Below are 144,179 nucleotides of genomic sequence, written 5' to 3' on the forward strand. Positions count from 1 at the left end.
CACGGGTGGGTGTGTCCTGCCGGTGGGACAGGATATACTCAGGGATGGTGATGGGGCTTCATGAAACATTATGGGTGAGCACGGTGGCACAGTGGTTAGCACTGCTGCCTCACAGCGCCAGAGACCCGGGTTCAATTCCAGCCTCGGGCGACTGACTGTGTGGAGTTTGCACGTTCTCCCAGTGTTTGTGTGGGTTTCCTCCAGCTGCTCCGGTTTCCTCCCACAATCCAAAGATGTGCAGATTGGGTGAATTGGCCATGGGAAATTGTCCGTAGTGTTCGGTGAAGGGGTAAATGTAGGGGAATGGGTCTGAGTGGGTTGTGCTTCGGTGGGTCGGTGTGGACTTGTTGGGCTGAAGGGCCTGTTTCCCCACTGTAGGTGATCTAATCTAATCTAAATTACACATCAGGCCTAATCCTGTGAGTATGATGTAGTTGGACTGTTTCCTGACTGGGAGTGTGGTGCTGGAAAAGCACAGCAGGTCAGGCAGCATCCGGGGAACAGGGGAATGAATGGTTCAGGCAGAATCCCTTCATCAGGAATGAGGCTTGTGGGCCGGGGAGCTGAAAGATAAATGGGAGCGGGCTGGGGATGAGCAGGAGGTGGGGCTGGGGGTGGGGCTGGGGTAAGGGAGCTGGGAATGTGATCGACAGACGGAGGTGGGGGAGAGGTAATAGGTCAGAGAGGATGGGGGAAGGTCATGGACAGGTCAAGGAGTTCCCCGGAACATTCTGTCCCTGACATTCCATAACTGACATTCCCCGGAATGTTCTGTACCTGACATTCTATAACTGCCATTCTCCGGAACGTTCTGTCCCTGACATTCTATAACCGACATTCCCCGGAACGTTCTGTCCCTGACATTCTATAACTGACATTTTCCGGAATGTTCTGTCCCTGACATTCCATAACTGACATTCCCCGGAACGTTCTGTCCCCAACATTCTATAACTGACATTCCCCGGAACGTTCTGTCCCTGACATTGTTTGTGAACGGCCGGACGTCAGTGAATTGAACAAACGGTAAGATCCCGAGGGAAGGGATCCCGTTCCAGGGAGAAGGAGACACTGTTCCAAAAGCCCCTCAGGCAGTTAAAGGGTTGAATACGTTTTCCCTGCGTTTACATTTCTCCACGACACAGGATCGACCACAATTTAGACCAAAATACAGGAATTCCCAAACTCCGTTTGTCTTCAGGAAACTGGGAGAGAATCCTTCAGGACAGCAACGTTCCCACCCTCTGTATTAGGAACTGGGGAGGAGTGACCTGTGTCTGCTCTCGAGTGATCGAGTGTATGGGAATGTTCTAGAAACCATCTGTCCTGATGGATGTGTCTGTGTGTTTGGGGAGGGAGGGTTTCTTGTGGTTTATGTCACATTTTTGTCAGTAATTCCGACCTTCCCATTTGTTATTCCAGCTCCAATTATTTTAATAAATCCCTGAATACAGGGACACATTTGAAAATCTCACTGGGTCCCCGATCAAACGGGTCCCTTTGTCTCCAGGCTGATGGATAATGGGTTTGTTTTCCTTCCTCACAGTTAACGTAGTGACCACCTACGTCCTGCTTTATAAAGATTGTGGATTGTCTCCATGTGTCAGACGTTACCTGGGGGCCATGGCAGCGGCGGATCTCCTGGTCATTATCCTCGACCTGATCCTGAGACACATTCCCATTGTTTATTGGGAACAGTTTTATTTCCTGATGTACTCCGTCCCCGTGTGTAATATCCACGCTGTCCTGCTTTATGCAGCCACTGACTGCTCTGTCTGGTTCACTGTCACTTTCACCTTTGATCGGTTTGTGGCCATTTGTTGCCAGAAGCTGAAAAGTAAATATTGCAGTGAGAAAACGGCGGCTGCGGTTCTGGGAGCAGTGACTGTGCTGAGCTGTTTAAAGAACATTTTCTGGTATTTTATGCTCACGGCTCGGTATTGGCTGGAGAACTCCCCCTGGTTTTGTGTGGTAACACGCGCTGTTCGAGTCTCCAGTGTCTGGGTCACAATCGAGTCCCTCCACCACATTCTAACCCCGTGTGTCCCATTTCTCCTGATTCTGCTGCTCAATGTTCTCACCGTCAGACACATTTTAGTGACCAGCAGAGCCCGCAGGAGACTCCGCGCTCACACTAATGGGGACGCTCAGTCTGACACTGAAATGAGGAACCGAAAAAAATCCATCATTTTACTGTTTGTGATGTCGGCCAATTTCATCCTGTTATGGTCAACGTTAATGCTGTTTTCTATATGGGTCCGGATGTGGTATTTTGGGGATAAGTCTGTGTTTCTCCATCCCTTTGTGGGGGAATTGGGCTTCATGCTGCAGCTCCTCAGTTGCTGCACAAACACCGCGATTTATGCCGTGACCCAGACTAAGTTCAGGCAGCAGCTGAACAATGTGCTGAAATATCCCTTCACCCAAATCCATCCATCCATCAAATTCCCTCATTAATCAATCCATCCGGGATTTTCTCATTTCAGTTCAGTGTTTCAGTGATGGAGCAGCCTGTCGCTATGGTAACAGACTGAGGGTAGCGCTGGTTTCTCCATCCTTATCCCACAGGGGGGTTACAAGGAAACATTTTAATGTTTCTCACAACTCAGGGGCCAGTGGAAAAGGCACCATCCCGCTGACTGTATCCATCACTTCCATTTGAAACCAATAAAAATGTTGATTAAAGCGTGCCGAGCAGCAGAGTGACCGATGTTGTTGTGTGTCTTTGTGTTGGAGAAGCTGAGCTGGAGAGAGACAGACTCAGCCCCAAGTCCTGGTCCTCAGGGAAGGAGAGGGCACCGCGCCCTGAGCTCAGGAGCTGGGTTCAACTCCCTCTGACCCCCCCACTACAACCTGGCCTCCCCATGTCCTATCCCCAACTCTTCCTCCTCAATTCTCTCCCTCTCTCTCTTCCACCACTTCTCTTCATTCTCCTTCTTCCCCCTCTCTCACACACACCCACAAAACTGGTTTCTCCACCTGCCTCCATTCTTCCCTCTCCCCGTCCCCCTCATCTCTCTCTCTTGCCGCCTCTGTCTCCCTTCTGCAACTCCATCTCTACCACATTTCCCCCCCCCTTCTCCCATATCCCATCCCCACCATCGCACACGCAGCCTCACCACCAACACCCCAGTCTCTGGGTCAGAGGGGAAGGGAAGGACCAGGGAGACAGTGTGTGGCAGATAGACAGGGAGGGAGGGAGAGAGATTCAGCTGAAGAGAAACGGAAGGAGGTGGAGAGAGAGAGATTGAGCGTGAGAAAGGGTGAGAGCACATGAGAGAGAGAGGAAGAGTGAGAGAGGGATAGGAAGAGTAAGAGAGAGAGAATGCGAGTGTGGGAGGGGGACAGAGAGAGGGATAGAGAGAGAGGAAGTGGGAGAGAGAGGGACAGCAAAAGAGAGGGGAGGCGAACGAGAGACAGAGGGATGAAAGAGAGGGCACGAGAGAGACAGAGGAGGCAAGAGAGGGACGGAGAGCTGAGAGAGAGACAGACAGTGTGACAGAGAGAGGCAAGGAGAGGGGGAGGGAGATGGGACGATGGGGGGAGAGAGAGGAAACGATGGGCGAGGGAGAGGGGAAAGAGAGGGAGAGAGAGGAGATGTTGGGAGAGAGAGAGACGGGTCGATGGGAGAGAGAGAGAGAGGACGAGAGAGGGAGAGAGAGGGGATGATGGGGAGAGAGAGGGGATGATGGGGGGTGAGAGAGGGGACGAGAGAGGGAGAGAGAGGGGGAGAGAGTGGGGACGAGAGGGGGGGGAGAGAGAGGGGGAAGGAGCGGGGATGAGAGAGGGGAGAGAGAGGTGATGAGATGGGGAGAGAGAAGGGACGAGAGAGGTGAGAGTGAGGGGAGAGAGAGGTGACGTGAGGGGTGGAATGAGGGGACGAGAGGGGGAGAGAGGGGACGAGAGAGGGAGAGAGAGGGGGAACGAGTGAGGAAGAGAGAGGGGGTGAGAAAGGGAGAGAGAGGGAACAAGTGACGGAGAGAGAGGGGAAGACAGAGGGGGAGAGAGATTATGAGAGGGGGTGAGGGAAAGAGAGGAGGGGAGAGAGGGGACAAGAGGAGAGAGAGGGGACGATGGTGGAGGGGGTGAGCGGGGGAGAGAGGGGGAGAGAGAGGGAAAGAGAGGTGTGACAAGAGGGGGAGAGAAAGGACGAGTGTGGAGAGAGAAGGGACGAGAGAGGGAGAGAGAGGGGAGGAGAGAGGGGAGGAGAGAGGGAGAGAGGGGACGAGAGTGGAGAGAGTGGGAACGGGGGTGAGAGAGAAGGGATGACAGGGGAAGAGAGAGGGGATGATAGGGAAGAGAGAGGGGACGAGGGGTGTAGAGAGAGGGGAGAGAGAGGGGACGAGAGAGGGAGAGAGGGCGAGAGAGAGAGGGGACGAGAGAGGTGAGAGGGAGGGGAGAGAGAGGGAGAGAGGGGAGAGAGGTGATGAGAGGGGGGAGTGATGGGACGAGAGGGGGAAAGAGAGGAGACGATGGGGGGAGAGAGGTGGAGTGAGAGGTGGAGAGGGGGGAGAGAGAGTGTAAGAGAGATGGGACAAGAGGGGGAGACAGACAGGATGAGGGGGAGAGAGAGGGGACGAGAGACGTAGAGAGAGGGGACGAGAGAGGGAGGGGAGACAGGGGTGAGAGAGAAGGTACGAGAGGGAGAGAGAGAGGGGACGATGGGGGGAGAGATAGGGCATGAGAGGGGGAGAGAGGTGATGAGAGAGGGAGAGAGAGTGGACGATGGGTGTGGAGAGAGGGGATTGAGAGGAGGAGAGAGGGGGCAGAGAGGGGATGATGGGGGTAGAGAGAGTGGAAAAGTGAGGGAGAAAGGGGGAGAGAGAGGGGACGAGAGAGGTGATAGGGCCAAGAGAGAGACGGAGAGAGGGGAAGAGAGAGGGGAGAGAGGTGATGAAAGGGGGGAGTGAGGGTACGAGAGGGGGAGAGAGAGGGGACAATGGGGAGAAAGGGGCAGTGAGGGGGGAGAGAGAGGCGAGAGAGAGGCCAAGAGAGGTGGGACAAGAGGGGGAGAGCGAGAGGACGTGGGTGGAGAGAGATGGACGAGAGAGGGAAACAGGGGAGCGAGAGAGAGGGGAGGAGAGAGGGAGAGAGAGGGGACGAGAGGGGAGGGGGATGGGGGTGAGAGAGAAGGGTCGATGGGGGAGAGAGAGGGGACAAGAGGGGGAGAAAGAGGGTTCGAGAGAGGGAGACAGATGGGAGGATGGGGGAGAGGGAGGGGGTGATGGGGGAGAGAGGGGACGAGAGGTGGAGAGAGCGGGGATGATGGGGGTGACGGGGAGGGAGAGGGAGACTGAGGGGACGAGAGAGGGAGAGAGAGAGGGGAGGGAGAGGCGACGAGAGGGGGAGAGGGACTGGATGCGAGGGGGAGAGAGGGGACTAGAGAGGGGAGAGAGAGGTGACGTGAGGGGGAGTGAGAGTGGACGAGAGAGAGAGAGGGGAAGAGAGAGGGGGAGAGAGGTGATGATACAGGGGAGCGTGGGGACGAGAGGGGGGTGAGAGGAGGGACAAGAGAAGGAGAGAGGGGGACGATGGGGGGAGAGTGGAGGAGTGAGAGGAGGAGAGAGGGGGAGGGAGAGGGCAACAGAAGTGGGACAAGAGGGGGGGAGAGAGAGGAGGAGGGTGGAGAGAGAGGATTGAGAGAAGGAGGGGGGAGGGAGAGATAGGGGAGGAGAGAGGGAGGGAGAGGGGGCGAGAGAGGGAGAGAGAGGGAACAAGAGAGGTGATAACGCCGAGACAGAGACGGAGAGAGGGGAAGAGAGAGGGGAGAGAGGTGATGAGAGGGGGGTAGTGAGGGGACGAGAGGGTTAGAGATAGGGGACGATGGGGGGAGAGGGGGCAGTGAGGGGGGAGAGAGGGGCTAGAGAGTGGCCAACAGAGGTGGGACAAGAGGGGGAGAGCGAGAGGACGAGGGTGAAGAGAGAAGGGACGAGAGAGGGAAACAGAGGGGAGGGAGAGAGAGGGGAGGGAAGAGGGAGAGAGAGGGGACGAGAGGGGAGGGGGGATGGGGGTGAGAGAGAAGGGTCGATGGGGGGAGAGAGAGGGGACGAGAGGGGGAGAAAGAGAGGTCGAGAGAGGGAGAGAGATGGGAGGGAGAGAGAGGGGAGGGAAGTGGGAGAGAGAGGGGACGAGAGGGGAGGAGGGATGGGGAAGAGAGAGAGGGGATGATTGGGGGGAGAGAGGGGGGACGAGAGGTGGAGAGAGCGGGGACGATGGGGGTGACGGGGAGAGAGAGGGAGACTGAGGGGCTGAGAGAGGGAGTGAGAGAGGGGGAGGGAGAGGGGACGAGAGAGGGGAGAGAGATTGGATGCGAGGGGAAGAGATGGGACGAGAGAGGGGAGAGAGAGGTGACGTGAGGGGGAGAGAGAGTGGACGAGAGAGAGAGGGGAAGAGAGAGGGGGAGAGGGGTGATGAGACAGGGGAGCGTGGGGACGAGAGGGGGGAGAGAGAGGGGGCAAGAGAGGTGAGAGTGAGGGGAGAGAGAGGTGACAAGCGGGGTGGAATGAGGGGACGAGAGGGGGAGAGAGGGGACGATAGAGTGAGAGAGAGGGGGAACGAGAGAGGGAGAGACAGGGGGCTAGAGAGGGAGAGAGAGGGAACAAGAGACGGAGAGAGTGACGACGACAGAGGGGGAGAGAGATTATGAGAGGGGGCGAGGGGAAGAGAGGAGGGGAGAGAGGGGACGAGAGCGGAGAGAGTGGGGACGGGGGTGAGAGAGAAGGGATGATGGGGGGGAGAGAGAGGGGACGATAGGGAAGAGAGGGGACGATGGGGTAAGAGAGAGGGGAGAGAGAGGGGGAGAGAGGGGGCAGAGAGAGGATGATGGGGGTGAGAGAGGGGACGAGAGAGGGAGAGAGCGGGGGGACGAGAGAGGTGAGAGGGAGGGGAGAGAGAGGGAGACAGGGTAGAGAGGTGATGAGAGGGGGGAGTGAGGGGACGAGAGGGGGAGAGTGAGGAGACGATGGGGGAGAGAGGTGGAGTGAGAGGAGGGAGGGGGGAGAGAGAGTGTAAGAGAGATGGGACAAGAGGGGGAGGTGGTGACGGGGGTGAGAGAGAAGGTACAAGAGGGGGAGAGAGAGGGGAGAGAAAGGGGGAGAGGGGGGCAGAAAGGGGATGATGTAGGTGAGAGAGGGGACGAGAGAGGGAGAGAGGGAGAGAGAGGGGGGACGAGCGAGGTGAGAGGGAGGGGAGAGAGAGGGAGACAGGGTAGAGAGGTGATGAGAGGGAGGAGTGAGGGGACGAGAGGGGGAGAGAGAGGAGACGATGCGGGAGAGAGGTGGAGTGAGATGGGGGAGGGGGGAGAGAGAGTGTAAGAGAGATGGGACAAGAGGGGGAGACAGACAGGATGAGGGGGGAGAGAGAGGGGACGAGAGACGTAGAGAGTGGGGACGAGAGAGGGAGGGGGTGACGGGGGTGAGAGAGAAGGTACAAGTGGGGGAGAGAGAGGGGGGAGAAAGGGGGAGAGGGGGGCAGAAAGGGGATGATGGGGTAGAGAGAGGGTACAAGAGAGGGAGAAAGGGGGAGAGAGAGGGAATGAGAGAGGTGAGAGGGAGGGGAGAGATAGGGAGAGAGGGGAGAGAGGTGATTCGAGGGTGTAGTGAGGGGAGGAGAGGGGGAGAGAGGGGGACGATGGGGGGAGAGGGGGCAGTGAGGGGGGAGAGAGGGGCGAGAGAGAGGCCAAGAGAGGTGGGACAAGAGGGGAAGAGCGAGAGGACGTGGGTGGAGAGAGAAGGGACGAGAGAGGGAAACAGAGGGGAGGGAGAGAGAGGGGAGGAGAGAGGGAGAGAGGGAACGAGAGGGGAGAGAGTGGGGACGGGGGTGAGAGAGAAGGGATGATAGGGGGAGAGCGCGCGGACGATGGGGAAGAGAGAGGGGACGATGGGGGTAGAGAGAGGGGAGAGAGAAGGGGAGAGAGGGGGCAGAGAGAGGATGATGGGGGGAGAGAGAGGGGACGAGAGAGGGAGAGAGAGAGAGAGAGAGAGGGAACGAGAGAGGTGAGAGGGAGGGGAGAGAGAGGGAGAGAGGGGAGAGAGGTGATGAGAGGGGAGAGTGAGGGGACAATGGGGGAGAGAGGGGATGAGAGAGGGAGAGAGAGAGGGGATGATGGGGGAGAGAGGGGAGTGAGAGGGGGAGAGAGGGGAGAGAGAGAGGGTAAGAGAGGTGGGACAAGAGGGGGAGACAGAGGGGACGAGTGTGGAGAGAGAGGGGACGATGGGGGAGAGGGGGGAGTGAGAGGGAGAGAGAGGGGGGAGGGAGAGCGTTAGAGAGGTGGGACAAGAGGGGGAGAGAGAGAGGACGAGTGTGGAGAGAGATGGGATGAGAGACGGAGAGAGGGGGAGGGAGAGAGGGGGGAGGAGAGAGGGGGAGAGAGGGGAGGGAGAGAGAGGGGAGGAGAGAGGGAGAGAGAGGGGAGGGAGAGAGGGGGAGAGAGGGAGAGAGGGGACAAGAGGGACAGAGGGGGGATGGTGGTGAGAGAGAAGGGACGATAGGGGGTTTGAGAGGGGAAGATGGGGGGAGACAGAAGGCATGAGGGGGGAGAGACGTGATGAGAGAGGGAGAGAGAGTGGTCGATGGGGGTAGAGAGAGGGGAGAGAGAGGGGATGATAGAGAGAGTGGTAAAGAGAGAGGGGACAAGGGAGGGAGAAAGGGGGAGAGAGAGGGGACGAGATAGGTGATAATGCCGAGAGAGAGACAGAGAGAGGGGAAGAGAGGGGGAGAGAGGTGATGAGAGGGGATAGTGTGGGGACGAGAGGGGGAGAGAGAGGGTACAATGGGCGGAGAGGGGGCAGTGAGGGGGGAGAGAGGGGCGAGAGAGAGGCCAAGAGATGTGGGTCAAGAGGGGGAGAGCGAGAGGACGAGGGTGGAGAGAGAAGGGATGAGAGAGGGAAACAGAGGGGAGGGAGACAGAGGGGAAGGGAGAGGGAGAGAGAGGGGACGAGAGGGGAGGGGGGAAGGGGGTGAGAGAGAACGGTCGATGGGGGGAGAGAGAGGGGACGAGAGGGGGAGAAAGAAAGGTCGAGAGAGGGAGAGAGATGGGAGGATGGGGGAGAGAGAGAGGGGATGATCGGGGGGAGAGATGGGACGAGAGGTGGAGAGAGCGGGGACGATGGGGGTGACGGGGAGAGAGAGGGAGACTGAGTGGATGAGAGAGGGAGAGAGAGAGGGGGAGGGAGAGGGGACGAGAGAGGGGAGAGAGAGGTGACGTGAGGGGGAGAGAGAGTGGACGAGAGAGATGGGAAGAGAGAGGGGGAGAGAGGTGATGATACAGGGGAGCGTGGGGACGAGAGGGGGGAGAGAGAGGGGACGATAGAAGGAGAGAGAGGGGATGATGGGGGAGAGTGGAGGAGCGAGAGGCGGAGAGAGGGGGAGGGAGAGGGTAACAGAAGTGGGACGAGAGGGGAGAGAGAGAGGAGGAGGGTGGAGAGAGAGGATTGAGAGAGGGAGAGGGGGAGGGAGAGAGAGGGGAGGAGAGAGGGATGGAGAGGGGGTGAGAGAGGGAGAGAGTGGACGGCTGTGAGAGAGAAGGGACGATAGGGGGAGAGGGAGGGGACGAGAGGTGGAGAGAGAGAGGAGGAGAAGGGGGGAGAGAGGGGATGATGTGGAAGAGAGAGGGTATGAGAGGGGGAAAGAGAGGGGAGGATGGAGGCTATGTGGAGAGAGAGGGGACGAAAGAGGGAGAGAGGGGTAGGAAGAGGGGACGAGAGAGGGGAGAGAGAGGGGATGAGAGGGGGAGAGAGGGGACGAGAGAAGGGAGAGAGAGGTGAAATGAGGGGGAGAGAGAGGAGACGAGAGATAGAGAGGGGGGAAGTTGTGGGGGAGAGAGGTGATGAGAGGGGGGAGTGAGGGGAAGAGAGGAGGGGAGAGAGGTGACGATGGGGGGATAGTGGGGGAGTGAGAGGGGGAGAGTGGAGGGACAGAGAGGGTACGAGAGGTGGGACAAGAGGGGGAGAGTGCGAGGACGAGGGTGGAGAGAGAGGGTCAAGAGAGGGAGAGAAAGGTGAGGGAGAGAGAGGGGAGGAGAGAGGTGAGAGAGAGGTGACGAGAGGGGAGAGAGTGAAAAGGTGTGAGAGAGAAGGGACGATGGGGGAGAGAGAGGGGACGAGAGTGTGAGAGAGAGGGGAGGATGGGATAGAGACAAGGGATGATGGGGGAGAGAGAGGGGACGAGAAGGGAAGAGCCCGGGGACGATGGGGGTGACGGGGAGAGAGAAGGAGAGAGCGGGGACGAGAGAGGCGAGAGAGGTGACATGAGGAGGAGAGAGAGGGGACGAGAGAGAGAGAGGGGGAAGAGAGGGGGGAGCAGGTGATGAGGGGGGGGGCTAGCAGACGAGAGGGGGAAAGAGAGGGGACGAGAGACGGAGAGAGAGGGGATGATGGGGGAGAGAGGGGAGTGAGAGGGGGAGAGAGGTGTGAGAGAGAGGGTAATAGATGTGGGACAAGAGGGGAGAGAGAGAGGACGAGTGTGGAGAGAGAGGGGTCGATGGCGGGGGAGGGGGGAGTGAGAAGGGGCGAGAGGGGAGAGAGAGAGAGGGTAAGAGAGGTGGACAAGAGGGGGAGAGAGAGAGGACGAGTGTGGAGAGAGATGGGATGAGAGAGGGAGAGGGGGAGGGAGAGAGAGGGGAGGAGAGAGGGGGAGAGAGGGGAGGGAGAGGGAGGGGAGGAGATAGGGAGAGAGACGGGACAAGGGGGAGAGAGGGGGAATGGGGGTGAGAGAAAATGGACGATAGGGGATGAGAGACCGGCGATGGGGGGAAAGAGAGGGCATGACAGGGGGAGAGAGATGCTGAGAGAGGGAATGAGAGTGGACGATGGGGGTAGAGAGAGGGGAGAGAGAGGGGGCAGAGAGGGATGTTGGGGGTAGAGAGAGGGGACGAGAGAGGGAGAAAGGGGGAGAGAGAGGGGACGAGAGAGCTGATAGGGAGGAGAGAGAGACGGAGAGAGAGGAAGAGAGAGGGGAGAGAGGTGATGAGAGGGGGTAGTGAGGGGACGAGAGGGGGAGAGCGCGGGGACGATGGGCGGAGGGGGGCAGTGAGTGGGGAGAGAGGGGAGAGGGAGAGGGCAAGAGAGGTGGGACAAGAGGAGGAGAGAGAGAGGATGAGGCTGGAGAGTAAAGGGACGAGAGAGGGAAAGAGAGGGGAGGGAGAGAAAGGGGAGGAGAGAGGGAGAGAGAGGGGTCGAGATGGGAGGGTGGGGATGAGGATGAGAGAGAAGGGTCGGTGAGGGGAGAGACAGGGGACGAGAGGGGGAGAGAGGGGGGATGATGGGGCAGAGAGAGTGTACGAGAGGTGGAGAGAGCGGGGACGATGGGGGTGACGGGGAGGGAGAGGGAGACAGAGGGGACGGGAGAGGCAGAGAGAGGGGAGGGAGAGGGGACGAGAGAGGGGAGAGAGATTGGATGAGGGGGGGTGAGAAGGGACGAGAGAGGGGAGAGAGAGTTGACGTGATCGGAGAGAGAGTGGTCGAGAGAGAGGGGAAGAGATAGGGGGAGAGCGGTGATGAGAGGGCGAAGCGAGGGGACGAGGGGGGAGAGAGGGGGGACGAGAGAAGGAGAGAGTGGCAGAGAGAGGTGGGAGGGATAATTGAAAGAGAAGTGCGAAAAGAGGGGGAGAGAGAGAGGACGAGGGTGGAGAGAGAGGATTGAGAGAGGGAGTGAGGTGATGAGAGAGAGAGAGGCAAGAGAGGGGGAGCAGGTGATGAGAGGGGGAGCTAGTGGACGAGAGGGGGAGAGAGAGCGAACGAGAGAAGGAAAGGCGGGAGAGAGGGGGAGAGAGAGGGGCGATGTGGGGAGAGAGGGGAGAGAGTGTGGAGAGTGAGGGGAGAGAGAGAGGGAGAGAGGGGAGAGAGAGTGAGAGAGAGGAGCCAATGGGGGAGAGAGAGGGAGAGAGAGGGGACGACTGGGGGAAAGAGAGGGCACGATGTGAAGAGAGAGGGTACGAGAGACGGGGAGAGAGGGGACAATGGGGGGAGACAGAGGGAGAGAGAGGAGACGATAGGGGAGAGAGAGGGGAGAGAGAGGGGAGAGAGGGGACGACAGGCAGTAGAAAGACGGAGAGAGACGGATCGATGGAGGGAGAGAGAGGGGAGACAGAGGGGAGAGAGAGAGAGGGAGAGAGACTGGACGATGTGGAGAGAGAGAGAGGGGAGCGAAAGTGGAGATAGAGGTGAGAGAGAGGGAGAGAGAGGGGATATGGGGGAGAGAGAGGACGATGGGAGGAGAGAGAGGGGAGAGTGAGGGAGATAGAGGAGAGAGAGGGAGAGAGGAGGGACAATTGTGGAGAGAGAGAGAGGGAGAGAGACTGGACGATGTGGAGAGAGAGGGGGGAGCGAGAGTGGAGAGAGAGGTGAGAGAGAGGGAGTGAGAGGGGATGATGGGGGAGACAGAGGACGATGGGGGGAGAGAGAGGGGAGGGTGAGGGAGATAGAGGAGAGAGAGGGAGAGAGAGGGGACAATTGGGGAGAGAGAGGGCATGATGGTGGAGAGAGTGAGGGGAAACAGAGGGGACGATGGGGGAGAGTGAGTGGATGAGAGGTGGAAAGAGAGGGGATGATGGGGGAGAGAGGGGGGGACGAGAGGGAGAGAGAGAGAGAGAGGACGAAGGGGTAGAGAGCGGTGACGAGAGAGGTAGAGAGGACACGTGAGTGAGACAGAGAGGGGAGGGAGAGAGGGGAGAGAGGGTGAGAGAGGGGGACAATGGCGGGGGACAGAGAGGACGAGAGGGTGAAAGAGAGGGAGAGAGAGGGGAGAATGGGGAGAGAGAGGGGACGAGAGGGGGAGAGAGTGGGGAAGAGAGAGGGTTTAGAGAAGGAGAGAGAGGGGAGAGCGAGGGGATGAGAGTAGGGAGAGAGGGACGAGAGAGGGGAGAGAGAGGTGACGATGGGGGAGAGAGGGGATGATGTGGGAGAGAGAGGGGACGAGAGCGGGAGAGAGAGGGGACGAGACAGGGGGAGAGAGAGGGGACGAGAGGTGGAAAGAGAGGGGATGAGAGAGGGAAAGAAAGGAGAGAGTGAGGGCAGAGAGATGGGAGAGAGGGGGGACGATGGGGAGAGAGGGGAACGAGAGGGGAGAGAGAGGGGAGGATGAGGGAGAGGAAGAGAGAGGAGGAGAGAGGGGACCATGGGGGTGAGACAGGGGACGAAAGAGGGAGAGAGGAGACGATGGAGGAGAAAGATGGAGAGAGACGGAGAGAGAAGGAAGAGAGGGAGAAAGAGGGGACAATGGGGGAGAGACAGGGACAAGAGGGTGAGAGAGTGGGGATAAGAGAGGGAGAGAGAAGGGACGAATGAGGGTGAGAGAGGGGACGATGGGGGGCGAGAGAGGGAGAGATGGGGGGAGAGAGAGGTTGACGAGAGAAGGAGAGAGAGGGAAAGAAAGGGGACGATACGGGGAGAGAGAGGGGACGATGCGGGGAGAGAGAGTGAGAGAGAGTGGGAGAGAGAGGGGATGAGAGAGGGAGAGAGGGGGGACGAGGGAGAGAGCGAGAGAGAGAGAGAGAGAGGACAATGGGAGGGAGAGAGAGGGAGGGAGAGGGAAAGGGGGACGATATGGGGAGAGAGAGGGGACGAGGGAGGGAGAGAGAGGGGACGAGAGGGGGAGAGAGAGGGGATGAGGGAGGGACAGAGATGGGACAATGGTGGGAGAGAGAGGGGACAAGGGAGGCAGAGAAATGGAGAGAGAGGTAGAGAAAGTGGACGATACAGGGAGAGAGAGAGGGACTGATGGGGGCGAGAGAGGGAGAGAGGGGGGAGAGAGCGGGGGTGAGAGAGGGAGAGAGAGGGGACGAGGGAGAGGGGGCGATGGGGGAGAGAGAGGGAACGTGAGGGGGAGAGAAAGGGGATGCGAGAGGGAGATGAGAAAGTGGACGAGAGAGGGGAAGAGAGAGAGGGAGAGAGACGGGAGAGAGAGGGGACAAGAGGGGAGATGAGACAGTGTGAGGGAGAGGGGACAATGAGGGGGAGAAAGGAGGATCAAGAGAGGGGGAGATGGCGAGAGAGCAGATGAGCAAAAGAGGGAGAGAATGACACAGGAAGAGCAAGAGAGAGACAGAGCAAGAGCGAGAGAGACCAACAGACGGGGAAAAGTGAGAGAGAGGGGAGTAAGCGACAGAGGGTGCAAGTGAGAGCGAAGGGCTGGAGAGAGTGAGGGTGGTGCAGGAGAGAGTGAGAGAGAGTGGGCGAGAGTGAGTGAAGGGGCAGAGGGAGAGTGTGGGTGAGAGTGAGAGAGCGGGCGAGGGTGAGAGTGGGAGAGAGTGAGAGTGGGTGAGAGAGAGAGTGGATGAGAGCGAGAGAGTGGGTGAGAGAGAGAGTGGGCGCGAGAGAGAGAGTGGGCGAGAGAGAGAGAGAGTGGGCGAGAGAGCGTGTGTGAGAGAGAGAGACAGTGGGCGAGAGAGAGAGTGGGAGAGAGTAAGAGAGTGGGCGAGAGAGAGAGTGGGCGAGAGAGAGAGTGGGCGAGAGAGAGTGGGCGGGGGAGAGTGGGCGAGAGAGGGAGAATGGGTGATAGAGAGAGAGTGGACCTCAGAGGATGTCAGCGAGAGAGAGTGGGGGTGAGAGAGAGTGGGCGAAAGAGAGAGAGAGTGGGCGAGGGAGAGAGAGAATGGGCGAGTGAGAGTGGGCGGGAGAGAGAGTGGGCGAGAGAGAGAGAGTTGGTGAGAGAGAGTGGGAGAGAGTGAGAGAGTGGGTGAGAGAGAGAGGGTGGGCATGAGAGAGAGAGAGAGGGTGTGAGAGAGAGTGGGCGAGAGAGAGTGGGTGAGAGAGAGAGTGGGCGAGAGAGAGAGTGGGTGAGAGAGAGTGGGCGAGAGAGAGAGTGGGCGAGAGAGAGAGAATGGGTGAGAGAGAGTGGGAGAGAGTGAGAGAGTGGGTGAGAGAGAGAGGGTGGGCATGAGAGAGAGAGAGAGGGTGTGAGAGAGAGTGGGCGAGAGAGAGAGTGGGTGAGAGAGAGAGTGGGCGAGAGAGAGAGTGGGTGAGAGAGAGTGGGCGAGAGAGAGAGTGGGCGAGAGAGAGAGAATGGGTGAGAGAGAGAGTGGGCGACAGAGGGTGTCAGCGAGAGAGAGTGGGGGTGAGCGAGAGAGGGTGGGCATGAGAGAGAGAGAGTGGGCGAGAGAGAGAGTGGGCGAGAGAGAGAGTGGGCGAGAGAGAGAGTGGGCGAGAGAGAGTGGGCGAGAGAGAGAGTGGGCGAGAGAGAGAGAATGGGTGAGAGAGAGAGTGGGCGACAGAGGGTGTCAGCGAGAGAGAGTGGGGGTGAGAGAGAGAGGGTGGGCATGAGAGAGAGAGTGGGCGAGAGCTTGAGTGGGCGAGAGAGTGGGCGAGGGAGTTTGGGCGAGAGAGGGAGAATGGGTGAGAGAGAGTGGTCGACAGAGGGTGTCAGTGAGAGAGAGTGGGGGTGTGAGAGAGTGGGCGAAAGAGAGAGAGTGGGCGAGGGAGAGAGAATGGGCGAGGGAGAGTGGGCAGGAGAGAGAGAGTGGGCGAGAGGGAGAGTTGGCGAGAGAGAGAGAGTGGGCGAGAGTGAGAGAGTGGGCGAGAGAGAGAGTGGGCGTGAGAGTGTGAGCAAGAGAGAGTGGGGGTGAGAGTGGGCGAGAGAGAGTGGACAAGAGAGAGATTGGGCGAGAGAGAGAGAGTGGGCGAGAGAGAGTGGGAGAGAGTGAGAGAGTGGGTGAGAGAGAGATTGGGTGAGATAGAGTGTGGGCGAGAGACAGTGGTAGAGAGTGAGAGAGTGGGTGAGAGAGAGTGGGCGAGAGAGGGAGAATGCGTGAGAGATAGAGAGTGGGCGAGAGCGAGAGAAAGGGTGAGAGAGAGTGGGCATGAGAGGCTGTGAGCGAGAGAGAGTGGGGGCGAGAGAGAGTGGGCGAGAGAGAGAGAGTGAGTGGGTGAGGGAGAGAGAACGGGCGGGTGAGAGTGTGCGGACGAGAGAGAGTGGGCAAGACAGAGTGAGTGGGCAAGAGTGAGAGAGTGGGCGAGAGAGAGTGGGCAAGAGAGAGAGTGGGCGAGACAGAGAGTGGGGGAGAGAGCGGGCGAGAGAGAGACTGAGCGAGAGAGAGAGAGTGGGCGACAGAGAGAGTGGGCGATAGAGTGGGCGAGAGTGAGAGTGGGTGAGAGAGAGACATTTGGAGAGAGAGAGGACGAGAGGGAGACTGGGCGAGAGACAGTGGGCGAGAGGGAGAGTGGGCGAGAGAGAGAGAGTGGGCAAGAGAGAGAGTGGGAGAGAGTGAGAGAGTGGGCGAGCGAGAGTGGGAGAGAATGAGAGGGGGCAGAGGGAGAGAGTGGGCGAGCGAGAGTGGGAGAGAATGAGAGAGGGGCAGAGGGAGAGAGTGGGCGACAGTGAAAGAGTGGGCGATAGAGAGAGTGTGCGAGAGTGAGAGAGGGGGCAGAGGGAGAGAGTGGGCAAGAAAGAGAGTGGGGGTGACAGAGAGTGGGCGAGAGAGAGAGAGGGGATGAGAGAGAGAGTGGGCGAGAGAAAGCGTGTGAGTGAGAAAGTGGGAGTGAGAGAGTGGGTGAGAGAAAGAGCGGAAGTGAGAGAGTGGGGTGAGAGAGAGTGGGTGAGAGTGAGGGAGTGGGCGAGAGAGAGATTGGGGGTGAGAGAGTGGGGCAAGGGAGATAGTGGGCGAGAGAGAGAGAGAGTGGGCGAGAGCAGGTGTGGGCGAGAGAGTGTGCGCGTGAGAGTGAGAAAGGGGGCAGAGAGAGATAGTGCACGAGAAAGAGAGTGGGCGAGAGAGAGGGAGAGAGAGAATAGACGAGAGAAAGACTGGGCGAAAGAGAAAATGGGTGAGAGAGAGAGTGAGGGTGAGAGAGAGTGTGGGGGAGAGAGAGGGTGGGCAAGTGAGAGAGTGGGCAAGAGTGAGGGTGGGGGATAGAGAGATAGTGGAACAGAGAGAGAGTGGGTGAGAGAGAAACTGGGAGAGTTAGGAGTTGGTGAGAGAGAGAGGGAGAGAAAAAGAGTGGGCGATAGAGACAGAGTGGGCGAGAGTCGGTGAGAGAGAGTGGTGAGAGAAAGAGTGGGCGACAGAGAGAGTGGGCAAGAGAGAAAGGGCGAGAGAGTGTGGGCGAGAGAGAGTGGGTGATAGAGAAAGAGTAGACGAGAGAAAGAGTGGGCGACAGACAGTGGGTCAGAGAGAGTGAAGGCGAGAGAGAGAGTGGGCGAGAGACAGTGGGTGAGAGAGAGAGTGGGTGAGAAAGAGTGGGCGATAGAGTGGGAGAGAGAGTGGGGGGGTGAGACAGAGTGGGCGAGAGAGAGTGTGAGCGAGAGAGAGTGAGGGGGCAGAGGGAGAGTAGGCGAGAGTGAGAGAGTGGGCAAGAGGGAGTATGGGCGAGAGAGAGAGAGTGTGGGCGAGAGAGAGTGTGGGCGAGAGTGAGAGAGTGGGCGAGAGAGAGTGTGGGCGAGAGAGAGAGGGGGGGGAGTGTGGGCGAGAGTGAGAGAGTGGGTGAGAGAGAGAAAGAGTGTGCGAAAGGGAGTGGGCGAGAGATAGAGTGGGCGAGAGAGAGAGTGGGCAAGAGAGAGTGGGCAAGAGTGAGAGAGTGGGTGAGAGAGAGAGAGTGGAAGAGAGAGAGAGAGAGTGGGTGAGAGAGAAACTGGGCGTGTGAGGAGTTGGTGAGAGATAGAGTGGGAGAGAGACAGAGTGGATGATCGAGACAGAGTGGGCGAGAGACAGTGGGCGAGAGAAAGAGTGGAAGTGAGAGAGTGGGGGTGAGACAAAGTGGGCGAGAGAGAGTGTGGGCAAGAGTGAGTGAGGGGGCAGAGGGAGAATGGGCGAGAGAGAGTGGGTGAGAGAGAGGGGGCAGAGGGAGATAGTGGGCGAGAGTGAGAGAGTGGGCAAGAGGGAGTGGGCGAGAGAGAGTTTGGGTGAGAGAGAGACTGCGCAAAAGAAAGATTGGGTGAGAGAGAGTGTGCAAGAGAGAGAAAGAGTGGGCGAAATAGAGTGGGCGAGAGAGAGATTGTCGAGAGAGAGTGTGAGTGGGCGAGAGAGAGAGTCTGGGCGAGAGAGAGAGTGGGCAAGAGAGAGTGGACAAGAGTGAGAGAGTGGGTGAGAGAGAGAGTGGAAGAGAGAGAGAGTGGGTGAGAGAGAAACTGGGCGTGTTAGGAGTTGGTGAGAGAGAGAGTGGGAGAGAGACAGAGTGGGCGATAGAGACAGAGTGGGCGAGAGTCGGTGAGAGAGAGTGGTGAGAGAAAGAGTGGGCGAGAGAGAGAGGGCGAGAGAGTGTGGGCGAGAGAGAGGGTGGGCGATAGAGAAAGAGTAGGCGAGAGAAAGAGTGGGCGACAGAGAGTTGGTGAGAGACAGTGAAGGCGAGAGAGAGAGTGGGTGAGAGAGTGACAGCGCGAGAGAGAGAGTGGGCGAGAGAGAGTGTGTGTGAGAGAGTGTGCGTCAGAGAGTGGGCGAGAGACAGTGGGCGAGAGAAAGAGTGGAAGTGAGAGAGTGGGGGTGAGACAAAGTGGGCGAGAGAGAGTGTGGGCAAGAGTGAGTGAGGGGACTGAGGGAGAATGGGCGAGAGAGAGTGGGTGAGAGAGAGGGGGCAGAGGGAGTGGGCGAGAGAGAGTGTGTGTGAGAGAGAGTGTGGGCGAGAGTGAGTGAGGGGACAGAGGGAGAGTGGGGGAGAGAGAGTGGGCGAGAGAGAGATTGTGGGTGAGAGTGAGATGGGGGAAGAGGGACATAGTGGAAGAGAGAGAGAGTGGGCGAGAGAGAGAGGGCGAGAGTGAGAGAGTGGGCGAGAGAGAGAGTGGGCGAGAGTGAGAGAGAGGGCGAGAGAGAGAGTGGGCGAGAGAGAGAGTGGGCAAGAGTGACAGAGTGGGCAAGAGAGAGAGAGTGGGCGAGAGTGAGAGAGAGGGCGAGAGAGAGAGTGGGCGAGAGAGAGTGGGCAAGAGTGAGAGAGTGGGCGAGAGAGAGTGTGGGAGAGACAGAGAGTGGGTCAGAGTGAGACTGGGCCAAAGAGAGAGTGGGTGAGAGAGAGTGTGCGAGAGTGTGACTGGGCGAGAGTGAGAGTTTGGGGAGAGAGAGAGTGGGATAGAGTGAGAGTGTGGGCGAGAGAGAGAGTGGGATAGAGTAAGAGTGTGGGCGAGAGAGAGTTTCGGCGAGAGAGAGTGGGCGAGAGAGAGAGAATGTGCGAGAGAGAGAGTGTGGGCGAGAGAGAGAGTGGGATAGAGTGAGAGTGTGGACGAGAGAGAGAGTGAGATAGAGTAAGAGTGTGGGTGAGAGAGAGTGTGGGTGAGAGAGAGTGGGTCAGAGTGAGACTGGGTGAGAGTGAGAGAGTGGGTGAGAGTGAGAGAGTCGGCGAGAGAGAGTGGTAGAGAGACAGTGTGGGCGAGAGAGAGTGGGCGAGTGGGAGAATGGGTGAGAGAGAGAGTGGGCGTGAGAGAGTGTGGGCAGGAGAGAGTGGGTGAGAGAGAGAGTGGGTGAGAGTGAGAGAGTGGGCGAGAGAGAGCGTGGGCGAGCGAGAGAGAGGGCGAGAATGAGAGAGTGTGCGAGAGAGAGAGTAGGAGAAGGTAAGAGAGTGGGCGAGAGAGAGTGTGGGTGAGAGAGAGTGTTGGCCAGAGAGAGAGTGGGCGAGAGTGATAGAGTGGGTGAGAGAGAGAAAGCGGGCGAGAGAGTGAGTAGGCGAGAGAGAGTGTGGGCGAGATAGAGTGTGGGTGAGACAGAGAGTGGGTCAGAGTGAGACTGGGCTAAAGAGAGAGTGGTGAGAGAGAGTGTGCGAGAGTGTGACTGGGCGAGAATGAGAGACTGGGCAAGACAGAGAGTGGGAGAGAGTGAGAGAGTGGGCGAGAGAGAGAGTGTGGGTGAGACAGAGAGTGGGTCAGAGTGAGACTGGGCCAAAGAGAGCGTGGGTGAGAGAGAGTGTGCGAGAGTGTGACTGGGCGAGAGTGAGAGAGTGTGGGCGAGAGAGAGAGAATGGGCGAGAGAGAGAGTGGGCGAGAGAGAGTGTGGGTGAGAGAGAGTGTGTGAGAGTGAGAGAATGGGCAAGAGAGAGTGTGGGCGAGAGAGAGTGTGGGCGAGAGAGAGTGTGTGAGAGTGAGACTGGGCGAGAGTGATAGAGCGGGCGAGAGAGAGTGGGAGAGAGTGAGAGAATGGGCGAGAGAGAGAGTGGGCGAGAGAAAGAGTGGGTGACAGTGAAACTGGGCCAAAGAAAGAGTGGGTGAGAGAGAGTGGGCGAGATTGTGTGTGGGCGAGAGAGAGTGGACGAGAGAGAGAATGTGCGAGAGAGAGTGTGGGCGAGAGTGAGACTGGACAAAAGATAGAGAGTGGGCGAGAGAGAGAGTGGGCGAGCGAAAGAGTGGGAGAGAGAGAGTGAGAGAGTGAGAGAGTAGGTGTGAAAGAGTGTGGGCGAGAGAGAGAGTGTGGGCAAGAGGGAGTGGGTGAGAGAGAGTGTGGGCGAGAGAGAGACTGGGCGAAAGATTGGGTGAGAGAGAGTGGGCGAGAGAGAGAAAGAGTGGGCGAGAGAGAGTGGGCGAGAGAGAGAGTGAATGGGCGAGAGAGAGAGTGTGGGTGAGAGTGAGGGGGGAAGAGGGACATAGTGGGCGAGAGAGAGAGAGTGGGCGAGAGTGAGTGGGCAAGAGAGAGTGTGGGCGAGACAGAGAGTGGGTGAAAGTGAGAGTGAGTGGGCGAGAGAGAGTGTGGGTGAGAGTGAGGGGGAAGAGGGACATAGTGGGCGAGACAGAGAGTGGGAGAGAGTGAGAGAGTGGGCGAGAGAGAGTGGGCAAGAGAGAGTGTGGGCGAGACAGAGAGTGGGTGAGAGTGAGACTGGGCGAGAGTGAGAGAGTGGGCGAGAGAGAGAGTGGGAGAGAGTGAGAGTGGGCGACAGAGAGTGGGTGAGAGAGAGAGTGAAGGCGAGAGAGAGAGTGGGCGATAGAGAAAGAGTAGGCGAGAGATAGAGAGTGGGCGACAGAGAGTGGGTGAGAGAGTGAGAGGGCGAGAGAGAGAGTGGGAGTGAGAGAGTGTGGGCGAGAGTGAGTGAGGGGACAGAGGGAGGGTTGGCGAGAAAGAGAGTGGGCCAGAGGGAGTGAGGGTGAGAGAGAGACTGGGTGAAAGAGATATTGTGTGAGAGAGAGTGGGTGAGAGAGAGAAAGAGTGGGTGAAAGAGAGTGGGCGAGAGAGAGAGTGTGGGTGAGATTGAGAGGGGGAAGAGGGACCGAGTGGGCGAGAGAGAGAGTGGGCGAGAGTGAGAGAGTGGGAAAAAGAGAGTCGGTGAGAGAGAATGTTGGCGAGAGAGAGTGGGCAAGAGTGATAGATTGGGCGAGAGAGAGAGTGGGCAAGAGAGAATGTGGGCGAGACAGAGAGTGGATGAGAGTGAGACTGAGCGAGAGTGAGAGAGTGGTCGAGAGAGAGTGGGCGAGAGAGTGTGGGCGAGAGAGAGTGTGGGCAAGACAGAGAGTGGGTGAGTGTGAGGCTGGCCGAGAGTGAGTGAGTGGGCGAGTGAGAGAGTGGGAGAGAGTGAGAGAGTGGGCGAGAGAGAGAGTGAGAGAGAGTGAGAGAGTGGGCGAGAGATAGTGGGAGAGAGTGGTCGAGAGAGAGTGGGCGAGAGAGAATGGGCGAGTGAGAGTGTGGGCAAGACAGAGAGTGGGTGAGAGTGAGGCTGGCCGAGAGTGAGTGAGTGGGCGAGTGAGAGAGTGGGAGAGAGTGAGAGAGTGGGCGAGAGAGAGAGTGAGAGAGAGGGCGAGAGAGAGTGGGAGAGAGTGAGAGAGTGGGGGAGAGAGAGTGGGAGAGAGTGAGAGAGTGGTCGCGAGAGAGTCGGCGAGAGAGTGTGGGCGAGAGAGAGTGTGGGCAAGACAGAGAGTGGGTGAGAGTGAGAGTGGGCGAGAGTGAGTGGGCAAGAGAGAGTGTGGGCGAGACAGAGAGTGGGTGAAAGTGAGAATGAGTGGGCGAGAGAGAGAGTGTGGGTGAGAGTGGGGGAGTGGAAGAGGGACATAGTGGGCGAGAGAGAGAGTGGGAGAGAGTGAGAGAGTGGGCGAGAGAGAGTGGGCAAGAGAGAGTGTGGGCGAGACAGAGAGTGGGTGAGAGAGAGTGTGGGCGAGATAGAGTGTGGGTGAGACAGAGAGTGGGTCAGAGTGAGACTGGGCCAAAGAGAGAGTGGGTGAGAGAGAGTATGTGAGAGTGTGACTGGGTGAGAGTGCGAGTGTGGGCGAGTGAGAGAGTGGGAGAGTGTGGGCGAGAGAGAGAGAATGGTCGAGAGAGAGTGTGGGCGGAAGAGATGTAGGGGGTAGTGTAATTTTTAAACGGTTAGCTGCCTTTTAGTCTTTTCTACCTCATAGTGAACACAAGCATGTAGGGGGTAGACGGTTAGCTGCCTTTTAGTCTTTTCTACCTCATAGTAAACACAAGCAGACACTCGAAACTGTTGCCGGACCTCCCCCACGTTTATATGAATGAAACAGTTGTAACAGCTTTCCTTGATAGTTGAGAGACCGCCCTTAACCACAGTTGGACAACATCATCCATATAAGGGAAGAACGGGAAGCTCAAACACTGATTGGCCAAGTGAATAACAAAATAATCGCAGGCACCAGAACCCAAATAAGGAAAACAGTGGGGAATCCGAGCACTCGTTGGTCAAGGCAGCAGTAGTAGACCCAGCCCACATATACATGTATATAATGTGTGGAGATTACTATGCTTGTGTGTGTGTACCTTTGGGAACAGCACCCGACTTTGCAAAGTTGAATGAAAAAGTTTTGGACAGACTCCTCCGTGTCTTTGTTCCTGGGAAGGGAAATAAAAAGTGCCGTAGATGGGGCTGGATAGCCACTTATCTCGCACAATTGGGGGCTCGTCCGGGATGAAAGAATTATTGCCGGGGGGGGGCAGTCTCTTCGGCTCACGGATCAAGCCTGATTACAACAAAGACGCGTCTAGTATATATTTATACTTCTCACTGATCAGCTTGGTCCGTCAGCCGTCGGCCAAGAGAGGATGTGACCCGGCTCATTTAAAAATAATTTTGAATCCTGGAAAAGGAACACACGGACGAGTGCTGGGACGACCGGTTAGTGACTATACACGGGGGTACACACATTTAAAAAGGCCAGACAACTCCGTGCACGGATCAAGGTAAGAGATTCTTTTGTTCTTCCTTGTTGGCCGCGTGGTTTTGACGGTCATCTGTGAAAACGCTTTGGTCGTTTAAGACCAGGACCGAAGATAAACCACGGGAAATTGTGGTTTTGACGGTCATCTGTGAAAACGCTTTGGGCGTTTAAGACCAGGACCGAAGATAAACCATGGGAAATCAGACTTCTAAGGAAAAGTCAGGGAAGACTGCAAATGGGAAAGAAATACCCCCCGATAGTCCATTAGGTCGGAAGTTAAGTCTATGGACGGACAGTAGTAGAACGAAGGACTTAAAGAAAGAGACCATGATAAAATATTGTTGTTTTATATGGACCAAAGAACCTATCCGCGCCCCCTCGGTAGTTTGGCCCGAGTATGGGTCTGATGAAGACTGGGTGTGTCAAATCCTAAATGTATATGTTAACAGAAAACAACCGTTTGACCCAGAGGAGAGCAAATATGCCGCCGCCTGGTTGGCGGGCGACGGCGAGAGTCCCACGCGTCTCTATCCTCTGATTCCCCAAACAGACCCGAGGAAGCCCCAGAAGTCTTGGGACATCCTCACCGACGGTTTGCCACCGTCTTCCCCGCCCCCGTATATACCACCCGCGCACGACCAGGCGTCCAGCGCGGACCTCCCTCCTGCGATGGATAATTCCGAGTCCCAGCAGGCTACGACCAGTGAGGAAGGGACTGCTGGGGGGGGGGCACAGGAGGGGGCACAGAACTCACCCCAGGCACTAGGAAATCAGTCCGACTCGAGATGCGGAGAGGTCGAGAAGAGGGATTGAGAGCTGGGAGGAGTGACAATATTGAACAGCTGAACCCCTTACGAGAGGTGCCATTTGGGAATGAACGGACCGGGTTCGTAGTACAACCTTTAAATTGTGGGGATATCCGGCAACTCCGTAATGAACTACCCCGTCTACTGGACGACCCCGTCAGTGTGGGAATACAACTGGACCAATTTCTGGGGCCCAGTATATACACATGGGCTGAACTGCAGGCCATGATGAGAATACGATGAAATTGTTATGATCCGGAATAGTGCAATGGCCATTTGGGATAGGGAGCATCAGGACGGCCCTCAGCGTGGAGAGCAGAAGTACCCCTTAGAGGACCCCCGGTGGGATCATAACGACGCAGGGGGACGGGCCAATATGACAGACCTCAGAAGCCTTATAATCAGGGGGATCCAAACTTGTGTGCCCAAACAGCGGAATTTAGCAAAAGCATCTGAAGTTGGACAGAAAAAGGATGAATCCCGAGTGAGTTTTTAGACCGTTTGCGGGAGTCCATGCGAAAGTATTCAGGTTTAGACCCCGATGGGGAAATAGGCAAGAGCATGCTTAAGGTGCACTTTGTGACTAAGTCATGGCCTGACATTCAGAAGAAATTACAGAAAGTGGAGGATTGGGCTGAAAAGGATGTTGCAGAATTATTACGGGAAGCACAGAAGGTGTACGTTGAGAGGGATGTAATAAGGGAGAAACATAAGACAAAAATGATGGTGGCAGCCATACGGGAAGCTTGTAAGTTCACCGGAATGGGGGAGGGAGTTATGGGGTGGAAAGAGGAACGTCGAAGAAAAGTTGGAGAGGGAGAGAAGCGAGACGTGGCAGAAGTGAGAGAGGAGGATCTTATGGAATTGAGCGCCCTCAGAAGGCCGGATGTTACCATTGCGGGAAACTGGGACACTTCAAAAGGGATTGTCCCGAGTTTAAAAGGGAAAGAGAAGGGATGTATGAAATGGAGTGTGAACAAATGGATTAGGGAAGTCAGGGGATGTTCGGAACACGGGCCTACCAAGAACCCCTGGTAAATTTACGGGTGGGCCCATTTAGACAAGATGTTACCTTCTTAGTTGACACAGGCGCTGGCAGGTCCTCAATTCCCCTCCATCCGAGGGGGGTTGTCTTCCAAGCTAAAACATTAAACATTTCAGAAGTTAAGGGTGGGGTTTTTAATGCGAAAATATTCGAACCACAACCCTTGCAGCTGGAGGAGGAGGAACTCCAGGTGGAACTCCTTCACCTCCCCCATCTTCCCTATGGGTTGTTGGGACGGGATTTGATAGTCCGTTTCGGATTGCGAATAGAAGTGGGAGAAGAGGAAGAATTAGCCGTTACCATGTCATACCTTAGTGAGTCCCGATTGACAGAGATAGACCCTAGCGTTTGGGTCGCCAAAGGGAAACGGGGGGGACTCGCAATTCGACCTGTGGAGGTAAAATTAAAGCCCCAGAGCCCCGACGTCAGAGTGCGCCAATACCCCATCTCTTGGGAAGGGAGGCAGGGCCTGAAGACAGTTATGGAAGACCTAATAAAAGATGGATTGGTAGAGCCCTGTATGTCACGATACAATTCCCCCATCCTGCCGGTCCGGAAGTCGGATGGGAGCTACCGAATGGTCCAAGACCTAAGGGAAGTAAATAAAAGTGTCCAAGTACGGCACCCTGTGGTACCGAACCCATACACTATTCTGGGGCGAATCCCCCCGGACCACGGCTGGTTTAGTGTTATAGACTTAAAGGATGCCTTCTGGGCGTGTCCCCTGGACAAGGACAGTAGGGATCTTTTTGCTTTTGAATGGGAGGATCCTGATACTGGCAGAAAACAACAGTACAGGTGGACCGTGCTCCCCCAAGGATTCACTGAGTCCCCGACTCTGTTCGGGCAGATTCTGGAACAATTATTGGAGGGACTAACCTTGTCCCCGGCCCTTAAGCTTATACAATACGTGGACGATCTCCTTTTATCCGGACCGGCGGAGGAGGACGTCCTACTTGGGACTAATGCCCTGTTAAATTACCTAGCTGAGAAGGGGTTAAGAGTGAGTCAGAAGAAGCTCCAATATGTCGAGAAAGAGGTTAAGTACCTAGGACACTTGATAAGCCAGGGACAGAAACGAATAAGTCCGGAAAGAGTGCGGGCAATAATCGAACTAGGCCTCCCAACGACCAAGAGGGAGTTGCGGAAGTTCTTGGGACTCTTAGGCTATTGTCGGTTATGGATAGACGACTATGCCCCCCTTACTAAAGACTTGTACCTAAAACTCATTGAGGAGGCACCCAACAGAATAAAATGGGAGGAGGAGGAGAAAAAGTTAATTGAAATCCTAAAAGGAAAATTGATGGCCGCACCTGTTTTAAGCCTGCCGGATTTTAGTAAGACATTTCGCCTCTTTGTGAACTCCAGAAAGGGAACCGCTCTTGGAGTATTGACCCAGGACTGGGGGGGTAAAAGGAAGCCCGTGGCTTTCCTGTCAAAAATTCTGGATCCAGTCTCCCGAGGGTGGCCGGAGTGTGTCCAAGCAGTGGCAGCCACGGCAAAGCTGGTAGAGGAAAGCAGGAAGTTGACTTTCGGGGCCCCCTTGACAGTCACTACTCCCCACCAGGTTAGAACTATCCTGAATCAGAAGGCCGGGAGGTGGCTGACTGACTCGAGAATTCTGAAATATGAAGCCATATTGTTAGACCGAGAAGACCTCCGAATAGAAGTCGGGGGCTGCCAGAACCCGGCGGACTTCCTTTGGAAAGGGGAGGGCGAGGAGGAACTGGAACACTGCTGTTCAGACATAATAGAGTACCAGAGTAAAGTGAGGGAAGATCTGAGGGATACCCCCTTACATGCAGGAAGGCGGTGGTACATTGATGGGTCCTCTCGAGTGATAGATGGGAAGAGACACAACAGTTATGCAGTCATTAGTGAGACTGGTTGGGAATTAGTGGAAAGTGGACGGCTACCGAATGCCTGGTCCGCACAAACGTGCGAATTGTACGCCTTGCACCGAGCTCTGAGGAATTTAAAGGGAATAGCCGGGACAATCTACACTGACTCTAAGTATGCCTTTGGGGTAGTACACACCTTTGGGAAGATCTGGAAAGAAAGGGGAATGATAAATAGTAGAGGAAAGGAGTTGGTCCACGAGGAACTAGTAGCCATGATCTTGGAGGATTTGTTGCTGCCACAAGAGATTGCTGTAGTACATGTGAAAGGACACCAGAAAGACGATAAAATAGAGACCCTGGGGAATCAATTGGCAGATGAACAGGCAAAATTGGCTGGGATGGGGAAGGAAGTATTAAACTGCCTGGTAAGGATTCCACAGATATCCGAAATTACCGAAGTGCCCACGTTTACTGACAAAGAAGAAACTCTTCTCGCGTCTCTGGGGGGTACAAAGGATAGGGAAGGCAAGTGGACCTTACCCGATGGCCGCCAGCTACTAAATCGACAGTTGACGCAGGACATTATTGCCCGTTTACACCAAGGGGGTCACTGGGGCGCCCAGGCACTGTGTGATGCCTTCCTGCGCCGATATGCTCACCCTGGTCTGTACACGGTAGCCAAGCAGGTCACAGGAGATTGCATAACGTGTCGAAAGATTAACAAAAGGGGGCTGCGGCAGCATGCAAGACAAGGGGGTAGGAGTCCGGCCTATAGGCCGTTTGAGTATATCCAGGTAGATTACACTGAGCTCCCCCCTATAGGTCGCCTGAAGTATCTATTAGTAGTGGTAGATAACCTGACAGGATGGGTGGAAGCTTTCCCCACTACCACGGCAACGGCAACTCAGGTTAGCAAGATTCTACTCGAGCAAATCATCCCACGATTTGGGCTACCCCGCGCTATTGACTCTGACCAGGGGAGCCACTTCACCTCGACCGTCCTCCAGAATGTAGTGCAAGCAATGGGGATTGACTGGGATTTGCACACCCCCTGGCATCCCTCCTCCTCGGGCAAGGTCGAAAGAATGAACCAGACCATCAAAAAGCAGCTAACCAAGCTCACTAGTGAAATCGGCCTGCCTTGGACCAAATGCCTACCCCTTGCCCTGTTGCAAATTCGCACCCAGCCAAGGCGGGATTTGGGCGTCTCCCCTTTCGAAATGTTATTTGGCCTCCCGTTCCATGGGCCGAAGGGGGAACCTCCTGTATTTGAGTCTCGGGATATGTTTGTGCAAAAATATGTGGTGGCTCTGGGGTCTGCTCTATCTCGTTTACGCCAACAGGGACTTTTGGCACAGACACCGCCCCTCGAGTTTGCGGTGCACACCGTCAAGCCGGGTCAGTGGGTCCTGATTAAAAGCTGGAAGCAACGTACCCTCGAACCAACTTGGAACGGTCCCTTCCTGGTACTTTTGACGACCGAAACGGCTGTCCATACGGCTGAAAAGGGCTGGACACATTACACTCGAGTCAAGGGACCAGTGCCACAACCGACGGAGGACGAACGAACCTCTCTGACAAAGGCATCTAAGGAACAGAGACTCTGAGAACGAACTAATCGGACTTTGGCGAGTCTAAAGGAACTGTGCCCTCGGGCTACGGGTGTCGCGACAAAATGCGGTCAATCGTATTGTTAACTTGCTATGCCATTATCCTTGGGCTGGGTCATAGTGTGCGTGTTACCCAATTTGGCCTCTGGTTAAAACAAGCAGAGGACCGTCAGTGGTTCACTATCTCCGTGCTTGCCAACCAATCAACACAGACATTTAGCTTAGACCTATGTGAGTTGGTGCCCTGTAGGACTAAAAGTCAACTGAATCAAACTAAGCAGAATCTAGAGAGAGAAAGGGGATTCCAGGGTCAGACGTTAGTATTACAATTGTATGGTAGGGAAGGCCTAAGTAGGCCTCCAGCCCCCGGGGTCCAGGCGATGGTGTCAGTTGTCCGTGATCCCATCACCCCTGGACGGGATTGTGGACAGAATCAGTGCAATCCGCTTTATCTGACCATAAAGAACTTGGAAAAGAACGAGGCGTGACTTAATAGAACAATACTGGGTATTAGAGTTGGGGGCCAGGCAGGATGGGGGGGGATGCAGCTGTGCTGCACGTATATCACGGTCATTGAAGCTGAGTCTCGGGGCTCATCCACCACTGATAAGCAGGAAAAGATTAGATTAATTGAGACGACGGATTTGGAAAAGACCTTTGAAATAGAAACGGGATACGGGGAGGCGAATGCCTGGATGGAATGGGTCAAATATACTGTGAGGAGCATGAAAAAGAGTGATTGCTACGCATGCACGAGTGCCCGCCCTAACCCTCAGGTGGTCCCATTCCCGCTGGGATGGGAGAAACACCCACGAGCCATGGACTGCATGATAAGGCTGTACCAGGACCGAGAGGCCTGGAACGACCCCACTTGTCGACCCTTGAGTTTGAAGTTTCCCCCCGTCAGGTCTGAGGGGGCGCCCCGCCCGCCATCATTCTCAGGGGTAACGGGTACGCACCAGGCCTGCGTCTCTCGGACGGGACTACAGTGGGACGACGATGTGGGGACATTTGACAAGTGCAGCGGATCAATCCGGCTGGTCAATGAAACTACCGGGGGCGGGAATTACTCCCACATTCATGTACCTAGGGCAGACCTCTGGTGGTACTGTGGTGGGAGGGTTCTGCGACCGACCCTGCCCCAAAAATGGACGGGCACTTGTGCGATCGTTCAATTGGCCATCCCATTCACCCTGGCATTCGAAAAACAAGAGCAACCCCGTTCTAGTGGAAGAACTGAGAGAGCTTTGGAGACCTCTTTCGATGATAACATATATTTAGATGCCATAGGGGTCCCCAGGGGTGTTCCTGACGAATACAAGGCAAGAAACCAGATAGCGGCGGGTTTTGAGTCGTCACTGTTCTGGTGGGTGACCATCAATAAGAACGTGGATTGGATTAATTATATTTACTACAATCAGCAGAGGTTCATTAATTATACCCGGGATGCAGTGAAAGGAATAGCAGAACAACTGGACGCCACTAGTAGGATGGCGTGGGAAAATAGGTTGGCCTTAGACATGATGTTGGCAGAGAAGGGGGGTGTTTGTGTCATGATAGGCACTCAGTGCTGCACTTTCATCCCCATCAACACCGCCCCTGATGGGTCCATCACCCGCGCCCTGGATGGACTCACCACATTGGCGGACGAACTGGCCGAAAACTCGGGCATCGACTCTGGCCTCACGGACTGGTTGGAAGCTTGGTTTGGTAAATGGACGGGGGTGGTCGTTCCCTTTCTTGTCTCATGTATAGTGGTGGCAGGAGTACTCACTGCCCTTGGGTGTTGCGTTATTCCCTGTGTCCGGGGATTAACTCAACGACTGATCGAAACCGCCCTTACTAAGAAGGATGTTCCCTATGGGCAGGTTGAACGAATAAATCTCGAGATGGAACAACGTGAATCCCTCTTGGGCGGGGGTAGTATTAGAGAAGGGCAGTTTGATGAACAAGCTCGGGAGTTATTAAATGCCCTGGAGAAGAATCTTACGGTTGAAAAATTACAGGCCGTAAGAAAAGACACGGGGAATTTGTAGGGGGTAGTGTAATTTTTAAACGGTTAGCTGCCTTTTAGTCTTTTCTACCTCATAGTGAACACAAGCATGTAGGGGGTAGACGGTTAGCTGCCTTTTAGTCTTTTCTCCCTCATAGTAAACACAAGCAGACACTCGAAACTGTTGCCGGACCTCCCCCACGTTTATATGAATGAAACAGTTGTAACAGCTTTCCTCGATAGTTGAGAGGCCGCCCTTAACCACAGTTGTACAACATCATCCATATAAGAGAAGAACGGGAAGCTCAAACACTGATTGGCCAAGTGAATAATAAAATAGTCGCAGGCACCAGAACCCAAATAAGGAAAACAGTGGGGAATCCTAGCACTCGTTGGTCAAGGCAGCAGTAGTAGACCCAGCCCACATATACATGTATATAATGCGTGGAGATTACTATGCTTGTGTGTGTGTACCTTTGGGAACAGCACCCGACTTTGCAAAGTTGAATGAAAAAGTTTTGGACAGACTCCTCCGTGTCTTTGTTCCTGGGAAGGGAAATGAAAAGTGCCGTAGATGGGGCTGGACAGCCACTTATCTCGCACAGAATTCCAGACTGTGTTGCCTTGGAATCTGTAGAAACAGTCAAACAGCTGAACTCAAAAATAAACACATCATTGGGAGTCTAAACTAAAATGAGTTATTGAGATATGAAAGGGTGTGTGGTGCAGGAAGATAGGAATGATTACAGCCAGGAATTAAACCAAGGGTGTGAAAGTAAATTGCTGTTGCTTATAAATGGGAGCCTTTTGATGGATCAGCAAGTTCTGGTACAAGTGAGCACTTGGGCGGTAGAGATTTTAATATTCTGGATATTATAGGGAGGGTGATTGTGGGATGCTGGCCAGTAGTGGGTTTAGAGAATGAAATCTAGAGTTAACAAAAGGAATGAATGAGTGTTTCAGTAAATGAGCTGAGACTGTGGTGAGGTCAGGTGATATCACTGAAGTCAAAATAGTGGTCATGGAGTGGGACTGCGCTGTCACCCTCAGCTGTGGGATTCAGCTGTTTGTCAGTTTGTGAATTAAGTCTGTTACAAGCTCAGGAGCTGATTGGCCCTGGCAGAACCCAAACTGGGCGTCACTGAGCAGGATATTATGAGCATGTGCTTGACAGCACAGTTGATGACAACTTCTATCACTTCACTGCAGAGCGAGTGGGGACTGATGGAGGGAAATTGGCTGGGTTGGATGTGTCCTGCGTTTTTGTATTGAACAACACTGGAAAACATTTCCCAATGTCGGTAGGTGCCCGTGCTGGAGCAGTACTTGTCTTGGTGGGCAGCAGGTTCTGGAGCACAGCCATTAGTACTATTGCCACAATGCTGGTAGGGCCCATAGCCTTTACACTACTTGTCCATTTCTTGATCTGATTTGAAATGAGTTTTCAACCAATTCGATTCCTATCTGTGATGTCATTGACAAATGTAAAGGCTCATCCACATGGCACTGGTGGCTGAAGATTGCTGTAAATGTTGTCGTCTTATCTGTTGCATGAATGTGTGAGGCCCCTCCATCAGTAAGGGTGGGGATATCTGTGATGCTGCCTCCAGTGAGTTGTTTAATTGCCCATCAACATTCGTGACTAGGTGTGGCAGAACTGCAGAGCTCAGATCTGATCCATTGGCTGTTGGATCACATAGTTCTATTGGTGTTGCTTGCACTGTATGCCTGGTATTGCTCCTGGCATGCCCTGCGGAATTCTTCATTGAACTAGGGTTGATTCCCCTGGCTTGATGTTAATGGTTGAGTGGGGGATACACCAGGCCATGAGATTTCAGATTGGGCTGGAGTACAGTTCTGTTGCTGCTGTTGGCCCACAGTGAGACAGAAGTTGCAGGGTCAAGAGGGCCGATTGTGTTGTTGTATTTTCCAGTGCATTGGTAGATGTAATGTGGGCCATCCAGTTTCATTCCTTTGTTGAGACTGTGCAGTGATTAATACAATGAGTGATTTGGTGGGCCACTGTCAGGAATGCAACTTCAAAAAAAAGGCTGTGTGATTTTCACATGAAAGAAGTGAAACGATCATGGTATTCGAACAAATGAAAGACTCAACAGACAATCAAGGTATTTTTCAATGGATAATTTCAGTTACATCACACTATAAATTTTTGCTATAAATTCTGTGTCTTAGATTTGTGCCCTCCACAATCACCTGATGAAGCAGCAGCGCAGCGCTCCGAAAGCTAGTGTGCTTCCAAATAAACCTGATGGACTATAACCTGGTATTGTGTGATTCTTAACTTAGAATATTACAGCACTACTAACAGGGCTGCATGTAAACCGGCTCAGTCCAGTTAATCAACATATTCGGAAGAAGTTTGATGACATAATATTAGTCAAAACCGTCAACTTCAACTCGCAATGTTGCTCTAAACAAAAACTTCAGGCTGACACAAATCTCCCCACCCCAGTGCAGTGTGCTAACCGGACCCAGCCCAGGAATTGGAACTGGGACATTGGTGGACTGTGATCTCAAAAGAAGGGAGCAAACACAATTCTGACAGATTACTCCTCAAAGGTGAGTAGCAAGTTTGAGACAAGGCAGGTGGTATGCAGCCTTGCACTTAGCTTAATTGCATTTCTTATTGACAGTCGTGTTTTGCAAAGAATAAAGAACCAGTTTGTTTTCCGTGGGTGGGGAGTTTTATCCTCGTTGATCACAGTTGCTGCCTCTCACTCCCCAAGTCAAATCATAGGATCGATAACAAAACAATAAACCGCAGGTGCTGGAGAAAAAAATGTTAAATTTCAAGTTCACTGACTCTTTGTCTGTACGGACAAAAGGTCATAAGACTTGGAACTTCCAATGTTTTATTCCCCTCAGAGATGCTGCTGGACCTGCGGTTCTCCAGCACTGTGCTTTCGAAAGTGAGCTGTAGCATTTTTCCGATCTGTTTTGTAAATAATCTCCAAAAGTGAAAGGTTCATTGCAAACATGAGCATAGTTTCCACACTTGAGTTACACAAGCACGTCTCAGTTTTAAAACAAGATTTAACTCAAAGTAACATTCCATCTCAAAATTAGCCAAGTTACACCAGTAATAAAGCTCATCCACCCAATGAGGCACTTCAGCCCAACATCCTGCAGTGTTACACACAGCCACCTTTACCAAAGAATGATCACATGTCACAAAATTGAAGGCCGAGAGCATGTCTCTTTCAAGGAACTGAAGTCAAACTCAATTTTTGGGAGGATTTTTATTTAACCTGATTGAACGTTGAAATCTCAGAGCATAATCTTCGCTTTTTTAAACAAAGTGTGTGGGAAACATCCCACATCTTGCTAAAGGTTCAGTTCGGTCGGATACATAGAGCTAAAGGTCAAGCAAACATCACACTTTCCATTCACTTCTACAAAGGGCTGATATCACATTTCTTCAGGATTTAAAGAATTTTATAAATTGTTTGTAAAATCATTTGTCACGTTAAAGAACTGGACAATAAATGTCATTGTATGCAATAAGAGTGAAGTCCGTGACAGCAGATTTAGCATTGGAGGGCAGTGCGTGCACTTTCTAAATTCTGGGAGCACTTTGGGAGATTGCTCCCAGATGGTGATAGTGAGCATATCTGGAATGCACTGTTTAGATTTGGGAATCCATGGGAGACAATCTGTGGTTTCAATAGTGCTTGGCTTGTGTTGTTGGTGTACAGTAAGCAATTCATAAAGTTACTTATGTATTATTGTTGACTACCTGAATGGTATTCAAATCTGCCAGGTTGCCTTCAATAGTGTAAATGCATCTATTGTAAATATTTGGAATATTCCAGAACTGCCCAGTGCTTGGCAAATTCAGGGGGGACAAAAAATCACATTGAGTAATTTGAAATTAAGAATCCAAGAAGACGTAACCACTGAAGTATTCAATTCAAATAGTTAAATGGAGTGCTCACATTTAAAATACCTCTTATCCATAGGAATGGATGGACGGACAGAATTGGGACCAAATTCCTAGCTGGGGCATGTGAAATGTGCTTTGATCAAGTCACCTGCATTTACCAACAATAATTTGGTAAGCTCAGAAATTTAAGAAACAATACATACTTCATTGCTACTCCAGTTGGGTCCCAAGCTCTGTGAAAAAATAACAATGTTCAGGTTTATTGCATACACTCTGAAACACGTGTTTCTTCTACAGATCTTGCAAGTTTCCCCAATGAGCATAGTCCATCCAAATGATGTTGCTAACTTTGGCCAACTCATTTCTTTCCGAGCCTCTATAGCCTGAAGAGAGATCAGAAGCAATTACTCCATTACCGACGAGGATTCTTTCCTTCAGAATTGACTTCCATATATTCAGTGTCCAGAAAAGATAAAAAGCTTGTTATCTTTTATAGAGCAATGATTCAGTGGGAGTAAACTGCTAACCTTTTCTTGCTTAACAATCAAGCTGTCTAAATTTTAAAAAATGAACACATCTTAATAGTTCACTAGATCCTAACGAAATATTTTGTGCGAAACAAATCACATGATACATAGTTATTCAGATAATAAAACAAGTTTGTTCATTGAAGAACCCAGAGGAAAAGGCCATGAAACAATGTGAGTTTGATATACCTCAATCATCATTTCAAGTGCATTCTCTGCATAAATTCTCCTTTTCTATCTCGAAGTATTCAACTTCTTGAATAATTGAGGGAATTAAGTCACAATTGTACAACACAAAATCAGACCCTTCAGTCCAACTTGCCCATGCTGACCAGATATCAAAAGTTAATCTAATCCCATTTGCCAGCATTTGTTCCATATCAATCTTAAACCTTTTCTACTGATTATCAGTTTATTTTACTTTCTCAGCACTTGAAATACTGACTTTTTTTTTCTCCCAACACTGGTTAAAGAAATCATAAGTTCATTCATCTAAGTTAATTTTGTAATCTTGCACAAAGAAACAAGTGAGAACAACATATAGCTGAGTGCAAAACAAAATACCGCAGCTGCGCGATATCTGGGAACACTCTAAAGGTGAGGCACTAATACTGCACAAGTTTGTCAGCATGGTTTCGATTACTGACAATAATTTAGTAATGTCTTAGCCTTCACATAGTTAAGGTAAATGTGAGATATCTGAATTTCATGAATTGGTTCCTATTGCACTTTGATCAACAACAATTATTCTTGGTTAAATCTAGTCAAAGGAGAAAGTGACGACCAAAGAAGCTGGACATCAGAGTCGAAAAGTGTCATGCTGGAAAAGCACAGCATGTCAGGCAGCATCCGAGAAGCAGGAGAGTTGATGGTTCGGGCATAAGCCCTTCATCAGCAATCACAGGCTTCAGAAAAATAACTGGCATAGACTTATGCCAGTACATGCGGAGAAGGGTCAAAGCACGTTACTATCAGATCAGAGACTAATTTCAGATTTGGTACCATTCAGTGCAACATTTCAGTATGATATTTACATATGTACCTAAAAGAGAAGTTGTCAAAAATTACAATCTCTAGAATGATTATAGAATTAAATCTGGAAATAAAGCTGGTGAACAAGAAGGGCAAAGTGAAGTCCCATCAGTATCGCCTTGGGCAGTGTCAAGTAAGAATTTGAGACCAGCGTTGCCACTTTGGTGTAACCTGCAGTCTGGCCAAATTGCAGCAATTTTATCTGCAAACTATTGAATAAAAAATCCTCCTTGCACAATAATGAGGCAGCATTTTGGGATGTTATTTTTAAAATATATTATTTTCAAAGTTACTCACAATTAAGAGTGAGCACTTGGTGCTGTCTGCATAACAGTATGAAAAGGAATTAACAGAAAGAAACATTATAACCCAAATGCAGAGTCACTAATTTTTTGATATTGCATGGGTCCATCATTGATAAGTAATCAATTTTTAAAAATAAATACAGATACATTTACTAACTACATTGGAGTACAGTCAAGTTTTTAACTGAACAGTGACAGGATTGGACAGAGTCCGCATGGATTTAAGAGAGGGGGATCATACTTAGCAAATCTATTGAAAGAATCTACAGAGTCGAATGTTAAAGTAAGAAATTGCAGGACATTTAGAAAAGCTTATCATTAAACATGGTAGACTGGGTTTTGTGAAAGAGAAACTATATTTGACAGATTTGCGACAGTTCATTGTGGAGATAACAAGCAGGGTGATAAAGGGCAATCCAATGATGTTCTGTATTTGGATTTTAAAAATGCAAATGATAAGGTGCTACATAAAAGTTAGTTGCACAATTTAGGAGCTCATGGGATCGGGGTAATGTATTAGAATGGATTGAGGATTGGTTAACCACACTGGCTGTTGCTGAGTCCTCACTTGCAGTGCTGTATACAATGTTAGCTCCCATATTTAATAAAGGATAAACCAACATCGGAGACCATTTAAAAAAGATTCACTTAGGTGCTTTGAGGCCGAAAGGGTTGACCTATCAAGAATAGATAAGCAGGGGTGATTTTATGGAAACAAGATTCTGAGGAACTTGACAGAGTAGATGTTGACTAGATCTTCTAGCACCAGTGAAGTCTCAAACCAGGGGACATGACATAAGGGAACATTCATTTTAGAAAAAGTAAAGATTTTTTTCTCTCAGTGAATGGCTAGAATTTTCTCACACAAACAATTGTGAAAGTTAAATGTGGGAGTGTAATGCCTGGGTTACTCTTCGGAGGGTTGTTCTGGCTTGTTGGGCTGAAGGGCCTGTTTCCACATAGTAGGGAATCTATAATTCTATCTCAAATTATTTTAAAAGAGGGCAGATAGATTTTTGAAATATTGAGCAGTTGAGGGCTATGCGGATGAAGCGTAAAAGAGTTGTTGAGGTCTGGGTTGGCCCAGCCATGCTCTGATAGAATGGGGGAACAAGCTGAAGGTGATGAATGGCCGACTCCTGCTCCGATTCCTTGAGGCTCCGTTTCATGTTTTTTTTGTTTCCAAAGAAGACCGTGATACAATGTGCTAAAGATCTCAGATGTTGTGAAAAGGAATGAAAATGGGGTGTTTATGTACTGATTCAGATGGCATTGATTCATCAATCACAGCGATACAGTCATGAGTAGGAAGGCAATTCCCTCCATGAATAAAGGAAATCTACTGCAGAGCTCACACAAAGGGAATTCTTCCCGTCAGCAAACTCTCCTATCACATTACCCAACATAGCAGCTCAAGCAGGACACACTGCGCATGCTTTAGTCATCAAAGGCGACCCTGGGTGATTGATGTCAGCACCGGACCAATGAAAGGTCGGTGGGCGGAACTGGAGGACCGAGCGGGAGGTTGATCCTCCAACCAATCAAAATCAAACTAAACCATGTGATCACCCTCGCGCGCGGTGCAGAGTCGCTGTAATGAATGCTCGGGAAGTTATGGAGAGAAAGGATACGGTAAGGAAAGAAATAAACTGGGAAACGGGAGAAAAACTGTGTTGCTATGAGCGGAGAGGTTTTACAAACAAATTGTGCACGTTGGAAAACACAAATTTGAACGTCCCAGTCCCGTGTTTGTAGTAAATGGGGAATAGCCTCAGTGCGGCTGCAGGTCTGAGTGAGCGCCGCCATCTTTATTCGGGACAACGACTCACTGGACACGTTCGGAGCCGCCATCTTTGTAGGGGGCAAGGTGCAGCCAGGCGCATGTGCAGCCTTTCTCTAGTATAGCGTCATTGGGATCATAGCAGCCAATCCTGCTCTGATTCACCTCTGGGCTCCCTCATAACCACTTTGTCAATATCAAGCTTCCTCAGTCTCGAACCATGGGTGTATTTTTGGTCTGTTTACTACTGTATTATTACTTTTATAGACCCTTTGTAAATGAGTTTTTCACTGCGGCCCAGCCCCTGACCATGTGCTGCTCTATTATCAGATTACTTTTTTCTTGAATATTTTTGACAGTCAAGAATTCTTTTTTTCCAACAAGCAAGTGTATTTTCCTTCCATTTCTGTTTATCAAATTCTGCACCATTTTCATTCCCTGTAATCCGTTTTGCACTCCCTGAAACATCAACTGTGTTTCTCCTTCCACAGATACCAGTGATTAATGCCAAAGCCCTGTTGCCTGTGGAGAGGGTGATGTTTGACTTTCATGTACAGCTGCAGTTTGTGTGGTGAAGGTGCGCCCACAATGTGGTTGGGTAAGAGACATTTCAGATTATTCATTACAGCAACAGTGATGATTTGAAAATAATGTCTAAATCAACAACACTTTGTATTTTTATTGTCATGCTTATAATTTCACAAAAATAATGTTGAGAACTTTAGACATAAGGCCAGAGATGGAGATATTAGGTCAGGTGACCAAAAGCATTGCCAAAAAGCAGGTTTTGAGGAATGTCTTAAAGGTGGAAAGCAGACCTGTGAGGTTTTGGCTGCAAAGTTCAGACCAAGCTGCTTCAGCAACTGTAGAAACAGCCACACAGGTGAAGTAATGAATTAACAAATGGTTGGGAGTCTCGATGAAAATGGGTTTTCGAGGTCTCAAAGTGTGTGTGGTGCAGGGAGCTAGGGATTATCACAGCCAGGAATTAAATCAAGTGTGAGAATTTTAAATTGAGGGATATTGGCCAGGTGCTGGCAGGTGAGACTAGATTGGGTTGGGGTATGTGGTCGGCATGGATGGGTTGGACCGAAGGGTCTATTTCCTTGCTGTACATCTCTATGGCTGTTATGCTGTTGATTATAATTAGGAGCCTTTTGATGAATCAACAAGCAGAGATTTAGACTTTCATGAGATTACAGGGAGGTTGAATGTGGGAAGCTGGCCCTGAGTGTGTTTAGAAAATGAAGTCTGGAGATAACATAAAGTGGATGAGATGACATGAGCTGAAACAAGGGTGGAATCAGCTAGAAATAGTGATCTTGTAGTGGGACTGGGCTGTCACCCTCACCTCACCTCTGGGATTCAGTTAGGTGTCAGGTTGTGAATCAGGGCGGTAACACAATCGGGAGCTGAGTGGCCCTGGTGGAGCCTAAAATTAGTGTCACTGAGCTGACTGTTGCTGAGCAGCTGCTGCTTGGTAGCCCTGTTGATGACATCTTCCATCACTTTACTGCGGATCGAATGTGGACTGATAGATGGAACTTGCCTGGGTTGGATTATCCTGTGTTTTTGTGTTGAACATCCCTGGGCAATGTTCCACATTGTCGGTAGATGCCAGTGCTGGAGCGGTACTTGGCTTGGTGGGTGGCAAGTTCTGGAGCACAAGCTATCAGTGTTATTGCCAGAATATTTGCCGGGCCCGTAGCCTTTGCACTACTTAACCATTTCTTGATGTTATTCAAACTGAATCGAACTGGCTAAAAACTCACATCTGTGATGTTGGAAACCACTGGAGAAGGCTGAGATGGATCATCCACTTGACACGTGTGGCTGCAGATTGCTGCAAATGCTGTCATCTTATCTGGTGCATGGATGTGTGAGACCCCTCCATCAGTAAGGGTGGGGATATCTGTGATGCTTCCTGCAGTGAGTTGTTTAACTGTCCATCACCGTTCACAACTTGGTGTGGCAGAACTGCAGAGCTCTGATCTGTTCCACTGGATATGGGATCACTTAACTCTGTTGCTTGCTGCTGATGCTGTTTGAAATGCAGATAGTCCTGTTTGGTAGCTTCACCAGGTTGGCACTTCATTTTTAGTTATGCCTGGTGCTGCTCTTGGCATGCCCTCCTTTACTGTACATTGTGATGGTTGAGAGTGGAATTTACAATCCCATGAGATTATAGATTGCGCTGGAGTACAGTTCTGCTGCTGTTGATGTCCCACAGTGCCTCAGAGATACCCAGTTTGAGATCCTACATCTCTTCAAAGTCTATCCCATTTAGAACGGTGATAGTGTCACTCAACACAATGGCGGTTTTTCTCAACTTTAAGGCAAGACTTTGTCTCCAAAAGGAATTTGTGATGGTCGCTCTTACCGATACTGTCATGGAGAGATATATCTGCAGCTAGTCAATTCATAACAATGAGATCAAGTATGTTTTTCCCTCTTGTTCGTTCCCTCACCACCCACTGCAGACTCAGTTGAGCAGCTATGTCCTTTAGGACCTGACCAGCTCAGTCAGTAATTCTGTTGCAGAGCTCGTCTCGATTGTGGATATCGAAATCCTGGACCCAGAGTATGTTTGATACCATTTTACTTCCTCAGTGCTTCCTCCATATATTGTTCAACATGAAGGAGAACTGATTCATCAGCCGAGGGAGGATGGTACGTGGTTACCAGCAGGAGCCGTGAGACTTCCTGGTGTCCGGAGTCAATGCTGAGTACTCCCAGGGCAAATCCTCCCTGTCTGTACACCACTGGGCCACCACCTCTGCCTGGTCTGTCCTGCCGGTGGGACAGGACATATCCAGAGATTTTAGGAGAAAGTGAAGACTGCAGATGCTGGAGATCAGAGTCGAGAGTGTGGTGCTGGAAAAGCACAGCAGGTCAGGGTGATGAAGGGCTTAGGCTCGAAACGTTGATTCTCCTGCTCCTCGGACGCTGCCTGACCTGTTGTGCTTTTCCTGCACCACACTCTCTATCTAGGGATGGTGATGATGGTGTCTGGTCATTGTCTGTAAGGGTTGATTTTGTGAGTATGACTATGTCAGGCTCTTCCTTGATTGGTCGGTGAGACAGCTCTGCACATTTTGGCCCCAAAATCCAGATGTTAGTCTGGAGGACGTTGCACCATCGAGAGGGCTGATTCTGTGGTTGTATTTTCTGGTGCCTTGATAGATACCAAGCGGTCTATCCAGTTTCATTCCTTTGTTGAGACTTTGCAGTGATTAATACAGAGAGTAGCTGGCTGGGTCACTGTCAGGTTGGCGGGATGTTTTCCGCCATTGACAATGATTCCATGGAGATCAGGAGATTCCTAATTCCAGTTTTTTTTTCTTGAATTCAGACTCCACCATCTGTCAAGATGGGATTCGAACCAGGACTTCAGTCGTTTGTTTTAATATTTTGGATAAACGTTAAATACATTAGGTTTGTTCACTCACTTTAAATATCACTTACCCAGGTTTTGTTTCTTTGTGAAACACTGTTCATCATCCTGTCTCCTCCAACATTCTCTCCAACAACAAGAGTTTGGAGCACATGGAGTTTCTCTGTCACTCAGACTGAGATAATCCGATCTGCTGTTTCCCTCCCTCCCACTAGCCCACGGAGCCAAACTGCGTCACGTAGTGTTCCTGGTTTTTGTCCTTAACTGACATCTTTCTCCAATCTCATGTCAAGCCTTATCAGAGCTCATCTTGACCCTTTACCCTAATCTCACTAAACTACAGACTTTCCAACTCTCTTTCCTCCTCCTCTTCATCAGTCCCCCTCACCGATTCACAGATATTGTACCTTGTTCTGTCTTTTCTGGTTATGGTCCTTCTCTCCCAAAATCCTGCTCCACCTCCACTCTCACTTTCCTTTCTGAATTTCTTGCATTTGGTGTCCTTGGTCCCTCCTGTATCTCACATACAATGCCAGGAGGTGACATCGTGCAAAAGCACCATGTTGGGTTTCACATGTGCACTGACGATGCCCAACTCTTCCTCCCCATCATCCCTCTCCATTACTCCAATGTTACTCAGTTATCAACTGCTAACCACATTCCCACTACTCGATTAGGTGCAGTTTCCTCTAATGAAACATTGTAAAGGTTAAACCCATTGCCTTACAAATTCCTTTCCCTTACTGCTGAGTCCCTCCCTCCCACTGGGAACTGTCTGAGGCAGAACTACACTCTTCACAATATTGCTGTCATATCTGACCCCAAGCTGACCTTCTGATCAGACACCTACACAATCACAACACCAGGAATTCCAATCTCTTAAACGTTGTTTGTCTCCTCCTTACCCCAGCTCCATTGCTACTGAAACCCCTTACCCGCGTCTGTGTCGCCTTAAACTTGATGAATCTGAAATGGAACCCTTTATTGCGTGACTGACACAGAATCTGGTTTCGGACTCCCCCGTGATGGGAAACATCCTCTCACTATTTATCCTGTCAAACCCCTTAGGAATCTGGTGGTGGGGTATGATTGTAGGTGGTGGAAATGGCAGAGGATGATGTGTTGTATCTGGATGGATGGTAAGGACTTGGGGAGGGTTCTATCCTTGCAGTTGGAGGTGTGGATTTCAAAGACAGAGGTGCGGGAAGTGGAGGAGACACATTCGATGGTATTGACTATGTGGGAGGGGAAATTGCAGTCCTTGGAAAAACTGGCTTTACTGGAACACTGCAGTAAGCGTGAGACAGAGATGTTGGCCAGGGAACAGGCTCGTGTGTTAAAGTGGCAGGCAGCTGGAAGCTCGGGGTCTGTTTTTGCAGCAGAACGTAGATCATCAGTCGCCATTTCCGCCACTTCCACTGAGATGCTGCCAGACACAGCTTCCTGTCCCCTCCATTAACAGCTATGCACCCCCCCAGCAAGATCATAATCCACTCCTTTGTCTTTCCAAATGTTCCAGTCTCTCTTTGGGTTCTGTCCCTGCCTATTATTTACTCTTTAACCCCTATCTCCTGCAATACAAAGATCTGCAAGTTAGTTGAATTGGCCAAGCTAAATTTCCCATAATGTTCTGGGATGTGTAGGTTAGGTGTATTAGTCAGGAGAAATGTAGAGTAATAGGGTTGGGGAATGGGTCTGGGTGGGATACTCTTCGGAGGAACGCTGTGGAACCTTTGGGCCGAATGGCCTGTTTCCACAGTGTCAGAATTCTAATTTTCCCAGCTCCCATCGGTTCTGAGGAAGGGCCACTGGACAGATTTCTGTTCCCAGATGCTGCCAGACCTGCTGAGCTTTCCCAGCATCTTCTGCTTGTTGTTCCTGATTGACACCATCCATACACCTTCTGGGTTTGATTCAGACAGGGGGAGGATCCCACCACTGACCTCACAATGGGGTCCAGCTGATTGATGGAAGCTTCGGACCAATAGGAAAGATTGGTGGGACCGGTGGACGAAGTGGAACCAGCTGGTCATCCAAACAATGGGAGTGAATGAGGGGCGTGGCCAGTGGGATGACACATCACCAGTAACTCTGCCTGTGCAGCGCCACGTGACACGGCCGTCGGTGAACGTGGGAGACGCAAACAGGGAAGGGGAGAGTGGCCTCGGAGACGGAGATGATGAATCACTTTTTTTTTCTAGTATGGCCATATGCAATCTCATGTTTATATCTTTTTTTCTTTTTTTTATTATCACCCAATCTCCTGTTATTTTTTTTTTAAACTGCGGTAGTACTTATTTTTTCCCCAGCACCCATGGTGTGTGTGTGCAGGTGTGAGACACAGTGAGAGACACAAAGTGCACGAATCTTTATTCAATTTCCACCACCAGGAAGATAGGAAAACGCCCCAGTGGCCAGTGACAAGCACTGCCCTTCACATCAAAGGGCAATGCTGTGTGATCAAAACAGTGAAGGGGAGGGTAGGGACTAAATCAAAATAGAGTTGGACGGGGAAATAATGCACTCCACTCCCTGTGGCGCCCACCTCTCCCTGAACAACTCCAGGGTGTTGGTGGACACCGCGTGCTGCTTCTTCAAGGACACCCGGGCTCTAACGTAACCCTGGAAGAGGGGCAGGCAGTCGGCCCTAACGACCCCCTCCACGGCCCGCTGCCTGGACCTGTTGATGGCCAGTTTGGCCAGGCCCAGGAGCAGACCCACGAGGAGGTCTTCAGATCTGCCCTCCCTCCTCTGTACCGGGTGCCCAAAGATCAGGAGCGTGGGACTGAAGTGCAACCAAAAGCAGAGGAGGAGGTTTTTAAGAAAATCAAAAATGGAGGGCAAATGCCCACACCCAATATATACATGGTCCATGGACTCCACAGCGCCACAGAACAAGCAGTTGGGCTGGGAGTCCGTGAACCACCGCAATCTGCGGTTGCAGGAGACTGCTGCGTGCAACACCCTCCACCCCAGATCCCCGAGAGAAAGGGGGAGGACTCCCGCGTAGAGAGCCCTCCACTGGGGATCCCCACCGGCCGGTGGCAAGTGGGCATGCCAAGGCGTGTCCGGACGGTGGATGAGGGAGAAGAGGTGGACGGTGTGCAGCAGCAGTCTACACAGGGCCCTTCTTTTCACATCTTTGAAAGAAACAAAATTAAAATTCCGGAGGCGGCTCAGGTTGTGGGGCACAGGCTCCCGCGGGAAGTATGGGACCTTGGGGCCAAATGAATCACTTTAGACTGGGAAGTTTCAATTACACTCTGTGCGGGTCGTTAGTCTGAATTAGAAACTCTCGGTCCCGCGTTTGCAGCAGATGGGAAAATGGCTGCGGCCCTTAGGCGGTGATAGGTCATGGGATATGGTCGCCATCTTTATTAGGGGTAAGGTACAGGTGAGGCGCATGTGCATGTCCCCTTCCGAGGGTGGGGGGTGCGATTTGAAGAGAGGCATTTACACATCAAGCACATACCAAGCGAAAAGTATGTCTTTATATTCTTCCTGCACTGACTGAGAGTTTTGTTTTGTAAATTCATTTCATAGGATATTAAATCAGAATAATTGAGGCTAGGATCTCAAAAGCAAGTTTTTACAGTCAATGGAGTCATCAGGATCTGAATATCATTGGCTTTTAACTGTGGAAGGAGAAAGGTTTGTCTGATCTGTTTGTGGGAAAATATCCCCAATATTTTTGTTAAGCAGAAAGATGTACAAATTCATGGTTGGGTCACACTTTGGGTTTGTGCTCTGTTCTGGGCCCTGCAGCAGAGGAAAGAGATATTAGCCTGAAAGGGAGCACAGATTTATCCAGATTACACCTCGTCTCTTTGTAAGAACTGTCAGATTTAGACCCAATCACCCACTTCATGATGTTAACCTGTAAACTTCATATTTTCAATTACCTGTAAACTTCCCATTAAAAGTCCTTTTGGACACAAATTCCAGTACCTTTCATTTGGAATGTTTCAGCTTCTGACAACTGTCTGTTCATTCCGAAACTGCTGAGGTCCATGTTGACTCTGGGGTTACAAAGGGCTGAATTGAAAGATGAGGTGCTGTCCCTGAGCTCCCATTGAGATGCATTGGAACAGGACAGGAGGCTGAGGGCAGTGTAGGTGTGAGCAGACAATGAAAATGACAGGGCTGCACTGTGAGGGCTGTTTGGCTCAATGAGAGTGTTTTAGAGTTGGGTGTAAACAGAGTGAGGGGAGACAGGGAGAAGGTGAAGCTGAAACTCAGTTTTAGTTCAGGCCCTTCAGAAATTCACAGTCCCAATGAGAATAGCCAGTTTTTAAGTGATACCTGCAGAGGATTTGTTAACAGTTTTTAAAGTATTTTTCCGGAGGGCTGTTGAGAGTTAACCACATTGCTGTGGGTCTGGAGCCACATGTAGGCCAGACCAGGTGAGGATGACCGTTTCCTTCCCTACAGGACATTAGTGAACCAGATGGGTTTTCTAACAATCAACAATAGTTTCATGGTCGTCATTCGCCTTTCCATTCTAGATTGTCTTGAATTCCGATGCTGCCGTCAGCCATGTTGGGATTCTAAACCTAATCCTCGGAACACTGTACATGTCACTCATCTGGCAGGAATACCATTAAGCCATTGCCTCCCTTTTTAGCAATAGAACATAGAACATAGAACATAGAGCATAGAACAATACAGCACAGAACAGGCCCTTCGGCCCACGATGTTGTGCCGAACTTCTATCCTAGATTAAGCACCCATCCATGTACCTATCCAAATGCCACTTAAAGGTCGCCAATGAATCTGACTCTACCACTCCCTCGGGCAGCGCATTCCAAGCCCCCACCACTCTCTGGGTAAAGAACCCACCCCTGACATCTCCCCTATACCTTCCACCCTTCACCTTAAATTTATGTCCCCTTGTAACACTCTGTTGTACCCGGGGAAAAAGTTTCTGACTGTCTACTCTATCTATTCCTCTGATCATCTTATAAACCTCTATCAAGTCACCCCTCGTCCTTCGCCGTTCCAACGAGAAAAGGCCGAGAACTCTCAACCTATCCTCGTACGACCTACTCTCCATTCCAGGCAACATCCTGGTAAATCTTCTCTGCACCCTCTCCAAAGCTTCCACATCTTTCCTAAAGTGAGGTGACCAGAACTGCACACAGTACTCCAAATGTGGCCTAACCAAAGTCCTGTACAGCTGCAACATCACCTCACGACTCTTGAATTCAATCCCTCTGCTAATGAACGATAATACTCCATAGGCCTTCTTACAAACTCTATCCACCTGAGTGGCAACCTTCAAAGATCTATGTACATAGACCCCAAGATCCCTCTGTTCCTCCACCTGACCAAGAACCCTACCATTAACCCTGTATTCCGCATTCTTATTTGTTCTTCCAAAATGGACAACCTCACACTTGGCAGGGTTGAACTCCATCTGCCACTCCTCAGCCCAGCTCTGCATCATATCTAAGTCCTTCTGCAGCCGACAACAGCCCTCCTCACTGTCCACAACTCCACCTATCTTCGTATCATCTGCAAATTTACTGACCCACCCTTCGACTCCCTCATCTAAGTCATTAATAAAAATTACAAACAGCAGAGGACCCAGAACTGATCCCTGCGGAACTCCACTTGTAACTGGACTCCATGCTGAATATTTACCATCTACCACCACTCTCTGACTTCGACCGGTTAGCCAGTTTTCTATCCAATTGGCCAAATTTCCCTCTATCCCATGCCTCCTGACTTTCCGCATAAGCCTACCATGGGGAACCTTATCAAATGCCTTACTAAAATCCATGTACACTACATCCACTGCTCTACCCTCATCCACATGCTTGGTCACCTCCTCGAAGAATTCAATAAGACTTGTAAGGCAAGACCTACCCTTCACAAATCCGTGCTGGCTGTCCCTAATCAAGCAGTGTCTTTCCAGATACTCGTAAATCCTATCCCTCAGTATCCTTTCCATTACTTTGCCTACCACAGAAGTAAGACTAACTGGCCTGTAATTCCCGGGGTTATCCCTATTCCCTTTTTTGAACAGGGGCACAACATTCGCTACTCTCCAGTCCCCTGGTACCACCCCAGTTGCCAGTGAAGACGAGAAGATCATTGCCAGCGGTACTGCAATTTCCTCGCTTGCTTCCCACATAATCCTAGGATATATCCCGTCAGGCCCGGGGGACTTGTCTATCCTCAAGTTGTTCAAAATGTCCAACACATCTTCCTTCCTAACAGGTATCTCTTCTACCTTATCAGTCCGTTTCACACTCTCCTCTTCAACAATACGGTCCCTCTCGTTCGTAAATACTGAAGAGAAGTACTTGTTCAAGACCTCTCCTATCTCTTCCGACTCAATACACAGTCTCCCACCACTGTCCTTGATCGGACCTACCCTCGTTCTCGTCATTCTCGGGTTTCTCACATACGCATAGAATGCCTTGGGGTTATCCTTGATCCTATCCGCCAAGGATTTTTCATGCCCTCTCTTAGCTCTCCTAATCCCTTTCTTCAGGTCCCTTCTGGCTATCCTGTATCCCTCCACTGCTCTGTCTGAACCTTGTTTCCTCAACCTTATGTAAGCCTCCTTCTTCCTCTTTACTAGACATTCAACCTCCCTTGTCAACCAAGGCTCCCTCACACGACCATTTCTTTCCTGCCTGATCGGTACATACATATCAAGGACACGTCATATCTGCTCCTTGAAAAAGTCCCACATTTCCACCACATCCTTCCCTGACAGCCTATGCTCCCAACATATGCTCCTCAAATCCTGTCTTACAGCATCGTAATTTCCCTTCCCCCAATTGTAAAAACTTCCTTGTTGTGCGCACCTATCTCTCTCCATAACCAAGGTGAAAGTCACAGAATTGTGGTCGCCATCACCAAAATGTTCACCCACTAACAAGCCCACCACTTGTCCCGGTTCGTTACCAAGTACCAAATCCAATATGGCCTCCCCTCTGGTTGGACAATCTACATACTGCGTTAGAAAAGCTTCCTGGACACACTGCACAAACACCGCCCCATCCAATCTACTTGATCTAAAGAGCTTCCAGTCAATATTTGGGAAGTTGAAGTCGCCCATGACTACGACCCTGTGGCTTCTGCACCTTTCCGAAATCTGTTTCCCAATCTGTTTCTCCACATCTCTGCTGCTATTGGGGGGCCTATAATAAACACCCAACAAGGTGACTGCACCTTTTCTATTTCTGACTAAAAGAAAGTTCCATCATTCTACGTGTACAATTTGAGATAAAACACTGCAATGTCCATGTGTCAGGTCAGCCTCTCCAAAAGGTCAATCAACAGAAATTTGTTTGGCGGTGAAATATTTCACTTTTTTGGGCCAGTTTATGAAACACAAATGAATCTAAATAAAAATCTTATGCCACGGTCATGTAATTTCTGAAGCCGGAGGGGGATTACAGAGACAGGGAGGGTTGTGGGGCCAGAGGGGGATTGTTGTCCAAACATCACTGTGGTGTACATGGACGACAGCATTTCAGGGAGGTGGTTAACCACCACTTTCTCCGAGACAAGTAAAGGTGGCCAATAAATACTGGTCTGGGCAGCAAAGGCAACCCCCAGTGAATAAAACCAAGCAGTGACCTCTCTGAGCTGACTTGCTGTGAAGTTAAAAACCTCTCTGGAAATGGAGTGGACAGAGAAGAGAAACAGAGACATTTCACAGCTGTCCTCAGAGAGACCTCACCCTTGGAAGTACTCAGAGCCGGGGATCAGCTCAGTGAGTTTCAGTCTCTTCAAATAACAATCTTAGTCGGTTTTATTTTATTCAATCTACAATAGTGAGTAAGGTAAGGATTTCTTTTTAATGTCTTAGGGTCTCTTGATGAAATGTTTAAGATATGAAATGTAAGCATTAAGTTATTCTCGGGCAGTATTTTTTGAGCAGTAAGACTGTGCCTTTGTCTTGGTCTGTAGATTGTTAAGGTGGAGAGATGCCTGTTGTAGAGTGGCGTGCTGTTCCTGTCGGATGTGGGAGATTAGGGAGAGTTTCAATGATGGATTAGTGGTGCAGGAAGAGCACAGCAGTTCAGGCAGCATCCAAGGAGCAGCGAAATCGACGTTTCGGGCAAAAGCCCTTCATCCTGCTGAAAGGCTTTTGCCCGAAACGTCGATTTCGCTGCTCCTTGGATGCTGCCTGAACTGCTGTGCTCTTCCAGCACCACTAATCCAGTATTTGGTTTTCAGCATCTGCAGTTATTGTTTTTACCTCAGAGTTTCAATTATCCTGATGATTGTCTGCAGGAAGTGTGATTGTAAATCCTATTGGAACGCATGGATTGGTGGAGGAGTCATTAAAGGCAGTGAGGAATTGAGAGGAGCTGGGGGTGTGATAGGTGGCAGTCTCAGGAATGCAGGATACTGCAGATACAGTCAGGTAGATGGTTTACCGCTAGGAAAGCGAGGAGGGGTAGGTCGGTACTGCAGGAGTCTCCTGTGGCTATCCCCATCTCAGACAAGTATACTGTTTTGGAAAATGTAGGTGGTAATAGACTTTCAGGGGAATGTAGCACTGACAGCCAAGTTACTGGTACTGAGACTGGCTTCGAACACAATGTAAGATATATCCAGTTCCACACGATCGATGGTGATAGGGGACTCTCTAGTCAGAGGCACAGTCTGCCATTTCTGCAGCTGACAGTGAGACATCAGAATGGGGTGGTGCCGCCCTGGTGCCAGTGTCAAGGATGTCTCACAGAGGGAGCAGAATATTCTCAAAAGGGAAAATAACCAGTGGGAGGATATTATACATTGGTACCAATGGCATAGGAAGGGGAAAGCCTGGGGTCCTGACGAGCAGCGAGATTTGCTCGTGCCACTCGGGAGGCATTAAACAAGTGAGGGAGTCGGGGTAATCCTAAAGAGATAGTGAGAAAAGAGGTGAGTCTGAGGCTGGTCCTGTTCACCAGTCAGACTGTCAAGGCAGGCAAGAGCAAGTCACAGAATGAGGTGCGACACACCAGTTGAACTGCATTTATATCAGTGCAAGAGACCTGACAGGTCAGGCAGATGGGCTCAGGGTATGGTTTTGAATATGGCAGCAATATTACAGCAATTACAGAGGCATCACTCAGGGATGGACAGGTCTAGCAGCTTAATGTTCCAGGGTATAGATGTTATAGCAAGGATAGAAAGGGGCCAACAGAGCAGGGAGAGAGGTGTTTTTGATTAGGGATAACATTATGGCTGGGCTTCGGGAGGATATTCCTGGGAGTACATCCAGGCAAGTTATTTGGTTGGTACTGAGAAATAAGAAAGGGATGACCATCTTACTGGGATTGTATTATAGACTCTCTCTCCCAATAGTCAGCGGGGAATTGAGACACAATTTTACCAGGAGACCTCAGTTATCTGAAAGAATAATATGGCTGCAATGACAAGTGGTTTTAATTTTACCAACATGGCCTCGGAGTGCTGTAGTGTTAAGGGCTTGGATGGAAAGGTATTTGTTCAGTGTGTACGAGAACATTTCAGATTCAGTTGGTGGGATGTACTTACTAGAGAAGGAACAAAACCTAACCTGTTTTCTTTATTCATTCACAGGATGAGGCTGTCACTGGCACGACCAGCATTTATTGCTGCGTTTACCCAGAGGGCAGGTAAGAGTCAACCACGTTGCTATAGGTCTGGAGTCCTATGCAGACCAGACCAGGTAAGGATGGCATTTTCCTTCCCTAAAGGTCGTGAGTGAACCACATTGGTTTTTCCAACAATTGGCAATGGATTCCTTGTCATCACTAGATTATTTTTTCTAGATATTTATTGAATTCACGTTCCAAAATCTGCCATGATGGGATTCAAACCCGGGTCCCCAGAACGTTATCTGGGTCTCTGGATTAACTGTCTAGCGATAATTTCACTCCGTCATCACTGCCACTTAGGAGATGAGGCAGGGTCAGTGACTGAGGTATCAGTGGGGCAGCGCATTAACACCAAAGATCCCACAGTATTGTGGCTCAGTGATGAGCGCTGCTTCCTCAGCACCAGGGGACCTGGGTTTGTTTCCAGTCTCAGGCGACTGTGTTGGAGTTGGCACATTCTCCCCAGTGTCTGTAAGGGTTTCCTTCAGGTGTTCCAGTTTGCTCCCACAGTCCAAAGATGTGTAGGTTAGTTGGATGAATCATGTTAAATTTCCCATAGTGTCTAGATGCAGTATATGAGGCTTTGGGATGTGCAGGCAAATCTCTGCCTGATGTGAAAATATCCTTTTGGGGTTTTGGACAGAGGTCAGAGGGAGGTGTGGCCACATGTTTTACATCTCCCATGGCGGCAAGGGAGGGTCGAGGGTGTGGACCGAACATGGGAGGTGCAGCGGGAATGGTCTCTGTGGAACGCAGGTAGGGTTGGGGAGGGAAATCTGTCTCTGGTGGTGGGGTCTGACTTTAGATAGCAGAAATAACCAAGGTTAATGGGCTGTATCTGGAGATGAGTGGGGTGGAAGGTGAAGAGCGCAGGGTTATATTCTTTATTGTGTCTGGAGGGGTGGGGTAAAGGCGGAGGTGCGGGAAGTGGAGGGTATGTGTTGGAGGGCATTGTTGATCAAGTCAGAGGAAAATTACGGTCCTTGAAGTCGGCCTTTCTGGGATGTCCTGGAATAGGATCCAAAGAGATTAAACAAATATATCACAGACAAAAGATTAACTGGACCAGAGAATAGAACCCCTTAAAGGTCAACAAGGCTGTCTATGGAACCACAGGGGGTGTGAAAGATATACAAATATTTCACTTCATTTTTACTGGAGAAGTATATGGAAGCTCGAGAGTTTGGAGAAATAAACAGTGATGACTTGAAAAGTGTCCATGTTACAGAGGAGGTGGTACTGGATGTCTTAAATCGCATCAAGGTGGATAAAGCCCTGGAACCTGATCAGGTGTATCCTGGAACTTTCTGGAAATCTAGGGATGTGATTGTTGGGCCTCTCCTGAGGTATTTGTATCGTTGATAACGACAGGTGAGGTCCCATTCTTTTTAAAAGGTGGTAAGGAGAGGCCATGGAACAAGAGAACAGTGAGCCTGAAGTCAGTGGCAGGCAAGTTGTTGGAAGGGATTCTGAGGGACAGGATATCCATCTGTTTGGAAAGGTAAGGAATGATCAGGGAGAGTCAATGTGGCTTTGTACGTGCACAATTGGGTCTCACTAACTTGAGTGAGTGTTTTGAAGTGACAGAGAAAATTGATTAAGCCAGGTAGTGAATGTTGTTTATATGGACATTCAACAAGGTTCCACAAAGCAGACTGGTTCGCAGGGTTAGATAACATGGAATGGAGGGAGAGCAAGCCATTACAAAACTGCCTTGAAGGTAGGAGACAGAGGATGATGGAGGGTTGCTTTGCGGACTGGAGGCCTGTGAGCAGCAATGTGCTGCAAGGATGGATATTAAGTCATTAAATAAATGACTTGGATGTGAATATATGAGGTATGGTCAGTAGGTTTACAGAAGACACAAAAATTGGAGATGTAGAATGAAGAAGGTTAGTTCAGAATACAACAGGATCTTGATCAGATGAGCCATTGGAGCAAGGAATGGCAGACGGAGTTCAATTTAGATAAATGTGAGCTGTTGTATTTTGGAAAGGCAAATCAGGGCAGGACTTATACACTTAATGGTAAAGTCCTGGGGAACCTTGCTGAACAAAGGGACCTTGGAGTGCAGGTTCCTAGTTCCTTGAAAGTAGAGTCACAGGTAGGTAGGGGAGTGAATGCAGCATTTGGTACGCTCCCCGTTATTGGTCAATGCACTGAATGCAGCTGTTGTAACGTCATATTGTAGCTGGACAGGGCGCTGATTACAGCTCTTCTGGAATTCTGTTTTCAGTTCCAATTTCGCTGTTCTTGGAATAATGTTGAGAAATTTGAAAGGGGTCAGAAAATATTTGCAAGAATTTTGCCAGGGTTGGATGGTTTGAGCTATTGGGAAAGGCTGAATAAGCTGGGACTATTTTCCCTGGAGAGTTGGAGGCTGAGAGGTGATCTCATAAAATCATGAAGGGCATGGATAAGGTGAGCAGTCAGGGACTTTTTCCCAAGTTTGGTGGGTCCAGAACTAGAGGGTACAGGCTTAAGGTGAGAGGGAAAAGATTTAAAAGGGATCTAAGGGGCATCGTGTTCATGTTGAGGGCATTGCAAGTATGGAGTGAACTGCCAGAGGAACGGGTGGAGGCTAGTACAATTGCAGCATTTAAAAGGCATCTGATTGGGTACTTGAAAAGGAAGGTTTTAGAGGGATAAGTGTGAACCGCTGGCAAATGGGACTCCATTAACGCTCTCTGTTATTGGTCAATGTGTTGAATACAGAAGCTGGGACGCCATATTGTGGCTGGACAGGACATTGATTAAGCCACTTCTGGAAAACTGTTTTCAGTTTGAATTACTCTGTTCTGGGAAGGATGTTGTGAAACTTGCAAAGGTTTGGACAAGATTTACAAAAACGTTGCCAGGATTGGAGGATTTGGGCTACAGGGGGAGGCTTAATAGGCTGGGCTATTTTCTCTGGAGAGTCAAAGACTGAGAGGTGACTTCATGGAGATTTATAAAATCACGAGGGGCGTGAATAAGGTGAGCAGCCGGGGTCCTATTTCCTCAGGTTAGGTGGGTCAAAAACTAGAGCACCTGGGTTTAAGTTGAGAGGGCAAAGATTTAAAAGGGATCTAAATGGCAACGTTTTCAAGCTGAGTGTGGTGTGTGTATGGGAGGGGCTACCAGATGAAGTAGTGGAGGCTGATAAAATCACAACATCTAAAAGGCTTCCAATTGGGTACATGAATAGGAAGGGTTTTGATGGATGCAGGCCAATAGATGGTAAATGGGAATCCATTAGTTTAGGATTCCTCGTTGACATGGACGAATTGGACCGAAGGTCTGTTTCTTTGATCTTAATAAATTAAGATGCATTCCTCTCTTTTGGGGAGAGCTAGCTGAAGCACAGATAATTATCCTTGGAGCTGAGAAGGTGAAGCAGTGATTTCGATCTGGTGCAGATTTGGTTCCAAGGTCTTGAATTTGCAGAGAGAGAGAGGATTGTTCACACTGTCACAATTTTTAGTAACTACTTTCAAGTAACTGGCAAATAATACAAGGTGAAAATGTGAACACTATTTTATTCAGTAAGTTCTGAGCATCTGGAACAGTCTGAACGACAGATTCGGCAGGTATTCTGAAACAGACTTGGAATCTTTTTAAGGAAAGATTTGGGGGGCCGTGGGCACATGGGAGGGGACTTGGGACAGATTTGCAGCATCTCCAAAGGGAGAGAGTACAGCCCCAATGGGCTGAATAGCCCCCAGGCCCTGTGCTCTGTGATACTGCCCCATTCAGTGTGAATGATGAAGCTCATCCCAGGGCAGAGAGAGGGATTAGCCCTCCACTCTCATCACAATGGGGTCCGGCTGATTGACGGCAGCTCCAGACCAATGGGAGGAGAATCTGTGTGGTCCTGCAGGCAATGGGATTGAATGAGGGATGTGGCCAGCAAGACAACACCTGTCCATGAGCTGTGCAGGTGCAGTGTCACTGTTTGGGGTTGGGAGAGACAGCAGAGACTGGGACAGAGGCTGTGGGACCTGAATTACAAACTCCCGGTAAATTAAAACCAAAAGAACTGCAGAAGATGTAAATCAGAAACAACAACCAGGAGGTTCTGGAAAAGCTCAGCAGGTCTGGCAGTATCTGTGAAGAGAAATCAGAGTTAAAGTTTCAGACCCAGTGTCCCTTCCACAGAAGAGATATGACTGAGTAAAAAAGGTCAGTTTATGTGCAGAAGTTAGTGTGGAAGGGGAAGATAAAAGGAGTAAAGGATAGGTGGGGATAGAGTGAGAAGAGTGGTTGGATAAAGGAGTGGATAACGATCTGGCTGGGGGAGGGTGATTAGCTGTTAATGGAGACTGTTAGTGGCTAACCATAGGTAGTGTGTAATGGCAGGCTGTGAGAACGAGGCCTGGTGTGTGGGGTAGGGGGGCTACGACATGAGGTTGTTAACTTATGGTTAGCCACTAACTGTCTCGATTGTAAGCTGTTGCCCACCTACATCACTCCACGATTGGAGCTGCCGAGGACACAAACCTTTGGAATATCTTCCCTAAACCCCCCTGTCCGCCTTAAAGATGTATCTAAAAATCGTTCTCTTTAATCAACGTTTCCATCATTCGTGAAGCATTTTAGGATATTTGTCAATGTGAAAGGCTCGATACAATGCAGGTAGTTGTTGTTATTGTCTGACATCAGGAGAAACAGGGATGAGCCCATCTCTCTGAGACCTGATGAATAGCAAAAGCAGGAAGCACTGAGCATGCTCCAGCCCACAATGTGCCTCGGATTATTGATGTCAGCGCAGGACCAATAAGAGTTGGGGAACGGGGCTAGAGGTGCTAGTTGGTCCTTCAACCAATCGGAGTGAATGAGGGGCGGGGCAATACTCAACCATGTCATAAACTTCATTGGCAGCACAGTTTTGTTGTGACCAAGGCATTGGAAATGTGTGAAGGTGAAGGGCAGGGGAAAGGAAAGACATATTGACCAGGAAGAGAAGGAAATTTTCACGGTATGGAATGAGAGGTTTTACAGAACTTAGTGCACATTGTAAAACACAAATTTGAAAATCCCAAATTCTGTACCATTTTCCCTCCCGATAATGCATTTTGCACTCCCTGAAATATCAACTGTGTATTTCTCCCTCCACAGATACTAGTGATCAGTGCCAAAGCCCCATTGCCTGTGGAGAAGGTGATGTTTGACTTCCTTGTACAGCTGCAGTTCGTGTGGTGAAGGTGCTCCCACAATGTGTTTGGGTAAGAGCTGTTATAGATTATTCACTCAGCGACAGTGAAGAGTTGACAATGTATGTGCAAATCAACAACAGTTTGTTTTTTTTTTTAACCATGTTTTTAATTCCACAGAAATACCATTGAGAACTTCTGACATAAGGCCACAGCTGGGGATACTAGGTCAGGTGATCAAAAGAATTGCCAAATAAGCAGGTTTTCAGGAATACCTTAAAGGAGGAAAGCAGGTCTGAGGGGGTCAGAGTGCGAATTCCAGACCGCGTTGCCTTGGCAACAGTAGAAACAGTCAGGCAGATGAAGCAATGAATAAACACATCGTTCGGAGTCTGAAAGAAAATAAGATGTTGGGATCTCACAGGTTGTGTGGTGCAGGGAGACAGGGATGTTCACAACCAGGAATTACATCAAGGGTGCGAATATTAAATTGTTGCTTGTTAATAGGAGCCTTTTGATGGATCAACAAGCTTTGGTACAAGTGAGTACGTGGGCAGTAGGGTTTTAGATACTCTTGAGATTACATGGAAGTTGAATGTGGGAGGCTGGCCAGGAGTGTGTATGGATAATGAAGTCTGGAGATAACACAGGGATGGACAAGTATTTCAGTAAATGAGCTGAGACTAGGGTGGAGTTGGGTGATGTCACTGATGTAGAAATAGTGCTTTTGGAGTTGGGCTGCTCCTCCTCCTCATCACCCCCCCTCCCCAATTCACAGATATTGTTCCTTGTTCTACCTGTCTGTCTTTCCTGGTTATGTCTTCTGTCCCATTCTGCTACAAACTAATATTTGAACCCACCATTGTTTGAAAAACCTACTCCATCCCGACTCTCCCTTTCCTTTCTGAATTCCTTGTGTTTGGTGTCCCTTAAGGATCTCTCCTTGGTCCCTCCTGTTTCTCACCTACACACTGCCAGGAGTTGACATTGTCCAAAAGCACCGTGTTAGGTTTCACATGTACACTGACAATGCCCAGCTCCCCCTCCCCGTCATCCCTCTCCATCACTCAGTTATCAAACTGCTCATCACACTCCCACCAAGCGATTGGCTGCAATTTCCTGCAACGGAACGTTACAATGGTTAAACCCATTGCCTTCAGTTGCTGTTACAAATTACTTTCCCTGACTGCTGAGCCCCTCCCTCTCACTGGGAAGTGTCTGAGGCAGAACCACACTCTTCACAATATTGCTCTCATATCTGACCCCAAGGTGACCTTCTGATCAGACATCTACACAATCACAAACACCAGGAATTCCAATCTCTTAAATGTTGCTTGTCTCCACCTCACCCCAGCTCCATTGCTACTGAAACCCCTGACCCGTGTCGGTGTTGCCTCAAACTTGACGAATCCAAAACAGAACCCGTGATTCCGTGACTATCCCAGAATCTGGTTCCAGACTCCCTCTTGTTGGGAAACAACCTCCCATTGTTTACCCTGTCAAACTCCTTAAGAATCCTACATGTTACAATGAGATCCCCTCTCATTCTTCCCAAATCCGGTGAGTAGAGTCCCAACTTCTTCAGCCTTTTCTTTAAAGATAATCCCTGGAAACCAGGGTTCATCCCAGTCAATCTTCTGTGAAATGCCTCTGATGGAATGATGTATTTCCTTAAATAAAGGGACCAAAACTTCTGTCATTACTCCAGATGTGGTCTCACTCGCACTTTATAAAGTTCCTCTCAGGTATATACTCCAAACAACTCCCTTTAAACTTACACAGATGTTGTTGGAAATGCTCAGCAGGTCATGCAGCATCTGTGAAGAAAAATCAGTTCAAGTTTCGGGTCTGGTCACCCTTCCTCCAATACGTTAACTCTAATTTCTTTTCACAGATGCTGCTAGACCTGCTGAGCTTTTCCAGAAACTTCTATTTCTCTTCCTGGTTTACAGCATCTTCAGTTGGTTTGGTTTTCATATCCTTTAAACTTGCCATCTCTCCTCTAGAATTTGTCATTTCCACCTTGGAAAAAAGATTCACATTTGTTTGGACTCCCCTACTCTGGGGGGAAAAAAAAGAAACGATGGCTAGTCACACTATCATTGCTCCTCACAATTTTATAAAGTTCGATAAAGCCACCTAAAGTGTCCAGTGCTGCAGGGAAATTGCCTCAGCCTATTCAGCCTCTCCCTATGGTTCACATATTCCAATACTGGCAACACCCTGGAAAAACTTTTCTGAACTCTTCCAAGTTTCCCAACATCTTTCCTGGAACAGGGAGACTGGAATTGAAAGCAGTCTGGGGATTCCAAAAGTGGCTGAGCCAATAAGCTGTACAACCGGAACATGATCTCCCGACTCCTATACTCAATGCACTGCCCAATAACAGCTAGCATACCGCACACCACCTTCACCGACCTGTCTATCTTCAACCACACTTTCAATGACCTATCAATCCACACTGCACGGTCTGTTTGTCTGTCAACACTTCCCAGGAACTCTGTCATTAAGAGGTTGAGTCCTATTCTGGTAACATCTTTCTGAAATCAGGGAGACCACAATTGAACACAGTATTCTAAAACTGGCCTCCCCAATGCCCTACTCAGCCACAACGTGCCCTCCTAATCCCTATATTCAGTGACAGAATCCCTACAGTGTGGAAGCAGGCCTTTCGGCCCATGAGACCATCCCAACCATCGGAACAGCATTCCACCCTAACTCTGTAACCTACCATTACCCAAAGCTCATCCAGCTAACCTGCATAGCTTTGGATTTGTGGGAGGAAATTAAGAGCACCCAGAGGAAGCCCACGCAGACACACAGGGAGAATGTACAAACACCACACAGACAGTCGAATCGAATCGAAACAGCACATTCCATTCCATGTTAGTGTCCCAAATGCCACGTCCAGCACCTGATCTCCCTGAAACTCTACTTTCCAAGATCTATGCAGTTATTCTGAGCCCTTTAGAAGGAATTAAGGTGAGGAGGAGAAAACTGGAACAGAATTGAGTTTTAGATCTATAAAATAATTCTCCATCTTCCCTCTCTGTTCCCCCTGTCTCCCCCTGCTCTGTCTGCTCTCCCCACCCCCCCCCGTCTCCCCCTGCTCTGTCTACTCCCCCTGTCTCCCCCCCTCTGTTGGCCTGCTCCCCCCCCCCCCCCCATTGGCCTGTCCCCCTCCCTCTGTCGGCCTGTTGTCCCCCCTCCCTCTGTCGGCCTTTCCCCACCGGCCTGTCTCTTCACCCCCCCTCCCAATCGGCCTGTTCCCCCGCCCCCCCCCCCAGTCTGTTACCCTCACCCTTTCTGTCAGTCGCAACCTCCCCCTCCTCCCCCCGTGTTCCCCTCCTCTCTAGTCCCACTTTCTGTCCCGACCCGTCTCTGTGCCACCCCTCTCTATACCCCGCTCTTTCCGCATCCATTTCGGTCCTACCCTCCCTCCCAGTCCCCTAGTTCTGTACTCTCCCACTGCAGGGCAAATATCTTGTCTATTTACCGTATCCATGCCCAACCTGATTTTAAAAATCTCTTTCAGGTCACCACTCAGCCCCTGACGCTCCAGGAAAAACAACCTCTCCAACCCTGGCACCATGCTATAATTCTTTTCTGATCTCTTTTAAAGTTTAAGAACATCCATCTGATAGGAAGGAGAACAGAATTCTATGGAATATTGATTCGGCAACTTTTGCAATGTCCTGTACAGCTGCAATATGACCTCCCAACCCCTATACTCAATGCTGTGACCAGTAAAGACAAGCAGACCAACTGTGGCCTTCACTATCCTATCTACTTGCTACTCTCCTGTCAAGCAACTATAAACCTGCACTCCCCAGGAACTTACTATTAACTGTCTAAGTTCTGCTAAAGTTTGCTTTTCCAAAATGCAACAGCTCGCATTTTTCTAAACTGAACTCCTCAGCCCATTCACCCATCTGATCCAGATCCTCTTGTACTCTGAGGTAATCTTTTTTCACTGTCTACTACACCTCCCATTTTGGTGTCATCTGCAAACTTACTTACAATACCTCTTATGTTCACATCTAAATCATGGATATAAATGACGAAAAGTAGTGGATCCAGCACCGATCCTTGTGAGACTCCACTGGTCACAGGCCTCCAGCCTGAAAAGCACCCTCTGCCTTCTACCTTTGGGCCAGTTTTGTACTCCATGCGATCTAACCTTGCTGACCAGTCTCCCATGAGGAACCTTGTCAAACACATTACTGAAGTCCATGTAGATCATGTCCATGCTCTGACCTCAGTAATCCTCTTTGTTACTTCTTCAAAAAAACTGAGTCAAATTCATGAGAGATGATTTCCCATGCACAAAGCTCCAGGATTTAACTCTGTACATTGGGGTCTGCATTGCCCAGTTATAGGTGTTAATATTCTGGATGAAGTTCAAGTACACCAGCATTTTGTCAGTGAGTCTGTATTGAGTCTTGTTAATATTACCAACACAGGTGAGTTCCTTTTGAAAGGCAGTCCCTGTATCCCTTGCCCACCAGGAAATAGTGTAAGTGTCCTTACCTCTGGACCAGGAGGATCAGGCTCAGAGTTGAGTAATAGCATCTTTGAAGAGACTGATTAGTAAACCTGCCCAAGCCACCAGGCCATACTGTCTCCCAGCTGTCCCTGCCTGAGCCTCCAAACAGAACCTCCCTGTAGTTTCTCTCCTGTCAGACTCTCCCATTGCTCAGTTTGTCCAGGATCCCCTCCTGCTGCTGCACTGCTCCTGTCCCTCACTGACCTGTCCATCCCCCAGTGTCCTCCACATTTATTCATTGTTTACAACCCCGTTGTCCCAGTCCTCCAGTCCCGCCCCCTCCACTCTATAGAGATGGCTCAGTGGTTGGCACTGCTGCCTCACAGCACCAGGTACCCGGGTTCGATTCCGGCCACGGGCGACTGTCTGTGTGGGGTTTGCGCATTCTCCCCGTGTCTGAGCGGGTTTCCTACGTGTGGTCTGGTTTCCTCCCACAATCCAAAGATGTGCAGGGCAGGTGAATTGGCCATTCTAAATTGCCCATAGTATTAGTTACATTAGTTCGGGGGAACGGGTCTGTATAAGTTACTGTTTGGAGGGTCAGTAAGGACTTGTTTGGCCGAAGGGCCTGTTTCCATACTGTAGGGATTCTGATATATTGGGCAGCTGCTGCTGTCAATCACCCGGACTCCTGTATGATCGGGAGCACGTGCTGTAAGAGGGGAGACAAGTGCACGGGTGCAGTGCTGACCGACTGTGGGAGTATGCACAGTATAGGTCAGTGCCTGGGAAGGAGGCTGTGGGTGTGAGGGATTAATCTATCATTAGCAGCTTCATCCCTCTAGGAGCAGGACCCTGGGGAATGGCCCTTCTCTTGCTACCCTGACATGTGATCAGACTATCAGTGGGGCAGCGTTTTGCAGAAAGCTATCAGAACTCTTTTGTGAAGATTCAGGGTTGTTATGGAAAGGGACAAGGGTGGGCCTGCAATTAGAATTCTAATTTGGCTCATTTTAGTCAGATGGGTCTTGGCCAGAGTGTGCAGGAAGCAGTGTATGCAGGATGGTTCTCATCAGGAGCTAGGAAACTGGATTCGAAGAGAGAGTGTGTGAGAACTGGGTGTGGAGGAAAGGAGTGGGGGGATTGGTTTGGATTTCAGTTCACAGAAGAGAGAAATTGTGAGACTGAGGTTTAAAGCTTTGGGGGAACAAGGAAACTACAGTTTAATACTACAATTGTCTTATGAATTTCCATCCTGTATTAACAGTGGTAACTTGTGTGCTCTGTTGTATGGTACTGAAAGGGTGGATTTGCGGATGAGAAATTCAAATTGAACTTCATGTTCAGATCTGATAGTTACTTGATCCGTGCCGATCTGAATATCATTGGTCTTTTCATCTGGAAGGAAAGGTGTGCATTCTCTCCATGGGCAAATATTCCAAATCTCAGTGTGACTGGGAAAGTCCTGAGACACAGCCAAGTCCATGTCAGCATGGTGAGTGTGGAGAGAGGTTTCATTTGTTTTTGTAATTCTGGAAAATCATGGCACATTTCCCAGGAACAATTAAGCCACAACTTTGCTTTGTAGAAGGACAAGTCTTTAATTAACCATGCAACCAGAAAGACACAAGGATATCTGCACCATGGGAAACACTATGAAAACGGGATTGTTGTAAAGGAGTTCATTCTCGATCATGGATTGTAATCCATTGGCATTGTCCCGTCGGTTCCAGCACCGCGGGGAAACACTGGAAATATGATGAATGTAATGTAGGTTTCAGTTATTAAACTGTAAAAAGTGCAGAACAATTTACAAGGATGTTGACAGGACTCAGGGGTCTGAGTTATAGGGAGAGGTTGGACAAGTTAGGATTTTATGTTTAGGGCAGAGGAAACTGAGGGGGTTCTTTTCTCGAAGTGTATAAGACCATGAGAGGCATGGATAAGGTGAATGCACACAGTCTTTTTCCCAGGAACTCAAGGATTGGACGGCTTGATTGGATCAGTTGAAGGTTAGAGGAGAAAGAATAAAAGGGAAGCTGAGGGGCAACTGTTTTACACAGAGGGTGGTACGTATATGGAATGAGCTGCCAGTGGAAGTGGTTAGAACATAGAACATAGAACAATACAGCACAGAACAGGCCCTTCGGCCCACGATGTTGTGCCGAACTTCTATCCTAGATTAAGCACCCATCCATGTACCTATCCAAATGCCGCTTAAAGGTCGCCAATGAATCTGACTCTACCACTCCCACGGGCAGCGCATTCCATGCCCCCACCACTCTCTGGGTGAAGAACCCACCCCTGACATCTCCCCTATACCTTCCACCCTTCACCTTAAATTTATGTCCCCTTGTAACACTCTGTTGTACCCGGGGAAAAAGTTTCTGACTGTCTACTCTATCTATTCCTCTGATCATCTTATAAACCTCTATCAAGTCACCCCTCATCCTTCGCCGTTCCAACGAGAAAAGGCCGAGAACTCTCAACCTATCCTCGTACGACCTACTCTCCATTCCAGGCAACATCCTGGTAAATCTTCTCTGCACCCTCTCCAAAGCTTCCACATCTTTCCTAAAGTGAGGCGACCAGAACTGCACACAGTACTCCAAATGTGGCCTAACCAAAGTCCTGTACAGCTGCAACATCACCTCACGACTCTTGGTTCAGGCAGGAACACTCACAACAGGTAAAAGACATTTGGACAAATACATGGGTCGAAAGGGTCAAAAGCAAATGGGCCAAATGCAGGGAAATGGGGTTAGTATGGATGGACATTCTGGTCGGCATGGGCCAGTTTGGGCCAAAGGGCCTGTCTCTGCTGTCAGACTCTATGACTCTAAGTGCATTTGCTATTTCTCCCACTAACTCTGTTGGTATCCTGGGATATATTCCATCAGGGCAATGAGACTTGTCTACCTTTAGCTCCATTAGCATATCCAGTTCTAACTCTTTCATGATCCTGGTTATTATCTAGGTCCTCACCTTCCTCAGTCTCCTTCTCAATTACTGCCATGTTCTTTGTATCCTCCACTGTGAAGACTGACTGCTGTGTACTCATATTCCTGAACCCTGCTGGACAGGAATAACTGGGCACAGAACTCTGAGAGGTCTTCTTTGAGTCTTTATTGATGAAACATGGCAGTTACCTGGATAGTGTACAAGCAAAACACCTCCAGGCAGCATCAAGTAACTCCCCACCTGTCCAATGTACAGCTCCCACTCTTATACCTTTGTGGTTTAGGACTTTGAATAGAGACTGTCTCTCAGTATTATCTCCATGGCAACGGCAATTAGAAAGTCTAGTTCAGTTCAGCACTTTGTGGTTAAACCACACACCCCTCCTCCCCCACACCCCCTGTGGCTCCCTCAAGTATCTGACAGGCACTTCAGTTTCCGTGGGGCTCTCTATCAGGATTCTGATGTGCAGGAGCCGGTGGTGGGGTGGACAAAGTTAAAAACCACACATCACCAGGTTATAGTCCAACAGGATTATTTGGAAGTACAAGCTTTTGGAGTGTGCTGTGATTTTTAACTTGCTCAGGATTATGGTAACAGTTAAGTGCTTCAACAATTAGAGGCCATATGTTCCCCAAACAACATGTTCCCCTCTAGCAGTATAAACTGTTATTCCAGCCCTGGGGATAGCTATTAATCACTTTTCTCCCCCAATCCCATCTCGCTTTCTGTTGATCTTTAAAGTTTTTCTAATCTCCATGGTCATTGCCAATTTGTATGCCTTCTATTTCAGTTTGATAGACTCTCTTATTCCCTGAGCCACCCACGGCAGATTATTCCTTTTCCTACAGTCCTTCCTTTTCCCTGATATATACTTTTGCTGAGCACTTCAAAAAATTTCTTTGATATTCCCGCACTGTCCGTCAACTTTCCCACCATAAAGTCTTTGTTTCCAGTCTACATTAGCCAACTCCTGCCTCATCCTATTGTCATCTCCTTTTGTTTAAGCACTGGATCTTGGGATTGGATTTAATCTTCCAACTTTTCATCTTTGTTCTAAGGTCAACCAGACTTATCAGAATTCTTTTATCAGATTACGAGGTGAGGCGATATTTCCTGGGTGTTTTGGTTTTCATTGTCAGTGACCTTGGCTTTGTAATAAAGTACAGGATGGATATTCACACTGCGAATGTACGATGCAATCTAAAACCATAAATCACTGTCTCCCCTCAGTTTAAAATTGCAAAATCATTATCTCCTACATGCTTCCTCACTATCTAAGATTGGAATGCTAATCCACCTGACTATCTGTCATTTTCCGAAAATCTCCTTTGGTGAAGGTGGTGATTTTTGGATTCAGCTTTCCAGTTATTACCGCCTCTCCAAGAACACCCTGCTTTATCCTCAATCATAGAATAGCCTTTATCCACAATCATAGAATAGAATCTCAACAGTGTGGCAGGAGAGCATTGGCCCATCAAACCCCACCAACCATCCAAAGAGCATCCCACCTGGAGCACTCCATCCTTTTAACACTGCATTTCCCATGGCTGATCCACTGAATCTGCACAATCATGGAGACTGTGAACAAGTCCACACGACCCGCCGAAGCGCAACCCACCCATACCCCTACATTTACCCCTTACCTAACACTACGGGCACACACAGAAATACAAAAGGTAGCATGTGTACCTGAGATGAATGAACCTGGACTTAGGAAAATGTGACAACAATCACAACTAGTTAGAATTACAGAATCCCTTAGGCGCACAAAGAGACTATTCGGTCCATCGAGTCTGCAATGACCTGCTGTCCCACCCTACCTCCATAGCCCCACATTTAGCATGGCTAACCCAACCCACCTTACCTACAGGCCATGTTAGCACAGCCAATCCATCAAACCTGCACATCAGTGGGAGGGTCACCTATTATGTCGAAGTGCTCAGGATTGTGGATGAAGGCTCACAAATACTTGAGTCTGACGCAAATCCTCTTTTATTTACAAAATAAAATCTGGGGGAAATTGCAGCCAGACAGATTTCCAATTATCTCATGAGGAAGAGAATTCACAACTTGTGCCCCTGACCCAGGGTGCGCAGTGAAGTCACAGAGGTCTGGGAACCATCAGAAATGTAACAAGTTATGTGCAAGGTGGGGGTGAGACAAGGACAAAAAGACAGTCTGTCACACGGGGGAAGGCAGGAGAAATTAAATTGCAGAAATGGTAGTCCCTCAAGGCCATGGGGAATGGATTTAGGGCTGGGAAAGAAACCAGGAAACAAGGTGAGCAGCTCTGAAAGAAATACATTGAAAAAACAGATTATAACAACATAGAGGGCAGAGTACACAGTCTGAAATTGCTGCTCTCGTTGGTGAGTACATAACGCTGTAAAGCCTGGGTCATTCTATTACAGCCAACACATGCAGGATAGGCCAAGTGGCCTCGATCTGTGCTGAACTTTCTGATAAATTTATTCTGACATTTGGAATTCAGGTCGGATGATGTTCATAAATTCTCAAATTGGACTTGACTTTAATATTCTGGAGAAATGTTAAATAAATCACAATGATCCCATTCTGCAGACTTTAGTCCACAGCCCTGCATGTTCCAGCATCTCCGTTACATCCATGTCCTTTTATTCTAATGTGATGCTGGTTCCTGCCTCTGCCACCCCATCAATGAGTTCCTGCTCCCCACCATCTCCGAGTGAAATGAATTCTCCCCTCCCATTCTTTCTGGGAATTAGTTTCAATCTAAATCCTCCAGTTTCTGACTTCTCAGTTAATGAATAGCTCCTTCCTATCCACTCGATCTGGATTCCTCAGCATTTTATCACTTCAATTAAATCTCAGCTCATCCTCCTCAGAAATCATCCCCAGCCTATCCAATCTTTCCTCAGAGCAGATATTTTCCAATTGTAGAAACATTCTGATCAATCTCCTCTGTACCCTCTCTGGTGTGATCACATCAGCCCTGGAATAAGGGGATCAGAAATGTGGGCAGTACTTTAACCGCAGTCAAACGAGTGTTCCGGACATTTCCCATGTCACCTCCGTGTTCTTGTGGTTGTCGCTCTCACAAGAGTGTCCTGGTTTTCCCACATGGAACTGGATGTGCACTCCATAGGGCTGGGATTCCCTCCCATGTGTTTATTTGTTAACTAATCCTAAATTAACTTCAGATTAAAACAACATTATCAGCTACCCACCAATCAACTTCCTCCATTATACTCAAGTCACCTTACTTTTTAAAATCTCTTTAAAATTGTTACTATCTAAACACAACAGGTTTTAATTTGCTGATCAAGTATTCAGATGTCTCCACTGTTACAATCACTTGAAGATTATCTTTACCTTCAGCGACGTTTGGTGAATTGAACACTGATTGTAAATATATGAATATCAAACGGACTTGAGTTTTATGATAATTAATCCAGTCTGACATTCTTGTTGGTTAATATCTTGAAGAGAACTGTCCTCAGAACTCCAGCTGTGCTCTGACTTCATTCACAACTGGATGTGGCTGGACTGCAGATTTAAGATCTGGTCCGAAGTTTCCCGGATTGCTTCACTCTGTCTATCACTTGCTGGTTATGCTGTTAGGCACACAAGTAGTCCTCCTTGGTAACTTCATCAGGTTAACACCTCATTTTTAGGTATTCATGCTGCTGTTACTGACATGCTCTCCTGAATTCTCTCAGTTGAATGAGGATTGAAACACTGGTTTGATGGTAAGAGGTAAATTGGGGAATATGCTGGGCCGTGATTCTGTAAGTTTTGTTGGAGTACAATTCTACTGCTGTTGTTGGAAGGAAAGAGCTAAACGCTTACACTCTTGGCCCCATATACTACATGCAGTATCATGAACACTGATAGGCCAAGACATGAAATACGAGCAACACTGTACAATGATGCAGGATCACAACTGCAGTAAGGGGAGTTTAAGATCCAACTTGACATAGGAGTAGGGAAAGAAGCAGCTGATCAGATTGTCTCATTCATAATCATAAAGAGACTCTGAGATTATTGTACTGTTGGAGGTGAGGCTGGAGGAGGTTGGGGGGAAGGAGAGTTCTTCTACAAAAACTAATCTGCCTGAGAGTTGTGAGATAGAATTGATTGCTATGCATTTAACAGAAAGCTTATTGAAACTGGTTTTATCCCCAAAAGATAACAAGACTGATGATGCTTCTAATCATCATCAGAAACAAACCCCAGAATACATGGTTCGGAGATGGATGTCAACAGCCAATCAACATCCAACTCCTGCAATCATTGAGCAAACGTATGTGTGATTACCCAGTTCTGATGAACCAGACAATCACTGTTCACTCTGTGCAGATGGACAGCGATGTGGGGAAGTATTGGCCGAGTGGTATTGTCGTGAGACAGTTAATCTAAAAACCCAGATAGTGTTCTGGAGACCTGGGTTTAAAGCCTGCTGCAGCAGAGGGGGGGGGATTTGAATTCAATAAAAAAAAACTTGTGAATTTAGAGTCTAATGATGACCATTAATCGATTGTCAGAAAAACCCATCTGGTTCAGTAATGCCCTTTCAGGAAGGAAGCTGCCATCCTTACCTGGTCTGGCCAACATTGTGACCTCAGACCCACAGCAATGTGGTCGACTCTCACCTGCCCTCTGGGCAATTAGGGATGGGCAGTAAATGCTGCCGGGCCAGCGATACACTCATCCTGTGAATGAATAAAGGAAAATAAAAATCTGTACCCAGTGTGAATCTGTACATGTTCAACAATGTTGTGAACATTTCCAAAGCTAAGATCTCTATGTGCACAACTTTGAGCTGCCAAAACCATTGTTCATTACTTGGCGTGAAAAGGAGAAAAAAATCCTTCAACTGTGACTATCAGTCAATTCACTGGTGTCTCAGCAAGATGGATGCCTGAGTGAATCCCATTCCCCCCCCCACACACGCGCACACACACACACACACACAGCAGGTGAACAGCTCCCCAATCTGACTGGTTTGGCCAATTTGCAGGTGGGATGGGTAAAGAATTCCCTTCTGGCATTCCCCACATTTCCAGAGTCAATCCCCAGTGTGGCTGCACTGGTGTTTTTGCCATTTCCGATAAATGCTAGCAGACTGTTACACACACCATTACCCTGCACCCCCCACCACCCCCCCCAAAGAACCCAGTATAAAGCAGTAAACATTACCTCCTGCTGTGGAGGGACAGCCTGTATTGGTCTGAGTAGGAACACAGATTTACCTAAATGACAACTTAATCGGTGACCAGAGCAAGTTAAGCAAGTCCAAATATAATGCATTATAGCATAGAAAGAGGCCCATCAAATCCAAGCTGGCTCTCTGTAGCAGAATCCCATATTCTCATTCCCCATACGTACCCCAAACTCTGCAAGTTTATTTCCCTCAGAACTGATCTAATTGTTATTATCAATCATTGATCTTCTCTACTTGCATCACCATAATAGGCAGCATGTTCTGCATATTTCCAGCCAATACAGTCAGCAGAAACACTTGCTCATCTTCCGCTGTCTCAAAACCTTACATCTGACCTTAACTCTTGTGCCATCACCTATCGAATGCCGATATTTTTGTCTAGGTCTGTTATAATCTTATACAGCTCTATCAAAAATATATCCAACTTCTTCACTTCAAAGAAAATCACAATTTCTTCAAATCAATCCAGTGACTGCATTTTCTTCATCAGTGAACCACTCCAGTAAGTCTGTATGCCACAGTCTGAAGATCAGTCATATCCTTCATTGTTGATGCCTATTTTGTTCCACAAATCCAGACGATGCAAGTTTTCTGCACAACAACAGTAGCTTTATTATCAGACAGCCGGCAAGAGTTACAAAGTGTCTCTAAAGTAGCTGAGTGTCTACTTGTAGAGACTCTTCTTCACAAATCTCTGCCTTACCCACAGAGACAGTATATTTAATAGGAATTAGACATAGGCATATCAGTGCAGAACAGGCCCTTCGGCCCTCAATATTGCGCCGACCTGTGGAATTTTCTCAACTCGTCCCCCTGCACTATCCCAAAATCATCCATGAGCTTATCTAAGGATTGTTTAAAACTCCCTAATGTGGCTGAGTTGACTACCTTAGCTGGTAGGGCATTCCACACCCTTACCACTCTCTCTGTGTAAAGAATTTGCCTCTGACATCTGTCTTAAATCTATCACCCCTCAATTTGTAGTTGTGCCCTCTTGTGCAAGCTGTCATCATCATCCTAAGAAAAAGACTATCACTGTCTACCATATCTAATCCTCTGATCATCTTGTATGTCTCTATCAAATTCCACCCCCCCCCACCCAGCCACCTTCTTTCCAATGAGAATAGATCCAAGTCTCTCAGCCGTTTCTCATAAGACCTTCCCTCCACACCAGACATGACCCTGATAAATCTCCTCTGCACCTTTTCCAATGTTTCCACATCCTTTTTGTAATGGGGCGACCAGAACTGTACACAATATTAAAACTGTGGCCACACCAGCATTTTGTATAGTTGCAGCATGATATAGAACTCAATCCCTCTACCAATGAAACCTAACACGCCGTATGCTGCCTTAACATCACTATCCACCTTGGTGGCAACCTTCAGGGATCTATGTACATGGACTCCAACATCCCTCTGCACACCCACACTACCAAGAATCTTTCCATTGACCCAGTACTCTGCCTTCCTGTTATTCTTCTCAAAGTGCATCACCTCACATTTAGCTGCATTCAACTGCACTTGCACCTCTCAGCCCAATTCTGCGGTTTATCTAAATCCCCCTGCAACCTGTAACATTCTTCCAAACTGTCTACTACTCCACCGACTTTCGTGTCGTCTGCAAATTTACTAATCCATCCACCTATGCCTGCGTCGAAGTCATTTATAAAAATGACAAACAGCAGTGGTCCCAAAACAGATCCGTGTGGAACACCACAAGTAACTGGGCTCCAGACTGAATATTTTCCATCAACCACCACTCGCTGCCTTCTTTCAGAAAGCCAGTTTCTAATCCAAACTGCTAAATCACCCTCAACTCCATGCCTCTGCATTTTCTCCATTGGCCTACCATGTGGAACCTTATCAAAGGCTTTACTGCATTCCATGTATACCACGTCAACTGCCCTAGTCTCATCTAAATGCTTGGTCACCTTCTCAAAAAACTCAATGAGGTTTGTGAGACACGACCTGCCCTTGACGAAACCATGTTGACTATAAGAAATCAAATTGTTGCTTGTTAGATGATTCTAACTTTTATCTCTTATAATCCTTTCCAAAATCTTTCCTACAATGGAAATAAGGCTCACTGTTCTATAATTACCTGGGTCATCTCTGCTGCCCTTCTTGAACAAGGGCACAACATTTGCAATCCTCCTGTCCTCGGGTACTAAACCCATAGACAATGATAACTCAAATATCAAAGCCAAAGGCTCTGCTATCTCCTCCCTAGCTTCCCAGAGAATCCACGGATAAACCCCATCCAGCCTGGGAACTTGTCTACTTTCACTCCTTCTAGAATTGATAAAACCTATGCGTAACTAACCTCAATCCTTTCTAGTCCAATATCTCGTAACTCATTTTTGTCCTCTACAATATTCTCCTTTTCCTGTGTAAACACCGATGAGAAATATTCATTTAGCACTTCTCCAATCTCTGCAGGGTCCACACTCAACTTCCCACTTCTGTCTTTGATTAGCCCTATTCCTACTCTAATCATCCTTTTATTCTTCACATACGTAGAGAAAATTTCAGGGTTACCCTTAATTCTGTTTGCTAAAAACTGCTCGTGTCCTCCCTTTGCTTTTCTTAACTCTCTCTTTAAATCCTTCCTAGCTGATCTGTAACTCTCTATTGCTTCATCTGTACCATTTTGCCTCATCAACACATAAGCCTCTTTCTTCTTTTTAACAAGAGATACAATTTCTGTAGTAAACCATGATTTACAAACTCTGTCTGTGCCAGTTGGGTCACCCCACAGACATTGACTTTCCAAAGAGAACAATCCAAGATTTTCTAACCTCTCCCAATCCAGGCAACATCCTGGTAAACCTGTTTCCACCTTCCCAAAAGCCTTCACCTTCTTCCTATAATGTGGTGATCAAAACGGCACACAATACCCCAAAGGTGGCCTGATTATAGTTTTATATTCACTCCCCTGACTGAAGAAGGCAAGCCTGCCATTCACCTCCTTCACCACTTTCAGGGATCTTTCAGCTTGCAACTGAAGATCTCTCTGTATATCAGGGCTGCTCATGGCCCTTCCGTTTATTGTATACATTCCTCTTGCTTTGTGTCTTCCAAAACACATCACCTCACACTTGTCTGAATTAAAACATATCTGCAATTTCTCCACAAAACTTTCTGACTCATCTCTTTCTTGCTGTATCCTTTGACATCATTCTTCACGATTCACAACTTCAACAGTTTGTGCCATCTACAAACTTGCTAATTAAAACGTTTACACTTTTAAACTTTTCATTTATATACATTACAAGCAACAGATGTCCCAGCTCTGACCCTTGTTGAACAGAGGCACTGGTCACAGACTTCCAGCCAGCAACATCCCCCTGCACAACTGTTACTGGGAGAAATATCAAAGAGGAGCCTTGAGTTCTGTGCTGAGCAGCACGACCAATGTTTATTCAGAGCTCCTTACTAATACATGATGGGAGAGGTCCCTCTCTGTCTCCCCCAGATAGGTCCAGCATTTTGATGTGTTTACTTCATACGTTCCAGTAATATTTTCCCCCTGACCTGAACTCCAGGGTTTGGAATGTCAGCTCGGATATTTCCATGTTTCCTTTCCCAGTCTCTGATTCTCTCAGCTCATGCAGCTGCTTTGCCAGTTCTTTAAGAAATGGTTTAACCCTATCCCTGTCATTGCACATCTCCAACCCTCCCACTACCACACATCTCCGGCCCTCCCACTGCCATACCCTGTGGTATCTGCATAGTCCATCCAGTCACTAATTCAAAGGGGAACGGTCCCGTCCCCTTTGCTGGGGTTGTCCTCAGTTTCATTAGGCTGCTAAATAGTACTCTAACCCATCGCTGTCCTGTCTCTGAGAGAGCCTTAGTCAGACTAGCTTTCAGTGTCTGCGTCATTCCTTCTACTGTCCCAGAGCTCTGGGGGTGGTATGGGGGATGGGATTTCTGTTCAGTACCAAACAGGGCACATAGCTAAAGAGCTATGTTCCCTGTAACATTTGTCCCTTGGTCAGAATCTGCAGGGGAATGCTTCCACCCATTGAGTAAACCTATTTACTAAAACCCAGCAGGACTTCCTTCCCTGGGATTGGGTGTGTGTGTAAAATCCATCTGTAATTGTTCCCATGGGCCCCTGGGTCCCTGCTGCTGCCTCCATTTTATTGCTTTCCCTGGCTCACACTGTGAACAGACTACACACCTTCGACAAAACCTTGCTGTATTTCTCCCTGTTCCAGGCAAGGATTGTAGTGGATCATCTGATATTGCATTTTATCCTCCCCAATATGGGCCAGCCCATGATATGTTTTTAATAATGTTTGTCTTATACAGTGGAGTGGCACTGCTGGATCATCCAGACTCTGACGTGTCCTATTACTGCCCCACCCTTTTCCCATTCCTGTTTCTGCTGTTGTGGGACTGTTTCTGGGAATATCTTTAAACCTTCCTCTCTCACTTCTGTAGCTACGGCCATTGCCATCTCCTCAAATGTCTGCCCTGTTTCAGTCAGTATTTCACATCTAAGATTATTAAAGGATTGGACACTCTGGAGGCAGGAAGCATGTTTCCGCTGATGGGTGAGTCCTGAACCAGAGGACACAGTTTAAAAATAAGGGGTAGGCCACTTAGAACAGAGTTGAGGAGAAACTTCTTCACCCAGAGATGGTGGGTGTATGGAATGCTCTGCCCCAGAAGGCTGTGGAGGTCAAGTCTCTGGGTACTTTCAAGAAAGAATTGGATAGAGTGATTAAGGATAGTGGAATCAAGGGTTATGGCGATAAGGCAGGAGCAGGATGCTAATTGAGGATGATCAGCCATCATCATAATGAATGGTGGTGCTGTCTCGAAGGGCAGAAGGGCCTACTCCTGCACCTATTGTCTATTGTCTATTCACCTGCCTTATCCACAAACTTACTGCCCCATTGGTGTGGGGTTTTGACTACCTTGTGAGCTCTAATCCTCATTATTGCTGCTTCACTGGGAAAGTTAGCTGCTTCCACTAACTCTCTGACCTGTCCTTCATGCTCTACGTGCCCACAGACAGGGTGATGTATCCTCACCGAGCACAGGCCATCAAAAGGTCATGAACTATACCAAAGGCATGCTGTCTGTCTGTATATGCTGACTGCCTGACACCTGGCTAATGTCCGCGCTTCTGTCAGGGCTCGTGATGGTTCTGCCATTTCTGGATAATTCTCCAAAAAAGTCTTCCAATAATTAAACAATCCTAAAGTTTGCCTTATCCCCTTCACAGTGTGCGGGTGGATAGTTTTGAAATCATGGTCTTTCGTTTCACTGGGATTGTCCCCCTCCCTTCCTGATTTGATCTTCCTGATGTGATATCCCAGGTACATCTCTCCCTACCTTCCCACGCTCTGTGGGTTAATTTTAAGCCCGGCCTGCCTGACCTGACCCAATACTCTGTGTAATATCCGGATATGTTCTTTCTCTCCAACTGAGGTAATGAGATGTTGGTAAGATTAAATTGACGCACTCCATTAGTCATGTATCGGTGGGATATACTGGAATATTATGAGGTCCCTGAGGTAACTGGATACAGGTCTACTGCTTTCCTCAGACAGTAAATACTAGCTTATTCTGACCGTTCTAGGTCCACAGTAACCCATTCACAATATCAAGGGCTGAGACTGTATCCTGTTGCAATTTTAATCCATTAAATAAAGTGGTGTGGTTCACTACTGTAGGATACTCTTTAGTGGCAGATTTACTGAGGGAGGTATAATCAATAGTGAGGTGGGATGAGCTGTCCGGCTTCTGTGAGTTAGTCTGGGATACTGTTGGTCTGACTATTCCCTGCTTCTCTCAATCTGTTACTGTCACAATTATTGCCTTCTCAGCCCCAGCTTTAATGGGATCCAGTTTGGGTGGGGAGTGAGAGGGCCCTCGATCTTTACAGGATCTACAGATAATAACCCACATTCCTGTTTGAGTTACCCGCTCTGCTGTTTGGGTCCTAGCTATAACTCCCCAGATTCTGTGACTGTTCCAGTCTCCCTGCAAGGTAACTACTCTGGAGATGTCGCCTCTCCTTTGCTTCCTGTCCCGGGCCTGGCCAGATTGTTCCCATATTAGAGTTTGTGCCTCTACATCAATAGTTGCTCTGAACTGTTCTAAAATGGCAACTTCCAGAATGGTCCCTTCCTCAGTTTCACACTCCCATATCTGAATATATTTTGCCATATCGATGATCTGCATTGGGACAGATTTATTTCATCCAGCTTCCTTGATTCCCTCTCCAACTGCTCTCATTTTAGTAATTGAGGGGTGAGGGGCAAATCCGTTTCGGTAACTGATATAGATGCTCCTTTTATTAATATTTGTTCTGCTGGTTCCCAAACACAGCGTCAATGAATATTCATGTGCCTACGTGAACACAGGCACACACACAATGTGAACATCTATCTCCCTCTCTCTGCCTACGTTCCTTGTCTATGTGCCCTTTCCTGCTTCCCTTGTAACATTGTGGGTCTGGTTACCCTCCCTGTACTGCAGTACCCTCCCTGTACTGTACTACCCTCCCTGTGTTTCTGAGTTTGTCTCAGCTCTCATGGCCCAATTCAGAATGTGATCAGAATGATCTCCCACTGGCAGTCCCACGTTTATAATTACAGTTAAATAGGGTCCCATGTCATCTGTTAAATACATCAAACCTATTTCATCATCACAGGTTGGGGTTTGGTAATCCCCCGTGGTTCTTACACACCTCAGGCTTCCTCTCTGTATGAGCCTCGATAATACCCTTGGTTCCCTGAGACACCAAGGTTATTTTAGCCCATTCAGTCTGTCCCCTCCCCAGTGTATCCCTGTAATATCTGTGAATGCCTGGAGGCAGTCATCGGCTGTGCACTGGGGGGGGCTCAAACCCTCACCCACTCATTGCAGAGACAGGTTCTGCTGTACACGTCCGGGCATCTTGGCATAAAGGATTTTGGCCTAACACCATCATCGGTGAGACTGTACCTCAACTAATTCATCCATATTGTCCCAATAAGGCCCGTTATTACCATTTCTCTATCAGGCTGGGTGTTAACACACCAACATCTGTTATTCAGCAGGTGAACGGTTCATGTTTGGTGTCTGTCAGTTCCCTTTGTTGCTCCCTACTGTCTGTCCAAGTTGACCTTTGATGCCCAGTGGTGCCACAGACACGGCCTTCTGGACCTTATAGGGCGGTGGGTCATCCCACCCATTGTCGTCCCTCTGTCCATACGTGGATGCTTTGTCATCTAACCCGTTCCAGTCAGTGTCACCATCCTCACTGCCTTCTGAGGAGAGCGGGGCACTCGGTACCTCCCCCACTGTAACTACCACCTGGCCCTTTGGCTTTAAGGCCTCACGTCAGAGAGCCACCACCTTCACTTGTTCCTGTTTCCCATAATAATTCAACACATCCTGTCATTCCTGGAATAACACAGAGCAAAATGTGAATTTGGTTTTACTTGAAATATTAATAATTTGACATTCACTTTACATATCTTTAAAGGTGAAAATTCTACTCTGATTATTTAAGTGAATTTAACATGATCATACAGTGAAAATAACCCTCATAATCAACGATAATGAATGAACTGAATAATATGTGATTATTTGTACAAGTTCTTGCATTGAAAATTCAATTTTATTTAATGTTTGTCACCCATTACACCATGGGCATTGTTATTAGGGAATAAAGTAATGGAAGGATATCAGAGAAAATAAATAGACTTGAATTTTAGCTTCACTGGAATAATGAACCAAAACAATATTTGGAAATATGGGTAAACTACATAACAAAGTTTCCAGTGTCATTATTGACGTGAAAACTATTTTAGTTTGCTAGTTGTTTTGCACTAAGAATAATTGGAACTGAATTGTGATTATGAATTGACCATTTAAAATATATTTTAAAGAGAATAGTCATATATATTTTTTGGAGGAAATTAGGAAAGTAAATAAATATGTATACATTGGTATTAATAGTTTTAAAATGTTTAGAAGTTGACTGGGATTATTTGATTGAGAGAGGCTGCATGATTATTAAGACTAATTCACCTTTTTCATTGCATTGTTGGTTTCACTAGAATCTGTTGTGGTCTAAGCTCTTGTTGTGTGCAATGGACTGTCACTCATAGCTTAATTAACCTGCGAGTCCCTGATCAGGTTTCCTTTGTCTGTAAGACAGTCTGTAAGTTTGGGGCACACCTGCTTTTCTGAGGGGAAACAGAGATTCTTTTCAAAGGAAATAAGTGGCAGTTCTCACTGAGAATGTTTCCTACCACACACCATAAACAGGGAAGGGTTTTTCTGAAGAATTTCATTGTCTATCTATAAACTGATGGTACCTGTGTTTGTCAGTTTGTGGAGGATTCAGCACATTTGTTCTGAGCTGTTTTTATACAAGCAGTTGGCTCATTCTGTCTTTGCCAAAAATGTTGTTTACTTTCCCCTTTTACTGTGATTCTGCAGGTTAGAATATTCTGAGAGTCAATAATGTCCAATAACTGAACATTGAATGATTTTGACTCTAACAGAGCAGTGGCCTTGTTTTCAGCTCATTATTCGCTTTCCATTTCCTGGTTGTGTTGAATGTTACAGAAACAGGCTCTGAGCAATGTTTCCATTCACTTGTGTTGGAGTCACTGTCAGCCACGTGGTCAGTCAGTTTCAGGCTGATGGATCAGTTTCTCTGTCCTATTAGATGGTGGTCACTTGCTCAGTTTCCGATGGCTCACCTGAGCGTCAGTCCATCAGCTGCTGAAACCCTGCATCCAGCATTTGTTCCCTCTCACAGTGACGACTCCAATACAGTCCCAGCTTGTCTCCCACATTCACCTTCACATCCTCAGGATCACCTCAGATTCTACTGTCTGTGTCCTTTCAGCAAGTTGTGTAAGACACCTACTTCAGTTTTAACCTGATCTATATTATGTTCAGAAAGATCATTTCAAAATGTGGTTCACTGCTTCTTCAGGACCTTCCTGAAGAAGGGCTTATGCCCGAAACGTCAATTCACCTGGTCCTTTGATACTGCCTCACCTGTGCTTTTCCAGCAACACATTTTCAGTTGTAATTGTAGTAACCAGTTAATTACAAGTTACTGACAAAATATTTTAAGAGAAGCTGCTATTGGTGGTGGAAATGCTGCTGGTTGGTATAAAAGAGGGCTTGGGTGAATACTGTACTCGGTTTTGATGAGAAAGTTGAGCAATGTAAGATTCTTTTATCTTTGTTAATAAGAAGAGGCAGAGATTGTAGCTAGGACATCCACAAACATCTACCCTCACCACCACTGATGTTCAGTAGCAGCAGTGCCAATCAAGCGGGCTGCTTTATTCCGATGGTATCAAGTTTCTTGAGTGTGTTAGGGCTGCACTCATCCAGGCAAGTGGGAGTATTCCATCACACTCCTGACTTGTGCCTAGTAGCGTTTGGACAGGATTTCAGGAGCCAGGAGTTGAATTACTCTTGTAGCCACTGTGTTTATGTGGTGAGACCAATTCCGTTCCTGATCAATGATTATTCACAGGATAATGTTGATAGTGGGTGTTCAGTCATGGTAACACCATCGAATGTCAAGGGATGGTGGTTAGGTTATGTCTTATATGTGATAGCCTGCATTTGTGTGGCATGTATGTTACTTGCCTCCTGTAAGCCCAAGCCTGGATATTGTCCAGATCTTGTTGTACTTGGACTTGGACTGCTTCAGTACCTGAGAAGTAAATTATTTATTAACACTAAATAGTCACGAGATTATGCAAATTCCTTTTTCTATCAAATGTCACGGACTGTATCTTATGGTCACTCTCCTATTCACTTTCATTATCTTTTTATTTTCTTCTTAATTCAGACACAAATGTTTGAACATCGATCAGTATAAAATTACATAAATTAAAATCACATAGCATGTTTCGACAAGTAAACTAATTGAATGAAATACATTACTTCTGTATTGTCTGCATTTTGACAAAAAATAATTCTCTTCAATAACTATTGAATGGCTCATTTATTGTCCTCAATCCAGCAATCTAAGTATTATATTTCAGTCTTCAGTTTACCGATCTTAATGTACGTCTAATCAACATCAGAGCAAAGTGATTTTAAAATATTGAGTCAATTTATTTGTTCAGAATACAACATTTATTAGGAATTCACTATCCTTATAATAATTGCAGAATAATTTGTTTGTCTTTCTAATGTGTTTCGTCAGATCCATATATTATTTTAATCCATATTTTAATTTAATCCATTGAAACAATGCGATTGTTTTCAGGTTAACTATCCCACAATGGAACCAATCATTTTGCATGCAAAACGCTTTGTAAACTGACTTTTGCTGTTTTGAATAATCACAGTAATCTCAGCCTTATGAATTCAGAAAACTGGAACGACTTTTCACTGCAATAATTCCTGTTCATGTCTGCACATTGCACAGTCATGTAGCAAAATTAAATTTCTCCTTCTTACAAGTGTACTGATAGATTTTCGAAAATCTAAGTGTTGCTCTATCTAATTATTGTTCAGTTCAGTAGGGGGTATAAATGTGTAATAATGGCTCAGTACATGAAGTAATGTGAAGATATTGCAATGTACAAACTCACAATGATTGTGAATATCAATTTTTATTTTAACCATGGAAACACAGTTGAATTGATTAAATTATATTTCACTTCAATGCTCACATTCATTGTATTTCTAATCACAATAAGAGCAAACTATTTCATGTGACAAAATTATTTAAAATTCATCTCACTTTTATATGGATACAAAATAGAATTAACACCCGTTTGTTCTTTCCTTGACCAATCACAGTGAAGTTTGAATTGTAGAATGCTAGACTGATACAGCACGGAAACAGGCCATTCAGCCTAACTTGGCATTCCGGCCAAGTTTCCTAAACTAAACTAGTCCCATTTCCCTGTGTTTCTCCCATACCCCTTTGGACGTTTTCTATCCAATAAACTGTCCAAAAGTCTTTTAGATGTTGTAATTGTACCAGCCACTGCCCTTCCTCTCACAGCTCATCCCAATATGTGAAAAACAGTGTGGAAAAGTTGCCCCTCAGACCCCTTTTAAATCTTTCCTCCTCACCTTAAAAATTATTTACACCGTAGAATCTTTAAGACTGCAAAGTTATTAAAAGTTGAGAGGTATTTAGAAGCAGCATAATACTTTATTCATACTTTATCGGTGTTCAAACATTTGTGTCTGAATTAAGAAGAAAATAAAAAGATAAAGAAAGTGAATATGAGAGTGACCACAAGATACAGTCCATGACATTTGATAGAAAAAGGAATTTGCATAATCTCGTGACTATTTAGTGTTAATAAATAATTTACTTCTCAGGTACTAAAGCAGTCCAAGCCCAATTCATACTTTAATCAGTGATGTGAAGCAAATAAATTCAAGATGTTGTGATCATTATAATGAACAACAGTTACAAGTTGAGACAATGTTGGTTGAAAAGCAATTCAGTCGACACTTAGATATTTTCTAATCAACTCTGAGGTGTTTTGACACATCTCTGTTGAAGGTGGGAATTGAACCCATGGCTCCTGGTCTACTAGTACACACATTACCATAATATTCCCATGCAGGAAGGGCAGGACTATAATCACATACTTACTGTGTTTATTCACAGGGAAAACTGCTCAGATATTTATTGTTATAATTGGACTAGGATTGTATTAGACAGTTCCATTGTGTAATGGATAAAAAGAATTAGTAATTTCTAATAATGATGGAACGAAGCAACAATGGTCTTAAATAAACATAAATCTCATGATAATCAAGTAAGTCAATTTGTTTGAAGCAGTTATTCATGTGCATAAGTTAAAATTAACCTGCTTTTTAATGCACATGAATTGGAAATAAAGCATTAGTCATTCAATGTGACTACTCAGCGATGGACAACTTCCCTCAATTTCAAAAAAATGTGATTTCTAAGAATTCAAGATTTATTGTAAAAGCATAGAACAAACATTTGTTAATTCTGGTTTATTTACACAAGGAACACGTGTAATTTAAATAATGCTTAACATGAAAAATACTTAGCTCTTATTGTAATAATCAGAACTGTAACAATGTTAGAATTGAAGTGAAATACAATCAATACAAGATTGTAAACAAAACTGTGGATGCTGGAAATCACAAACAAACTCAGTAATTGCTGGAAAATAACTCAGCAGGTCTGGCAGCATCTGTGGAGAGAGTTGGGCCCAGTGACCTTTCTTCAGACTGCACTTTTTCTTACAACCAATTCAATCCAGCTAAGATTCCACACTTAAAATTATTTTTGCTAAGATTAAGAGATTGTAGAGTGCAATATTGTTTGTATCAGTTGATGTACTGAGACATAGTTCCACATATACAGCTGGAGATATTGGATTTCAACAATGATTACCGGTTAGATTTTGGTAATAATTAGTTTTAAAATGGCTGATAACAAATTTAAGAATGATGAGAAAACCCCTATTGCAATGTAATTGTGCAATATGTTGGAAAAAAATTAAATATTTATGTGAAAAATAGTTAGCAATTTCTTAATTGATAAGACTGATTAATGATCCTTCCATTAATACGAGAATTCAAATAAAAGAGAATGAGAGAGTTAAAATGAGTGTTGGGTGAGAGAACTTTGGTTGATTGCAGGTGTGTTGACCTGAAAAGAATGTCAATATTTCATTATGATACTGGCCTTAATAAATAATGGATTGAACGAAAATGTAAATCTCATGATGGTGTGATAATTGAAATGACAATTAAATAATATTTAATGTGAGAATGCAACACTTAAGATGATACAATATTTTCAAAGCAGTTTGTACTGGATAATGAATTAAAATATTGGGTTAATTTTTTAAAAAATCTCACTTTAGAAGATTATTCATCAGAATTATTCTGTCATTGAAAAAACCTCATTTCTTCAAGAATTCTGCATTTACCTCATTTTCTGTCTTTTATCCACAGGGATCTGTACTGGAACCCTTCTGTTTGCGATGCAATTATATAGAAGTGACATGGATTAAAATCTAATTGGGTGAGTTAATAAGTTTGCAGATGATATCACGTTCAGTGCAGTTGGGGACAGTGTAGAGTGTTGTCAAATAATGCAGCAGGAAAAAGAGAAATTGCAGATATGGGCAGAGTAATTAAAGGTGAAGTTTAATCCATACAAGTGTGAGGTGTTTCACTTTGGAAGCTCAAATGTTAAAAAAAAGTAGATAGTTAATGGCAGGACCCTAACAGCTTTATTATTCAAAGGGATCTTGACGTTCAAGACCATGGCTCCCTGAAAGTGACCATGCAAGTAATTAGGTGGTTAGGAAGGCAAATGGCATGCTTGCCTTTATTGGTCAGGGAACTGGTTACAAGAGTCAGGAAGTCATGTTGTAACATTTTAACACTTTGGTTAAGGCATACTTAAAGTATTGTATTCACTTTTGTTCGCCATGTTCCAGGAAGGGTATGGATGCTTTGGAGAGGGTACAGAGGGCATTTACCAGGATGCTGCCTGGATTTGGAGAGGCGAGAAAAATTCAGATTGCTTTTTTGTGAAGTGGCGGAGACTGGGGGAAGACTTGATGGAAGTCTGTACAATCATTAGATACGTAGATAGGGTTGACGGTCAGAAAGTTTTTCCCAGAGTTGAAGCGTCAAAAACTACGTGACATGTGTTTAAGGTTAGGAGGGAAAGTTCAAGGGGCATGTAAGGGGCAATTTGTTTTGTACACAGGGAGTGATTGCTGTCTGGAATGGACTTCCAGGGTTGGTGGTGGAAGCAGATACATTAAGGCTCTTTAATGTTCATTTCGATAATTTGGAAGGATATGAACCAAGGGTAGGCAGAAGGGATGAGTTTCTTTTGCATTATGTTCAGCACAACATTATGGGCCAAATGGCCCATTCCTGTGCTGTACAGATCTTTGAGAGAAAGCTAATGTCTATCTCATATGACATTTAATCTAATCAATATTTAGCCACTGGTGTCAGAAATAGGAAGGAAATAAGTAGATAACGAACTTGACTATAATCTAAAAATATAGTCAATTAAATTTACAGAGGTAATTTTTTTATATTTGTTCTGAATTATCAGATTAGCAACTTTGATGGAGATGTGTTTAAATTGTTTGCAGTTATTGATGTTCTGACCCAAAATTACCCTTGTTAAACTGAAGATTGGACCAGAAACCTGTTAGAAAACTTGAAAATATTCAGTAAGGTGCGATGCACATCATAATTTCTTACTGCCTATACTACAATAACAAAATCTTTCAGGTCTACACCAAAAAGCATTGATTTGCAGCCAATGCTCATTATAAATATCTGAATGCTACTCGTTTCAACAATCAAAGTCATCTCAGCCTCATTTATAAAGAGATATCTTAGACATTTCACTAATAATTACTGTTTATGTTGACACATTGCTCGTTCAAACATTAATGAGATTTCTCATTAATATTCAGTTCAATGATAGCATATTAATAATTTAGTTATTAATATCTAATAATTGATCAATCCAGTAAGGGATATAACAGTGGAATTATGGCTCAGTACATTAACTGATGGAAAGATATTGTTGTGTTCACTCTCCCAATTATTGTGAATATCGATGTGTATTTTGATTTGATTTGATTTTTCTTCAACATGAAGTTTTATTGTATTTCTGATCACAGTAATAGTTAAATTTTTTAAAGCTAAAAAAATTCAAATTTGTGACTTTTTTGTCAACAAGAAAAAAGAATTTACATGCGTATGTTCTTTTCTTTATCAGAGTAAATTTTGAATTGTTGGAAGTTATACATATGTGTAAGGAAGGGGAGCTGCCTGCAGCTGAATAGTCACATTGAATGATTTTTTATTGCGATTACATCCTGCTGCTAATCATTCTAGTTATCTTTTCATTTCAGGAAAAACTGCTTTAAACATATTCCACAGTTGTATTTTGCATGAATTTACAATAAGCGCATGGTATGTGTATTTATCTTTCTTTCATTTCCATGATTTTAATTTTTAAGTAAGAGCATATGTGCTTAGTACCATATCACAGCAAACCCGTTTGGAAATATTGAATCACTTAATGTGTCAGTGTTCTAAAATAGATTACCAATTCATTGTTAGTCCAACAATCACACAGTAATTTAATTTAGGTTTTGTAACAAATATCGTGAGATTCACATTTCAATTTAAATCATTATTTCATAGTGCCAATTTTACTAAGAAAAAATTATCTTTTATTCCAGGTCAACACAACCACAAACCAAGCAATGATCCCTCATCCAACACTGACAGGAAATATCTGATATCTTCTCATTTGAATGTTCACAGAAATCATTGGATTCATATTCAGCCTTACAAATGAAGATACATCTGATTGTTTTCGACTCCAATTCTACATGTTGCGGATTGTAATATGACATTTCTAATCATTTTAAGTTTACAGTGACTAGTTTTAACACTAATTGTTACTTATATCTAATATGTAATCATTGATCAAATCAGTATAGTCGGCTTTAAGTGTGGAATTAAGTCTCAGTGACGTAAGCATATTGCATGGTACAGTTTCCTAATGGTAGCGAATGTTGATTTTTATTTTAATGCTGAAATCCTTATTGATTTGCTGCTGTAGGGAAGCCCTGAGCAGCCTGCCTTGGAATTAAAACACAAAATGGTGGAGGGGAGATAAATAAGACCAACAGTGTGTTTCAGTCTTAAGTTAAAAAAAGAACATTTTGTACAATCCTACTCCAAGTCCATAAGCATGCAATTCCAGACAGTCATATTCCAGATAGTGATAAGAGAATGCAGGCACACAGAAAAATGACCAACCCTGACTTTCATTAATGAAAGAATAATTGTCCCAGTGAATGAATAAACACCAACTGCAGGATAGAGCCCAGCTAACTTCCACAGCGGCTGTCAGGGAAACAGGCAGGGTTTGATTGTCAGAAATAGTTACTATTTTAAAATTGCTCAGAACATTTAAAACTTTTCTAATTACATATTCTTGAGAATTGTAAATAAGGCAAAGTGAGAGGCCCAAAGGACTGCAGAAATTAATTTTGTAATGTGAGGAAATAAAATGCACAGAGATCCCAAGGCCTGGAGATTATAGCACCTGTAAAACACCATGAACCAATAGGAAATTCGGGCTATCCATATTGATGTTCATCCAAGATTAGGTGTTCTACAGGATTGGGTGTCTGTATCATGATGGAACGACTGTAACCACATTGCATGTGGACATTGTAATACAGAAGGTGTGTAAAAATACTGCTTTTTACTGTACACATTAGTGTGTCATGGACCTCCCTTCCTAGATTGGCCTCGGGGGGATGATCCCTGCATTAACTGATTGCAGCATGAGTAAACATCTTCCACTTGCCTGAGTTCGGCCTATCTCCTCAGTCTTCATTCCCTGTCAGGGGAAATCACTCCTACAGCTATGGTGACATTTAAATTCAATACAAACACTTATTATCTGTGAAATTATTCCTTGCAGAGCGATATCATTTTCATGTTAATTTTTTAAATTTTTGTTTTCAAGAAAACAATGGAGGAACATCCATTTGTTATTTAGTTCAACTTATACTAAATTTTAAATTATTGACAGGACTACACATGGGGGTGGCGGGGGGAAGAACGATTCTTCAGCTCAAATGTCACATTAAGTGACAATTTCCATTTTTCAAATCATGTGACCTCCAAAATGATATTTATTTTAATTTCATTTTGAGGTAGTTTTATTTTCTTCCAACATTAGTTGTCAATGAACAATAATCACACAATTATTAGTTTTTTTTGCTACAAAATGACTCCCTGTACCAAATGTCATTAACTCGATGTTTAGTGCATAATAATGCTCACTTTCCCATCCTCCTTATTTTCTTCCTAGTGCTGACATTTATCTAAACATTTATCATGATAAAAGTTACATTAATAAAATAGACATGAACCAACCAAAAAAAAGTTGAACGATGTTCAATTGTTGCTGAGATTTTTTAATTATTAAAGCCACGTTTTATATTTTAATTTTCAGTTTATTTATCTTAATGAATAGACAATCGACATCAGAGCAAAGTGCATTCAAAATATTAAGTCAATTTATCTATCAGGATTTTAGAAACAATTATCAATTACAATAATTACGCAATACTTTAACTTAGGCTTTATAACAAGTACAATGTGCTTTTAATACCTTCCATATTTCTTAGTGTGAGTGCTACAACATTAAAACTTGTTTGATAAGGCCAATACGCCCACAAAAGACCAATAATTGCCATTGCAACATCATTTGTAAATATCTGACTTTTGCTCATTTGAAAGATCACAGTCTTCTCAGCCATTGAAATTCAGAGAACACCAGTTAATTTACACTGCAATATTTCTCTTCATTTCTGAACATTACTCAGTGGAATAGTAAGAGGAGATACCTCATTATTCTTAAATTCATTAATAAAATATTTCAAATCGATTTGTTGCCAAAACCTAACAATTGTTCAATTCGGTAAGGGGTGTACATGTGGAACTATGTTTTCATATAATAATTAATGCAAGGACATTGCAATGCACAATCATTCAATCATTCTGAATATTGCTTTTCATTTGAAACTTGGAAACACTTTTGAATTGATTTGATTAGAAATCACTTCAATGTTAACATTTATTGTGTTTTTAATCACAATAACAATTGAATATTTTTCACGTGCAAAATCATTGAAATCCCCATGAATTTTTTGAAGCACACAAAAAAGGGTTGGCATCTCTCTTCTTTCATTAAACAACCACAGGAAATGGTGACTTAGAAATCGTGTATTTTAGAAAGAATGAAAGTTGTCTTCAGCTGAATAGGCACATTGATTGACCAATTCATCATTTTGTTCCAATTTATATGTAGATCAAAAGCATTGTAAGTTGCATTTCTGAAAATGTGGAACTTATGAACATATAGAATAATTATATTCATTTTTATTTATAATGCACAGTAATCACACAATTCTGTCAAGTTGTCGTTCCACAAGTGATCATAAAAATCATGTTAAATTAAGACATTTGTTAACTCCCATCATTATTGTAAATTACTACTGAATTTTCAGAAGATTGTACACAGTATCCAACCATTTAATTCCAATCCAATTATCGCAATAAACATCTGATTAGTTTTCAGCCCTGCCCAACCTGGTTGGGAATGTTATGAAGGAATCTTGTGCAACTCTGGTCGTGTATCTGTTACCAGACCAGAGTTGTCTGGTCGTGTCTCTGTTACCAGACCAATTTCAATTCCCACATTGCACAGAGCTGTGCCAGAGCAGCTCTGAATGTTGAGAAGAAAATATCTAAGAATCGAATGAATTGCCTTTCAATTCAACATGAGATATGTTTTCATTTGTTGTTCATTCCAATAATCACAGTATCTGCTATATATATTCTTCAGTCCGCTAATAACAGAATGTATCTAATTACACTCAATCAATATTCTTTGCAAAATATTTGATAATGTTGCATTCACAAAGATGAAATATGCAAAGTAAAGATAGAACTTGATGCTTCAAAGGTATAAATATGAGAAAAAAATTAAGTTATTCCTCAGTTAAATAAACAAATGCCACTTCCTACTATATATCAATTTTTAGTTATTGATCTGTTTATGAGTTGTCTGAAATTTGTTTTTAGTTTTCCATTCATCTATTTATATTGAATGTACGATTGAAATGTTCTGAAAATATCCGAGTGCATTCATTTGAAAATTGAATTTGCACGTTTCTCTCTAATCCAGTTTATTGCATGATGACTTCACAGTGTTTTGTTCAGCAAACCTCCTGAATTCCTAAAAATTGTCTAATCTTAAATAAGATCTTTCACACCCAGTTATCAGTCTGTTCCTAATTCATGTAAATATCTAAATTTATTGAAATCAATGTTCACACAAAACAGTGCACATAAAGCGACACAAAGATATTCATCATCAGCTGATTACTATTCAGTGGAATAACCTGAGTAAGTATCTTATTGTTCCTAGGACAAATGACAACAATAAACATTTATTTACTATTCTATGCAGTTAATGCAATTGAGGTGCTATATTTCAGCTCAGTCGTTAATGTTGATTTATATTGTTTAAACCAATAATTCTACTTTATCACAGATATTGACTATACTACAATAATGTTGTAAAGCAAATCTTTGTCAATCTAACAATCTTTAAGCTCCTTTTTTGTTGTGTGTGTACAAGAGACAATTCAAATTATAACAATTTTTATTACAAATTGAACAAATACTGCATTTTAAATTTGTGAACTTCCCACATTTTTGCAAAAGGGTTAGCCTTCACTGTATATGTCACATTTAAAAACCTGCTATTTCAAATCATGCGTGCTACAAAATGATTATTGTTTTCATTTCATTGTAAGAAAAGATCTGCTTTGACCGTGTTGATTTTTTTGTCATTTCTATTCCAACATTATTCATCATTGTCCAAAAATGACAATATTATTAAAATCGCATATATGCCACATATCATTGACGACATTGTTCAGTTTCAAGCTCACTTTCATGACTTACTAATTCTCTTCCTAATTCTGACACAAGTTTTTAAACATTGATCATAATATTGATCATATAAATTGATGTAACATATCTCTACAAGGAATCCAGTGTATGGAAATTCACAATTCTTGTATTACGTACATTTTTTACTTAAAAAAAGATTCTTGCTCAATAATCACTGAATGGCTCATTTTTCTTCAATCCATAAAGCTAGGTACAATGTTTTATACCTCAGTTTACTGATCTTAATAAATATCTAATCAACATCACAGCAAAGTGCTTTTGAAATATTGATTCATTTTAATTCTTCAAAAGACAGCAATCATTATCAAGGCATTGCCATTACAATAATGGCACAATTATTTATAAAAAATGTCTTTTGAACAAGTATAGTGAGATTCACATTTAGATTTAATTCATTATGTCTTAGTGCTAATAGTACAGTATGAAAATACCTTTATTTTTCAGGTCACCTACCCCTCAAAGGAACCAATGACTTCCCATCCAACTTCATTGCAAATATCTGATGTTTGCTCATTTGAAAGATCACGGTAATCTCGGTCTTAAAATTCAGGAAAATGTAATTACTTTTCACTGAATTAATTCCAGTTCATTTCCAGACATTGCTCAATCACTTGCAAAAAGAGATTTTTCATTATTCATTAATGCATTGACAGACTTTGATAATTCAATTGTTGCTGATTTATAATAAAAATAATACTTATTCAATTTAGTAGGTTGCGCAAATGTGGATTTACGGCACAGTACATGAACCACTGTAAAGATATTGCAGTGCACAATCTCTCAATCATTGTAAGTATCAAATTTTATTTTACCTGTTGAAACATAGTTGAATTCAATTAATTACATTTGCCTTCAATGCTCACATTTATCGTGTTTGTAATCATAATACGACTGACGGATGTTTCATGCAACAAAATCAAATGAAAAAGAATTAGCATCTCTTTATTCTTTCATTCAACAATGGCAATGAATTTTGTTTTTTTAAATTTTGAACATTTTTGGAAAGAAGGGATATTGTCTTCAGTTGAATTCTTGCATTGACTCACTAATTCACTGTGTCCGCTACTTATTCTCTTTGGGTTGCTATGAAAAGGAATTAACTAGTTCTTCTGATTGTAAATTCTTGGAAAATATTTGAGAATGTTGTGGTTTTAAAGGTGACAAGGCGAAGTGATCGTAAGTCATCAGTTATTTTGCTAGAAAGAGCTTGATTCAAACATTTCGAACACACACACATTGTTATTCTGCTGTGTAACAAGGGGGAAAACAAGTCGCTTTCTTCAGCGTTAAGTTAATATATGCCACTTCCAAGTGTTCATTAGTCAGCTAATTACCTACATTTGTTATTAAAAATTGCAATTCGTCTAAATATTGTTATGACCTTTGATCAAATTAAATGTTTAATTACTGTTTATACATGAATTGCCGAGATTTTGTTCTTTTATTGTTTTCCATACACCTATTCGTATTGAATGTAAGATTGACATGCTTTGACAATATCGGAGAGTGTTCATTTGAAACTTATTTTTTAGTATCTTTCACTGATTTTACTTATTGCATCAGATTACATGGTACCTCAGTGGTTAGCAATGCTGCCTCACAGCGCCAGGGACATTGGTTTGATTTCCTCCTCAGATGACTGTGGGGACTTTGCACGTTCTCCCCAAGTCCATGTGACTTTGCTGTGGTGTCCTCAAACATTCCAAACATATGCAGGTTAGGTGCCCTGGCCATGCTAAACCGCACGTTGTGTTCACGGATATGTGAATTAGACAGAAATAAATGTGAAGAAATGTGATCGGGAAAAGTGTTTAGGTGGGTTACTCTTTAGAGGGTCATTTTTTTTCAAACAAATGGCCTGTTAATACACTGAGGTAACAGGGGTGCTTTCATAGCGTCGCTACTATTAAGGTGCGCCCCGAGATCTAAGCCATGTTGGAACTGAAACAGAGGAATCGACAGAGAGGCTACAGAATGATATCGCATCCATTTGGGATTCTTTAAATCACGGACGAGCAGGGAAATATAAACGGGGAGAGCGAGTGGGGAAGTGAGGCGGTTGCAGCTCTGGTGAAAGTCCAAAGGTTCCTCTGAGAGTGTAAATTATTTCATTGCTGTTGCTGATTGAATGAGCCACTAACGTGCGAACTGCCCCAAAATATGATTCAGGAATCTGGTACCAACTCTCGCGCGTTGAATAACGACAGACAGCTTCCAAATGAGGCCTTTCAGAGACGACTTTGGGGTACATTTGACAGACAGACAAGTTCAGGAATCCGTGGTGCGCTGTGACACCAGCGCAGCAGCTTCTTCCCTGCCTTTGAACCGGGCCGCCTGCGCAAGGAATGCAAATGCGGTACTGCTTTTCGTGGAAGGATCAGAACGCGGCAAGGACACTTTCAAACAGAATGGCATATGCATCAGAACCAGGTTGGAGAAAAACTTTATAACGCTTTACACAGTAATTAAATGGAGTTGCCTTACATTTCACTACGAGAGCAGATTCTTTCAAGCAAATTCGAAGGCAGGTTTGCAGATGGGAAAGCAAGCAAGAAAGTTCCGTTCTTGTCCATGTAAAAGGCTGCAGTTGACGAACAAAGCAGTTTCTGCCCAGTTTCGAACTGGGGACCTTTCGCGTGTTAGGCGAACGTGATGACCACTACACTACAGAAACCAGCCGCGGTCGCCGCCCTGCGGCGCAGTGGCATCCAGCACTGAAAGTTGAAGCCATTCTCCGTTTCACCTTTCTGTTTCCAATCGCTCGTTGTTGTCCAGCGTAATTGACATCTTGAAAACGTTAAAAAAGACACGTGAAGTTGATGACAATATATAGACAATGATTTCGTCAATGTTTGGACCGTAGGGCGAGGTGGAATAAGCTGGGACGACTTTCCCTGCAGCGTAACGGCTGCGATATGATCTTATGGAAGGGTTGTAAACTGAGTATTTCTGTGTTTTACCCAAATTGGGGTGAGTTGAAAACTCGAGAGCATAGGTTTAAGGTGAGTGGGCTGAAATTGACAAACGACCTGAGGCACATTTCCCACACAGAAGGTTGTGCGTGTATGGAATGAGCTCCCAGAGGAAGTGGAGGAGGCTATTACACTCAGAAAATTGCAAAGGTAATCGGATGAGTTTCTGGACAGGATGGGTTTAGAGGGATTGGGGCCAAATGCTGGGGAACGGGACTTGTTTAATTTTGGTTATGTGGTGAGCATGGATGAGATACACCTAAATATCTGTTTCCACGCCGTGTACCCCCATAACGTCGTGTTGCTAACACCGGCTTTAAAGGATTACTTTTTAGCGGAGTTTTCCATCGCAGTCTGTGGCACAATCGTTTAGTCTGTTCGACTGCTCACGGGAAAGGTAGTATTGTGAAACACTGCAGATACGAACAACTTCCACAATTTTGCCCCTACTGACCATACTCCGTGAAATTTTCCCAGACCTCAACTGAGGAGTTTTGCTGCTCGAAGTTACCTCAGAAACCCTGTTGCTGAGCGAATCGCAAAACAGAAAGCATTTTTCACGGAACACAAACAAAACTGGCATGACGAATGCATTTTCAGACAGAGAGATGCATGAATGCTAAATGTGTCACAGTCCGAGGGCATGAGTCATAAAGTAATCTCACAACTAACAACAGGGCAATTCCAAACTACTCTTTCAAACATACTGCAGCGTTAGTGCACCACCACTTTCCAGACAATGCTGAAAAGAGAGATAGAAAGAACATCATAAGAACGGGCCATAAAAAGTGAATTTCACCAATCACAGTCTCGATTAGATTACCTTTTCCTTCTGATGACTCCAGGACGGAAATGAAGGAAATGGGAGAAATTCAATAACATATGACACCGAAATTCATTGGAACGATTTTCCCATTGGACAGAAAACCAAATAACGACGAGTCGAGTCACCGCAGGACTTTGTTTCACAACAGCGATGAAATAATAGTCTCCATTCGGTTCCAGTAAAAGCACAAATTGCCTGGAACAGCAGAGCTGTTTGCGATTTTCCGCGCGGGAGGCGAACGCGATCATGACAGCAGAGACACTTGGACACTTCGGTCAAATAACCATGAGCTGCTAGACATTACTACAATTTCGATTCTTGCTTTGCTAAATGATTTCACACATTGCTCGAAACAGGACGACTTTCACGTTTACACGGAACACGAAACACACCTGACTACAGGGAAAATGCGCAAAGCTGAGCAGGCCGTGTTCCACATCAAACCGTGCAGCATTTATTCAGTCACTGTGTCTGTTTTGCAGAAGAAGGGTCCCAAAGAATGTTCTCCACCCTAAAACCGGAGGTCGCATTACAATCCGAGAACGACAGATCACATTGTGAGCATGCTCTGACCTCGGGGCCGGTTCGAGATGCCACTTTCCGTGCCTTTTACTTTAACCGTGCAATTTGCTGCAGAGATGTTCACTCCTGGACATGAGCCAGTGGATACCAACTGAGTCGGAAACCTGTGCGGGAATCGACGAGAAGCGATTCAATAAATTTTGCTAACTTCCATGGTGCTTATTGGAAATGCAGTTTCTGTTCAAGTCAATCGAAAAGGCAGTTTCTGAACATAGTAACAGAAGTCAAAAGGTAATTACCTCACCCCACCCCCACTCCGGAAGAGGTGCTAACTGCCCTTGAGTGCTTTTCGATCTCGATGTGAAGAGCTCACACGCCTCTGAGTCACCTTCAAGTCTCTGTTTGCGGAGTGAATCACAAAGAAGGACTTTTACCAGAGCTGCAACCGCCTCACTTCCCCACTCGCTCTCCCCGTTTACATTTTCCTGCTCGTCAGTGATTTAAAGAAAACCAAATGGATGCGATGTCATTCTGTAGCCTCTCTGTCGATTCCTCCGTTTCAGTTCCAACATGGCTTAGATCTCGGGGCGCACCTTAATATTAGCGGCGCTATGAAAGCACAAGTTCAAAGGTTCCTCTGAGAGTGTAAATTATTTCATTGCTGTTGCTGATTGAATGAGCCACTAACGTGCGAACTGCCCCAAAATATGATTCAGGAATCTGGTACCAACTCTCGCGCGTTGAATAACAACAGACAGCTTCCAAATGAGGCCTTTCAGAGACGACTTTGGGGTACATTTGACAGACAGACAAGTTCAGGAATCCGTGGTGCGCTGTGACACCAGCGCAGCAGCTTCTTCCCTGCCTTTGAACCGGGCCGCCTGCGCAAGGAATGCTTTTCGTGGAAGGATCAGAACGCGGCAAGGACACTCTCAAACAGAATGGCATATGCATCAGAACCAGGTTGGAGAAAAACTTTATAATGCTTTACACAGTAATTAAATGGAGTTGCCTTACATTTCACTACGAGAGCAGATTCTTTCAAGCAAATTCGAAGGCAGGTTTGCAGATGGGAAAGCAAGCAAGAAAGCTCCGTTCTTGTCCATGTAAAAGGCTGCAGTTGACGAACGAAGCAGTTTCTGCCCAGTGTCGAACTGGGGACCTTTCGCGTGTTAGGCGAACGTGATGACCACTACACTACAGAAACCAGCCGCGGTCGCCGCCCTGCGGCGCAGTGGCATCCAGCACTGAAAGTTGAAGCCATTCCCCGTTTCACCTTTCTGTTTCCAATCGCTCGTTGTTGTCCAGCGTAAATGACATCTTGAAAACGTTAAAAAAGACACGTGAAATTGATGACAATATATAGACAATGATTTCGTCAATGTTTGGACCGTAGGGCGAGGTGGAATAAGCTGGGACGACTTTCCCTGCAGCGTAACGGCTGCGATATGATCTTATGGAAGGGTTGTAAACTGAGTATTTCTGTGTTTTACCCAAATTGGGGTGAGTTGAAAACTCGAGAGCATAGGTTTAAGGTGAGTGGGCTGAAATTGACAAACGACCTGAGGCACATTTCCCACACAGAAGGTTGTGCGTGTATGGAATGAGCTCCCAGAGGAAGTGGAGGAGGCTATTACACTCAGAAAATTGCAAAGGTAATCGGATGAGTTTCTGGACAGGATGGGTTTAGAGGGATTGGGGCCAAATGCTGGGGAACGGGACTTGTTTAATTTTGGTTATGTGGTGAGCATGGATGAGATGCACCTAAATATCTGTTTCCACGCCGTGTACCCCCATAACGTCTTGTTGCTAACACTGGCTGTAAAGGATTACTTTTTAGCGGAGTTTTCCATCGCAGTCTGTGGCACAATCGTTTAGTCTGTTCGACTGCTCACGGGAAAGGTAGTATTGTGAAACACTGCAGATACGAACGACTTCCTTAATTTTGCCCCGTCTGACCATACTCCGTGAAATTTTCCCAGACCTCAACTGAGGAGTTTTGCTGCTCGAAGTTACCTCAGAAACCCTGTTAACTCGTAATGTGCTGAGCGAATCGCAAAACAGACAGCATTTTTCACGGAACACAAACAAAACTAGCATGCCAAATGCATTTTCAGACAGAGAGATGCATGAATGCTAAATGTGTCACAGTCCGAGGGCATGAGTCATAAAGTAATCTCACAACTAACAACAGGGCAATTCCAAACTACTCTTTCAAACATACTGCAGCGTTAGTGCACCACCACTTTCCAGACAATGCTGAAAAGAGAGATAGAAAGAACATCATAAGAACGGGCCATAAAAAGTGAATTTCACCAATCACAGTCTCGATTAGATTACCTTTTCTTCTGATGTCTCCAGGACGGAAATGAAGGAAATGGGAGAAATTCAATAACATATGACACCGAAATTCATTGGAACGATTTTCCCATTGGACAGAAAACCAAATAATGACGAGTCGAGTCACCGCAGGACTTTGTTTCACAACAGCGATGAAATAATAGTCTCCATTCGGTTCCAGTAAAAGCACAAATTGCCTGGAACAGCAGAGCTGTTTGCGATTTTCCGCGCGGGAGGCGAACGCGATCATGACAGCAGAGACACTTGGACACTTCGGTCAAATAACCATGAGCTGCTAGACATTACTACAATTTCGATTCTTGCTTTGCTAAATAATTTCACACATTGCTCGAAACAGGACGACTTTCACGTTTACACGGAACACGAAACACACCTGACTACAGGGAAAATGCGCAAAGCTGAGCAGGCCGTGTTCCACATCAAACCGTGCAGCATTTATTCAGTCACTGTGTCTGTTTTGCAGAAGAAGGGTCCCAAAGAATGTTCTCCACCCTAAAACCGGAGGTCGCATTACAATCCGAGAACGACAGATCACATTGTGAGCATGCTCTGACCTCGGGGCCGGTTCGAGATGCCACTTTCCGTGCCTTTTACTTTAACCGTGCAATTTGCTGCAGAGATGTTCACTCCTGGACATGAGCCAGTGGATACCAACTGAGTCGGAAACCTGTGCGGGAATCGACGAGAAGCGATTCAATAAATTTTGCTAACTTCCATGGTGCTTATTGGAAATGCAGTTTCTGTTCAAGTCAATCGAAAAGGCAGTTTCTGAACATAGTAACAGAAGTCAAAAGGTAATTACCTCACCCCACCCCCACTCCGGAAGAGGTGCTAACTGCCCTTGAGTGCTTTTCGATCTCGATGTGAAGAGCTCACACGCCTCTGAGTCACCTTCAAGTCTCTGTTTGCGGAGTGAATCACAAAGAAGGACTTTTACCAGAGCTGCAACCGCCTCACTTCCCCACTCGCTCTCCCCGTTTACATTTTCCTGCTCGTCAGTGATTTAAAGAAAACCAAATGGATGCGATGTCATTCTGTAGCCTCTCTGTCGATTCCTCCGTTTCAGTTCCAACATGGCTTAGATCTCGGGGCGCACCTTAATATTAGCGGCGCTATGAAAGCACAAGTTCAAAGGTTCCTCTGAGAGTGTAAATTATTTCATTGCTGTTGCTGATTGAATGAGCCACTAACGTGCGAACTGCCCCAAAATATGATTCAGGAATCTGGTACCAACTCTCGCGCGTTGAATAACGACAGACAGCTTCCAAATGAGGCCTTTCAGAGACGACTTTGGGGTACATTTGACAGACAGACAAGTTCAGGAATCCGTGGTGCGCTGTGACACCAGCGCAGCAGCTTCTTCCCTGCCTTTGAACCGGGCCGCCTGCGCAAGGAATGCTTTTCGTGGAAGGATCAGAACGCGGCAAGGACACTCTCAAACAGAATGGCATATGCATCAGAACCAGGTTGGAGAAAAACTTTATAATGCTTTACACAGTAATTAAATGGAGTTGCCTTACATTTCACTACGAGAGCAGATTCTTTCAAGCAAATTCGAAGGCAGGTTTGCAGATGGGAAAGCAAGCAAGAAAGTTCCGTTCTTGTCCATGTAAAAGGCTGCAGTTGACGAACAAAGCAGTTTCTGCCCAGTTTCGAACTGGGGACTTTTCGCGTGTTAGGCGAACGTGATGACCACTACACTACAGAAACCAGCCGCGGTCGCCGCCCTGCGGCGCAGTGGCATCCAGCACTGAAAGTTGAAGCCATTCTCCGTTTCACCTTTCTGTTTCCAATCGCTCGTTGTTGTCCAGCGTAAATGACATCTTGAAAACGTTAAAAAAGACACGTGAAGTTGATGACAATATATAGACAATGATTTCGTCAATGTTTGGACCGTAGCGCGAGGTGGAATAAGCTGGGACGACTTTCCCTGCAGCGTAACGGCTGCGATATGATCTTATGGAAGGGTTGTAAACTGAGTATTTCTGTGTTTTACCCAAATTGGGGTGAGTTGAAAACTCGAGAGCATAGGTTTAAGGTGAGTGGGCTGAAATTGACAAACGACCTGAGGCACATTTCCCACACAGAAGGTTGTGCGTGTATGGAATGAGCTCCCAGAGGAAGTGGAGGAGGCTATTACACTCAGAAAATTGCAAAGGTAATCGGATGAGTTTCTGGACAGGATGGGTTTAGAGGGATTGGGGCCAAATGCTGGGGAACGGGACTTGTTTAATTTTGGTTATGTGGTGAGCATGGATGAGATGCACCTAAATATCTGTTTCCACGCCGTGTACCCCCATAACGTCTTGTTGCTAACACTGGCTTTAAAGGATTACTTTTTAGCGGAGTTTTCCATCGCAGTCTGTGGCACAATCGTTTAGTCTGTTCGACTGCTCACGGGAAAGGTAGTATTGTGAAACACTGGCATGACGAATGCATTTTCAGACAGAGAGATGCATGAATGCTAAATGTGTCACAGTCCGAGGGCATGAGTCATAAAGTAATCTCACAACTAACAACAGGGCAATTCCAAACTACTCTTTCAAACATACTGCAGCGTTAGTGCACCACCACTTTCCAGACAATGCTGAAAAGAGAGATAGAAAGAACATCATAAGAACGGGCCATAAAAAGTGAATTTCACCAATCACAGTCTCGATTAGATTACCTTTTCCTTCTGATGTCTCCAGGACGGAAATGAAGGAAATGGGAGAAATTCAATAACATATGACACCGAAATTCATTGGAACGATTTTCCCATTGGACAGAAAACCAAATAACGACGAGTCGAGTCACCGCAGGACTTTGTTTCACAACAGCGATGAAATAATAGTCTCCATTCGGTTCCAGTAAAAGCACAAATTGCCTGGAACAGCAGAGCTGTTTGCGATTTTCCGCGCGGGAGGCGAACGCGATCATGACAGCAGAGACACTTGGACACTTCGGTCAAATAACCATGAGCTGCTAGACATTACTACAATTTCGATTCTTGCTTTGCTAAATGATTTCACACATTGCTCGAAACAGGACGACTTTCACGTTTACACGGAACACGAAACACACCTGACTACAGGGAAAATGCACAAAGCTGAGCAGGCCGTGTTCCACATCAAACCGTGCAGCATTTATTCAGTCACTGTGTCTGTTTTGCAGAAGAAGGGTCCCAAAGAATGTTCTCCACCCTAAAACCGGTGGTCGCATTACAATCCGAGAACGACAGATCACATTGTGAGCATGCTCTGACCTCGGGGCCGGTTCGAGATGCCACTTTCCGTGCCTTTTACTTTAACCGTGCAATTTGCTGCAGAGATGTTCACTCCTGGACATGAGCCACGTGGATACCAACTGAGTCGGAAACCTGTGCGGGAATCGACGAGAAGCGATTCAATAAATTTTGCTAACTTCCATGGTGCTTATTGGAAATGCCGCAGCGCCAGCAGTGAGGAGAAAATTGACCATTCTTGACAGGCAGTTGTGGAAGGAACATGAGGTTAAGATGACAGGGCTTATGTTACAGCGTATTACCTAACAGAATGGTTCGTGGTTCTTTATAGACACAATATCAGATAAACAGCAGTGAGTTAAAGACTGGAATCTAATCAAGATGTTCGAAGTGTATTTTGAAGTACACAAACAAATACCCAGAAGTGAGTTAGAGAGTCGAATATATCATGTTTTTGTTTTCAGCGGAAAGACCACAGGAGATTCATGCACTGACTGTTTCCCGCCCTTCGAACAGTTACCCAGCTTTCTTCGTGGCTGTGGGAACGTTGGCTGTAGGAAGCAGTGCAAAGTAAACTATGGGTGTTGGTTTCAGTTGCATCGAACATTATGTGACAAACCTCAAGAAGTGGAGGGTTTTGTATGGGTTAAGGTTTCCACAACCAGTAATAGGACAGAAACTATTGAAAGTGGAAGGAATCTATTTCCAGAACAGCAATTCCGTGTACAATTCTAAGATGAGGAGCAGTCACGGCATGCGTGAGAGTGTTGTACCTAAACAGACACAGTATACGAAAAAAGATAAACGAGTTTGAAGCATAGTTTGAAATTGGCAGGTATGTTATTTTTATGTGGTTGCAAGGGGATCATCTCGGAGAAAATGAGGACTGCAGATGCTGGAGATGCTGCAAGGGGTTCAACCTGGGAGACCACGACCAGTGCAATGGATAAAATAGATAACATTTGTTGCTCACGATGTGGCCTCCCCTACATCTGCAAACAGAACACGAAATTGTGTATCATTACAGGGAAAACTTTGGGACACCTGCACCAACCACACCACCCCGTTACTGAACAATTCAAATCCCCTTTCCACTCCACCAAGGACATGCATATTCTGGGCATACTCTATCGCCAAACACTGACTACATGGGACGCCTACACCAACCACACCGGCCTGTTACTGAACAATTCAAATCCCCTTTCCACTCCACCAAGGGCATGCAGACTTTGCCTTGTATGCCTTAGCATCACAAATACAGACTGAATACCTCAGAACGTTGTGTTGATTTCATCACAATGAGTTGCAGATTTATCCACCACCACTGGTGAATAAAGTATTTAATGCTCATCTACTGAAAACTTTCTGCATCTTACATTTAGTCTACATCCCTTGGTGTTTGACCGAGAGGAAACATTTCTTTCAACCGAAAATGCCTTTATCTCTCATTTCTTAGCACATTTCAATCATGTATCCTTACAACCTCCTCTCCTCCATTGAAATTAGATCAGAGAAAGTGATCTTTTCTAAAAGAAAATCCTTTGCTGAATAATGCATTGTGTTCTTTTCCTGAGCCTGATGTTTCAGTGATACCAGGTACATGCCAGTAAAAACTGCTTCGTGAGCAATGATCTCAAAACAGCAGAATGTAAATGGATCGACCGGTTTTAAAGTCCTAATTGTGGGATTGCGTGTCGTTCGCCCAACAACATTGACTGCAACTGCACATACTGAACAATGTCAATGCGAGTTCTTGATTGCCAAATGCCTCAGTGAAATTGGAAGAGTGACCTAAAGCAGGGTTCCTGATCGTTGGATGGGGTGAAATCTCGGAGAATAGGTGTGTTTGAATCCTGATACATAGACAGCAAAGATGTGATAGGGCGAGGGTTTGAAGGAGCAAAAGCATCACCTCAACGAATATTTTCATGTAAGAAAAGATTGATTCCCACCTGCATTTGTTAAGCATGTCTTACTGTGCATAAAACGGTAACAATTGACAATACTGGAAGTCAAATTGGAGATTATCTTTCTGCTGCCACCAGTTCTTTACCCAGAGAGTGGTGGGGGCATGGAATGCCCTGCCTGTGGGCGTGGCAGAGTCAGAATCATTGGTGACCATTAAGCGGCAGTTGGATAGGTACATGGATGGGTGCTTATGCTAGGATAAATGTTCAGCACAACATCGTGCACCGAACGGCCTGTTCTGTGCTGTATTGTTCTATGACCTATGTTCTAGTCCACAAGCTGGACGGACATTACTTGAAGTAGATGGGTATGAATGTCCTGGGTAGGACATTTTCTGGTGGTATTCGGATAAACTAGCTGAGGAGGGGAATGGTCTCCTGAGGTTTCTTTCGAGTGCACACGAGGATGAGAGTAGGCAGGGCATGGAGAAGAATTCACGGAGACAATAATGTGCTGACTGACAGCAACCTGATTAAAAGTGTGCCTACTTCAAAGCAAGAACAATCCGAAATCAGGTGTGCAAACTTGCAGCATGGAAAGCTAACTGGACTTCGATATTGTGGCTATTTGGGGACATGGATAGACAAGGTCAGGAATGGGAGTTCCAGCTTTCAGGATTTGAAATCTTCATTGAGAACAGAGGAGGTGTTTAAATATAGGGAGGTGTGGCTTTTTTAGTCAAGGACAACATATCGGTAGCTGAAAGTAATTATGACAAGGATAAGTCTACTGAGGCGGTATGGGATTAGGTAAGGAACAGGACAGACGAGGCCATACCGCTGGAAGTTTTCTTTGGAACTCCACAGAACTCTAGGGATGCGGAGGAGAGGTTGGGACAAACGATTCTGGATAGGAGTGAAAGGAACAGTTTGGTCATTCTGGGGACTCAAACGTCCTCAGATTGAATGGAAACGCTATACCTCTGGTACGTCGGATGGATCGGTTTTCGTCTCATGTGTGAGGAGGGTTTCCGGACACAGTATGTCGAAGAAATTTCAAGAGGGGCGGCTACACTGGATCTGGTGATTAATTATGTACCAGACCCGATGTTTGAGTTAGAGTTCGGCGAGCACTTTGGAGAAAATGACCATAATTCAATTGTGGTTAGTGTATCAACAGAAAGCGTTAGGTACATACCACAGGGCAAGAGTAATAGATGAGGGAAGGGCAACTATAATGCGATTAGGTAAGACTTCGAATGCATAGAAGGGAGTTGCAAAAGTAAGTGGATGGGACAATCGAAATGTGGCGCTGGTTCAAGAAACGTGTATTGTGTGTCCTTGATAATTATGCCCCTATAAGTCAGGGAGAAATTGATAAAGTATGGGAACCGTTGATTACTAAATAAATTACATCTCTTGTTCAGTGGAAGAAGGAGGCTTATGTGACGTTGATACGAGATGGTTCAGATGAGGCGATGGAGAGTTACAGATTTGCTTATAAGTATTTAAAGACAGATAAGAGGAACAATGAGATCAGGTGAGCAGTCTTTGTCAGGTACAATGAAGTAGATCCCGAAAGCTTTCTATAGGTATGTAGTAATAAAAGGATTACTGGGGTAGGGATAGGGCCATTCAAAGACAGAATTGAGAAGTTTTGTTTGTATACTTTGGAGACTGGAGACGTGCTAAACGAATATTCCCCAACTGTTTTCACTCTGGAAAAAGGAGAATATTGTCATGGAGAAAAGACTGATGTGGGATATTAGACTAGAAAGGATCGAGTTGAGTAAGGAGGAGGTATTATCAATTCAAGAAGTAGTGGAAGTAGACAAATGACCTGAGCAAGATGGGATGATACGAAGATTCTAAGAGAAGCTGGGGAGACGTTGCAGCATTTAGCGTTGCTCTTTGAGCAGTCATTGATTATATTCTTAGTACAAGATTAGTGGAGAATTGCCAAAATTGTGCTCTCGTTCAAAAAGGCAGTAGAGATTACCCAGGTAATTATAGACCAGTGAGCCTTACAACTATTGCAGGAAAAAAAAACTTAGAAAGGATTGTAAGAGGTATGATTTATAATCATCTTGCACGCAATAAGTTGATTGCAGATAGTCAACATGGTATTGTCAAGGGCAAGTCATTTCTCACAAAACTCATTGAGTATTTGGAGAATGTGATGAAGCACGTGGATAAGGATATAGGAGTTGAAGTAGTGTACATGGACTTCAGTCAAGCTTTTGATAACGTTCCACATTGTAGGCTGTTGAAGTAAATTACAGGGTGGCTTTTGGGACCACTGCTGTTTGTCATTTTTATAATGACTTTGACGCAGTTATAAGTGGATGGGTTAGTAAGATTGCAAATGACGGTAAAGTCAGTGGAGTCGTGGACAGTGTGGAAGATGGTTGTAAGTTGCAGGGGGACTTGGATAAACTGTAGAATTAGTCTGAGAGGTGCAATTCGAGTTCAATGCAGCTAAATTTGAAGTGATTTATTTTGGGAAAACTAACAAGAAGGCTGAAAACTGGATCAATGGAAATATTCTTGGCAGTGTGAATGGGCACAGTGATCTTGGAGTCCATGTACATAGATTCCTGAAAGTTGCCACCCAGGTTGACAGTACTGTCAAGATGGCATATATTGTGTTCGGTTTTATTACCAGAGGGATTGATTTCCAGAGCCATAATGTCGTGCTAGAACTATACAAAACGCTAGTGCAGCTGCACTTGGAACATTATTTTCTATAGGTGAACAAGGCTTTCTATCGGTATGTTAGGAATAAAAGAATGACTAGGGAAGGAATAGGTCCAATCAAGGATAGTAATGGGAAGTTGCGTGTGGAGGCTGAAGAGATTGGGGAGGCGCTGAATGAATACTTTTCGTCAGTATTCACTCAGGAACAGGACATTGTTGTCGATATGAATACTGAGGCACGCATAAGTAGAATGGATGGCTTTGAGATATGTAGAGAAGAGGTGTTGGAAATTCTGGCAAGGGTGAAACTAGATAAGTCCCCTGGGCCTGATGGCATTTATCCTAGGATTCTCTGGGAAGCAAGGGAGGAGATTGCAGAGCCATTGGCCTTGATTTTTGTGTCCTCTTTGTCGACAGGAGTAGTGCCAGAGGACTGGAGGCTAGCAAACGTGGTTCCCTTGTTCAAGAAGGGGAGTAGGGATAATCCTAGTAACTATAGGCCAGTGAGTCTCACTTCTGTTGTGGGCAAAGTCTTAGAGAGAATTGTAAGGGATAGGATTTATGCACATCTGGATAAGAATGATGTGATCAAGGATAGTCAGCATGGTTTTGTGAAGGGCAGGTCGTGCCTCACAAACCTTATTGAATTCTTTGAGAAGGTGACTAAGGAGGTAGATGAGGGGAAAGCGGTAGATGTGGTATATATGGATTTTAGTAAGGCGTTTGATAAGGTCCCCCATGGTAGGCTACTGCAGAAAATACAGAGATATGGCATTGAGGGTGAGTTGGAGGTTTGGATTAGGAATTGGCTCTCTGGAAGAAGACAGAGGGTAGTAGTTGATGGCAAAGGTTCATCTTGGAGTGCCGTCACTAGCGGTGTTCCGCAAGGATCTGTTTTGGGACCATTGCTGTTTGTCATTTTTATAAATGACCTGGAGGAAGGGTTAGAAGGTTGGGTGAGCAAGTTTGCGGATGATACGAAAGTCGGAGGAGTTGTAGACAGTGAGGAAGGATATGGCAGGTTACAGCGGGATATAGAGAATCTGCAGAGCTGGGCAGAAAGGTGGCAAATGGAGTTCAATGTAGCTATGTGTGAAGTGATTCACTTTGGTAAGAGTAATAAAAAGATGGATTACTGGGCTAATGGTCGGATACTTGGTAGTGTGGAAGAGCAGAGGGATCTTGGTGTCCATGTACACAGATCTCTGAAAGTTGCCACCCAGGTAAATAGTGCAGTGAAGAAGGTATATGGCGTACTGGCTTTTATTAGTAGAGGAATTGAGTTCCGGAGTCCTGAGGTCATGCTGCAGTTGTATAAGACTCTGGTGCGGCCGCATCTGGAATATTGTGTGCAGTTTTGGTCGCCATACTATAGGAAGGATGTGGAGGCACTGGAACGGGTGCAGAGGAAGTTTACCAGGATGTTGCCTGGTATGGTAGGAAAATCCTATGAGGAAAGGCTGAGGCACTTGGGGTTGTTTTCATTGGAGAAAAGAAGGTTTAGGGGTGATTTGATAGAGGTGTACAAGATGATTAGGGGGTTAGATAGGGTTGACAGTGAGAACCTTTTTCCACGTATGGAGTCAGCTATTACAAGGGGGCATAGCTTTAAATTAAGGGGGGGTAGATATAGGACTGATGTTAGGGGTAGGTTCTTCACTCAGCGAGTCGTAAGTTCATGGATTGCCCTGCCAGTAGCAGTCGCGGACTCTCCCTCTTTATGGGTATTTAAGCGGGCATTGGATAGGTATATGGAGGATAGTGGGTTAGTGTAGGTTAGGTGGGCTTTGATCGGCGCAACATCGAGGGCTGAAAGGCCTGTACTGAGCTGTATTCTTCTATGTTCTATGTTCTATGTTCTAATTCTGTTCGCCCCATTACCAGAAGGATATGGAAGCATGAGAAAATGTGCAGAGTAAGTTTACCAGGGTGTTGCGTGGTTTGAAGGGAAGGTCTCATGAGGAAAGGCTGAGAGATTGCGTTCTGTTCTCATGGGAAAGACGAAGGCTAAAATGTATTTGATAGAGACATACAAGATTATCGGGGACGATATAGGGTAGACAGTGAAAGTAGTCTTCCTAGGATGATGACATCAGACTGTATGAGGGTGAATAACTGCAAATTGAGGCTGATAGATTTAAGACAGATGTCAGACGCAGGCACTTAACTCAGAGAGTCAAGGACTTGGAATGCCCTGCCTGCCACAGTAGTTAATTCAGCCACATTACAGAAATATAAATAATCCTTGGGTAAGCACATGGATGATGATGAGACTGTGTAGAGGGATGAGGATAGATTAGTTCACAGGTCGGCGCAACATTGAGGGCCGAAACGCGTGTTCTGCGCTGCATTGTGTTCTATTGTTGATGAAACGAAAGTCGGTGGAGTCATGGACAGTGTGGAAGAATGTTGCAGGTTGCAGTGGGACTTGGATAAACATCTGGTTTGGAGTGAAGGGTGGCAAATGGAGTTCAGTGCGGATAAACCTGAGTGACGCACTTTGGGAAGAATAACAGGAAGGCAGAATATTGGGTCAATGAAAATATTCTTGGTAGTGTTGGTGGACAGAGTAATCGTGGAGTCCATGTACATAGATCCCTGAAACTTGGCATACCGGCCGACAGTGCTGATAAGAAGACATGCAATGTGTCAGGTATTATTGGTAGAAGGATTGAGTTACAGTGCCATAATGTCATTCTGCAACTCTACAAAACGCTAATGCGGCCACACATGGAATATTGTGTATACCTCTGACCCCCCACTACAGGAAGGATGTGGAAGCATTGGCAAATGTACAGAGGAGATTTCCTAGGATATTGCCTGATCTGGAGGGAAGGTCTTATGGGAAAAGGCTGAGAGACTTGATTGTGTTCTCACTGGAGCGAAAAAGGCTCAGATGGAATTTGTTAGAGGCATACAAGATGACCAGAGGATTAAGTAGGAAAGAAAGTTTTTTTACGAGGACAATGACGCCAGCTAGTACGAGAGGGCACAGTTGCAAATTGACTGGTGAGAGACTTCAGGCACTTGTCAGCCACAAGTTCATTACTCAGAGAGTGGTAAGTGCGTGGAATGCCCTGCCTGCTAATGTCGTCAACTCAGCCACATTTGGGCATTTAGGCAATCCTTGGATCGTGTAGGCGGATGAGCATGGATCAGTTCACAAGTCAGTGCAACATTGAGGGCCGAAGGGCTTGTTCTGCACTGGACTGTTCTATTTGCTATGTTAATCACACAGGGAGCAAGTACCTCAAACCTGTTCAGCTGAAGGGCTGAGACCCCTTCAGTACTACACTCTGGTTCCCTCTATCAGCCTCACTCACAGACACACCCTTCTGTCCCTGACCACTGACTGATTTGAAACAGTTAATCTTCGGAGTGTGACTGTCTCCTCTGCAATAAAAACTGTCTATCTCAGATTTAAAGATAACAAATCATTCACTTTACTTCTGAATGTCCAAAAGAGCTCCAAACATCTGAAAAACTCAGTGTGTCGAAGTCATTCTGAACATGCACCTTGAGTGGCCTAATCCTCATTCTTAGATGAGGAATCATAGTAAGTCACGAATATTTTGCTGTACAGCTTAATGTGCTGACCAAATGCACCATAGAGTCTGAGGTGTAAAAATGTTCTGCAAGATTCTGAAACCTGGGTGTCAGCAATTTTCAGCTTCAGACTGCAGTTATTGAAGTAGCAATTCTCCTATATCAGCTTTACTGTTCCAAAATACAGGCTGAGACTTCCATTGTGCAGAGATGGCGACAGCTTGATCCCAGTCCCAGAAAACTCACCCATGTCAACAGGAAACGACATTTTCTGTTTTGACATTCAAAGAAATTCTGCAATTTGTCTGTCATTTCCTTAGTTTCAATTGTCATCGCACTTCTGTCTTTATGATAAACACGGACAAACCTCGCCTTATGAAGTCTTTCTCTACTGTAATCAGGCTAGATTTAAAACACTGTTTTAACTATTGGTCTTGCATTTCAGAGTGTGGGCTAAACTTACAATGGGTATCCATCTTGCCAGCATTGTTTCTCACTATGTTAAACTTTATGTAAGTGTCAACGGAAATCATGAGCCAAGATCTGGAATAAGTGCTCCCAAACCTACCTGAGGGATTTCGGGTCATGGGTTTTCCATTTTAAGTAGAAGGAAGGCAAGTTTGCCTCCAGTCTGTTTAATGTAGAGATACGTCCCCATGTGAGCTTATGCTGGGATGAACAATCAATGCTTCCCGTTGCAGGCCTGCCTGAACCTCAGGGAAGTTTATTTCATAAACTGTCCTCGGGGCTTTCAGCTGCAACGTGACCTCAAATTTCATGAGCTGACCTCTGGGGCATGAATAGGGTTGGTCACGGCTCACGTGGTGCTGGACCATTCAATAGAATATTTTTCCAACGACAGGAATTTACAGTTGTACATATCACTCACACGTGCTTCCGGGACTGGCTTAAGGTTCATCAACTATTCTGATTGGATATTTTTATTTCTGATATACATGATGGATTTCCTTGGTCGATTTCAAGAACTATTGTGCATAAATGGCCGAATGTACTGGTCATTATCGGGAAAATGCTAATGTAACCTAGTCCGCGTCTGTTTTACCTCTAACACATTCGTTGTCTCTCGTTTTATCAGTTGTTGTCTCTGTCCTGAATCCACCCTGTGACGAACAGTCTCGTATCAGTCTCCCCAGAAACAAGTTTAGAGCTGAATGAATGAGGCAGGAGGGGCAGGAGGAGAGAAAAGTTGAAACAATCAATTGCAGAATGGGGGAAATATGGGAGTGTGAAAATGGAAAAAAAAAACACAGACAGACAGAAGGAGGCGTTGTTTCGAGAGGCAGAGGAGTAGAGATCGAACGAGACAGTACAGGCATTAATCGTTTGCCTCTGTTGCTAATCATAATGTAAAATTGTCGCAGTAAAATAGCGACACTTTATGGAGCACAGTAATGAGTGTGTGGCTGTAGACTTGTGCCGCATCTGACTGCAGAACGGAAAGCTGCGTGTTCAAATCACGCCAGGCTCGTGGGGTGTTGTGGATGTTTCCCTCCCTGAGTTTTCCATGTCAACAAACGTGCTGCGTGCGGATATTCATTGGTTAAAATGTTCTTTCCAGCTCCTTTGTTTCACAAGAGAAGTTTTGCTGTCAATTTTATTTGTGAACCCTATTTCACGGAGTTGGAGTGCCCATCATTTTGGTAAATGATCACTTCACCCAGTGTGAGAATTAAAAAAACAAACCGTTCAGCATGGGGTATAAACACAACCGCCTCCCTCTGGATAGCCGCTGCGTTCAGTTGGTGACAGGGTAGTATTTTGTTATGTAACTTATGGACACGCAATTTTATGTTTGAGAAAGTAATGTTTCCCAGCAACAGCAACTCTTTCCACTCACTGGACACAGTAAAAGTGATCTTTATTCAACAGAAGGTACAATAGTCTGAGGGCTTTCTCCCAAAGAAACTAAAGCATATAAATAGAAAGCACGAATTTTTTGTGTTGCTTCGCCTGAGGTCCATTGAAGTTGTTACCTTGTAAAGGTAACAAAATGTCTGGAAACGAACCTTTGAGCTCGGAGAGCAAACCTACAGCCAAAAAGGAATTCTCCATATTAACGGTGAGACTGAATGTCATACTGTGTTGGTAAAATCCTATTGTAGACATTGACCTGGATCAGTCCTATATTTCTTAAATTTAATCGGCTGTGAGGACGTTGCTGTGTGAAAGAGAGTTGGAAATTATAGCAGGGATTAAAACACATCACAACTGAGTTTTTCTTTATAATTTCACGACTTTATTCCCATCTCAGAGAAGGGAGGTTGCATAATATAGTTTATAGCAGACCAATACAGAACAAAAGAATGGTATTAAGGCATTCACAGGCATATCACCTCCCCTGTGCACATCTCATATACTTACTGGAAGCACAGCAAATTGTATTGCTCGCGGAACTGCCACACAAGAGGAGACGGCTTTGATACATTGACCGCTGGGTTGCACACTTTTAAGCTCAAAATGCACCTCTCCGCTCACCTGAGTTAATAACTGAAAGAAAGCTCTCAGTCATTCAGAGAAATACTTAGTTTTCCATCTTTATGTAGCATGTAACAGTGATAATGAAGTCATAATTCCTTCATTACTTTTGGGCAGAATATACGCGTTGTCAAATATCTCACATTCTGTTGGACCAAATGCGATTTCGTTCAGAATCACAAAGTGTGTCACAGCGCACAAGGAGGCTGGGCAGCCAACCTTCTATCTGCTGTCATTTTATTGCTCTCTCCATGTAAATCTGAACATTGTTTCTTTTCAGGCTGACATCACATTCCCTTTTGCATACATGGAATCTTACTCTTTGTCACTCTCAGACAGTGATTTATGGACATGCACCACTCCCTGTGCGAACACATTTTTCCGCGTGTCATGTCGAATTATTTTCCTCGTGACTTTCAATTTCTGCCCAGGTGGTCTGGATCGTTTCTGGCGTTGGATAATTTTCATATCTTTGGTTTCTCTGCCTAGAACATTCATGACATGGAAAAGGTCAAGCAGATTAAAATAGTGGAGAGCTGGAAAATCACAGCTGGACAGGCAACGTCGGGAGCAGGAAAATCGACGTTTCAGACATTAGCCCTTCGTCACGAATGGGGCGGTGGATGGGGAATGAGAGACAAATAGGAAGGTGCGTGGAGCTAGAGTGAGAGTGGATTTGGGATCAAGGAACTGGGAAGTCAATCAGTAGATGCAGATTGAGGGGAGACAGTGATAGGTCGGAGAAGAGTGTAAAGATGATAGGTGGGATTGAAGATGGACAGCAAGGACAGTTCAAGAGGGCGGTACCGAGTTGGAGGTTTTGATCAGCGATGGGGGGAGGGGAGGGGAGATGAGGAAACTGGAGAAATTAATGTTGATGCCGACTTGTTGGATGGTCCCATAGAAGAAGATGAGGTGGTCTTCCTCAGCTCACTGTGCAACTTGTATTTGATGGTGGAGGAGGCCCACGACATGCATGTCCTTGATGGATTGGGAGCAGGAGATGAAGCAGTCGTTTACAGTACAGTGGACTGTTTGGTGCGTGTTTTCCAGAGATATCCTCTGCAACGCTCTGCGTAATAGCATCCTGTCTCCCCAATGTCAAGGAGACCACAACGAGAACAACGCACACAGTAGAAGAGGTGTTGGCATATGCAGTAAATTGTGCCGGACGTGGAAGGTATCGATGGGGCAATAGACAGAGGTGAGGGAGCTGGTGAGGGTGCAGGTTTTTCCCCTCTTGCGTTGGTATGGGACGATGAGCTTTCAGCTTTCTTTTCTCCAGGACCTGACCCAATTTTCCAATCTATCTTCACAGCTGACAATGCACTACATCATTCACAAGAACCTGTTCAGGGCTGTCGCCAATCACTTCACTTCCCCACATACTGAAGTTTCACGTGCCGAACTGAACAATAATGCAGCTGAAAGATTCATTTGGAGTCGGATTGACACAGCGAACATTCTGAAACACACATTTTAACTTTCAATGTGCTTCCCTTTGTCGCATTTACTGCAATGCTCGCTCTTCCCCATCCTGACTTCAGGCAGTTCGACGTCATTTAGAGAATCTACTCTTTGAGGTAATCGAGCGAACATTTTTGCAGAATTGCAGACAGGATATTTGGGTCCCTCCGGAATTTGAACGGTATATCTAAACCACTGAAAACTCAAAAGAAAAATACATCCCTTGAACAATGAGCCACAGCCTGTTTGCACTGCCCACTCTGCCAGCAGATGACTTTATCTCACTTTAAATTCCATTCCACATTGCTCCAGAATTCCAAGCATCAAAGTATTTCTACAGTATCTGCTTCCCATTCAGTCTCTCTGCTCCCTGACGCTGCTGTTTGTCCTGTGAAAAGGAACCGGGCTGTGTCCATTCGTGGACAACTTTGTTTCTACGTGTAAGGTGTGCTGGGTTAGAGCAGAGTCCATTCGCTCTTCTGCTCAGTGTCAATCACTTGCGATGGAAGGAGTTAATTACATGGCAGGAAGTTCGCAACTTTATTTATGGATTTTCTCCGAAGGTCTCTTACCCGAGAAAAAGAAAGATGCTGAGCAGGCAGGAAAAGGTTAAATTGACACTGGAGATTTTTCCTTCTTGTAAATAATATGAGTTCTCTTGATGCCGCCTGTTTGGTGTTCAGAATTCTTCTCGCAGCAATCCTGCAGAATGTCCAATGCAAAACGGGCGTCCATTTCTTTGCTGCGATATCTGTCGCAGAGGAGGAGGATCCAAGAGAAATGCTCACTCACTGACAGTCATCAAAACGGCCCGGAGCTGCGTTGCTGCTGACAGCCCGAAGCAGAATGTAGAATTAAACATGAGCCATTGTTTCACCCGCTGTCCCAGTGATAGGGCGAGGGTCGGATTAAACACGTGGCGTCATTCCCAGGCAGACAGAAGCCGGGCAGTCCATCCAGTCCATGGCGAATCTATGCCACTTGAATCTCTCTGAGACGATTCATAATCGGTTACATATGTCCTAACATTGAGGAAATGTGTCTGTTTGGTGATGCTGTCTCCCACATGCTGATCGTCTTGCCATTCATGTCTCAAACAGCAATGGATAACGCGCCTGAGTACGTGTCAGGAGAGTGTAGGTTTGACTCGTACCTGGCTCGAGAGAAATGGAGATTTTATTTAACTGTCAAACAAATCGTGCCCTTTGATTGAAGCCAAGTGGACGTTTGAATTCCTGATCTGCTGGAATCTTCAGTCAATGCCCCAACATCATCAGAGGAGTGGAAGCTGAAATAGTTAAACACGCTGTTCATGGCCAATTTTCCATTTCCGTAACACACTGACCCAATCACTGCGCCTCCTTGAAATACCAAGGAAATAAAATGTGTAGCCAAGTTGCAGCTTAAAGAATCTTTAGAAACTCCTTGTGAAGCAGTTTGAAAGGAAAATGAAGAATGAACTGTCGGATTGATCAGGGATTTCCAAGACACCTTCTCCTTCTTAAACAGGATGGAAGATTGTCTCTGATGTTCTCGAGGACATTAATTGATCCGAGGCATTGAACGGACTAACATGTTTGTGTTGTTGGTGCTGTTGGGAGTAAAATGAATTCTGGTCTCCCTGGCGAGGAATTGAAGCCCCACCAAAGTGGTGAAAGTATGAATCCTGCCCATTACAACAGCAAGTATGACTTCAAGAATCAAGCGCATGGCTGGCGTGATAACTGTCAAGACCCTTGTAAGCGCTCTTGTCATAAACAACAACTTGATTATCCTCATCTCACTTTCCATTACCCTCGGACTTGTCTGGCTCAGCATCACAAAATCACATCGAAATACCAATGAAAGTTATGCGGGTTTCTGCTTTTCTGACCCTTCCACAGAGTGAGATCCAGATTGAAACACTCGTTGGCTGATTAGGGTTTACTGCATATCTCCACAACACTTTCCGCCTTTTATCTTAAATCTATCTCCCGCGGTGATAGATCAAAATGAAACATTTCTTTCAGTCGACCCCACCCATGTCCCTCTTTATTTTGTATCTCAATTATACTTTTACAAAATCTACACTTCTGTTGAAAAATAACCCCAGACTGTCCATTCTCTCTTCATAACTCAAAATCTTCAATCAGCCAATATCTGGTTGAATCTCTTCTGCACCGTTCCCAGTGCTACCTTGTCCCTGATCTAACGTGAATTGCAGAACTGCACACAATACTCAGATGACAGCGGAATGAACAAATGGAATAAATGACGCAGAAAGCTGCACAAAATGTTCTTTTGCAATAAATTTTCTTTTGCACAATACTGCGCTGCATCATCTTCCTGAGCCTGAAGCTCCAATAATTTCTGGTCTATGTCCGTAAATGCTGCTATATGATGTATCGACTGGTTGGAAGGCCCCGAAGCTGGTTTTGTGCACGTCACCTCGCTACAGCACCCCAGCAGCACAGACAGCACGGTGTAATGTGAGTGTTAGATTGTGGAATGCTTCTGTGAAATCGCAGGACCAGCGTAAAGGTTGGTTAGTGATCGTAGAGGGAGAGAAATCTCCGAGGAAGGGTGGGTTTGAATCTTGATATCTGAAACTCTGAGATGGGAGAAAGCGGGTATTTGAAGGCGCGAAATCATCGCCTCTAAGAGTGCTTTCATGGCGTATGTTACTGATTCCTCCCCGCGTTTGCTAAGCATGGAGCAGCAGGAAATATTGCAATATCAGACTGGGAGCTCCAACCTCACCTTCAGCAGTTTTATTCACATTGAGAAGAGAACATTGGGACATCAGGCATTAAGTGGCATACAAATTGAAAGATGTATTTTGCCATAATTCAGACTGGAGCTGAACTTGCGGTGGCCACAAGACAAAGCACGTTTCTGTTGCCACATGTAAAAATACTATTCAAACGCAGTAAGGATAGTGACAGAGGATATATCAGGAACAGCACAACAGTCACAACAGAAATAGTTGCCAAACAGTGTCTGAGATGTGGGTACTCAGAATGGGGTGAAGTTTTAACTTGGAGATGTTGAATGCTGAGATTGATGGATTTCTACAAAGCTTCAAAGGCTTAGGGGATACTGCACGTATTGTTGAAATGCATTTCCCAATAGGAATGTAGTTTAACATCGTTTTTTTTCACAAATTTGCTCAAAAAATCAAGTAAACACTGCTGCGTAATACCATGCAATCCCAGTTCACAGTTTCAGAATCAGAGAAACTGAGTGATACAGTCCCGAAGATCCAAGAAGAAATTGTGATGGGGAAGAGCAGGCGCCTGTGGCACCAGTGATATAATCGATGAGGGCGAGGTCCATCTCTGACGGTACAGAGGTGCGTGAAATGCCGAGGATGGAAACTCTAACGTCACCTGGAGAACCTTCTACTGTTGTGGAGCAGGGAGCATTGTGACATCTGACTGGGAGATTGAGCCTCGCGTGGAGCAATTTGTTTTGACATAGGGCAGCAGGGATTATTGTAATATCAGGCTGGGAGCTCCAACCTCACCTGCAGCAATGTCTACTGACGTTAAGAAGAGAAAATTGGGACATCAGGCTGTGAGGTCCAACTGCACCATGTGCAGCTCTTGTTGACATGGAGCAGGGAGCATTTTGACATTCTGGCTGAGGGAAAGGATTCTCAGCTATTTTAATCTGAAGTGAAATAAATTAATTGACTCGAGGCTTTGCAAGGAATCCTTTCACAGATGCAGGGCGTTCGCTGTTGCCGTTGTTAGGAACAATAAAGTTCTCATTCACTGGCAGGGCATCGAAGCCGGGACGCGGTGGAAACGTGCAAAAGTAGAAACAATAGACCACCAAGGATGCCTGTAGAATGGGGATGTAATGATTGGTCCTCAGCCATCAATCTCCTTTACGTGCTCTTTTCAGAAACAACGGCTTGCCGACCCTCATCCCATTTTCTAGCACTTTTTTTACCTTTACATCAAACTTTCACATCTACATACTGTTGTAGGATATGTGGCTTCCTGCCCCTGCGAACCCTGACAGTGTGTTCCCGATTCAACCACCAGATTGTTCATTAATGTTTTCGTTATACCTACTGCATGTCAGGATCAAAGTTCGCTCAGGACTTTGAGCGGGAATTGAGCCCGGACTGCGGCACTGAAAGTGTTGAATCACAACCAATGCATCACCAGGGATGGCAACAGACATCGTTGCATCTTTTCTCAATGACACCGTTTTTGGCATTATTTCACTGGAGATAAGTTTCTCCTCCAAAGTGATTGAGTCATCGAGGGTAATCAGCAAGTAAACAAGCACATCATCCCATTTTTTTCAACCATGGACTGTAGCCTTATGTGCACTGACGCTCCAAAGTTTCATGTTAATGATGTTTTCTCCCTACCATATTCAACTAATCGACACAAATAATGGGGTGAATTTTGAGATGGGTAAATTTTGTTAATGTTACCTTGAGGAATTGAACCTCATTTTGACCCACAGAGCGAAACATCAAAACCCATTCACCCGAGAGTGACAGATGTAAGATGGGAGACGAACCCCAAGAAAATAGGATTTCACCAACTTGGCTTGTATTGTCCCATGTGAAAGGAAGCAAGTGGTGACTCCCTGTCCGTGCACATCCCACATTAATTCCCTGTAACTCTGCAGTTTATGCGGCCTCGACTGGCTCTTCCTGCCACACTGGAATATTGCTTACGTCAGCATCTTACTATCATTCTGAATGGTCTTTCTCACATTCTTGAAAAGACAAAGAAGAATGGGGTATTTCATGTGCATTTTTACTTTACAAGGCCAACGGTCTACCCACTGAGCTACACGTCCAATGCATTGCCGTGTGAGAGAAGGTCCCATGTATTAGAAATGGCAAACTAATAGATTCACTGATAGCCTGTGTAACATATAGCAAGTCAGTGTAAAACAATCCAGACAGACCCGAAGGGAGCATGTACGAAAAGATAGCAGGATGTAATGCTAAAACGCACAGTGTTGAGGGTGATATAAACAGAGGTCTTCCATGGCAATCGGTCATTAGTATTCAGGAATTCCAATGTCATGGTCTGTTAATTGTTACTAATTATAGCAATTACTAGGAAATGCTGACTGAACTCCAGAAGCAGAATTATGCGTGAATCAGTCAGAATCACTTCCCTCCATGCCACAAATCCACATCCGTAATGTCAGCTACTATTGCCAGACGTGCATTCGGCTCAAAACAAGAACGAGGAGGCCATCGGAAAAAAGGAAGGCCGATGGTGGTTTCTTAGAGCTGACTATAGGCAAACTGTGGCCAGGAGCAATGTGTGCCCTGAAGGTTAGTTTTCCTGTTTACCCTGGTGTAGTGACCACTTCGGATCAATCATCCAATTGACTCATCTTTGTGTGTTGACATTTGCAGGTCTCACATCGGTTCAGTGACCCAAGTGGATCCACACATTTTTAACTTGGCGATCTTTACTCAGATCATCGTTGCAGATTCGTATTAACAGAGCTATTTTTAGAAGCAGAAAGAGAGCATTCAACCGAAGTCTGCTCCACCATGAAATGAGCTCATGTCTGATTTGATAATGCCGAACTGCATAACTAGCCTTTCTTCATAACTCTTCATAACTTTATTGAATGCAACTTTCTCTCTCTTAGACTTGAATATACTTAATCAGCCAGACCCGACAGCCTATGCTGTACAGAATTCCACGAAATACAGAACAATAGTGAGTAAACTTGCCAAATAGGAAATAACAGTAAGTCCAACTGGAGTGGGAGAATGGCGAAGTTATGGTGAGAGAGTATGTAAGTTAAAACTAAAGGAAAGGGAAGGATTGGGTGTGGTTTCACCATTACGACATTTTTCTGCCATTCTCAGATTCCAATCGCTTAACCCGAACGATTAACATCGTTTCACACACAGCAGGCCCTTTCCCCACTATTGCATAATCACTGTCACCTGCACACTTCACATCAGCTCTGATGACGATGATTCCAAACTGGAAACACTGACGTCCATTCTTTGCATGGATGCTTCCTGATCTGCTGTAATTTCCAGCCTTTTTTTAATTATTAGGACAGAGGCCAGCATGTGCAGCCATTTGCTCTGAAATTCATTCCCATGTCTCTGTTAAACCTGCAAACCCCATTCTGATATGAGGCACTCTGATCCTCGGCTGTCCAAGTAGGAAACCAAACCTTCTGCATGCAAGAAGTCAAATCTTTCACGAACGTGTATGCTGAAGTAAGGAGTACTTTTTTGTTGCCATACTGAGTCTGAGTAGGCCCAGTCAATGGATATCACCGCTTCCTCCCATTTAATTTTATCTCTGAAGTTAAACTCTCATTGAGTCTTTTAGAGCTTCACCATTTTCTGTTTTTAATGTCAGGAATTCATGTTCATTTTTCAGACTTTTTACAAGAATGCGAAATCCGCATTCCTCTCTGAGAATTAAACTCTGGAAATAACAGTGCAAGTGCTGATTCTCAACAACTAGAACACCAGAGAAGGCGCACTCTATGCTTGCAAGTTTACTTCTTAACACTGCTTGTGATTTTTCGTTCAGTTGCAAAATGAGAGACAATTACTGAATTTTAAAAGCAATGGCACAGATCCTTCGCCCCATTATATCAATGACAGTCGGCACACATGGTACTTCTGAACCAAGATACCAAAACTTGACCTTGTGTATTTAAACGCGTTTTAAATATTCATCCAAAATAGTAATTCCATGTCTTGAAGGCTGCAGAGGAACAAAAAACAGCTCCCTTAACCAAAAACAGTGAGAGTTGTTATTTGGTGGAAACTGCACTCTCAGTATTCCTTCTTGAAGAAGTTTGTGAAAACCAAACACTTTCTCCGAGCCAATTGCCTGTTTTCCTTGTACCGCCAAAAGTGTGGGTTTAAATCCGTCAGCTTACGAGGAAAGACTTTCCTTTACAAAACCTCTGTTCATCTGTTGTGTGATTTCCCTCAGTGTCGAACTCCATCATTTCTCCCTCTGTCTAATAACAATCCAGAATGACTATTTCACATCAGTTCCAATTTAACCAATTAGTTTAAATTATGTCCCAATTAATAAATCCCAATCGAAGGAGACTTAGAGTTTTCAATATTTATTGTTTAATGTTCAGTTTTAGAGTTACAGAATCAAATTGATATACTTTTGTTAAATAGTGGAATTTGAGTCGCTCTTTGTCACTTTTACATGAACAGGTTATGAGACGAGGTGAGATTTTCTGTGTGTTTGGTTTCGTTAGCAGAAAGCTTTACCACACTGTCGTTGCACAGAGAAAGATTGCATTCTGTTTGGTCTGTCCATGTTTCTAAAGAGAGACACAAGTGACACCGTAATTGATAGGAAGAAAATGGCAAACAAACTACGGAATTACTGTGCATGTATCCGCACACAGGGATGTTTCCTCGTGACATAGATGGGTATGCAATGGCTGCGACAAGACGGCCCCAATCTTTCGGCAATGAAAGTCCCAGCCTATACTTTGGAAGTGGAACACTGGTAGAGGACAACTGCTATTTCAGGAAATGCAGTCTAAAGCTGGAACTCGATGACACATATTTTTCGGAATTCCACTTTTTTTAAAACCTCAGATTCTGTTTTGCATTTATTCAGCATGTTCGGCTGTTCACAAAAATACGTCTGCGTTGATAGTGCTCATAATCTAAAATTAGGGCCAGACCATTAAAGATACATGCTCAGAGGCACTTTCAACCACAAAAGGCAAAAGTTAGGAAAATGGATTTTGGCCTCCGATCAGCCATGGTGTCATTAAATGTTGGAACGGCATCGAAGGGCTCAATGATCTACTCCTGTTACAAATTTCCTCTAATCTTTACTGTTTCCTTATCATATACCGCAAAGATTCCACTGACGTTTTAATGAGGAAGCATTAATGTCGTTAGTCTGTGATGGTTAATTTAATTTAGTGAATTGCTTTTAAACAGTTACCTGGCTTTGGTAAGAGATGTGATTGTAGCTTGTTAATGTTGTCCACTTGCCAATGTTAAGGAGAATAAGCGACTTTAAACATCAGGTCATAACTTTGGCACCCTCATTGTATAATGTTTCATTGTATACCTGTATTTTTTAGCTGAACGTTGCTTTTCATTCCACTGGCACATTCGAAGCGAGTTTATCTGCTGTTCTGAATAGTTAGTTACTGGTACAAAATGACAATAACGAGTGAATGAGAGACACGTTTGGAGATGTGGCTTAAAATTGACTGAGCAGGGGCACTTTAAATTTGGTCGCTTCTGCTCATGTCCTGACACCAATAAGTGACTCAATCATAGAATTAGAGTGACCAAATGTTCCAAGAATCAAAAGAAACTGATCCATATCAACGAACACTCAAATGAGAAGGATTGGATTCGTATCTAATCTGCCTCCCGGATGTGGTAATGTAGTGCACATGTGTGCGATCACATGTGATCAGGGCAGAGAACAGACAAAATTATGAATTTCAAGGAATGGTGGTGATCTATCCACCATTGTCAGAGAGGAGCTCACTACTTCTCCAATGTCTCTGTCCAGCTAACCTTGAATCTCTGGAGGAAGAGAACATTAATGAGAATTAGGACTATGTGAAAAATCAAAGTGTTCCCATGAAAAACGGAAATGTATTAACAGACAGCAGTCATAGATTTTACTGTGAAACCTAAGAGGAGGAAAGTGAGAATGATAGTGATGGAGCTCAGCTGAAAATAATATGAGATTATTCCGACCTCTCCATCAGTAACATCAACGATCCTTACCCTAACTAAAAGAAGAAGGCCCTGAATAACGGTGAGAATTTTTCTTATATCTGAATCAATTCGCGGCTAAGGCTGGTTGGTCTTTGCAGACATCAAATAATCACAAAATTGGTTTCAGGGAAAACATACCAATTTTGGAAATAAGTGAATTTATGGGTGCGTAACTGACTCTCAATCTTTCCACAGTCTGTTCACTAGCACACCAACTCAATTTCTATGTACCATTGCAATTTTATACCAATAGGCTGTCACAGTGGTTTGCACTGCTGCCTCACACCGCCAAGGATCTGGGTTCAACCTCGGCCTTGGGTAACAGTCTGTGTGGACTTTTCACAATCCCGACTTGCGTGTGGGTATTTCCTCCTACAGTTCAAATGTGTGCTGGTGAAGTCGATGCCCACTGTGTTCAGGTTTATATTTGCTGGTCATGGGAAGTGCACTTTTGGTGGAGACGGGTGACTCTGGTTTGAATGCTGTGTAGTAAGTTGGTGTGGACATGTTAAGCTGAATGGCCTATTTCCCCACATTGGGAATCATTAATGCACATGTTTGTAAACTTGTCAGATGAACACATTGAGAGGTAGCGTTCAGTTGCTGATGAATCGTGTGGCTCTTTCAGATCTCAGTATAATGTCTTGTTTAATTTTCCCATCAGCAAATGCTCCCTTTCTCATCAATTAGAAAAAAATGCACAAAATTCAGCTCTGCCAAATATCGAACAGGAATTTTGCCAGGGAAACCAGTTCGTGTCATTTTCTTTCCTTTTTGTTAACCTCAAAGTTATTAATCTGTTTCCCAGATTCTTCCTCGTGCTCCGACAAAATCGAAATTATGGTATGGATAATTTATTTATGAAACATTTTTCAAAAAATAATTGCACCTGGAAACAGTGATGCGATTGATATTTCAATTTAGTCAATGATTCTTTTAAATAATTAATCACAGCATATTTTAGCAACCAGATTGAATATGAGATATTAGTCCCATGTTCTTGACTGACTGTGTGGAGATTCAGTGAGTAATTTTGAATCACAGATTTGTTAAGGTACAGAGGAGGTCATTCAAACCATTGGGTCAACACTATTCCCCGAATATGCGTTCTGATTTTGTGTCATTTCCCTGACTTCTCCCGCTGTAATCCTGTAATTTTCCCTATAACATAATATTTTCATGCCCTTGACTGAAAAAGCCCAAACCACAGATCCATAAAAAAATACCACATCTAACTACATCGTTGTGTCAAGTTTATTTCTTGCAAGACATTTTCTTCTTTTGTATTTTTTTAAATTCTCCACTCTTACTCTCAAAGCTTTTCCGAGTGGGAACACTTTCTCACCATCAATTCTGCATTGTACTCACATGATTTTGAAAAATTGATTTGAATTTCCTGTCCGCCTACTCCAATTTAACGTCTTGGCTGAAATGTTCCACTGCAGGAGACTGTCGTTTCAATGTAGTTTCTCTAAACCTGCCAGTTTTCCCTTCGTTCCTGTTCTCCCGCTTATACTCAATGGCATCTTGAATCCATCTCGTGAGCCATCTTGCTTTCTGCTTCACTTCATGCTGATTAATTAACTCGAATAAATACTGGGATGATCTAAAGTAGTGTTTCTAATCTTCAATACTGTCCACAGTCCCTTTCCATTGTAACTCTATGAGATTCAGCTCGGAATGTTCATGCTGTGCTTGTTAACGTAAGAAACTATGCAGCTGACGCTAACTCAAATCAATAAGCAGTCTCTATTTGGACTTTTAGGCGAACATTGGGTATTTCTGACACTATCAGTGTTAGCAAGCCTCAGATTCCAGCCAGTATGGCTCCAGCCCGTGGTTTGCGTTTGCACCAACACTTCACACAATACTGCACATCTACGCTAAACATGTGATTGAAAGCGGCGCCTGTCCAACATGAATAGGGGACGGAAAGATTAATCCACCAAACGCAGAGCGAAAGAGGATGTGACTCGTGCTGGCGCAGACAGGTTCGGGACAAATTCACTCGGTCCTCACTATTAACAAGCCAGACTGGAAATGAGCTACTTCTCTCAAATGTTGTCTCTTTCAGGGGCGTCCAGCACAATCCGGGCACAAGGGAAGACTGAAACATTGTTAATAATCTCGAGGCAGAAGTGTGGAATCATGGAGACCCTGGACGATTCTGTATCAGTTCCCCCACCCCAAATGTCCCCAGCATTGATATATCCGAATAGCAGGCGGACATTTGGGCCTTCAAGTCTACGTTTCCCTTGGATATAATGATTGATGGTCATCATACTCAATGCCCTGCGCCAGCTTTCACAACAGCGTATTGTAACCATGACATTCATATTGATACAGGTTTATAAAAAATGCCCAGTTGTGACGAATCCACAAAAGCAGGACAAGTCCAATCCTTACTCCGGATCAATCAATGCTCAACCATCAGCAAAGTGATGGCAGTGAATAACAACTGTGCTTTCAGGTTGTCCTCAGTCAACAATAAGCAACTCGCTGAAACTGCGTGTTCCATCAGAGGCACTTAGCTTTTGTCCTCATTACATCATTAGTGCAAAATGGATAAAATACTGCACTCACAAGACAAGGTGAGACTGACTGCCCTTGAAATTAAGGGTGCGTCTGAATGACAAAGACATTGAAGAGCTTTTGCAAAACTGGTGTCAATTGTAATTAAAGGAAACCATGTTCCAATGAGGACGTGGAATCCCTCGTTCATTAATAGTATACAGTCGGAAAACCTCTCCTCACCTCGTAATCTATTCAAATGTGAGTGAATGACACAGAAATTCTAATGTCCGATACTTAAAGAAAAACAACTTTTTTATTTCAATCTATTGCAAATACTAAACAAAACAATCAACAATCTAAACATTCTTTCCTTTAACTGAAGTCAATCTATTAACATGCTGTTTCAATAACACAGTTGTTAAACATGACACCAAGTTCATCTCAAGTCGACACAGTTTAAATGTGCTCCGCTGTTTCCAACTTCTATCTAGTCATCTCAATTGTTTCAACTTCTTTCATTTTTACAGAGTATGTTTTGCAGAAAAAGGTAACTTTTGATAGAGAATGCTTTCTAATTTCTTAGGGAGGGAAGTGTTGGATGAGCAGGTAACTCTCCAGCAATAACTCTAATTCTAGTTATCAAAATATTGGTTTTATATGCACTCCAATGACACATTAAACTGTATAAATTGATGAGATTCCAAATGCCAAAGCAAAACAAAAATTGAAAATTTATTAGCCTCTGGGACGCTCGGCATAATTTAATGTAATTGGTTAAATGTGAGTTGTTGTCGAAACAGCAAGACACAATCAGGTTTTCACCGAGAAGTGTTACCTGTATCTATTTTGGAACAGCCCGTCCCCAGCCTTTTCATTCAGGGAGCAAAGCATGCACTCTTAATTTCCTTCAACATTCGAAGATACTCTATTTTAAAGGGAACAAAGTAACACTCTCCAGTTGGTGTAACCATCCAGCCCAAATGTTTGCAATTTCTGAATTTAAATCATCCCAAGCCCAGCACAACACTGCAGGGGTCTTGCAGGTTATTGTCTCAGTCCCAATCGTTCTCAGCTATTTCAATCACTATTGTTCAACCATAAAATAAGAGTTGGTTGTTTTACTCACAAAAATATGGAATCCCTGAAACCGGTCAATTTACCCAACAAGTTTACACCTCCCTTGCAAACACCATCGCACCCAAAATAATCCCCCACCCTCCTTCAGTCACCCTGCATTTCCCATCGCTAAGTATCTAACCCAGACTTCCTTGGATAATTTAGCAATTGTAAATCTACCGAACCTGCACGTCTTTGGGCCGTGGAATGGAAAAATACGAACATGGGGAGATTGTGCAAACTCCACACAGGATATCATCCAAGGCTGCAATTGAAGCAAGGCCCCTGGCCCTGTGATAAAACAATGGTGACAATTGCGCCAACATACCACACCTGCCTGCTTTATTATTTAGCACCATTTGTGGCTCGTCAGTCACACAAGCAATTCCTGTCCGGACAATGTAGATAAAATTAGGCACTTTTCTGACGTTTGAAGAATTTATTTTGAATGAATTAGCTGCTGTAGAACAGGATGAACATGGAACACATTTCATTTCTTCCGGAATATTAACTTCATCGGAAGGAAGACACAATGGGCATCATTCAATTATCAATTAAGAAACAATTGGTACAACTCCACAGGAGGCTGGAATTAAAACCAAACTTCTAGTTGAGACTTTGGCACACGATGAAGTACTATAAAAAACAGGCACTTCCTTCACTTATGAACTGGCTGTTGTTTCAGTAGTTTGGATTTCACATCAAATCTCTTCCCATACCAGTGCAGATGAACAGCCTCTCCCCACAGTGAGATTGCGGATGCACAGTGAGTCTAATTAACCACTTGAATCTAGACCCATTTTTAGAGCAAATGACGGTTTCTCATTCATAGAACATAGAACATAGAACAATACAGCACAGAACAGGCCCTTCGGCCCACGATGTTGTGCCGAACTTCTATCCTAGATTAAGCACCCATCCATGTACCTATCCAAATGCCGCTTAAAGGTCGCCAATGAATCTGACTCTACCACTCCCACGGGCAGCGCATTCCATGCCCCCACCACTCTCTGGGTGAAGAACCCACCCCTGACATCTCCCCTATACCTTCCACCCTTCACCTTAAATTTATGTCCCCTTGTAACACTCTGTTGTACCCGGGGAAAAAGTTTCTGACTGTCTACTCTATCTATTCCTCTGATCATCTTATAAACCTCTATCAAGTCACCCCTCATCCTTCGCCGTTCCAACGAGAAAAGGCCGAGAACTCTCAACCTATCCTCGTACGACCTACTCTCCATTCCAGGCAACATCCTGGTAAATCTTCTCTGCACCCTCTCCAAAGCTTCCACATCTTTCCTAAAGTGAGGCGACCAGAACTGCACACAGTACTCCAAATGTGGCCTAACCAAAGTCCTGTACAGCTGCAACATCACCTCACGACTCTTGAATTCAATCCCTCTGCTAATGAACGATAATACTCCATAGGCCTTCTTACAAACTCTATCCACCTGAGTGGCAACCTTCAAAGATCTATGTACATAGACCCCAAGATCCCTCTGTTCCTCCACCTGACCAAGAACCCTACCATTAACCCTGTATTCCGCATTCTTATTTGTTCTTCCAAAATGGACAACTTCACACTTGGCAGGGTTGAACTCCATCTGCCACTCCTCAGCCCAGCTCTGCATCATATCTAAGTCCCTCTGCAGCCGACAACAGCCCTCCTCACTGTCCACAACTCCACCTATCTTTGTATCATCTGCAAATTTACTGACCCACCCTTCGACTCCCTCATCTAAGTCATTAATAAAAATTACAAACAGCAGAGGACCCAGAACTGATCCCTGCGGAACTCCACTTGTAACTGGACTCCATGCTGAATATTTACCATCTACTACCACTCTCTGACTTCGACCGGTTAGCCAGTTTTCTATCCAATTGGCCAAATTTCCCTCTATCCCATGCCTCCTGACTTTCCGCATAAGCCTACCATGGGGAACCTTATCAAATGCCTTACTAAAATCCATGTACACTACATCCACTGCTCTACCCTCATCCACATGCTTGGTCACCTCCTCGAAGAATTCAATAAGACTTGTAAGGCAAGACCTACCCTTCACAAATCCGTGCTGGCTGTCCCTAATCAAGCAGTGCCGTTCCAGATACTCGTAAATCCTATCCCTCAGTACCCTTTCCATTACTTTGCCTACCACAGAAGTAAGACTAACTGGCCTGTAATTCCCGGGGTTATCCCTATTCCCTTTTTTGAACAGGGGCACAACATTCGCTACTCTCCAGTCCCCTGGTACCACCCCCGTTGCCAGTGAAGACGAGAAGATCATTGCCAACGGTACTGCAATTTCCTCTCTTGCTTCCCACATAATCCTAGGATATATCCCGTCAGGCCCGGCGGACTTGTCTATCCTCAAGTTGTTCAAAATGTCCAACACATCTTCCTTCCTAACAGATATCTCTTCTAGCTTATCAGTCCGTTTCACACTCTCCTCTTCAACAATACAGTCCCTCTCGTTCGTAAATACTGAAGAGAAGTACTTGTTCAAGACCTCTCCTATCTCTTCCGACTCAATACACAGTCTCCCACCACTGTCCTTGATCAACGTGTTGATCAACACGTTGATGGGTCAACAGATCCTCAGAGATTTTAAAGCTCCTCCCACTTAGAGGGCATTTAAAAAATCTTTTCCTATGTGTGGCCTTCCTGTTGTTCAAACAGTGTGGTGGATCAAGTGAATTCTATCCCTCACTCGAAACAGACGAATGGCCTCTACCTGGTCTGACTGTGTTTATTTTCTGACAAGGCAGATTATCTGTTGAATCCTTGTCCACACGTACAAGACACGTTCCTCCACACTGTGAATGATGCTTTTCCCTTCCATGTTCAAAAGCGAATCTTCTTCAAGCAACAATCAATTGGACAACATCATCAGATGCTGAGATAGTTTGTGGTTTTAAGCCTTTGCACTGTAAATCTTCTTCTTCTAATGCCCGGGAAATTTACTGATAAAGGAAAAACAGAAGCATTTTGAAGTACAGAAAAAAAGACAATAAGATGCAAGAGCAGAAGTCAGCAATTCAACCTATACAGTCTGCTCTCACTATTCAGTGAGATGACGGATGATCTGATAATCCACAGATACAGTTTCCTGCAATATCAGCTATGCTTCGAATGCCTTGCTAATTAAAATCTGTTTGTAACAGGGTTCAAATCAATTTCTTGTTGGGACTTTAATAAGATGCAGACCAGGAAGGGAAAGTGGGGATATGAAATGATCGAATCGGCTTGGGCTGAAGATAATCCGAAGAGGGTCTACAAGTACATATCTGGCAAGAGATCAACTCGAGAAATAGTACCATAAAGATTAAAGATGTGGACATTGCGTCTGAGCTCAGCAGATGGAAGAGCCATTAAACGTATTTTTCACGTCAGGTTTTACTGTGGAGAAAGCAAAACCGAATGTTCACTCTCCATGTATGAGGAGGACGATTCCTTTTCTTAAACTATTTGACCATGCATCAAAGAAATTGACATTAGGTGATCTTTCTAGCGGCTGGCTTGCATTCGTCTCTGTATTACTTCATGCAACAAAGCGTTTATATATTCCCAGGACTCGATTGAAATATAACGAGGAGAGATTGTGTAGGCTTTGACTTGTCGGACTGCAGCATCGGAGGTCGAAGATTCATAAAATCATGAGTGCTCTCAATAAAGTGAACAGCAAAGGTCTCTTTCCCTTGGATACGGGAATCCAAAATTCATAAGATTTACACGGAATGACAAGATAACCTTTTCACGCAGAGGATGGTTCCTTTCTGGAATCAACTGCTGGAGCAATTGGTACGTCGAGATACTGTTACATTATAAGAAAGACATTTGGACATTTAGGTGAAGAAGAAATGAATAGAGGGATACAGATCAAATGCAAGCAAGATGGAATAGTTCAGTTTGAGATATGTTGCACTTAAGGAGACTGCAGAAATCATGGAACAACATACTGATAAATTCTTCACATTACAGGAAAATAATTGCTGAAGGTCTCAGAAAATGTAAAAAGCGGATAAATCTCCAGACCATGGACTAGTGTATTGTTAAGAAGATGTTTTGAAGTAAAGAGTTGAAAACTTGCAAAGACACAGCACAACCTGTTCTGAACAAGGGAACAATGTGACATTTGTTCGAAATAGCCAGCAGAGCTGGATTGCTATCAGGTTAAATTATTAATCAAGATCCCAAACCAAAATCAGGTTGAAACTTAGCATTTTGATAATATTAAAGCCAATGAAATAATCTGAAGTTTTGGTTTATATAACAGGAGATATTGAATCGCAAGTGAGAGGACTGTGTCAGAAATTTCAAGCTGAAGAGATCACACAAATGTACTAACCTGGGGAATGTGTTTGCATGGCAGAACATCGATGACAACCTGGAGAGAATCTACACAGAAAATTCCACAAATGGAGACACGGCAATGCTGAGTGGATTTGAACCGTGATTTCTTTTTAAGTCATCATTTGGAAATTTTACAATTGGAATACTATTGCGGACTGGAAGGTAAAAGATGGGTTTCAGAGAAAGTATTTTTGAACAGTTTTTAGTTTTCATATTCTATGTTTGATGTAGAGAATAAAGTTGTTAATTTTCCCTTTAAATCGTCACTTTTGAGACATGCCTTGCCTCTCGGATTTACACAGAGTACAGCACGGTGTAAATATTTTTTCTGTGTTGCTTATTTCAATTAGCATAGAGGTTTACCAAATTTTGGGAGAAGATTTGTAGCTCGGGTGCTCGTTGTTGTGGTTCTGTTCGCCGAGCTGGGAATTTGTCTTGCAAACGTTTCGTCCCCTGTCTATGTGACATCCTCAGTGCTTGGGAGCCTCCTGTGAAACGCTTCTGTGCTGTTTCCTCCGGCATTTATTGTGGCCTGTCTCTGCCGCTTCCGGTTGTCAGTTCGACCTGTCTTCTGTAGTGGCTGGTATATTGGGTCCAGGTCGATGTGTTTGTTGATAGAGTCTGTGGATGAGTGCCATGCCTCTAGGAATTCCCTGGCTGTTCACTGTTTGGCTTGCCCTATAATGGTAGTGTTGTCCCAGTCGAATTCATGTTGCTTGTCGTCTGTGTGTGTGGCTACTAAGGATAGCTGGTCGTGTCGTTTCGTGGCTCGTTGGTGTTCGTGTATACGGATCTTTAACTGTCTTCCTGTTTGTCCGATGTCGTGTTTTGTGCAGTCCTTGCATGGGATTTTGTACACTACATTAGTTTTGCTCATGTTGGGTATCGGGTCCTTTTGTTCTGGTGAGGTGTTGTCTTGCGTGGCTTTTGGTTTGTGTGCTGTTATGAGCCCTAGCGGTCGCAGTAGTATGGCTGTCAGTTCTGAAATGCTCCTGATGTATGGTAGTGTGGCTAGTCCTTTGGGTTGCGGCATGTCCTCGTTCTGTTGTCTCTCCCTTAGGCATCTGTTGATGAACAGCTATCCTTAGTAGCCACACACACAGACGACAAGCAACATGAATTCGACTGGGGCAACACTACCATTATAGGGCAAGCCAAACAGAGAACAGCCAGGGAATTCCTAGAGGCATGGCACTCATCCACAGTCTCTATCAACAAACACATCGACCTGGGCCCAATATACCGGCAACTGCAGAGGACAATTCGAACTGACAACCGGAAGCGGCAGAGACAGGCCACTATTAATGCCGGAGGAAACAGCACAGAAGCGCTTCACAGGAGGCTCCCAAGCACTGAGGATGTCACCTAGACAAGGGACGAAACGTTTGCAAGACAAATTCCCAGCTCAGCGAACAGAACCACAACAACGAGCACCTGAGCTACAAATCTTCTCCCAAACTTTGAACACCTACGGGCGAGAGACGCTAAGACAAGCTAGGAAATGGGAATCCAGTGCCAACCGCCTAAGCGCCACATACAAACAACTCCGGTTCCTGCATGAATGCCGAAAGAATCGAATCCTTCCACCATGTGTCAGATACAGACCACCAGTCAACAATCCACAAACCATGGTCACAGCCAGACAGAACGGATTCAGGATGATCCAGGTAATGATTACAGACGCTCACAACAGACTACACAAATACAACAAGAAATTGCGCGCCAAAAATCGTTAATTTCAAAAACCACCAATCAGGAATGGACCCGGACCATAGAACAGGCCGTCACCATAGGACAGAACAGGACCACAGACCGCAAAAAAAACGGCACTAAAAGAAAAAAATGGCCAAACTAACACACAAAGAAGAGGACACCACAACACACACCTGGGTTAAAAACCTCTCCCATAGACAGCTCACAGACACGGAACGGACAATACTGGCCAAGGGGCTCAACTACAACCACAGGGAGGCCAAGACAGCAGACTTCCTAGCAGCACTAGAATGCACACTCAGGAACAATGGACTGACAGAAGAGACACAACAAACTGTGAGACAAAGTATCGTACCGCTGATAACAAGAAAAAAACAAACACATAACCTCAACACCAAGGAGAGGGAAGCACTAAAATCACTAAGAAACGATAAGAACATAATTATACTACTAGCAGACAAAGGCAGAATGACGGTCATCCTGGACAAAGCAGAGTACAAGCAAAAAGCACAACAACTACTTGCAGATACCAACACCTACCAAAAGAGGGAGTTTGACCCCACCCCACAGCTCACCAACAGGATAAACAACACACTGAGGAATCTACAAAAAAACGGACAGATAACCAGGTCTGACCTACAAAGAATGAAACCTGAAAGCAACAACACCCCCAGATCCTATGGACTACCCAAAGTGCACAAACCAGACATCCCACTCAAACCCATAGTATCACTTCCAGGGACACCATCACACAAACTGGCCAAAGAACTACAGCAGAAACTGAAACACCTGATCAGCGGATCCAGACAATCTATACAATCGACACAGGAATTCTTGGACATCATCAGAAATATACACATAGACAAGTAAGAAACTATGGTCTCATTTGATGTAACGGCACTGTTCACCTCCATCGACAAAACACTAGCCAAAGAAACAACAGCCAACCTGCTGGACAGACATAACAGACAACAGGACGTTGAACCTATCAACAAAGACGGTATACTTAAACTACTGGACTTGTGCCTCACAACACACTTCACATTCAATAACCAAATCTACGAACAAATCAACGGAACACCCATGGGCTCATCGATCTCTGGACTCATCGCAGAAGCAGTAATGCAAAGGTTAGAATAAACAGTCTTACCACAACTTCAACCCAAACTCTGGGTCAGATACGTGAATGACACCTTTGTAATAATTAAAAACACAGAAATAGAGAACACACACCAGATCATCAACGCCACACTCACAGGAATTCGATTCACTCGAGAGGAAGAAAAAGACAACCAACTCCCATTCCTAGACGTGATGGTACAGAGAACACCGAACGGAGAATTCACCACAAAGGTTTACAGGAAAGCCACACACACAGAACAAGTCCTCAACTATGAAAGCAACTACCCCAACACACACAAACGAAGTTGCATCAGAACACTATTCAAAAGGGCCACAACACACTGCAGCACACCAGAACTACAAAAAGAGGAATAGGAACACCTATACAAAGTATTCGGCAAAAAACGGACACCCTCGCAATTTCATCAACAGATGCCTAAGGGAGAGACAATGGAACAAGGACATGCTGCAACCCAAAGGACTAGCCACACTACCATACAACAGGAGCATTTCTGAACTGACAGCCAGACTACTGCGACCACTAGGATTCATAACAGCACACAAACCAACAGCGACGCTCAGACAACAACTCACCAGAACAAAGGACCTGATACCCAACATGAGCAAAACTAATGTAGTGTACAAAATCCCATGCGAGGACTGCACAAAACACTACATCGGACAAACAGGAAGACAGTTAAAGATCCGTATACGTGAACACCAACTAGCCACGAAACGACATGACCAGCTATCCTTAGTAGCCACACACACAGACGACAAGCAACATGAATTCGACTGGGACAACACTACCATTATAGGGCAAGCCAAACAGTAAACAGCCAGGGAATTCCTAGAGGCGTGGCACTCATCCACAGACTCTATCAACAAACACATCGACCTGGACCCAATATACCGGCCACTACAGAGGACAGCTCGAACTGACAACCGCAAGCGGCAGAGACAGGCCACAATAAATGCCGGAGGAAACAGCACAGAAGCGCTTCAAAGGAGGGCCTCAAGCACTGAGGATGTCACCTAGACAGGGGACGAAACGTTTGCAAGACAAATTCCCAGCTCGGCGAACAGAACCACAACATAGAGGTTTACCCTGTGTCGGAACTAAATCCAAAAGCATTTTGTGAGGTAACCGCGGAAATTGCAGGACTCCTTGCTCAAATAATTGTCATATCTAAAAATAGGTGAGATTCCAAATGATTGGACTTTGACGAACGTTGTTGAAGAACGGATATCGGGAAAATACTTGGATCCACAGACTTGTGAACTTGAAATTGGTGTTTCGCACGCTTGTAGAGTGGTTTTGGAAGAAAGCATTTGCAGAGTCCAGGAAATATAGGGGATCTTGAGCATGGATTCGTGAGGCGGAAGCTATGTCGCACCAATTGGTTTGAGCTTTTGATCATTAAACAAGAAGATTGATGAGGCAAGAACAATAGATATTGCTTATCTTACGCTTTAAGAAAGCGTTTGACAAGATTCCGCATGGATGACTAAAGTTAGCTCACATGGGGTTCACAGTTCGCATGCCAATTGGCTAGAAAATTCAGTTAGCGACATGGAAAAGGGTGAGATTTTGGAGGGTTGATTGTCACACTGTAGGCTTGTGACCAGGAGTGTTCCACAGCTGGCTCCTTTGTTTATGACTTAAGTCAATGTTTTAGATGACAATATGAAAGGCAGGGATCGTCAGTTGTGGTTGACACCAAAATTAGCGGTATGCATATAATGAGATGAGAGCAGAAGTTTTGTGTGTACATTGAGAACATTAAAAAGGCTTTTGGGCAAACACATGGGCAGCAACTGATTAGAATAATATGGGCCAAGTGCGGATACATGCGGTTAATGGGGACCAGCATTATGATCAGTATGAACCAGTTTGTGCCAAACGTCTATACCTCTCTATGGTGGTACAGTAGACAGAGAAGAAAGTTATCTCAAGTTATCTAAGATTAAAAGAGACACTGATCATTCATGTATAGATCAAAGGAATGACAGAGAGAATGCAACTTGGATAAATTAGATTAGATTACTTACAATGTGGAAACAGGCCCTTCGGCCCAACAAGTCCACACTGCCCCACCGAAGCGTAACCCACCCATACCCCTACATCTACCCCTTACCTAACACTTTGGGCAATTTATTTGACCTGCACATTTTTGGACTGTGGGAGGAAACCGGAGCACCCGGAGGAAATCCACGCAGACACAGGGAGAATGTGCAAACTCCACACAGTTAGTCGCCTGAGGCGGGAATTGAACCCGGGTCTCTGGTGCTGTGAGGAAGCAGTGCTAACCACTGTGCCACCGTGCCGCCCACTGCCACCGTGCCGCCCACTACCACTAAATGTAAGGTGCTGATGTAGCACTTGTACAATTACAAGTACTGCCTTGAATAGTGCTGAGAAATAGACACGTGAATAGGTCATGAAATGGAATTTGAAAGTCGTGTCATATATCGACAGTTCCGTTAAAAATGCTGTGAGAATGCTTTCATTCAGTACTCATTGTTTTTGTGTTGGAGTTGGGACGTTATGCTGAGGTTGTACAGGATGGAGGTGAGGCCTCTTCTGAAGTACTGCGTCAAGTTCTGGTTGCTCTGTTAGACAAAGTGGAATAGTAAGCTGGAGAGAGTTCAGAAGAGATTCACCAGGAATTTGCTAGGAATGAAGGGATTGAGGTGTAAGGGAAGGCCGGAGAGGCTGGGGCTTCGTTGAAAGGAGCTTAGGCGGTTGACGTTTATCCTATAAAACTTTGAAAATCCTGAGGGATACAGATTAGCTCCACTGCAACTGTGCTTTCCTTCTTTGGTGGATATCAGGACTAGAGGACATATTTTTAAGGTGAGAGGAGAAAGTGTATAATAGGATATGAGGTGCACTTTGTTTTACATTACATGGTATGTTACCTGTGCAAAGGTCAAGAGGAAGTAGTGAATGTGGATAAAATTGCAACGTTAAAGGCATTTGGATAGGTGCATGAATAGGAAATGTTCAGAGAGATATGGGCCAAGTACACGCAGTTGGTACTACGTTAGTTTCTGTAAATGGTAGCATGGACTGGTTGGAACAGCGGTCTGTTTCAGAGATTTTTGAGTCAATGACTTGATGCGATTGAAATTTTCAGAATGCTGGGCGGCCTGCATAGAGCCAATGTGGTGAAGATGTTTCAACTAATATGACACACCAGAACCCGAGGGCACAGAGTCAAATTGAAGCGATAAGAAATTGGAAATGAGACGAGGAGGAAAATCTTCAGCCAGAGAGTGATGATCCTGTGAAGATAGTTGCCATAGAGGGTTGTGGGCGCTTAGTCAGTGAGCAAACGTGTGGCCTGGTGGCTCGTTGGTTAGCACGGCTGCCTAATAGCTTCAGCGTCCCAGTTTCGACACTGTGGAGTTTGCACGTTCGCCCCGTGTCTCTGTGGGTTTTTTACGGATGCTGCGGTTTTCTCGCACAGTCCAGAATGGGAAAATTGCTAACTGGATGGCTGATTTGTGATGCAGAGTGACAGCAACAGCACGTGCTCAATCCCTGCAGTGGTTAAGGCTGCCATGATAGTTTCAGTTTCTGAACATTCCCCTGGCCAAAGGCATGTTGACTCTCAGTTTATAGCATCAGCAGTCATCTCTCTCTCTCTCTCTCTCTTGCTCGTGAGTTTGCGGTCCTATGATCTTCTGGGACAACGACAAGTTTCATTTTAAAATTTCTGTTTTGTTATGAGAAGGGAATTGCTGTGAATCGAACTATGTGAAACACCTTGTGTGAGAGTGATGCACTCTGAATGGTCTACAATGACAAAGATGATTCTGAGACTGTGGGTTAAAATCTAAATGGATAAAATTATGATGGCATGAGACACAATAATTTGGGAAGTTCGCATAAAACGATGAAAAAAATTGGAAAAGCCCTAGGAGGTACTGTGACCGTTGTTCCTTTCTGTCTGGCACAACATCAAACGGGAAAGGTGGCCCTGCCATGGCTCACAAAGATTATGAGGGACAGAAGTGAATCATAGTAAGAGGCGTACCAAATGGCTAAAAAGAGCAGCATACAAGAATACTGGAAGCAGTTCAGACTGCAACAAAAGAAGACTAAAGGATTACTGAAGATGGAAATATAAACCTTGAAGGTAAGCTGGAGCTTAACATGAAAACCAATTTTCAAAGCTTCCAAAAGTATATGAAGAGACAAAATGTCATGAAAACGAATTCCCTGCTGTCGGACAGGCGAAGTTTTAAGGTGGAATTAGGAGATGGCACAAGAATTATTTTTCTATCTGGTTATGTCAGCACAAACAAGGACAAAATGATATCACTGACATGTTCGGTAATAGATAAGAGGGTGGAACTGAGGGAAATCTGTAATGGCAGTAAAGTGATCTCTGGGAAATTGGTGACATTTACGGTGAGAAAATCATGTTACCTGTTAATTCGTAACCGAATACACCAACTATTTAAGGAGGATAAAGTGAGAACTGCTGATGCTGGATATCGAAGTCAAGGTTGTGGCATCACATGGCAAAATCAAGATTGGCACAAGCTTCCCCACTCAAAAACTCAATCACTGCCCACCTCCAACCTACCCACCCATAACAGCACCTTCCCTGCCACCGCAATAATTGGTAATCCTGCGCCCATACCTCCCGATCACCTATGTCCAAGGCCCAAAAAAGCCTTCTACATTCGTCCGAGATTTACCTGCATTTCCACATGTGATTTACTGTATTTGTTGCTCCCAATACGGTCACCTCCACATTGAGAAGACAGGCCACCTGCATACAGAATGCTTCAGAGAACATCTGTGTGACTCCCGTATAAATCAAAAGCACCACCGTGTGGCCGAACACTCAAACAACCCGCTCCCACTCGGCCAAGGACATGAAGGTTCTGGGCCATCTAACCTCACGGGACAAATGTGAATTGCAACAATTTCCTAATTACCCCTCCACCCCCCACCTTATCCCAAATCCAATCTTCGAACTTGACTACTTTCTCACCACCTGTCCTACTATGTCGATCTTCCTTCTCACCTATCCACTCCACTATCCTCTCTGACCTGTCCCATCATCCCCACCTTCATCTCCCTATTGCACTTTCAGCTCCTATGGCCCCGAAGCAACACCTTTTAAATATCTTACCACTGTCTTGGCTCACCAGACTCATCCCTGGTGAAACATCAATTCTCCTGCTCCTCGGATTCTGCCTGAACAGATGTACATTTGCAGCACCGCACTTGACAGCAATGATTTAACTCAATAACCTTTGATTTCAGCCCCATGCACACCAGAGATAAATTAACAAATAGTGAAGCCATAATTTAAAAAAAACAAGACAAACTGACCCGAGGAAAGCGGCCGTTGAATGGAGCATGTTGGTGCAAAGAAGACTGGGGCTCTCTGCGGCTTCAATCACGGCCCGTAGAACCATTTCTTTGGGGCTCGAGTCCTGCTCAGACCAGTCATGAAACCTATATAGCTCCATATGATGCCCTCCCTTCAAACTTCACATGCCACCTGTGACGGGAGAGACCAACATTTCTGTCCGGAGATAACTTGTGGTGCACATGCTCATAATCGACATTGTTTTCCTGCTCCTGCAAGTTTCCCACAGATATGGTGATGTGGCACTGTCAATAGTAAGCAAACGGCGGGGCCAGTGGTACAGGGGTGGAGAAGAGTCGCTGACTAAACAGGAAAAAAGGGCAGGATCGAGCCTCACTCTCCATGAGTGTGAGTGAGGGCGCGAGGGAGATGTTAGGCTCGCTGGGTCATTGATAATTACTGCTTTGTCACAGCGCTGAGGACCCAGATTCAATTTCAGCTTCTGGCAACTGTATGTGTGGGGTTTGCACATTCGCACTGTGCTGCATGGATTTTTTCAGGGTGCTCCAGGGTCCTCGGAGAGTCCAAAGATATGCAGGGTAGGTGAATTGGCTAAGCTAAATTTTCCTTAGTGTTCAGGTTTATTTCGGGTTAGATGCATTAGACTGAGGTAAATAGAGAATATTGGGATATGAGGATTGCTCTGGCTGTTTTACGTTGGGGAGCAAAGGGCCTGTTTGCATAATGCTGGGATTCTTTAAGATGGAATTGTCACTAATTCTTCGGTAAAGGCTATGAGAGAGAAGTGGACAATGTGCCTAACACAGCGGCATATTTGGAACAATGTGTCCATTCCCAAATAGTTGCTGCAGAAGTTGGAGAAGAAACAAATGATTTCTCCAAAGAGGAAGTTGAAGGAAGTAATAGATTTGAAGAAAAAAGCAGACTATTTTAAATCATTGGCGTACAAATTCTACAAGTTGGGCCTTTGGCAAAATTCTTCAATCTTTCCCGCCGTGATCATGCTTTCCCACATTGGGCAAACACGCACCTGTTTTCTATCAACTAACCTCACTGCTGACTGCTGCTGCCGAACCTCAATGGTTACACTGTACCTCAGAACTTCAATCATCTTTTGCTGTCAATAGCACCATTCGGGCACATGCTCGGCCGATTCTGCTGCCATGCTCTGTTACCATGTATCGCTGCAGAATCCAGCTGTAGACATTAATGAAGCCGTGAATTTGTCGACCGTGAGCACCCGTCTCATGGCCGACTGCGAAAGTTCCACAGTCACGGCATTGCCACCTCCACAACCAAGTTCCAAAGGCAAACTAGTATTCTCACCACATCCGACGCACCCAAAAACCCTAGATAAATTTTTAAACTGATGTAAATATATACAAATCTCTTGGTAACCTCCTCTCTGCCTCGGTCTTTAAAGTCCTCCAGCCTTCTCTGGGGGAATTAGGGGTGGTCAATAGCCAACGATGCCGATATAAAAAGAAAGATTATTTTTAAACACCCTTCATGATATCTGTATTACCTCTAAACCATACATGTAAGCATTGTCGCTGTTAACTTTTCCACATGTGCACAAAGGCGGCCCACAACCTGTTGCTACCAAAGGCGCAAACTGTGTAGCCTCTTCACTAAACTCCCAGTCTTGATCGCAGATTTTCACTTTAAAATACCTCTTAAAGACGACGTATTTGAACATTATACTTTGTGTTAACTACATTATATATCGTTCTATGACTGAGATCAAAAAGTTGGTTTAAAACACTATATTTATATAATTAAATTGTCATTGGTTTGGTATTTTTAACATTATTTATTTTTATGTGAAAATGTTCTCTGAAGTGATGATTCTGTTCCTTCTAACTGCCGCTGTCTGACATCTCTCCGAGTCCTTTTGTGAATGTGTTCCCTCATCCCATTTCAAAAATGCACTGCTTACTCCAACACTTACTTCTGCATGGACACACTTCAGTCTGTGTTGCTATCACTGTTGCTGCGTGGACTTGCCCCAGTCTCACCGAATCACCTGAACCTTCAAACAATTTGGAACATTCAGACACCGTGGTTGTGAGATCAATCCTCATGTAGCACTTTTAAATGACATTGACCAGACAGTGTTTCAGTATCAGTCTCGGGACAGGAATTCAGAGCAGTAGCGAGGAAAAGGGACCTTTTGATTTTGGAAAAGAGCAATTTCCTTGGCTTTCTGTGACATTTATGTAATTTGTTCCTTCAGCTGCAGATTTCTATTTAGAGTTCCGCAATGCACGATATAGTAGCAATATGACAGCACAGAAGTGATTTATGGGGATAGTTCCTGTGCTGAAGAGCTCCAGTTATGAGGAGGGATGAGACACCTTGTTTTTTTTTCTCAGAGAGAGGGGGATTATGAGGAGACATGGTTAAGAAGTACAAAATAATGAGGGGCATGGATACGGTAGACGGAAAGAAATGCTTTCCATTGTTGGAGGATTTCAATCAACAGGGAGCCATAGACTTAAGATAAGAGGCAAAAAGTTTTGAGGTAATGTGCAGATAAATTTAAACAGCCAGCGAATGGTTGCTTCTGGAACACAATGTCTGCATGGGCATTGTGGTTTTGGGAAATTGGTTTGCAGCCGTTTCCTTCACTTTCTCGGTAATATCCTCAAGGCAGATGAAACTCGTATGAAGTACTGCTATCCTGCAGCGTTTCGAATTGGTTTGATTTCCTTCCTACTGCTTTCAGTTGCTGGTTCTTGTCGTTCTTTGCATGTCCCAGCATGTTGGGTCCAGATGTACATGTTTTTGGATGGAGTCATTGGATGAGTCTCGTCATTCTAAAAATTCTCTGGCTGCCCTCTGGTTAGCTTGTGCTATTATTTTTGTGTTGTCCCAATCGAATTTGCTTTCCTCGTCATCACTGTGCCTTGCTAATCGGAACAGTTGGTTGTGTGGTTTACTGGATCCTCCAGAAGTACTTTGCAAAAATAGATATACCCGCAGATTCCTTGCCAAGAACAACGCGAGGAGGACATACCATGACCCAACACTCAAATCACTCGACATTAAAGGTAGAAAAAATGCTCGGCACGTGCAGCCAGACTCCTCTGACCACTCGGATTTATGAGACAACATAAACCGAAAGCCACGTTTGACAACTACTCACCAAAACATGGACCCAACAGCCATCATCTGCAGGACAAATTTGGACAAACAATGTTGCACGGAGTGACTGCAGGAAACATTATAAAGGACAGCCAACTCATGATACGCATTCATGACAATCAACGTGACATGAAACACCACTGCCAGGTGTCCTCAATAGGTTGACTCTTGACACTGAGTGTCGCTGATTCCGTGGCTGGGAGCTGGGAAAGTGTGCCAGTCTGCAGCAATGGACAGTGTGTTGCTGGAAAAGGTCAGTAGGTTAAACAGTATCCAAGAAGCAGGAGAATGGACGTTTCTGACATGAGTACTTCATCAGGCATTCAGCCAAATCGTCGATTATCCTGCTCCTCGGATGCTGCCTGACCTGCTGAGTTTTCCAACAACCACACTCTCGACTCTGATCTCCAGGATCTACAGTCCTCCATTTTCTTCTCCGTCTGCAGCATTAGTTAGTTCCTTGAGTGCGGGAACTGTTGATACCACAAACGTAAAATCCGATTGCTGATTAAGAAACACAACCAGGTCTGTGGCCCAAAAGTGTGTTTCTGTTCTTTTGAGTTTCCTGGCAGTTCAAAGTGTGCTTCTGTGATCGCACAGTTGGCAGTACTCTGGGGAGCGTCTGCAGTTATCTGCGTTTACATTCTAGATGCTTTTGATCCTGTTTGATTTGTTCTTGACTTGTGAAACAGTAACACAGTGACAGAACAATTAATATTGCAAGAAGTCAAACAGACGTGGAAAATATCGAGGTTCTGGTGACATTTGATTCGAGATTACCGAAATCAAGGAGAAAAGAATTTTGAATTCTTTCAGGTCGTGATGAAGAACAACCAGGGAAATAAGTCACCAGCGGGTATAGTTTACAAGGGCACTCACATGAACCAAAATGCGAATTAAAACGTACAAAATGACGTAGAGAGATGAAAGATGACAGTAATCATGGGTAACCTGACTTCCACTCCCCAGCTCCCCTAACTCCCACTCCCAGCCCCATTGTAAACAAATGTTTGAGAGCCATACACATCAATGTCGTCCATTGGAACGATCCAAGTCTTTTCTAAATTTTAGATTAGGCTATTAGTTTCAGTTGTTTTTCTTTCCTGTGAAACAATCTCTTTCATTGTTAGCAATCGGAAAGAAAACCATCCTTTTCTCAGGGTAAGAATATGATAGTAAACTTTGTTTGTGCCATGTACAAGATGACTCTGTGTCACACGTTTCTTCTACTTTCTCTCGATTTTAATAGTACTCTGTCTTTTGACTTTTCTGACCAAAGTGCATGACCTCATAATCCGGACAAGAGACTGCATCTGAAAAGTTTGTCCCCACTCACCCAACCTACCTATATGCCTATTCATATTGCCATGATGTTATCATAACATGCGCTCCCACGAGTGTGTATTGTCAGCAAATTCGGACACATTTCACACGCCACTTGCTCCATGCTATTAACAGAGAGATAATTGAAGCCCTGAACTTACCCAGTCTTGACAGGCCTCGGCTGTAAATAATTCGACATGTTTGCTACCCACTGAATGTGAGAACATCCTCCTCATTTGATTCTTACGTGGGTAACGCCTTCCCCTGAGATTGGGATCACTGGTCCTGCAGTATTCTGGATATAAACAAGAGCAGGACAAACTTTTAAAGGAAAACACAATCTCACTGCTGTCTCCAGTGCCAGTTCTGAGTTTTCGTTTCTGACCTCTGTTTGAACAAACTGCCCAGATTAACACATTATTATTGACAATGACACATCTGCTTCACAGGTGCTTCCGTGCCTGTGATTAAAGTGGAGCTGAAAGGCACGATATAAGTGCATGTTTATTACTCGACCATTGCCGTGTTATGAATCTCTCTGCTCATGAAAAGGGATCCTTCATATCCAATCTATCTCTCATCAATACCGAGCATGTTTCCCTCACAGTTGATTTTAAATGCTTTCTTGTTGGATCAGTTATCTCTGCAACTCCAGAAAACTCGTCTCAACAATTTGATGTGTTCTCAGGTCTGCTCATTTCTTGACATGCAGGAAACTTGCGTTCTGAACCAGAAAAGGACCTGACTCAAAACGTTAGCTCTGTTTCTCTATTTACAGATGATAAAAAAACACATGGGATATATGTACGTTTCACTGAGTTTATTTGAAACAAGTTGTCTTTTCCATTAAACGTCTTCACTCCTCGTCATCTTGTAACTTACCCTGGTCAGAAGCAGCAGTTCCTTCTGACCATTAATCCGCCTATCCCCAGTTCTTTCTCCCAATCATTACAAACGTCTCCAAGAAATTTCCCATTAATCTTCTTTGCTCAAAGGAAACATTCCCAGGGTCGTTAATCTCTCCACAAAAGGAGATTTATTTAGCTCTGTACATGGTGCAAAGCAGAGGATTGTGAAAAGATTCTAGGAAAATGGTGCCGATTGTCAAGTGGGAAAACTGTCATCAAGCAAAACAGAAAATCCAGACTCGAGCGTTGTGAATCTTTAAATTTCTTTGGGCCGCGGATTCAGACGAAAATGAAGGGTGAACTGGCCGACTGGGCAGAGACAGTTTAGAAATCTTTCCGTTCTTTCGGAGGCCAGTACTTTGACTCTGATGTTCTCTGGACATGAACTGATCTGTGATATTGAAGGATTCTCGTTCCTGCACGTCAGGATGTCAAATCTCATCTCAGCTCCAGGGCAATTAGAAAACGTGGGAACAGATAGGGCACTGAAAGGCTGGAAGTGAGACGATCCCGGTTGGAGGATAACTGATTCTGCTGTCATGGGTGCGTCTATAGAGGGTGGGACCAGATTATTCCCATGTCTTCACTGCGAATTTCCCTGGATTTATTTAGGAAAAAATGCTAATGAAGGATGATTGTCAATATGGGAGGAGCAGGCTGCAACTTGCATTCGGGGGTCATTGAAGCCGTTGGCTCATCAGTCTCTGTGGCGATGTTAGTCAGTGCGTTCGGCTCTTCACTGAGAGGTTGCTGTTCTCGCACTACCCAGGAACAGAGCGACAGCTGTTCTCACACCATCTGTTTTTTTTCTGTCCGCACAGTTCTGGGTTTTTACCAAGGTCAGGAAAATGTTCCTCAGAAGGCTCAAAGGGAGAAGTTCCCCGTTTTAGGAAAGCTGTTTCCCGGTGACATGCAATTTGTCCTCTCTTTTGGCTGTTAACCGAGAAATTGTACCCACGCATGGAGCGTGGTATCCGACTGTTCTTATCCATCCGACTCCTTTGCTGTGCACTTTCGGGTTTTTAATGGAGTCAGGGATATGCAGCCAAACGGAAACCAAATCCAGTGAGGAGCCACAAATGCGTTACTGTATTGTTGAATGGCAAGTGAAGTGTTGTGGACACTTGGAATCTCAAAAAAAAACGGAAACTGCTCAAGGAATTCGGCAGGTTTGCCAGTACCTGTCGGGGAAAATAGAGTTCGGAGAAACTCCTGAAGAAGCTCTGAATCGTTGTCTCTATTTGTCTCTCCCCAGATGCTGCCAGATCTGTTTAGTTTCTCCTGAAATCTCTCCCTTTCTTTTTAACTGAATGACCATTTCAACCATCGAGATTGATGACACAGACCTAACAAGTCCTGACATTTGACCCTATTGAAACTGCAGTGATTGAATTCAAACAAACCGAACAATGATTGTCTGTCCCTCAGCTCCACAGGGAGGGAGTACTTGAAACCAGTTTAGTAGCACGCTTCTGCAGATGTGGCCATGTGGTTTAGGCGATGGGCGTTAATTGCAATGTGGATACCTCATTCAGTTAAACATTTTGCTGACTGTGATTGAGAGCCGAGAGTGAACTTGAAGAGTGCTTGTTCTCTGCTTTCTTGTTTGAAATTCAAATCGCAGGATTAGGTGAAAGCGTAAAAGTCAGATCAGGAACGTTAGGAATCTGCAACCAACTGCCTGTCAGGATGGAAAAGGCAGAAAATCCAGAGCAGGTTAGACCGATTTAGTTGTACACTTCCATGACTGAATACATTTGCCCCTGATTTAAGAACAGTTCAGGGGATTGTATTGGACTGGTGCAGACCTAGTGGGCCAAAGGATATTATTGTGCTAGACACTTCCATGGCCAGCTGCGAGGAGGTCAGTTTGTCAAGTAACAGGACGTTGTTTGCAAAATGTCCCTCGGCGAGGAAGGAGTCGAAGCTACTCTCTCAGGACAACGAGACCGTGATGTTTCATTACCCAGCAGAGAGCAAACCCTTGCAGCTTACACTCCCTGGCCCTGCTTTTGAAATAAAGATTACTTTCTCGATGTGCCTGTGTTTATATCAAACAGCTCATTGACATCGGGACTAGACGTTCAGAGGAAGCTGGAGGTGTGACAGGGGCAGAAACAGAACAAGACGAGACATGAAAGTATTTAGATTTTGCCGTGTGTCCGTTGTTTTTTGTGAGGAATGTCTGTTGGGCGCTAACCTGTCAGGTCCCAGGACCCAGAGGGCTTGTTTTGGTTGGATTTGTGTTATTGAAAGTTTCACGTGAGAAGCGTTTGGGAATATTTCAGCTCAGTATCCATTTCATATCACGGCTCACCACAACCGTGCACATTTTCTGTGAAGTGCCTTGTATTCCACTTAAAGCAGCCTTTCTCTGCAGATACTTGTAGACATAAAACACATGGAGTGGGTATAATCCTGAGGACTCTGTCACTATCGGGGAATGTGCCTGCGTGACTGCCTCTCTATTTGGTGCTAGTGCTAGTGACCACAATTCGGTATGGTTATTTAGTGATGGATAGGAATATATATATATACACACATATATATGTGTATATATATCGCAGAGCATGAGGTACCGCTGGGAGAAAGGCCAGTATGATGCGAGCAGGCAAGAGTTAGAATGCACCAGATGGGAAAGTAACCGAAGGTGTTTTGCACACTTGAAATATGGAGCTTGTTCAGGGAAGCGCTCATGCATGTCCTTGCTAAGTATGTGTGCGTCATGTAGGGAATATGAGGTTGAGACAGGAAGCAATTTTTACTCAAAAAGTTGAATTTGTTGTCAAGAGGGAGAAGGCGGTGCATGTAAACATGAACTATGACGGCTGAGTTAGGGCACTTGAAAATTAAAAGCTAGCAAGGAAGGGGCAAAAGAGAGAGCGACTCAGAGTGAAGAGGGGACATGAAAAGCTGTCAGGGTCATTTAAAACCCTGAAGCTTGTCATTTCAAGAATAAAAGAATATCTAGGATATGATTCGGGCCTGTCAAGAACAGCAGTAGGAATTACAGGGCTAATTGTATTATTCTTGGAAGTTTAGATGACCAGAGCGATCTCGGCGTCCATGTATATAAAACTCTGAAAGTTAACACACACCTTGATGGATTTGCTTGCAATGAGCACAGTGTGTTAGGTTATATTGGGATAGGGATTGTGTTTCAGGGCCAAACGATATCTTTGCAGGACCAGAAATTTGTCTGGTATGGCCAAACTTGTCGATTTGCGTGAATTTCTGGTCGCCACATTATAGTACGGATGTGAAAGCATTGGAAAGTTTGCAGACGAAATTTCCTCGGATGTTGCCTTCTGTTAAGGGAAGGTCTTACGAGGAAAGGCTGAGGGACTTGAGGCTGTTTTTGATAGAGATACGAAATTTGAGAGGTGAATTAAGAGAGACATAAAAGATGATCAGTGGTTGCCGTAAGGTGGACAGTGAAGGCCTTTTTCTACAAATGGTGAAGGTCGGCACAAGGGCAGATCGATGTAATTTGACGGTGATAGATGACGTGGTAGATGCCTTTCTCAGAGAATAGTGAGGGTGCAGAACGCCTTGCCTTCAACAGTCGTAGACTCACCAATCTTCAGGGCAATTAAATGATCATTGGATAAACTTACGGCTTATAATGTCAAAATGATGGTCAGATTTATTCAGATTGGTATCACAGAACGGTGCAACATTGATGCCAAAAGCACTTCATTGCAGTCTAATATTCCGGGT

General features: G+C 45.8%; 1 protein-coding gene, 1 long non-coding RNA gene and 1 other non-coding gene across 4 annotated transcripts; 2 read left to right on the top strand and 1 right to left on the bottom strand.

Annotated features, from left to right (window-relative positions):
- Positions 1–22,922: 22,922 nt before the first annotated feature.
- On the top strand, positions 22,923–30,394 carry LOC140484544 (uncharacterized). Its single transcript, XM_072582915.1, has 2 exons — positions 22,923–23,017; positions 28,031–30,394. Exon 2 carries the CDS (start codon positions 28,840–28,842, stop codon positions 30,331–30,333), a length of 1,494 nt encoding a protein of 497 aa, XP_072439016.1. The 5' UTR covers positions 22,923–23,017; positions 28,031–28,839; the 3' UTR covers positions 30,334–30,394.
- A 7,213-nt stretch (positions 30,395–37,607) lies between these two features.
- Positions 37,608–88,113, top strand: LOC140484545 (uncharacterized). 2 transcript variants are annotated; one of them, XR_011962275.1, is made up of 6 exons: positions 37,608–37,690; positions 38,330–38,436; positions 50,788–50,896; positions 55,923–56,029; positions 81,561–81,630; positions 83,834–88,113. It is a non-coding gene; the product is annotated as an uncharacterized lncRNA (long non-coding RNA). The 2 variants fall into 2 exon arrangements; XR_011962276.1 differs by having other exon boundaries at positions 50,788–50,843.
- A 2,648-nt stretch (positions 88,114–90,761) lies between these two features.
- On the bottom strand, positions 90,762–90,834 carry trnav-aac (transfer RNA valine (anticodon AAC)). The gene has a single exon. It is a non-coding gene; the product is annotated as a tRNA-Val (tRNA).
- Positions 90,835–144,179: the final 53,345 nt, after the last annotated feature.

This window comes from Chiloscyllium punctatum, chromosome 13, assembly GCF_047496795.1.
Source record: "Chiloscyllium punctatum isolate Juve2018m chromosome 13, sChiPun1.3, whole genome shotgun sequence".
Taxonomy (NCBI): Eukaryota; Metazoa; Chordata; class Chondrichthyes; order Orectolobiformes; family Hemiscylliidae; genus Chiloscyllium; species Chiloscyllium punctatum.

Bases quoted from the DNA above. Each gene is read 5' to 3' on its own strand.
- LOC140484544 (XM_072582915.1), top strand. From the start codon at position 28,840: ATGCAGCTGTGCTGCACGTATATCACGGTCATTGAAGCTGAGTCTCGG.